Source organism: Amia ocellicauda, chromosome 9 (assembly GCF_036373705.1).
Source record: "Amia ocellicauda isolate fAmiCal2 chromosome 9, fAmiCal2.hap1, whole genome shotgun sequence".
Classification (NCBI taxonomy): domain Eukaryota; kingdom Metazoa; phylum Chordata; class Actinopteri; order Amiiformes; family Amiidae; genus Amia; species Amia ocellicauda.
Window position 1 is genome coordinate 2091058 of NC_089858.1, and position 144179 is coordinate 2235236.

Consider the following 144179-nt stretch of genomic DNA (forward strand, 5'->3'; position numbering starts at 1 on the left):
GTGTCTGTGTCGGACGATCCTCTCAGATCTTGGTTTCAGCCTGATTGCTTTGCTAAAGGTCTATATTTTGGCATCTGTAGTCCCAGGGGCATATTCCCATTAGAGCAAGTGATGAAGAATGAGAGGTGGTCTTTGAATTAGGAGAAAGTAAACTGATCCAGGAGGAATGGAATTTAGATTCTCACACCTGCCGAACCTTTTAACCATTGTGTGTGCGTGTGTGTGTGCGTGTGTGTGTTTGGGGTTATTTTAAATGAAAACAAGTTGAAGGATTTTGTAGGAACTTTCACCACTACTAATCCCAGAGTTCAAACTCTCCCCACGGCCCGTTACACATCTGCGATGGTTGCAGTCACCTGACTTCTTACCAAACTGGCCCAGTGTCCATCTGGTTGTTGAGGAACTACAGTACGTCACTGTAGAGATGGGCCCTGGCTGTGTAGTGTTTTAAGATTCTTTCAAACCTCGGGCAAACACAGTCCTCCAAGCCCATCTCATGAGATCTCCCACCAGATTGTAATGAAGCTGGTTGAGACAATGCAATCATGATCATATACGTCCCCCCCGGTAGCCTGTGGAAATGTAGAATGCGTTTAAAGGAAGTGAGGCCAGGACTGTATGTACAGACGTGCTCAAATTTGTTGGTACCCTTACAGCTCATTGAAATAATGCTTCATTCCTCGTGAAAAGTAATGAAATTAAAAGCTATTGCATCATGTATACTTGCATGCCTTTGGTATGTCATAGAATAAAGCAAAGAAGCTGTGAAAATAGATGAATTATTGCTCATTCTACAAAGATATTCTAAAATGGCCTGGACACATTTGTTGGTACCCCTTAGAAAAGATAAATAATTGGATTATAGTGATTTTCCAAACTAATTAGTTTATTTAATTAGTATCACACATAGTCTCCAATCTTGTAATCAGTCATTCAGCCTATTTAAATGGAGGAAAGTAGTCACTGTGCAATTTGGTATCACTGTGTGCACAACACTGAACATGGACCACAGAAAGCAAAGGACAGAGTTGTCTGAGGAGAAAGAAAATAATAGACAAGCATGGTGAAGGTAAAGACTACAAGACCATCTCCAAGCAGCTTGATGTTCCTGTGACAACAGCTGCAAATATTATTAACAAGTTCAGGGTCCATGGACCTGTGGCCAACCTCCCTGGGCGGCCGCAAGAAGAAAATCGACCCCAGGTTGAACAGAAGGATAGTGTGAATGGCAGAAAAAGAACCAAGGATAACTGCCATAGAGATACAAGCTGAACTCCAAGGTGAAGGAACGTCAGTTTCTGATCGCACCATCCGTCACTTTTTGAGTGAAAATGGCCCCCTTTGAAGAAGACCCAGGAGGACTCCACTTTTGATAGAAAAACATAAAAAAACAGACTGGATACTGACAAGCCACAATCCTTCTGGGAGAATGTCCTTTGGACAGATGAGTCAAAACTGAAGCTTTTTGGCAAGTCACATCAGCTCTATGTTCGTAGACGAAAAAATGAAACTTTCAAAGAAAAGAGCACCATACCTACAGTGAAACATGGAGGAGGCTCAGTTATGTTTTGGTGCTGCTTTGCTGCGCCTGGCACAGGGTGCCTTGAATCTGTGCAGGGCACAATGACATCTCAAGACTATCAAGGCATTCTGGAGCGAAACGTCCTGCCCAGAGTCAGAAAGCTCTGTCTCAGTCGCAGGTCATGGGTCCTCCAACAGGATAATGACCCAAAGCACACAGCTAAAAGCACCCAAGAATGGATGAGCACAAAACACTGGACTGTTCTGAAGTGGCCTGCTATGAGTCCTGATCTGAATCCTATCAAACATCTATGGAAAGACCTGAAACTTGCAGTCTGGAGAAGCACCCATCAAACCTGAGACAGCTGCAGCAGTTTGCTCAGGAAGAGTGGGCCAAACTACCTGTTAACAGGTGCAGAAGGCAGTGATTGCCTCTAAAGGTTGTGCAACAAAATATTAGGTTGAGGGTCCCATCATTTCTGTCCATGCCATTTTCATTTGATTTATTATTTAAAATATTCTGTTGAAAAACAAAATCAAAAGCAAAGTCTGATTTCTATTACATATGGAATAATGGTGGATGCCAATTACTTTTGTCAGTTTCAAGTCAGAGGAAATTGTGCATTCTTCGTTTTTTGTGGAGGGGTACCAACAAATTTGAGCATGTCTGTATTTAAGGGATTAGTATAGAATCGTTCCTCATCTATGGCCTGTTTTTCTGTAGCTCCACAACTGGTTTGGTCTGTGTACCTTATTACTCAAATTGTAGGCACTTTTTTATGTTCCTGTCTACGTTGCCCTAATTTTTTATCTGTCTCAGACTTATTCAGGTTTTGATGAATGTTTCATATCTTCTAAATCCACTTCAGTTCAGTCTTGTGTTCGACCTGTCAGCGCTACCTTCTTTTTTTACCCATATTTGCTTGTTGTTGTGTTGCATGTGATCTCTTTTTAACCTTGTTAGTGTAGAAACTGTTTCACCTCTGTAGCATTTCATCTTGTGCTCGGAAAGCTTGGTAAACCCGCGGTCAAGAGAAACTCTCTGGGCTCCCCACACATACACGCGCCTATTTTCACATCGATGAACAATGATTCAGAATACATTAACGTTAAGTTATTTTAAAAGAATGTTAATGGATTTCTACCCTTGCAAACCTGCAATATTTAACTATGCATATTTGTTTCCAAGCCTCTTTATCAAGATAACAGCAATTATCCACAACAAAGATCAGAACATTTTATAAAGTTGATCATAAATGCACAGATTTATCCAGATGTTTTACATTGTTGTGTCCATATACAGATCATTCATATCACATCTGTGTGTGTGTGTCTGTGTGGGAACATAGGTGTGGAATCCAAAGCACCGTATCCACAAACCTGCAGGTGTCCTCCTCACATCCTCCCGTCTCTGTTTGGGAACGCGCATGTCTTTTCCCCGACCAGGTGTCAATTAAAAGAACATGCACACCTGGTGTCCTGCTCTTTTATTCATGTGACTGTAATGAAGAACACACTTGAGTAACGATGTGTGCTTTGCGAGCACAGCTGCACCTCCTGACGCAGCTAGAACCAGCCCTAGTTATGTCGGAGTCGTAGTTTTGGCTGGGGACTCAGAGGTGTTGCTAAATTGGCAGAGATGCTCTGCACAGTTATGCCGGGGGTGGGTGGGGTGAGGAGGGGGGGGCAGGGGGTGAGTTGTCATCTCAGTGCACTGTGGGAGCATCCCGTCAGGTCATCTGGAATTAAATCAGAGCCCAGTTCCTCTGAAGCTGAAGGGCTTTGACAACACCTGCTGCCGGGGTTTGCCAGTGGAAAGGGTACCTGTGCAGCTCCTCTGTGACTGGCTTGCCTTTGGCTGTGCAGGGTTTTTTATTTAATCTGCACTGGCAGGAAGGTGGAAACTGGATTGTTAAATACACTGACTATCGCTGAGAATTTAGGAATTTGTCCAGAACTGAGATGGAGCTCTGAGTGAATAAAAGGTCCTTTTGGAGCAAATGTTGGGCCTTTTAGCTGAGAGACGGTCAGTTTGAGTGCCGGTTCCTCACGGGGAGAAGCGCAGTTTGGGGCCAGAGTGTCCCCTCGCCTGGCAGTGGCCCATAGAGAGTCCAGTGTCATCAGTGAGTCTTCAGTGGACACCCCCGCCCCATTGCTCAGCTGTGCGGTCAGTGTGTCACGACTAAAACAGCGCTTCACAACGCACACTTTGGAGGACACTGGATAGGATTTCAGACTGGATAGGATCCTTGGATCACTCAGTTATTAATGGACACCAAATGAGCATGATGGGGCGAATGGGCTCCTCTCGACTGGTCACTGTCTTATGTTCTTATGTTCTTATGTTTCCCATCTCTCTTCTGCTGTACCACGCTTATCACTGTGTTTTTTTAAAATTGCTCATTAAATATATAATTTTCCTCACACGTCAGTCTAGTATTTGAATGTGAATGACAAGTGTCCACAGTCTCTGGACTTCCTAAGTGGATCTCCGAAATATACTAAAATTGGCTCTGCAGGGAAGGTGTCTGTTTATCTGTGCATGTGTGTGTATTAATATAAATAATTTGTGTGGCATATCAGTTACAGCATACAGCACTGAATGAGATTAAGGAACTACAGTCCTGCAAACTCCCTCTCTCTATCAAGAATCGGTGCTTACTTGAACAAATAAGAGAATAATAAACACTGACCAGTTCGCACTCGACTCCCCGTCTCTATCGCACTCACTCGCCTGAGAGTTTTTTCTTCCCCCCTCTTCCTTGTGGATATCTCCCAGCTGCACACAGAATCATAGCTGTGCTTATTAAATATAGCCTTTTAATGTGAAGTTCATTACATCATAGATGAGAAGTGCATTTGATGGGATACACTGTAACGGATACAGGGAAAGACAATAAAGCAGACGTGGTTGTAATTGCAGTCCAATCCTCCTCGTGTTGTGCTGGTGTGTGTGTGTGTGTGTGTGTGTGTGTGTGTGTATGTGCGCGCGCACACATCTATATTCATGTGTGTGTGTATGCATGTGTGAGAGTGTTTTTAAGATGAGCTGATGGCAAGTGTTTGCCCCCCCCCTCATCAGTATAAATGTAATTGTATGTAAAAATCCACTGAGACAGCAGTGAGCTAGTGACCTCATTTCTATTACATAGCTTCCTCGTACGCTGCGGGGGATTTATGCAGAATTATTTCCAGGAATTCGGCTGCAATGCGTCCCCGAGCTGCACAGATTCACTGTCCCGTGTTCGTATGATATATCCATTCACTGGATAAGTAGAAGTTTGCACTGAGTGTTTTGCTTTGCTGTGTACCTCCTATGGGAACATATATGGGAAACAATAAATACAATAAAAAACACAGATCAACACTGTGGCCGTGAATGACACAGTATCTGTTCTCCGACAAAAATGCAACTCCTTAGCACTGAAGTTTGATTAAGGGTCTGCTTTACTTCAAACTGTTTCCACAAAGATTTAAATATTTGAAATGGATTCAGTAGACTATATCCCTCCGCCACTCGTCCCAGACTCTCAAACAGTCTCTCTCTCTCGCTCTCTCTTCGTTTTCCTGCTTTAATCAGATTGCAACGTTTCAGTCTATTAGTGTCTCACATTGGCTGAGATCCTGACAAACTCTTTCCATGTCCCGTTGTCATAATGATGCGTTAAAGGGATAGTTAGCAGGCACTTAATTATATCATAACAATCATCATCACCATCATCATCAACATTTGCTTTCTAGAAGTGTAACAGATTCACTTTTGGAAACCATTCCTTCAGACCGGAGTTTTATCGTCACTGCAACAACTACAGCACGAGCAAACGGTCCCTTCACAGAACACAGCGAGGGTGCCGTCCGCTCACACATACACACACGCACAACACTGTTTCAAAAGCCTGGGTAAATAGAGCTTTCTGTCTTGGACTCAATGATACCTAGATACATCATGGTACAGTTTTTAAAATCATATCGGGCGGTGAAGCAGGCATGGATGAATCAACAAGCAACCAGTTAGTATTTATAAAAAATAAATATAATCAAAAATAAATAAATGGTACAAGTGGAATATGAGCACATGAGAGAAGCATCAGGGTTTTGGCACATAGGAACATGTGTGTGTGTGTGTGTGTGTGTGTGTGTGTGTGTGTGCGCGTTTCTTGTTCCTTGTCTTGTTGGACGGAGATCGTGAGAGTAAGTGGACAAGGCCTGATTATTCTCAGCACGATGATCAAAGCCTCCAGCCTCCTCCCAGCCCTTCCACGCTGATCTCTCTATAAATATATACGTCTCAGTGTTGTGTGCAGTGAGGCTGGCCGATCAGATTCCTAATTTGTGTGCGGCGATAAGATTCCTCATCCTTGACACCTCAGCCACCCCGAAGTTCATGCGCAGAGGCGGCGCTTTGAAGCCGCATCGATTGTTCATCTCTACCGCGCGGGGTTTTATTCAGGCTTTAAGAACCTGCTGGAGATGTGGGTGGAATCCTTAATGTGTGCGTCCGGCCGCGGGTGGCTGAGAGAGCGAGTTCAGGAGAGACACACGCAAACACACACACACACACACATGCGCTGATCATTGTACGTGTCCAAGTTACATACGGCAACAAAGATGAAAGCTTAAACAAACAAACACATCCTGAATGGAGGTCTGAGTTTCTACAGCCGAACATGGTGTCTTTATTTTAAAGACGACATTTGAATAGTGCGTTTCTCCCGACACAGCATTGCCGTGTTTGTGTAAGGAGTTGTGTGTGTGACAAAGTAATCGTGTGCTATGATGGCTTTCTAATATCACTACACGTAGATAAAATAATGTTGTAGCAACATTTTGAAGTCTCATAATTTATTCATATTAAACCTTCCCTTTTAGATTTTTTAGTTGTTGTTTTTTTTCCCCCCATTTTATTTTCACAAAACATTTTGCTAAAATAAAAAGATATATCACCTGGTCTACTCTTATGTCATTTTATTAGTAAGTTTTTAAAAAGTTTGTATTTATTTTTACTCGGTTAAGAATGGCAGTATTTGATGTACCTTTTTTCTTTCAGAGTAAAATCAAGGCCTCTTGATCTCCAGATGTTTCATTTCTTTTTTTTCTTTTACGTTCGTCAAAAGGAAACAACAAACATGCTCGGACAAATATGATACAGTCTTGTTAAATGGTTTTAGTCATATTTTTTTCCGTTTCTTAAGTTTTTTTTTTAATTTTTTTTGTCGTTTTTTTTCTCTTTCCAACTCAGAGATCTCTTTCTTCTCCTCTCTCTTTCTCTCTTTTTATGTATAATAATTACATTTACAAATTCAATTTTACATCAAAAAGCAAAAAGAAAAGAAGAAGGAGATAGGAAAAATAAAAGCGGCTCCTCAGCAGAGCTTGGCAGTCAGGTGGTCGGACTGTTTTAGGATCTCTGTGTTGTACATGTCCAGCGCATGGTTCACTCGGATCATCTCACTGTTGTTGAGCTTCAGCCGGTGCTTCAGCATACACGAGAACAGGTCCAGCTGGGGCTTCCCAGGGGCTACTGGCGGGGCGAGCCGGTTGATCCGGTCCCTGATGTCCAACAAAAGCAGCATCACCGAGGAGGAAGAGTAGAACTGGGTCCCCTGAGTGTACGACTGGTTGACCTGCTGCACGGCGCTGCGCAGGAGGTCGGCGTTGAAGCGCAGGCTGTACCCGTACACCTGCACGTCCGAGATCTTGATATAGATCTGCCTCTTGGCCGGGTCCGACAGGTCCACGGGCCCCTGCGCCGTGTCGTTGCGCAGCGTGGTGGGCACCTTGACCCGGCTGCGCAGGTAAATGTGCACCGTCTCGAAGAACGTCTTCCAGCGGTTGCCCAGTAGCAGGGTCCAGTTGTAGCACTGCGTGTTCTGGAGCCGCACCTTCTCCCAGCGTGGGTATCCGTGCTCACCGAAGGGCATGTTCCAGCCCTCCGAGTGGCTCCCGCTGAAGGGGTTGACGTAGACGAAGAACATGGGGTCGATGCTGTTGTTGCGCATCTGGCAGATCTTCATGGACAGCCCGATGATCATGTGGAGGTAGTCCATGCGGTTCTTGTTGCTCTTCAGCGTGAGGGACATCCTCTTGCGCCACCGCGGGTCGAAGAAGGTGTCCAGGCGGATCTCGCTGCTGATGAAGGTGGTGTGGACGTACAGGCGTGAGTCCATCTTCTGCAGCAGGTACTTGAGCTCCAGGTCCTGGAAGTCCAGGTCGGTCTCGAAGCTGATGAACTGCTCACTGCGCTCCGAGTCCACGTTCTGCGGCTCGCAACGGCCCCGGTACAGCTTGTAGCCCTTGTTGCAGGAGCCGCACAGGGAGATGTTGGCCAGGCTGCACATGGCACAGCTGTTGTTCCCGCCGATGACGCAGGGGATGGGTCTTTGGCACAGACTGATGCCGGTGTGGCACACGCAGGTCCTCTGGCTCTCGAGGAAGGTCCCCCAGAAGCCGTTCTCGTTGCAGTACAGGAAGGACTGGACCCGGTTGAGCCACTGCAAGACGGATCTGCGCGAGACACAAGCATAGCGGAACAACAGGGGGTTAACATTTTCACATTCACGGTCAAACAATAGGGCTGCTCTATGTTATTTAAATGTTCAAAACATCTCTCTTCCGCAGCCTCACATGTTATTGTAATATCCCCATATTTTTGTCAGAAGAAAGTTTTTTTTTTGGGCTCACAACTAAACCAAACCGCTTGTGATAAACAAGTGAGTCCTGCACAAGGTACTACAATCAATGTGCTTGCAGAAGATGCTGCCGCAGCCGGGCACGGGCTGGCACTCGTGTGTCGCCGCTGCACAAGCGCTGCAAGAGCACAAGTTACCTTGGCAACCAATAAGCACTTCACAATTAGCACAAGTGGCTCCGAATCTCTGCAGAAGCGCAGAAGCCACCAGAAACCCTGCTTTCCGCCTGTCCCCCTGCTCCACTGTCTGTCTGCTGCCTAAGTTGACAGAAGTTACACAACGAGAGAGGCTGCACATTATCCACGCTCACTCGATCAATTAGAAGCGCGGCTCTTTCATGTGCGAAACAATCCCTGCGTCTTCGCCGGCTCGTTTGTCACTCTGTGGTAGTCATGTACCGGATAACTCATTCAAACACAATATTTGCATAAATGGCAGTTCCTAATACTAGTTCTGACGAGCTGAAAAAGACGTGCAATGGATAGCTTTCACCCTCCCTCCCAGATTGACACATACAAATATGGTTTAACTGGCAGATGGTGCAGCGTGAGTAGACTGTGCATCCCTATCTCTTCTTTCCTGTTATTCAATCCCATATCTCTTGCACATAACTATGTATGTATTTCACAGGAGAGTTGCCCAAAGTCCAAAGTGTTCAGACCCTACTCCTGAGTCTGACCACAGTTCTACCGATTGACAGTCTCTGTGCTGAATCAGGGTGCCAGGTTGTTACGTCCAGTGCCATGTGGTACCTATGAGTCAATGTGTTTATCTTTGTGCCCATTTCAATATTCCCGTGATGTTTTGAAAGACAGGCTATGGATGACGTTACCGCTGGCTGTAATCAGGAAGTGCACTGTTTCCTGAGGCATGTGGGAGAAAACAACCTGAAACATGTTAAGTTGTATATATTTAGTCGTAAATCGAGTGATTTACTGAGAGCTGGCGGGCATCTGCCAAGCGGTGCCTGGCGTTCACACAACATTGGAAAAGGCAGAGAAGGCTCTCAGATGGGTAAAGCAGGGGATATGTGCTGCACATCGGGTTTTAATATTATTGAAACGATTATTTTATCTGTCTTTGCACAAATCCTGTAAATAAGTATTTATTTCATAACCTATAGCTTTGTATATGCAAGAAAATACAAATAACTGTGATCTACAATAAGCCTTCATATAACTTGACACTATTTGTTTATGTTGTGTTTTTCAGTATTGACATCAAATTACAAAACGGTGTGCATTGTTTACATAGATTGTGTGCGTGTGCGTGTCTATGTGTATATGTTTAGGCATAGGTTAAGGGGAGGCCAAGTTCGCCTCAATGCTGAGAGCACGTTAAATTCCCCCCCCCCCAATTTTGATATGAAACCTATGCCCCTGTGTGTGTGTGTGTGTGTATTTGTGTGTGTGTATGAATAAAATATTCCACAGGGAATGAGTTGGAGATGAGTGTAAATGAATGCTGTTTGTTTTCCTAAGCACCAGAACAATCCCAAATGCTCTGAATGAGGACGGCAGACGGCTCTGGTTTGAAGTGAAGATGAGAGAAATTATTCAAGCTCAGTCCTTCTGGGAAGGGAACCTGCCAATTCAAATTACGCAGATCTTTAGATTTCCGTGTTTGCTCTGGAGTCCAGGATGCTGCTGGAATGAATACATTTAAGTTGGCGTTTACATCATTTTCACTTGTGATGATTGTATAGCTAACAATTAGCATGAACCTGGCAGTGTTTTGTAAATTAATTTTCACTTAAACAGAGATGTATTCTCTTGTTTCGGAAAGGTGGTTTTCAAAACCACAGTCTGACATCAAATGATTGAACATTATCCACGTCAGCAAAGCGAAACCAGGTATTAGAGAAACCAATAACCTGCCGTAATGGTGTCATTACTTCCGATGTAATTACTTCAGAGATAGGAAGGAGAGAAAAAAATTGCCACCGATCTGATATTGAATTAACGTTCATGGCAAATTCTACAAAGGCTGGCGCGGAGTCATTAATCAGCTCGAATCAGGAGTTGTCACCGACATGAAAGGCTTTTTGGGAGAAAAACAAGACTTTGCGAAGAGGTGTTTCATGTGAGAATGGCCATGTTAACTTAAATAACTAAAAGGTGCACCTCACATCGAGTTGACAGGTTGGTGTAGATCACACATTTCCCATTTGATCAGATAATTGGAAAATGACTGCCTTCAAAGACGGGAGCCGGAGAAGATGCAGCGAAACCTCGTTGGTGAATCTTTGAACTAGCAATGTGAGCTGAAAGCTTTCATTTCCAGAAGTAATTGTGCAGATGTGAGAATGCAACTCTTTCCCAGGGACACGGAGCCGAAGCAGAGTTTCTCGGCATGGTATTAAACACGTATGGAAGCGTTTAATTATTCGGGAGGACTACAGGCTATGTGTTGAGGTCACCGCAGTCGTTTCTTTCCCTCTACGCTTTCTGTGTGCACTTAGTTAGATGGAACAACATTCAATTATGCTGTTGCGTTATATTGTGGTCTTCAATGTTATTACCATAAATAGCTCACACTGCATGAAGGCGAATGTGTTTCTGTGCACCGTGGGACAATCTGTGTGAACATCATTTATGCACCGATTCCACATTTTCTACGAGAGAAGTTCAATCCACAGGGCATGTTAAACAACATCGATTCTTATGTGATGAAGCATTGGTAAGAAGTATGATTATAAATGACACAAGGATATTTCTCATTGTGCCTCCTTATATTCTTTGTAAATGCTAACCGTGTTTCTGTTTATCAGCTGTTTTTCTCAAGCGTTTAACACATTTGAAAACGAGGTGGAACACATTTCTATACATGACTCAATTGATGTTTTAGTGGTAGTACTAGTAATACTACAACTAACAAATATTAGTACTGGTGTAGTGATATACTAGTAGTAATAGTATCTCTAATCACTTTATATCATGTACTTTAATTGGTATTGTTCAGTTCAGCTACTATTGTCTGACATTAAAATCACGCACGCACACACACACACACACACATGCACAGCAGAAACAGTATTAAAGCACACAGTCAGTCAGCCATAAATGCTGAGTCTGTGTGGGAGCTGGCGATGCACAGTTTTAGCCGTCATCGGCTTTCTTTCTGCTCCCCAGAGGTCATCCGGGAAAAAGACTGCTGCTCTGAATAATTAGCAGGCCTTGTTTGTGGTGCCCTCAGTCATCTGCTGAGTTTCTGCGCTCCGACTCTCTTCCCTCTCACCTCACAGGCACAAACTCGGGCTCCTGAGTAAACACGAACGCCGGCTAATGGCGTTCAGTGGGAGGCAGAGCCAGTCCCACACCTAGCGGAGCCAGGGGCGATGCAAGTAATTTCCAGCCCGTTTGGCACGAGAGATTAACGCCCTCTGTAAACACGTCTCTGACAATCCCGCGCTCTTCGTGGTAATAGGTAGTGGGACTGAATTGTTCCCGGGAACTCGCAAGACAGTTTGTTTCCCCGTCTCGCTCTGCTTTAATCAGTCCCCCTCTTCAGAGACGCTGACACATTCTGCTATCACCGCCTTTTGATAACACTTAAAATCACAAACTACTGGAACACAGCGGAGCAAAACGCCACTTATTAAATCATAGTGCAATCCTGACAAGCAAGTTGAGTGACAGTTGGATAGTAACTGGATAAATCAAAAACATAAAGAAACCCAAAACATTTGTTTAATGTCTGTCTTTCTGTTGAGAACCAGCTGGGCTTCTTCACACAACATGTACATTGTGTTTGTAGGTTTTCTATGGCTGGTGTGATAGATCTTCTCAGAACTGGCACTGCTTCAGTAAATTGGATACGTTTTCTGAAACAATTACACTGGCTTGTCGTCGTTAGTTTTGCCGGTGAGATTTGCATCAGATCATTCCTGAAGACAAACCAGCTCAAACCAGCTGCAGAAATCACCATCGGGTCTTTCTTGGCTGGAGACTGGCGTGACCCTCGAGAGTGAAGCTGCCATAAATTTCCCAGGTGTTTTGATTGACCATACCACTGTACCACTGTTATATATGGCAAGCCAAATTATCATTTAGAGATATCTTCAATTGCATTTCAAGATATCTTTAAATATTTAAACTCCATTTACAGATATCTGAAATGAATTAAAACATATCTTGAATACATTGTAAAGATATCTTTATTTCATTTCAAGATATCTCCAATTAATTTCGAGATATCTGCAAATCATTTAGAGATATCTGCAAATGACTTCCTGTATGTTGGCTGAGATTATCACTTCCCATTTACTCAATGCGTTACATAGAAATGAATGAACAAGAAGTCATAATCTTGCGCTACATACAGGAAGTCATTTGAAGATATCTCTAAATGATAACTTGGCTTGCCATAGTTATATCTATGTGAAGTTGTTACTATTATTCCAAGCTAACCGACGTCCTCTGAACATATGAGCTCACAGAATAATGGCACAGAATTGCGTTGCTGTTACACTGACTTCATTGAACAATGCTTTATGAAGGACGTTCGGTCGTTGCGTGACCCTCTCTCACGACCCTCCCTTGCAATTAACGGGGTCAGGCCTTTTCGAGAATATTTCAACACTACGCCCGTTGGCACATTTATGAGCGCTGGCACGAGGGCAGACTCTCACAGCTCTGAGGCCACACAGTGAAGCTGCTCATAATTCACATGCAGGACTTTCGTGTATCGCCTGGCTTTCTCGGCTAGAAACGTGAGACACAAATGTGATGAAAAGGGAACTGATCCTACACTTTATTTGATTTCCAAATGTGGAACTACGTTGCCTTCCTAACTCCGCTGGACTCTGATTCTGGCTGGGCCACTCGAATCGTCTGACCAAGTACTGACCCTGAATTGCCACTCAGACGCCCGCTGTGTTGCAGTCGATGCTTGTGCGTTGTGTCCGTGTGCAACGGCCTGACTGTTGTGTTTACTTGGTATTGTGTTGGAATGAATGGGGAGATTACAAAGCTGTATGCACAATGTCATATAATGCAAGCCCAGCATCTCTCAATGGGCTGGGTTTGAGACGAACAGGAACAACTCCTTTATTCAACTCAATCACAATCAAAACCTTTCAACAATTTCTACGCCATCACCATCCAGGGTTGAGAAGGTCGGGAACGGGATTGCATTGATTGAGCTGATTGGACGGTAATTGGCAGTGCTGTGGTTAGAGGCTCTCATCTCCCTAATGAACGGGCGGACACAATCTTAAAAGCACTCAAAGAGCCGAGGAAGATGAGTTTGAAAACAAGCTTGGCGACCAACAATCTGCAATTTCCCAAATGTCCAGAAAGAGGAGGCTCGGCTGAAAGCACTCATTAGGATGTACAAATCAAGCATTAGCATGGGCAGAGGGCCTGGCTCTCGATACCGGATGGAGGGAGCAATTTGCTGTGTTTCCATAGTGAGGCGACGGATCCGGCCTGCGTGGAGAGAGAGAGGCGCTGTGTACATTTTGATAGTTAAACCATAGAAGTGCTGATGGTCCAGAAAAATACATAGTTAGCCTGTTTTGTCCTCCACATCGACCACCCGTGACCGGTTAATTTCCATAAAATGTTCATTAAAGCTACCCATTGTAATGAAATAGTGCTAATGCTAATATGTGATTGATTCACTCAGTGCTTAATTCTGTATAGAAATGATCTGACCAGACAGTGAGCCACATGGATAACTGTAGAAACAGAACCCCTATCTCTCCCACAGAGAAGACATCTTCTTGCAGGGGTATTTGTGTCATCCCATCGTTGCCTAAAGGCAATTTAGGCTTCACAGTCATCACTCTCTCTCTCTATCTTAAGTAATGTTCAGACTGTACAATGCACTAGTTAGAGCTCATCTGGATACTGTGGACAGTTCTGGGCTCCACACTTCAAGAAAGATATCGCTGCTCTAGAGGCGGTTCAGAGGAGAGCAACTAGACTTATTCCAGGTCTGAAGGGAATGTCCTACTGAGAGACTGAGGACCTGAACCTTTTCACCCTGGAACAGAGGAGACTACGTGGGGACTTGATTCAAGTCTTCAAAATCATGAAAGGCATCGACCACATCAAACCAGAGGAGCTTTTCCAGATCAGCAGGGACACACGCACCCGGGACACAAATGGAAACTGGGCTTCAAGGCATTCAAGACAGAAAACAGGAGACACTTCTTCACACAGAGAGGCGTCACAATATGAACAAACTCCTCAGCGATGTGGCTGAAGAGACAATTTGGGAACATTCAAAAACAGACTGGATAGGATCCTTGATCACTTAGTTATTAATGGACACCAAACGAGCACGATGGGGCGAATGATTGGTTGGACACTTTCTTATGTTCTTATCTCCTCCGCCTATTTCTGGTTTGCCAGCGACTTAATTTTCCCGGTGGAGAGCAGTGTGCCCAATCCCAACCTGTCTGCAGGTCGCCTAACCCCCTGTAGCTTTGTCTCATGCCGGTGGGGAACTTTAAATGGTTGACAATGTAGGTTTGCTCTGCCTGGGATGGAGGGCCTTCAAGGAAGAGAAGCCTCCATCCTCCCCATTATTGTGCAACGGCAGTGTCACGGCGCAGCAGTGTACCTCTCTCTAGGCATCTGGTGGTGAGGATTGTGGTGGCAGCGGATGCTGAGGCCGAACAGTTTGCGTGCCGTGCGTTGCATCTTCAGCCGCTGTGCTTCCAGGGAGCTCTGGAGGAGCCGGTATCGTGCCTGCAGGTCCCAGTCGTTCCCCCAGAGCAGGTGCACGCTGCTCACCGGCAAGAAGTGTGTCGAGGGCAGCCTCCTGAGGAACGACTTGAACTCGTCTAGGAGAAAGAGAGCGAGAGATACCGTGTCAACAGAGCATGATCTGACTTCACCCACTCCCTTCCCTCCTTCTCGGTCCTGCTGTTGATAGAAAATGTATGAAAAACACATTTTACATTTTATTTTTATTTTCTCCCCCGCTATGATTAAATTTCAAGATTTCAAGTCCTGCATGTTTTTTTCTTTAAGATATTTTTTGGTCCTTCAGATTTAGCTGATTATATACAAGCTTTGATTGCTGGATTAGAAAATGACAAGGTTCACAATGCTCTGGACCTGTGTGCAGTTTCTTCAACACTGAGCCCTGGGAATGGCTGTCGAGGTTATTTTAGTGGCCGGACTGAAATTAACTACTCGAGATGCGTACTTGTGTTCCGGCGCAGCGCGTCTCCGGAGAGAGGACACTCCTAATTAGTTAAGTGAGTCAGTTTGCTGTCAGGGGTATAATTTGTCTGGTAAAAAGTAAACTTTGCGATATAATGTGTAAATCTTAATATATTTAACAAACAGTTCAGTCCCAAGTGTGATTTTCATTTTTGTTTATATTTTACTGACACAAGTATTTCCCTCCCTGATTTAAATCCTTTACGTTTTGCTCAGAGTTGAGTCTTGGGGACAACAAATGAAAGACTGACTCTTTCAGATGCCCATTTGACTGTGTTTTCAAAGACCTAGCAGTTGAAATCACTGTCTGGCATTAGCATCGCCTTCCAAAAAAAGGAGACAGACCCTTTGATTCAAGAAAAAGACCCCAATTTCTTCCTGATGCTTAACCCTCTGTTTTTGGTGGCTTCTTCTTTCTCCCCTTCCTCCTCCTAGTGTTGAGGCAAAGGCATTTATCTGGGGGCACAGAGTGAGGGCTGTGGGTTTGTTGGAAAGGGAACTTCTCCTTTATAATTTCTGTGTTGGAGGAAATGCAATCATTCTCTGGTAGCACATAGAGCATTGCCAGGTGTTGACATGAACTGAAAAAGTCCCTTTAGTTTTGGCCGGGTTCAAAGGCACACTTCCTGTAGCTTAGAGCAACTTTAGCTTCCATTGAGTGGCTTCACACATCAACAACAGTAATGGTTTTCTCTCTCAGTCTTTCCTCTGTTCGTGTTTCTTCTCTTCCCCGCTACAGTAAGTGAGCAGTGCTTGCATTTCTAGCCCTCCTGACATGGACTTCAATTTGCAAAACCCTGCAGTATTGTTGATGTTGCCCCCTATTTTAAACCCAGGTTTGTTTCATGGACCCTTGCAAAACAAGCAAGTAAACAGTTTCCTCTGGGAGTGGAGAAAGAATTGGGGGGGTTTAGTTTAACTTTGTCATCAACTATAATAACACATGTGCTGATACCGTAGTCCTTTGTTTTATTCTCTTTGTTTTCCTGATCCTAGCTGTTTAAAGGGCTGAGCATGCACCAGGCACCGCTTAATTGCGAGTTCCCACCCCAGAGACGCGGCACCATATGCTCCGTTGCCATGTTGTCGGGTTTCAGATTTGCTAACCCTCTCTCGCTCCTCTCTCCTCACCTGAATTCTCAAAGTCCTTGTACGACGTCGCCCAGGTCTCGGCCATGGCCACCAACGTGTTCTCCATGATTTGGATGTCGGTGACGGGACAGTTGCATTGTGGGAACTCCTCGGCGCACTGGCAGATGCACTGGCTGTTCCGGCACACGTACTCGCCCTCGCCATTGCACATGATGTAGCTCAGCGCCGACTGCACAAACTTCTCCTGGAGGTATTCGGGGAAAATGACCTGCAGACCTGCAAGGAGAAGACGAGAAGAGTGATTTAGTTTTGGTTTTGCCCAAGTTTGTACTTAGAGACCACACACAAAAAAAGGTTAATTATATTTGTCTCCAGCTCTTTTTCAATTTGTTTTTGCTTCTGAATTAGTTTGGTGGAGAATGGTCAGGTTTAGTTGAGTTCACCAATGCTTTGGCTGATTGTTTCATATTGTCCTAATTTCAAAAGCTACCTTTCCTACAGATATATGTCAGATCAATTTACAAGAGTAACAGACATCATTGTAACATAATTCACGTGAATTCCTTGATGCCCCAGTGATGTTTCTCTTAGTGGATTGCTAACCACGTTTAAACAGGGTGATGTACAAAATAATGTATGTGTGTGCTAATAAGTGGTTAATCTCCTTGTCTGGTTGGGTTTTTGTTTATATAACATGCAACTCATTGGATACATTTTCCCGGGACGCTTTGCAGACACCCTGTGAGATTCTGTCAGAGCCAGGGGAAAATAGATGGGATGGGGAAGATGGCGATTAACTGGAATGTCTTTAGGAATGGAATAAGACTGTCCAAGGACAGTGAGATGCGCAGACACGCAACAAGAAAATAATAAATGAGTCCCATTGTCCTCTTAGGTGAGAACATATCAGGGAGGTGCTTAAAGACGTTTAGGTCTCTGAGACAGTGACAATAAAGAATCTGTGAAGTCCTAGGAAACATAAGTGACAGATTAGACCCGTGAAGCTGAGCGCACTCACTCAACATATTCACGGGGCGCTCTTTAAGGCAGGTGGGTGAGAACAAGACCCCGAACTTGGCTGCTGAGGTTTTACTGCAGAAATGATGATGATGATGATGATAAATACGGGTTCCTACCAAATTGCAGGACGAAACGAGCCATTTCTGCCTTCATTTTAAAGGGCTTTTTCTCTCCCACAAGCTGTCTGCAGAACTGAAGCCAATATTTATTTAGCTTGATGTATTCTTTACCATGAAACTTTAATGCCTCGTGTGGGGATCTCCAGATGGCCAGGCCAGGAAGGTACACAGCTCACTGCCAGTAACTGAGCCAATTACTAAGTTCGAAATGTCACAAACTGGAGACCATTTTCCTTTATTAGCACGTCTCCCCCCCTGGTTTGAAGTCTACAGTGATTTGAAGGTTGTTGCGCCTGGATGTGATCAAATGTGGAGAACATTCAATATCAGAGCTATAGTCACTCATAATGGGGGGGTGGCATTGCTTTATACCTTCAGCTACACCTCAAGGTATGTGCAGATACCAGCCACAACAAAATCCACCTTTCAGTTTGATATAGTGAGAGCGAAAGCATTTTTTTCCCCCTAATTGCTCAGCCCAGTATATACTGGCCGAAAATAAATAAATAATGGCTGACGCCCCAGTTTTGGCAGTGCTGCTTTGTCTTGCTCTAGTACGTGAATCATTGTCTGAACTTTTATGGTACGGCTGCAGTCAAAATGAAATAACACAAAATAAAATATTAGACTGGTGATAATGAAATGCCACACATTCCCAGTGAAGGCCTTTTGCAGATTTATGCCCTGGGAGGTAGATAGCCTTATAGACTGTAATCGAAGCACCCCTAAAAAAACATCATAATACCAGTTTTATTCATAACGACCAGCTGTCTAAGCATGAACACCCCCTGATAACGGTGTGGGCACAAACGTGGGCACACGTGTATAAAGTGTTAAATATACTGTGTTCTATGAGTTACACGCATTACACACATTAGAGAAGAAAAATAGAAAAACACCACACTTTACGGCAACACCGTCCTCAAGTTACACAGATCCATCTTTCAACCGTGTAACACAATATGCTTTACATTAATAATACATTAATTCAACCCACAACAATGACAACAAACACTGCAATCATTGCGTGCAGATCCACAACGAACTATTCACAAGTGACTAATTACTGAGCAGCGCCGAATGAGAGGAGATAAAAGCCTTTAAGATTTAAAAGGGCTTAATGACTTACAGATTGGGGCAAATCATCTAAACGCTGAGGGTGGAGATGCTTACATCATGGATTTTAATGGCGGTAACTCTAAGAAGGGATTTTTAAAACCTGATTAATCTCCTCTTGTAATTGATATCTTTAAAGAGGCAGATGGAGAATACATTTGAAAGGAATGTGTTTGAGTTGATTGTCACTCAAACAGAGATATAGAAACCACTTTGCTACCAACCTTTTATTTTTAAAACCCATTATATTTGGTGCTGGAGCAGGAAGTTTAAGGTACATGTGTTGAAAACAAAGGAAGAGGTCAGAGGCAACTTCTTTCTTAAGCATTTCTGTTAACATTAAACTCTCTCCAGATTACTCATACCAATATACATCTCTTACATGTTTGTTCATTTATGTATGTATTTATTTCATACATGCTGATGAGTATGCATGCTTCCTGAGCTGAGAGTTTAGGGGGTTTGGCAGGGCATAGCGTTATGAGCCATGTCTTGGAAACACAAGTTTTGATTTCCTCATGATTTAAATAAGCATTATTTAACTTACTGGCACAATAAAACATATTACTAGAATGGGATGTTAAATCAAGGTGAGGCTTTGGTTCCCCTCGCATGAATAGTTAGGAATTTCAAACTTCCCCTCAATAATAATAATATCAACAGTCATATTTGACAGTATGCACATTTGGTAATCCATTTAATTTCATAAATATAGTTCCTCTTTTAGACTTATTAGCCTAACGAAAACTATAGGTTTCATCAACTGGGGCCCGTTCAGTTTCCTGTACGCTAATTTGTGCATTGTGGTCGGGCAATCGGGTTCCCTCCATCCCTCTGGGGAGCTCAGAACACAGAACGACTTCACTGTGACAGGCGTGTGCACCACGGAGGCTGAGGGTGAGGGCAGAGCACGACCCATTCACCAGGGTTCGGTAGCTTGTGCCGCCAGTAGAAACGCTGCATGTAAAATGTAAAGCGGTAGAGCGATGCCCTGCACTTCAGCACGGAGGAAAGACGCTGCAGGAGCCTCAACATCATTTCAGGGACTCGGGCGGTTCAGGTTGTAACTGACAGCAGTGGCAGCCCTCTTCGGTGCCCTGGTGGTTGTATGATCAGAGCTGCCTCCAGCGTTTGGACACCATCTTCAGCCTCCTCTCTGCTTTTTCTGGCTTAATTGGAGAGCTAAGGTCCACAGGAGACTGATTATGGTGCAGCAGTGCCCCTGGAATCCACAGGCAACGCGTATTATGTTTACAGCTCTGACATAGATTACTGTTGGAGGTGGAAAGCACATAAAAAAGTGTTGCTGCAATCTGCAGGTCCCTTACAATGAACTGATTAATTAGAGGCTTCCTCGGCATAAAATGGACACACAAAAAAAGAAAAAAGGAACTGGCAGCAATTAATTTGCTGCGAAGCCTGAGGTGCAGCCGACGAATTTTCTTTCATTTCCTTTGTGAGTATTAGTGGGCACTATGGTAAATACCTCTGGATGCCAAGATAGACTTTTATTTTTTTAATATGGAGAATAAACTTTTTTTTTTTTTTTTACTTTTATGTCCTTGGAAGCAGTTTTGCTAATGAGATGTGACTCGATTGCTGTTAGATACTGGAAGCCGCAGCTCTTTTCATTTGCAGGTAGGGAGGCTGATAATGAAGGGGGAGTTTTAGCACCGCAGAGCAAGCTGGCAAGTCTACAGTCATCACACAACCCTGACACCTTGTGAAGGACCGTGTGAGAGAGCCATGGAAGAGACTCTTTTCTGCTGTTTTTCTCTTAATACTTCTAAAACCCGGAGCGATCTCGTCTTGCCTCCCTGCCAACAGCTCCTCTGATGCTTCATTTATAACATTTAGAGTCAATGAATAAGATCTGCGTACATGAAGCAGCAGGTGTGCAAAAACACACTCATGTGGATTGAACATAAGAGGCCTGGACACATACTACATACAACATAATGTTTTATCAATGTTAGTTGAAGTCACAATATATATAGAGTTAGGTCCATAAATATTTGGACAGTGACACAATCATTTTGGCTCTGTACGCCACCACAATGGATTTGAAAGGAAACGTGCTTAAAATGTAGACTTTCATCTTTAATTAATTAAAATGCCCCAAGAACAAGCAGGATCTAAAGACACTGCAGTGCAGGCCTGGCAGAGCATCACCAGGGAAGAAACCCAGCATCTGGTGATGTCTATGGGTTCAGACTTCAGGCAGTCATTGACTGCAAAGGATTCGCAACCAAGTATTGAAACTCACAATTTAATTAATGATTATGTTAGTTTGTCCAAATACTTTTGAGCCCCTAAAATTGGGGGGAGCACATATAAAAATGGGTGTAATTCCTACACCGTAGGAGCACATCATGATTGTTTCCTTTCAAACCCATTGTGGTGGCATACAGAGCCAAAATTATGACAATTGTGTCACTGTCCAAATATTTATGGACCTAACTGTATAACATTTTGCATAATAGCAAAGGGGTTTTCATAATCAATGAACCACAATAATTAACACATTTATTAATGTTTTAGTAGTGTAATTTCAAATTCCTTAAATGAAATATATCCAAAATGTATTCCTTTATTATTGGATCACAGCTAATGCAGTGCTATTGTAATAAAAGGTCAGTTTGGAATAACAATTTGATAGGGCTTCATAGTTATTTGAGGGAGTTTGAAGTGAATAATTGTTTGTGTTAATTTCTATGTGAAGGTTTCCACGTGGGTAATGAATACGCCAAACGAGAAATTAAACGCACATTGTGGCTGCTTGTGATTTTCCGGGGCTGCTGTCCGGCCCTTTGGTGCTGAAACGGTCACCTCCACAGTACAAGTAAAGGGGCTTTAAATCTCTCTCTCTATTCCCTGTTTTTTACTCATTACAAATATTCATTTATTCTGTAGCAAAGCCTTTCTAACTAATTGGTGTCGGTCACTGATGCATAGAGAGAGGTGCAGCTAAGAATCCACTGAGATTCGCCTCTTGCTACCATCAATGTCTGTAATGGAAACAACCCGACACAGGTTTGAGTCTGTTCCCTACTCCGCCACCTCCGTGTTTACATGTGGATTTTAATGGCTTGGATTCCTAACCAGCGTTGCCGTGATCAGTGAACTAGTGTTGTGCAGCAGTGCAGGAGACACTTCTGCCCCGGCATCACAGCAAAGGCAAGATCACACCGTTGCCAGAACTGTCTAACTGTCTGTTCTAGTGCCTGTGTTACTACGTTCAGACTACGTCTCTGCTGTTTGTCTGGTGAACGCCTGCTGAACTACCAACTGGTTCCGTTTGTTTGGCTCCATTTAAAGTTTACCTCAGCCGTGTCTGCTTAATCAAGGATATTCAAACCCATGCCAATATTAGGTGGACTCTGAGGAAGAGTGTGACAGAAGGATTTCGCTGATGTGTGACTTTTACTCAAAAAAGATTCCATGGTATTAAACCTGTCCTGAAAATCTATATGTGAATCGACCCAGACGCTGAGGTAATATATGTAAGGAATTTAAAATATGCAGCGAGTTGTCAAAAAACAACAACCAAAAAATACTTTCCTAAAGCTAAGGGGATCAGTTTCATGCTTCAAAAACTTGCAGCTCAAACAACAGTTTATAATTTTTAATATGGGCATCTTTGTGTATATATTTACAATTTTTCATCAAAGCAATCTGCATTTTTATAACTCTGGAGTGCCTTGATGCCTGAAACTACAACGGCAGCAAAAAATGCAGAAAATGTGACAGCAGATAAGGGGGGAAATATTGGTAAAAAGAAGCTGTCAGCAGCACGGTTTTTAAATTGGAAAACTAAAACCCTGATCAATAAAACAAAAGAATGTCTGGATCCATAGCTCAGCAAATACTTAAGTCCCGTGGCAGCTGTCAAGACCCAGCTCAGGCTAAAATGAAAAGTTGCTGATTTACACAGTTGAGTATTTCTAGAAAGAAATGTACACTTGATTGACCACTTCCAATTGAATGGAAACTTTCCTGCCTCTGGGAATTTTCAGGAAGTTTCCATAGTTAGATGAAGTGGCTAAAATATTTTATATTTAATAAATCTGAACCCATCGATCAACAGAAGGATCCTGGAAGCTCACAAATGCAAGGGAATTACACTGTTGGAAATAGTTAATGTATTTTAAAATATGTATAGGCCGACCTGCCTTATTTATTAGTTCTAGATTATGTTACTATATATTTTTTTAGGGTAATTTTGCTTGAAAGGTGTCCGTCATCTGTGAGGGATTTTTGTAGCAGGTTTATGCCTCAACCTCTGCAAGATGCATTATACTGTAAAATGTGTAAAAATCAAGATTAAAGTTTAGACAAATTCAAGGAAAGAACTGATGAGCAACTCATCCATCATGTTGGGAATGAATTTCTTCTGGCTTATTTTATTAATTTTCACTTCCCTACTTTGAAAACTGTTGGCTCAGGCTGTCCCAACATATTCATAAATCTTGTTAGATAGGCTAGTGGCTTCTGCAAAAAGCAAATTACTTTGCTTTTGTTTTCAAGCTAATTTATAGCTGCCATATCGTAGGCAATTGTGGCAGAGGAAACAGGAAGCCGCAGTAAATAAGGCCGAGCCTGTTCACTGGCTGATTCGCTTTCTGGGTAGAAGATTTATTACTTAAATTAAGCACATAAATTAAAATACCATCCTGTCAGAGACAACATTTATTTTTAATTTTCTAGTGTTTTTTTAATTCTCTATTAGTCTTCTAGGGCTGAATGTTTTGCATATGTTTTTCTGGGATTTAAACAATTCTGTGCAGAAACAGAGACAATCTTGTGTTTTTGTTGATGTTTCTACACTTACCTGCTATGGGATTTGTAAACTTCTGATTTAATCTAAAATAAGTGTAAAATGAAGTTCGGGAGGTGGACAGCTCATTCACAATGGCAGGGTCACTGTGCCCTTAGTCAAGCGAGTCAAGTAAACTCTACTGACCTTCTACTACATCCAGCTGTTGCTGTTGACCAAACTCTTGAAATTTAATTGGTGGACTAATATGCCATAACATATTGTTCATTTTGAGACTCACTTCTTAATTTATTTATTTTAAACTTGTCCATGTTTTTTCCATGTCTATATAATATTTCCTAGGTATTTATCTTTCCATTTTACCTCACACCATTTCATTGATATGTTGCACGATTTGCCACATCTGAATTGTGGTGGGGTGGTGGGGTGGTGGGGGGGTGGGGGGTCGGTCCGAAGCTAGCAGGTGTGTATGTTCAGTCAGACCTGGCACTCTGACCTCGGCTTGGAGATCCCAGTATAGATCTTAAAATCCATAACATGGTCACAGCGATCAATAGAAATTCATTAAGGCAGGGAATGTGGGCAGGCTCAGGTGTTTAGTTCTGAGCACAGCACTCCACTTCTGAATCAGATCTCAGTTTTGGGCATGCGGACCACGTACCCTGTGACCTGTACTTGTTATTGCACTCTTATTCGTGCAACAGTGTCAAATGAAGGAGACCTATATCTTTTTTCTCTCTCTTTACTCCTGCCAACGGTAATACAAATCTCTCTCAGTTTCAGATTTAGCCTCACACACATTGTACAGTGAATATATATATAGAGAAAATGTGAGGCTTTGAAATATAACTTCACTGTGACTGTCTGTGGCTCAGAAGAAGAAGCAGCACCCCAGAGCTGTAGACGCTGCTGAGCGCTGAAGCAATATTTCACTCTGTCCAGGTATCAGTTATACTGTTTTCCTTTGCTACGTTTTACATCCATCAGATTGATACTGTGAAGGGGTTTTAATACGAAAACGAGCCTTTCGTTCTGTGATTTCTCTTAAAAGTCCAGAACCTGTGTTCCTCTGGGATGGAAGGTAAATAGGCTGTTCATTGCAGTGATGAGTATGTGTTATAAACAGGGAACTCTTTTTCTACCCTGCTTTGTAAATGAACTTCTAGTATCTTGGCTGAGTAACAATGTGCCCATTTATTTTAAAATTGAAGTCAAATCTTAGAGGGATATATTGGGGAATTGTAGCAACACAATATATCAACACATTATAACTGCAAACTGTATTTCTCTTTAGAGGCTTTAGATCAGATTTATGCTGCATTGCTATTTGCATAGGAATGGCCAGATATGTACACCTGAATAAAGGCAAGTTCAGATTATATGCAGAGTTTTTATTTTTTATTTTATTTAAATACTGTGTTTTTATTTGTTTGGTTTTCTTGCACAGCAGGTATTAAAAAGCTGAATAGCATATCTACTTCCCCCTTTAGAATTAATTTTGAGCGAAAAGAACAAATTAAAAAAACACTTCAAATTTAATAAATGAAATAAAATAATGTAGCTTCTGTGACTGAGAGGTTTTTTTGTATAACTGAGAAAGAGGGCCTTAGGATTGTCAAACCAGAAGTGAAAAAAGCACATCCCTTGTTCATTATAAAGTTTAATTAAAATGAAAACAATGGCAGGAGTTTGCACATAAATGGGTTTCCTGTCACCATGCAGCTGAATGCTAATGATGCCCGACTGTCTGTTTCTACAAGAAGGATCGGGAACAACCGTGTAATTGTAATCACTTGGAATTATGAGAGACACATCTCTGAGTAGAGAACAACAAACTACTGCAATAAACCAAACACACTGATACCAGCGCCCCTTTTAACATAAGTCCAATAGACCAGTCTGCTATACATCTCAGTTTTAGCCACCGTGTTCAGGTGACTTTGACTGAACTAATGAAAAAGTGCTGACCTGTATGAGAAAACACAACGGGAACAACAAACCCTCCCCATCCATTTTCACCTGGAACAGAGGAGATTATGTGGGGACTTGACTCAAGTCTTCAAAATCATGAAAGACATCGACCACATCAAACCAGAGGAGCTTTTCCAGATCAGCAGGGACACACGCACCCGGGGACACAAATGGAAATTGGGCTTCAAGGCATTCAAGACAGAAAACAGGAGACACTTCTTCACACAGAGAGGCGTCACAATCTGAAAAAACTCCCCAGCGATGTGGCTGAAGAGACAATTTGGGAATATTCAAAAACAGACTGGATAGGATCCTTGATCACTTAGTTATTAATGGACACCAAACGAGCACGATGGGGTGGACGGCCTCCTCTCGATTGGACTCTTTATGTTCTTATGTTCATTCACCTTCTGGGGCAAAAGCCCAGGTAGCAGTTTAAAATCAGCCCCAGCCCTGGCTGAGCCTTTTTAGAGAAATGGCTTCTGTTGTCATCCCTTCCTCTCACCGAAATGCACAGATGACTGGACTAAGATGAAACCTCAGTAACCTAAGTAACTCCCCCCCCCTCCCCATGGCATGGACTTCAGATGCCTACCGTGTTGTCCCCCCATCACCACCCAAGAAAGAGAATAACATGGAGTGGTTTCTCTGGTCTAGTGACCTTGGGGAATCTCATTGACCTCCAGAGTGCAGGTCTGTGGCTCCATCCCGGTTCTGGAGCTGATGAGGGTTTTTAATGCTCCATCTGCATCGAGGCTGATTAATTCCCCCCCGGCTGCTCCGACCCACTACGTCTGCGGGATATTAAATCTGATATTTCCGCACTCTACCGGAATGATTGATTGGATTGCCCGGCACACGAGTGCGGAGTAAAGAGGCACGATAACTCTTAATTGAAGTTTTTGCTCAGCCTCCTCCCCCTCCTATCTCCGACATTTTCTACTTTGAATGAGGTACTTAATGAGATGCATCACATTGCAGACTGGGCAGTATAGATGCGTATGTGTTTATTTATTTATTTATTTGGGGGGATATTGAACTACGACAGTGCACAGCGCTGAGGAAAGATTATATTATATTCCTTTTTCAATCCAAGCTGTACTTAATGACTTAATTTTGGGAACACTTTAGCCGAGCTCCTGGGTAATGATTGTGCAGGAGGAGGAATGGCCGCGGTTGCTAAGCTCCCGAGTTAAACTGATGGCGACCCACGCAGAACTTGATTAGCTAATCTATAACTATCACATATGCCCAATTATAAAAAGGACTTCGACTGTATCTTGGGAGGTATTATAGACGTGAGAGGAAATTGACTATGTATTCCCATATTGTTCCGCTCCATATGTCCAAAATGGCCCCGTTCCAATTTAATACAGATGGAATTGCAGCATATTTTCTTTCTTCCAAAAGGTGGAGAACATAAGTGTAGTTGTGTATCGCTCTTTATGCATGATAAAACCCCTGACAACAAAAGGCATTCGTTAGTATTCATGTGTGTTTCTGAAGGTTTGATTTGTGTGTGACACTACATTAGGCTTCGCACAAAACCAAGAGCTAAAGACACCTGGATCTGAAAAGAGAGAGAGCCAGGAAATAGTTACTATACTGTTGCAAATGAGTTTGCTCTGTGTGTGTGTGTGTGTGTGTGTGTGCACGCGCTGACTATTAGAGGGAAGATTATAGCAATACACTACACTGCGATGTGGACTGAAATTTAGTTACAACCCATAATACACATAATGGTTATGACGTGAATGGCCGGTTCTGATTTATAATGTTGATTAAGCTTTTCTTGTGCTTAACAAAGATGCATGTTTTCAATTGGCCTTTTATACTTGTAGAGCTCTTATAATAAAAGCTTTCTTTAATAAATAAATATACACAGATTCATCCACCATTAGGATTTTGTCGAGGGGGGGTATAGAAACGAACACAGTGGGATTTATTTGGTATGTGAAGCACTTTCCTGATAAATGCCTGCGCTGAATCGGAAAGACCGCTGAACTGGAGGGGATGTCAGGGCGATTATAAAATACTGTAAAATGTGGAGGTGGGGGGAATGAGACTAATTGTACACAACCACTAAGTCATTAGGACTTGTTTTGCTGTTGCCTCTTTAACATTAACAAATTAGTTGGGCACAGTCGGGCGCCATGTTCCATCAATCCTCCTTTCACTTTGCACTTACACAGGAAAGAGAGAGAGAGAGGGAGAGCATTAGAGTGATATCAGCCTTCAGTGTGTCTTCATGTGCGACAGCAACACTAACACAAAGCTGGACAAAGCCTTTATAAACGGGCGTTTGTGTGATTACTCTGGACTTCGTGATGTTTGTCATTTTCCTTGTCGCTCAGGTGATTTGTTCTCTAATTCTATTATAGCATAGTTTTAACTTCTCAAAGGTTTTCTATAGGAAATTACAGATTTCACTGTGAAATATTCACAGAGCAAAATTCAGTTCTGAGAAGCCTGTGTGTTTGTTTCTCTTTTTCCCCACAATATTGACATAATTCCACTAAAAGGCTACGCAGGACGGGCAGAAATCTAAGTTTAGGAAATTCAATGAGAAAATTGGAAGGCAGGAATCTTTTACTTGATGTATTCTTCACTGGTAAATGGTTGGCCTCACCTGAATATTTGTAAATAATGCTTAATAAATATGATTTACCTAGAGAAATCAGTGAGTTAGGGTAAAGTACTGCCAACAATGAACACACTGAATGTGTATATATATATAAAATATGTATTTGCAGTGATCTGTAACCTGCTTTGATATCACGGTCATTTTCCTGCCAGGCCCTGTTCAGCTGTTCCCCATCGTCTCTGCAAAACAGCAGCTGAAATGGCCACCACTTGGCTTCATCTAATCACGATATCATTTGTTTCGACTTTAATCAATTTTATTGCCAATACCATTTATTAATGGTGCAAACGGTTCTTCCCAGTGACCTTTCCTAGATTGAGAATATATAAAAAGAAAGCGTGTGTCACCCCAGTGGCTGCCTCGGCACAGAGTCATCACCACCGCACTAATGACTCAAACAATTGCCTCACCTTCGTTAGCCTTGGAGAGCACACCATTTATTTTCTTTTATTTTTCAATCCCTTTATGGAGGACAAGCAGAGACTGTTCTTGGAAGGAGGCTTTCTTTAATAATCATAAATAATATCAAATCGTTTTCAGCTCTTTATTGATAGGTATAATCTTTTCCCAAGCCACCTGTGTCTCATGTCACGGATTGCATTCTAGTTGGGGATGGTTTTGAAGAAACCAGATTGTTTGTCGGTTGTCCACCTCGGTGTCCTGTTCAGGGTTGTCAAACAATCTGTACAACTTTCTGACAGTCAGTATCAAATGGAGACGTCTTAACGCAGTCTGCACACGCTTAAATACATACATACATAAATGGATCAAAATAAAGCATGGCATCTGTTTAGCATTACTCAGCCTTTCAGAATCAACTTGCGTATCTAAAACCAGTGGCCACACAGAACTGCAGCCATAGATTATATATATACATATATATATACATATATATATACATATATATATACATATATATATATATATATATATATATATAATATTTTATTTCCTCTCAAGCAAATCTTGTAAAAACCTTCAAAATCATCAGTCAACAGGCAGGACAGGGTTCTGCACCAGCTTTAAACCAACGAATGCAATCATGCATGTGCAAAAGTGTCTGCACAACCATGAGAATGTGAACTAAACAAGCATGAGTACAAACTATTCCTTTTTTATTTTTCATGATGTCAGCCAAAAAATGCGGTGTCAGGAAAGAAAAAGAAAAGGCAACTTTAGGTCTTTGTCAGTTGGAACAAAAATGCCAGCGGTGCAGCCGTTCTCCTCTCTCCAAACCAGCCAAACACTGATCAGCAATTGTAAGTGAAAGTGTCACAAAAGTGTTGTGTAAGAACACAGGCTGATGGGTGGTGAGGCTGTAAATCCTGATCCTTGATCGATTGTGTTTGTGTTTCTGCCTCTGAGGCACTGGTTGTCTCGTGCGTGTGTGTGTGTGTGTGTGTGTGTGTGTGTGCGTGCGTGTCTGTGTGTGTCTGTGTGTGTGTGTGTGTGTGCGTGCGTGTGTGTGTATCTGAGCACATGTGATTGTGTCTACAGAACAGAACACAGTTCAGTTTTACATATAATACTGCATTACGGAGGTTATTATGCAAATTATACATTTTCAGAAAAACAAATACATGACTTAACGCTTCTTACCTCAGTGTGGCACATATGACACAAGTTATGGTAAACTGGGATAATATATTTGTCAAACTTGTTAAATGTTTGTGATCAAAACGTCACACTGGGTTCTACAAGTAGGAGAAGTCATTTTCTTAATCTTTTTTTGTCCAGTTTGATGTATTCTACTCACACAACACATTTTACCTCTGTATTCATAGAAGACATGTTGCCCTGTGATCTAGCTCTAATAGAATTGCCAAGTGACACTTTAAATGAGGATTAATGTACTGGGCAGACTCTTCTAAATGTGTAAAGAAATTACGAACAAATGTGCATCTAGCCGATGGAACAGCCAGAGGTCTGTCTAGACAGTTAAGCGTTTTACTGCACAGACTGAATGAAGACAACTCTGCACTAAAAACTACTCTTGACCAAAAAAAAAAATGGAAGTGTTTCAGTAATACAAAATGTTTGAGTTCATCCACCAGTTAATTGAGGAATTGTGCTATTATTGTGTGACTATTATTCTTGTTTTGGTGGATAGTTCCTGTGGTGCGATTTTATTGGATTTATACAAGAGCATCTTTTAACAGAGAGAGGCTTTCAAGGCTGCAATATCTTCAGCAAGAACACGAGACTCAAGTGAGAACCAAGGTCATTAAAGGAATGAAACATGGCGATGAAGGGTTAAATCTGGCTCTCATTTCACTCTGTCTTCAAGCTGAAGATTTTACATCTGAAATCCTGAAAGACCTTGGGGTTAGAAGATCACTGCTCTTACAGCGCTCGAGCTTGCTCATGATTCTGGCTGGCTGGAGGCTAAATAGATATTTTTCTTTGCAGGATTTCAGTGGACCGAAGGAGTAATAGAGTGAATTTATCATGGCTGCTAAAGGAAAAGGCCACTCGCTCAACTTTCAGAAGCAAATGGCACTAGAAAATAAGGATTGTATTTGTCTTCCTTGGCCTATAATGCTTTGTGTAAATCCTCTCTCTCGCTCTCTCACTCTCACTCTCTCACACACACACTCTCTGTCAGTTCTCGTTCACTTTCATTTCTATGGGTTTCATGAACAAGCAAACTGTGGTTCTGCAAGAGGCTGAGCCTAGGAGTTCTTTCTCTTTTCTGATCTTCAAAAGTTCCTTCACACATTCCTTCCACCACCACCTCCACCCACTTCTCAACCTGTCAGCACTGATTTCATGAGCAGAAAAGCAGCATTGTTCATCTCCGCGCTGACACAGGTGCAGCTCTTTTGCCAGGGCCGAGTGTGGGTAAAACAGCAGCGATCAATGAGACTGCTTACCTTGTAGATGGAGCTTGCTTTCCGGGCTCTGCAGGAGGACAGAACTCACGGAGTCCAGATTATCGTAGCTGCTGCAGCCTAAGGGACCAGTTCTCGTCTCCGTTACCTGGAAGAGATCAATGCGAATCGATTAGAAGTCATACTTCCCCGTGGTGCCGCCCTCAGGAGCTCAGTACTGCTCCCTGCAGGTTCTAGAGAAGTCTGCATCCTCAGTCAGGAGTACCTTGAACACATGGTCATGGTCATGTTGACAAATTTAGCCAAATGATTGAGTAAATAAAGTAATGAACAGATTAATAAAAAATTAAAGCCACTGAGGCTCTCCCAGACCCGGGTTGACCTTCATTCTGCAATCAAAAGTCTGTTTGTTTTTCTTCAGAAATAAAACCCAATGAGACGGACCTCCTTCCTCTCTAGAAAGCAAAGCCCTGCAGCAACTGGGACTGTCTTTTTTAACAAACAGAGCTGACTGTATATTTAAGTAATGAACCTCTGGCATACAGATCAAGTGTCAGTGGATTTGAAATGAAGGTGGATATATTTTCTCCCAACAAAATGCAAGTCATAGAAATAAGGAGGATCAATATTTATTACCTTCCAAGTAATATGTATTCGTTCTAACACATCGATTGTCTTTAACTCCTACATGTCGTAGGGCACACGTTTACAAGTTAATAAAATGTCCATTTAACAAAGTATGTACAGTAGCACACTTAAATTGATGCGTTAGTTTATGGGGTCATAATGTATTTGTCAAGGGAACGGGGCAGGTCGAGACCAGTCGTTTCCAGTGTTGGCAAAATGTCGGCACATAACCAGTACTGACACAGAAGCTGTCCTCTCCCGTGGACAGACACGTGTGTTCTCCGTGTGAGCAGGTGTGTGCATCCTGGCTGTGCTGCAAAGAGGAACGCTAACCGATTCCCCGATTCGCAATTTAACGGCTGTTATTCTGACAAGCTGAGCGATGGGCTTGAGTTTGAACCTTATTCATTCATTCTTTCTAAAACAGTGGGTCTAGAAAGAAGTGTTTTATTATTTTGTAATAATGAAACACACTGTCTCCTATCAATAAATGGAAAACATGACGGTTAAGTTCAAACCTGATGCCGGTTGTACATTTAAGTGATTATATTTACCACCCTGGAAACACAGTGAGCTATATTTTATTTAGTTTAGTTATTTAGTTATTACGTAGAGAATCCGCATGAGTAACATCTACCATGTGACAGATTACTATGTGTCCCACTGATGATATTCTGATGTCTATCGGGGCTCAAACAGCCTCTGAAACTTTAACATGCCATTTTACCCCCTGTGTGAATGTAAACAGGATGTTAGGGTGTATTGTCAAAAGTGTAGAATTGAGAACAAGGGCAGTGATGTTCAGACTGTACAATGCACTAGTTAGAGCTCATCTGGATACTGTGGACAGTTCTGGGCTCCACACTTCAAGAAAGATATCGCTGCTCTAGAGGCAGTTCAGAGGAGAGCAACCAGACTTATTCCAGGTCTGAAGGGAATGTCCTACTGAGAGACTGAGGAAATGAACCTTTTCACCCTGGAACAGAGGAGACTACGTGGGGACTTGATCCAAGTCTTCAAAATCATGAAAGGCATCGACCACATCAAACCAGAGGAGCTTTTCCAGATCTGCAGGGACACAGGCACCCGGGAACACAAATGGAAATTGGGCTTCAAGGCATTCAAGACAGAAAATAGGAGACACTTCTTCACACAGAGAGGCGTCACAATCTGAACAAACTCCCCAGCGATGTGGCTGAAGAGACAATTTGGGAACATTCAAAAACAGACTGGATAGGATCCTTGATCACTTAGTTATTAATGGACACCAAATGAGCACGATGGGGCGAATGGCCTCACGATTGGACACTCTTATGTTCTTGTGTTTCTTATGTATGTGAGTAAACTCGGGTCCAGGTGTCTCACCTGCCAGCACTGCCGTGTGTCGTGCCCAGTTACTATGACAACATTATGCATCATTACCTTCATTTTCTGGAGAAGAAATGCAAATTCCTACACAGCGGGAAGCGCAGGGTAGTAAAATGAAAGCATATCTTGTAAGAAATAAATCTGGGGGGCCTCCATCCTCGTTTATTTTCTAACCAGAGAGATTTTATAGTGAAATCAACCTCCCTCGATCATCAGCACGAGGGAAAAGCCATGAATACTATAGCAACCTAAATGAGCACTGGAATGGACTTTGTTCTTTTTCAGTCTCAATCGGTTGTCTTTTGTTTGCTTGTGTCTTACACTAAGGGTGTGTGTTTGCATTATATATATATATATATATATATATATATATATATATATAATTTATATATCTATAATGTAGTAACATTACTAATGCTATTTAAATACAGTGGGGGAAAAAAATATTTGATCCCCTGCTGATTTTGTACGTTTTCCCGCTGACAAAGAAATGATCAGTCTATAATTTTAATGATAGGTGTATCTTAACAGTGAGAGACAGAATAACAACAACAAAATCCAGAAAAACGCATTTCAAAAAAGTTATAAATTGATTTGCATGTTAATGAGGGAAAAAAGTATTTGACCCCTTCGACTTAGTACTTGGTGGCAAAACCCTTGTTGGCAATCACAGAGGTCAGACGTTTCTTGTAGTTGGCCACCAGGTTTGCACACATCTCAGGAGGGATTTTGTCCCACTCCTCTTTGCAGATCCTCTCCAAGTCATTAAGGTTTCAAGGCTGACATTTGGCAACTCGAACCTTCAGCTCCCTCCACAGATTTTCTATGGGATTAAGGTCTGGAGACTGGCTAGGCCACTCCAGGACCTTAATGTGCTTCTTCTTGAGCCACTCCTTTGTTGCCTTGGCTGTGTGTTTTGGGTCATTGTCATGCTGGAATACCCATCCACGACCCATTTTCAATGTCCTGGCTGAGGGAAGGAGGTTCTCACCCAAGATTTGACGGTACATGGCCCTGTCCATCGTCCCTTTGATGTGGTGCAGTTGTCCTGTCCCCTTAGCAGAAAAATACCCCCAAAGCATAATGTTTCCACCTCCATGTTTGACGGTGGGGATGCTGTTCTTGGGGTCATTCCTCCTCCTCCAAACACGGTGAGTTGAGTTGATGCCAAAGAGCTAGATTTTGGTCTCATCTGACCACAACACTTTCACCCAATTCTCCTCTGAATCATTCAGATGTTGGCAAACTTCAGATGGGCCTGTACATGTTCTTTCTTGAGCAGGGGGGCCTTACGGGCGCTGCAGGATTTCAGTCCTTCACGGCATAGTGTGTTACCAATTGTTTTCTTGGTGACTATGGTCCCAGCTGCCTTGAGATCATTAACAAGATCCTCCCGTGTAGTTCTGGGCTGATTCCTCACCGTTCTCATGATCATTGAAACTCCACGAGGTGAGATCTTGCATGGAGCCCCAGACCGAGGGAGACTGACAGTTATTTTGTGTTACTTCCATTTGCGAATAATCGCACCAACTGTTGTCACCTTCTCACCAAGTTGCTTGGCGATGGTCTTGTAGCCCATTCCAGCCTTGTGTAGGTCTACAATCTTGTCCCTGACATCCTTGGACAGCTCTTTGGTCTTGGCCATGGTGGAGAGTTTGGAATCTGATTGATTGATTGCTTCTGTGGACAGGTGTCTTTTATACAGGTAACGAGCTGATATTAGGAGCACTCCCTTTAAGAGAGTCTCAGCTCGTTACCTGTATAAAAGACACCTGGGAGCCAGAAATCTTGCTGATTGATAGGGGATCAAATACTTATTTCCCTCATTAACATGCAAATCAATTTATAACTTTTTTGAAATGCGTTTTTCTCGATTTTTTTGTTGTTATTCTGTCTCTCACTGTTAAAATACACCTACCATTAAAATTATAGACTGATCATTTCTTTGTCAGTGGGCAAACGTACAAAATCAGCAGGGGATCAAATACTTTTTTCCCTCACTGTACGAGAAGCAGTCATCTTAGCCTGAGTGTTTATGTATGCCAGGGGCTCTGTGAACCTGGGCTGCAGGTAAATAATCTCCCCTCGATAAGCGTGGCCCGTTGGGTTTGTGTAGGATCAGTGAGACTGCAGAGAGATTGAACATTGCATGATTGTCAGATTGAATGAAGCCACACTCCTCTGGGTAATCTCCACTCAAATAATATCACCTGCGTAAGTATCGGTCACTAGGTATATGAAGATTAGTTATTATAGTGAGGAGTTGTAATGTTCATGAAAACGTGCCGTCCTGCTCTCCTTTCCTTCTTTGCGCATTTCCATACGTGAGTGGCATGTCTTGTGTCTACTGGCTGTCACAGCAATAATACACCAACAAACAAACCAACAGATGCGTCTCCAGTCCAGATCAAAACAACCCTGAGAGAAACCAAATGTGTTTCCTGAAGCACGGAAACGATCATCTCCAGAATTTGATTAAAATGGAAAGCGTTTTATTTACAGCAAAGTCGGGGGGTGTGAAATTAGTTAATACTTAAACCAGAGAGAACCTTTGGAAGATAAAGATTTTACGGGGGGGTGGCATAGGGAGAGATCCCTTAGTCTCCAGAGGGCAGCTCAGGTAGTCAGATCTGGAACGAGACGGATCATCTGCTCTGAACCACACACTTGATTAATTCTGGCCCCCGCCTCGCCTGCATACATATAGGCCAATTTCATTTTTCCTTAAGAAACCATGTGAGAGAGACAGCGGGGCTTCTGACCTGCGTGCGATAATTCACTCACAACAATGGAGTCGGGCTGATAGAAGTCGTTCACCGAGAAGGAAAAAATAAAGGAAATGTTTTTTTTCTTCTTGGTGGTTAATTAAGCTCACTGAGATCTCTGAGATTAAACTAGTTTGGGAGTTAATTACACTTTTGTTTCCTTCTCGGTTTTCAATTATTGTGTAGTCTGTAATGTGTAAACATGTAAGTAAGTCGATTATCTTGTTGGTATGGAATACATGTAATACATGCTAAGACAATTCAGTAAACTGAATTTACAAAATGATATTTTTGTTATTATTATTCAATTGAAGCCAAAGTGACAGCAAGCACAATATACACAGTGCAAAGTTTACGGCCTATAAAAATGTCAGAATGAACTGCGTTACAGAGCACAGCGACAGCGTTCAGGAACCGATCGGTGCCTCGATCCTACAGAGAGATAAAAAAGGACTCAAAGCTCTTCTGATAATTCAGAAATTGTATTCATACCATAAAATTAAACCGTCGGAGAAGCAGGATGTGCATTAAGTAACTGATCCGATTAGAAGATCTCCGACGAACAATTCACTTAATTCTGCTCTCAGATCGGCACCTGGAGACAAACTCGATGGTGTCCACCAATCATCTGAGCGGCTGCCTGGGGAACACATTATATCGATCAAGGGACTCGATAATTGCCATTCAGCTGTCACCAAAAATGCATCAGCAGTTTAAAAAACGGCTTGTTGAAGATGTTTTCCCACCTGGGCTGCTCACAAACTGTCTTCTGCAGGACGTCGTTTTTATATCCCTTCGACTTGCAGCTCAGAGTCGTGCGAGAACTTTCCACTGGAGAAAAATCTAATAACTGAATGACATTGAATTATTCCTGAAAAACTGCTCTGTTCCTGGGGTGGCAGTCCTTAAGCAGGAGTAGCCACTGTGTAGGTGTGTGTGTAGAGTTTGTGAAAGCACACATTTAGCTTTATTTCAGCTCTGGAAGCCAGCTGGGTTGATTTAGTGTGTTGGGGGGGGGGCTTCAGGAGATGCCTGGGATAAGCCTTCGTCTGTTGAACAAATTATAAGTGTGTTTGCAGTTTTGCATCTTAGACTTAACGGGGGGTGGCTTGCTTGACTTGGCATTTGATTTGCTTGAAGTGGCGACGCAATTGCAGCCCCCCCACCCTGACTTCCTGACTGAGGGAAATGAAATGTCCGCCATCTTAGTGGAGCTGAGAGAGCGGCAGACTGAGTGCACTTGAGCGATTTGGGAGAACCTGTCTGCGGGTCCAGCTGATGTCAGATCCCGGCCATCGACCCCGAGTCCCTCTCCTCCTGTCTCTCGAGTGTCTTTCCCTTGAATGATACAAACTAGCGCTTTTGTCAGAGAGGAACTGACTCACTGCACTGCTGCCCGTAGGATGACTTAGCCTTAAGACCCCGGAGTCAGGAGCCCGACAGGGTTTAGCTGCAGTCCGCACACGGCCTCGGCCCCCCGGCGATCCAAAGCTGTGGGTCCACGTGTCAATCAAACGATGGCTTGGTGTAATAAGTAATAATACTAATAAAAACAGCGAATAGCCAAGGACTGCTGTACTGCTTACAAGCTAAAAAAGCCTAATCTACCATGTGGCCTTCATAAACCAAGAGGCCCTGTGTCATGTAATGAATTATATCCGACAATCGCGCACAAAGCCTGGTCTTACGGCGAGGGATTACTGACGGCAAAATATTTAGTACATCAGATTATTAAAATCCACTTTGATGTGAAAGAAAAGCGCAGAGGGAGGTCAGATCTGTAGAACACACCGAGGCAAAACTGACGGATTTGGATTGTTTGCGCCGTATACAACTCCCCGATCCCCTCCGGCTCCTTCCGTCAGTCTTCCTGCGACCCCCCTGAAGAAGTCTAAAGGACTCCTGTCTCCCGTCTCTGAGGGCCCGGTGACGGAGGGACATCCCTGAGCGGAGGACCAATCACCTGCTCAACATCATCCCAGATCTGCTGGAGACTCCAAATCTCTCAGACAGATTTTCCCGTTTGATCTACAGCAGAAACCCTTCTCCTCCTCCAACCCCCTGGGGGAGAACATCACTGCTTCTTTATTTATTTATTTTGATGATAAACTTTAAGAGAGCCGTGCGCCTTTAACTATAAAAGAAGACTGTGGGGATTCAATGGATATTTATACATTTTAGATAATCTCTGAAGAAAGTATAAATAGAAATTGAAGACACAATGGCTCATGTGAAAACCACCACCGTGTTTTAATTAAGCTGGTCACTCTCCTTGTTTTTAATTAGTTCCTAGAAATGTGTTTAATATAGTCCAGGCAGGGTATAGGTTATATAAAATGCATGTATTCTACAGCATGTCTATCTTAATATATATATGAACAGTAATATATTTAATAAACACAGAATAGTTCTTTGCTTCCATTATATCCATATTTTCACGTGTGCCTCAGTGTTGCTTCCTAGAGACACAACACATCTATAAAATACACTTTAATCTATACATCCATGACAGATTTACAGCACTACTGTAATGTATGCCTTTCTCCCTACACTGTCCACACACACCTGTACCTTAAATCTGCTGGGCACGTCTTACAAAACATTAACATTTACCATCATACACCTCGATGTACCAACAGCACGGCCATCTTCGACAAAAACAGTATTACTTTGCGAGGATCTAATGAAAACTTATTAAGGTTAATGTGTGTGCTGAGCTTTGCGACTCACTCTGACAACCAAATGGGCATTAAATCTCCGCAGGCGCTCGGCTGTGTGCTGGTAGATACCCCTCTGATGGCTCAGATGAGGATTCAGGGCCATTATTCCAGGAGAACATAAATTCTCGCTGAAGAAAGGGCTCTTGAGATAAACAGCCGTCATTATAGGGCCAGAGCTGAACCATTTAGTTAATCTGCCTATCGCTTGTCACTCTTTTAATCCCGTTTATTTTAATAACGTATAGGATGAGAAGTGATGGAATTGCGTCCTGCACGTCTTTTATATTTGATGTCATCTAACCCCTGCGGCCAATGATTTACAATCAGGCCCTACGCTTACTTATTATATTTATCTGTATATTATGTTACATGTGTCTATTAGAAGGATTGTTCACTCACACTTGCATATCCAACGTGCCGGACCATAAAGCTTTATCCCCTGTGCCATAAATAAGGGAGCTGTAATTTATTATAAGCCGATGTTCGATAAAATGTAAATCCAAATAATTAACTATAAATGGGGAGGGGAGTGCTTCATAAATACACACACAATATTTAAATTGTTAAAATATGCTGTTTGACTCAAATTCCCCATTCAGCAGCACATTTTAATATGTAGATTAGATTTTTTAAACAGTAGGAGAAATTTTGTGTGTCAGATATTCTACAGAGCAAAGACTTTTTTAATTTCTCCAAATAACTCTTAATGACGTCAGCTTCAGAAACCCATTGCTTTGGGTGTATTCTTGTCCAGAAGTGTATCAGCGTGGTTCAGGAGATATCTCTAAATTATTTCAAGATATCTTGAATTGAATTTCAGATATCTTTAAATCATTTTGAGATATTTGCAAATGACTTCCTGTATGTTGTCTGAGATTATCACTTCCTGTTTCCTCTTTAAGTTAGGCTACATAGAGGAAGTCATTTGTAGATATCTCAACATGAATTAAAGGTAGCTTTATATGATTTAGAGATATCTTTTAATATTTGATGATATCTTTTTAATGAATTTAAGATAACTCTAAATGATAATTTGGCTTGCCATATTCCTATTGAACGTGTGAGTTGTGTGTAGTGTTGTCCTGTACTGTAAATCATGCTTAGTGTGGACGTATGGTGGCAGCAGGCTTCGTTATAATTATATAGAGTTCTCACACTCTGGGATTAACAAGGATAGAAGATCCAACAAATTAATGATCGAAACAGTAATTAAAAGCCGCAGAGACCAGCATCCTGTTACCACCGTGATACTGATGGATCGTGACTCCCAGGAAGACCTGGAGAGTCAGTGGTTTAGATCGGGGGCTGCATTTTGTTTTTATTATTGCCTTCTTAGCGTCCACTAATGCGTATTTTTCCTCCTGACCGAAACAGAGACACGGGTTCAATGAGGAAAGAGGGATGAGACACAGCTGGTGAACCCAAATGTCAACTGAGGAGACTGGCAGTGTGAAGCAGATCATTTCCCATTGGCAGCCTGCGGATGATAAGTACCAAACAATTTGTATTCATGTCTTTATTTTAAATCTCAGATTGGGGAACACAATTTGTGTTTATCAATTGCTTCGAACAAATAGGTGCTTATTTTCTCTCCACATCAAAGAGAGCTGTCATTAGACACACCTGCTATTTTGTTTGCTTTGGTGTTCAACACATTCCCTGACAGTAACTTGCTCTCCGGCGTCCTGACCGAGCGAAGGATGGCAAAGCGAACACAATCCGCCGGGCGGCACTAGAACTCCTGTGCAGAATTTGAAACTTTAATTGCCTCGTCTATGATTTAGGCCTCAAGTAATTACTGCCATTACTAACAACAGAAAGGCATAAACTTTGGCTTTCATTAAAGAGTGGCCAGTTTTTCTTATTGATTCCTGAAGAAATACCTTCTATGTGCTTGTGTATTTATTTATACTGTCTTAAACAGTGCTCTAGCACGGTTAAAGTGAGTTTGTGATTTAGAGCTGGGGATCTGCTCATGGATGGTGGATTTCCTCACATTATTTCTTCCTCCTCCTCCTCCGTTTTTTCTCTTTATAAAGTCTTTCCACTCATGCATCTTAAAAATGATTGGGTCAAATGGCATGTCTTTAATTTCCCGGCATAAAACAAATTTACTGCACCAGGCTTCACCAGAGTAAAAATGAGGAACGAGATTCAATCTGTCAGAGACGCTTTGAAATAGATGCCGCGTCGTCAGAAATTTGCATATCAACTGAAACTGATTTTCCTATGGAGTCGACCTTGGGGAGGGCAGACCTCACATTCCAGTGCATAATTATTATACTTTGTCACAAAAATAACATCACATCGTCAATATAGATTGCATCCATAATTATAGTTCATTCTTCCTTTTGTTTCTTCTTTGCCTTTTCTAATGTTAATGTTTGAACCGAATCTGAACATTTTATAGCAACATAATTGTGTGACCAATCGTGCTTATGTTTTCAAAGTATCATAAATATGTACATCTATTTTAAATAAGATTGAAGATACACCAATCCAGAATCTGAAAACATTTTATTTGAGAAACTGTTTCCAATCCAGCTAGGGTTTTTTGTTCTTCTTGTTTCTTTTTAATTTGTATTATTAGCAACATCTGAGAATTATGGACTCTGCTAGGGAGATACTACTTAAATAATGTTGCTATTTAATGCTTAAGTGCACTTGTTAAGTTGTATGCCCTCTGTGAGGAATGATGCCTGGGTTTGGGAGTTGAAAACTGTTGTTGCTATACAGGCACATCTCAGACCTTTTCTTCTTTTTTTTTCTACTCATAAAATGCACTACAAGTCTGTCAATCATGTGAGGTTCAGGAAAGGGCCGAGACATTTCCCGAAACCTGACTGGCTGGGAGTGCTTAATGCAGGAGTTGTCAGTCTAGTTTCCTTCAGAAATATGTTTGAGATCATTCTGAACCTGAGGCCCTGTCAGCCCATTGTGGTATATTTATACATTGTGTCTTTATGTTTTAACAGAGAGGAACAGAACAAATGCATGTATAAGTGGGGATTCCAATTGCGTGTTGCATACAGACATAAATAAATATTAATATGTTAGACATGTAAACATTGCGATCGCTGTCATACTGCTTCATACCTTAAAGACTTGACTTTGACAATAAAAATATAATTTTCATAGTTCAGTCTTGGGTAATTTTAGACCTATTTAAAATGTTCCTTTTTGAGCCAAGGTCCTTGATAGGGTAGTATTTAAAAAGTGTCCCTTAGATCGTATTCCTATCTTGGAATTGTTTAAATCAGGATATAGATCTACTCAGAGTACAGAGACTTATATATGTATCTTATATATTACGTATTCTTGTGCAGATTAAAATGCTATATCTGTCTTAGACTTGAGTGCTGCATTCAATACTGTAGACGTGAAATGTTGATTAATTGCCTTAAAGAATGCGTTGGCTTGTCTGTAAGTATTCTGGACTGTTTCAGATCATACCTCCTCAACAGACAGGATTTTATTTCCTTGGGAAAGTCTGTGTCACAAATTGCTAGCTTAAATGTGGTGTTCCTCAGGGCTCTGTCCTGGGTCCTTCGCTGTTCTCTTTATTTATGAGATAATTCATAGGCATGGGGTGAACTTTCATTTTTATGTGGATCTCTGCTTCCCTGTTAAACCAGGTGATATTAATACTAATCCAGTCCTACATGAGTGTCCTGCTGATATGAAAAAACAGGATGATTCAACATTTTCTGCAATTAAAACAAAATAACGTGGAAGTATTACTAATTGGTTCTCAGGCAGATTGAGTTGACTAAAATGTGGTGAGCAATCTCAAAGTAACATTTTACTCAACTTCAATTCCTATATTCCATATTTTCTGGTACCATAAATCATGCGCTGTCACACCTACAGGGATTCAACAAGAAGAAAGACACAACCCACATTACTCCTGCGCTGGCTGCCCTGAGCTGGCTTCCAGTACGCTTTAGGGTCGATTTTGAGATTGAGATTTTGTTAACATATTAAGCAATTACTGTAAAGGTCCCTGATAATTTAACTGATTTACTAAATCCATATCAGCCTGTGTGCCCACTCAGGTCATGTGACAGGGGTCTACTGTGTGTCCCCAGAGTGAGGCAGCCTTTAGTTAAATGATCCAAGACTGCAGAATTCATTGCCATGATTTATTAGAGACTCAATCAAGACTTAAGTCACATTTTTACACCATTTTAACACTGCTGATGTTTCTATGCTTTTATTGCTCTCTGTATTATATTCTCTGTATGTGTTTTACTCTCTATCTTAATTGTATTTTAAACATTCAATTCATTTATGTTTCTGGTACAGTGCCACTGTTTAATATGAAAGGGACTATATAAACATAATATCAAATCTTAAAGTATAAAGTTTTATTATTGTGATTAACAGATTCACTTCACTTAATATATTTTCCATTTTATAGTTGCGCTGACAATTATTACGGATTTATTGATCCCGTCTGGTTCAGTGAGCTTGTTGTGCTTTTCTCCGAACAGCTGTCCCACAATGCCAAGTGTCCTGGGATTCATCGAGTTGCTTTCTTGACTCTATAATCCACTCTTGTAATTTGAAAACCACATATTACTTCCACAAAGTCCGGCTAGACTAACAGCTACCATTATGTCGCTTAGATTACAGTCTGTACGGGATAATGTGAGTGTTTTTAATTATATCTGCGGGCCTATTAAATCAAATCAAATAACTGGAGGCAGGTGTAATGGAAGACAAATGCCTATAAGCCACAAATACTGTGACGGAGGAGGGGGTATCTATTTACAGGAGGATGGCAACAGCATATGTGCCGGTTTGTGGCAGTCAGGCCCGGCGTTCGCTATAATGGATGTAGACTGCAGGTCTAAAAATGATCTAGAACATAAATGTGTCTAACCCAGGACCCGAGGAAATTTAGTTTCAAGACTCCGTTCTGCCACGGGCACCACAAGGAGCGCAGAAAGATCTCAGTTTTCATTAACTGTACGGTGCTGCTGGAGCCCTTATGCAGGGTTACTCTGAGGGACATTCGCAAGAGCGACAGCGTTTTGATAAATATACAAGATAGGTCTTAGCTTCCGGGCTTTCTTTCTTTCTTTCTTTTCCTTTCCTTTCCTTTCCTCTACACTCTTACTGTTAATTTCCTTAAATCTATTACAGACTTACTGAAATGCATTGAAGTGTCTTGGGTAAAAGTCCTTGCAGCAAAACAAACACAAAGTAGCGATATAAGCAACCCATAGTAAGTGGTGGTTTGGGGCAGTGCTATCCATCTTGTTTATGTGCCGTTGACATGGGTCATTTTAAATGTGTTCAGTGACACAATCTCCATCTCCAACGACGAGTGCATGCGTGTGCCAGATCAAGGAAATAGCAAGAGACAGCACTGATGGATGCTTTGCAGGAGAATAAAATAGGTGCAATTTCAACTTATAAACAAATAAACAAATAAAATAAGCATAGAATCCATGTTTCTGCATCATTTAGATCACGTAGTCTGGTAGTATAAAAGCAGTGGAGCTGCCCGAAAGCTGAATTGGAAATCAAATCAATACCTCCAGCAATAGGCCTCTTAACTCTCAGGGTATAGATTGAAGGACTGAAGAAGGCTCAGCTTCCCTGCAGATCAAAGATTGTGTCTGGCAAGAATGTGACAACGTGGATATAAAACACAGGATTGGAGTGGCTTCCTATTTTTAGATGTCTGCTGTCTTTGTTTCGCGATAGACCGTTTGGGTAAAGGCTATAAATAAACTTGAAATGTCACCAAGACCAAAACTGAGTTCAGGCACTTTTTCTCATGCTATTTTTTTTCTCATGTCCGCAAATACATTCTCTTTTATGGTTTTCCTTTATGGTTTAGTTTCTTTCAGTTATGAGTCTAGGAGCACTTTAATTGTGTGTTTAATCAGAAATGATCAATAATTGATAACACTGCACTCATAAAGTATTTACAAAACAAAATGGCAACAAAAGCATAAGTACTGTGTCTGAAGAAGGGAACGTGCTGCTGGCCATCTCTCCAGACACCCAAAGAAAAGGTGTTTAACGCTCTGCAATTTCTCACTTTGATAAACATCAAAGCACAACAAAAAGAGTATATTTAATGTGATGAGAATCACTTGAGCAAGCGATTAATGAGATTCTGTCGATTTAGAAACTAAAATATATATTAAAAAGAGAGAAGTCATTCAAGGACACGCTGACGGAAAAGGAGCACCATGCTGCGCCTCGAGACGGGCTAACGTTCGGCAGACAATCCCTGAATAATACAATACAGATCGGAAACAATCAGGTCAGTTCCAGCAAAGGAAAATATGCTGCATGCGCTGCTTTGCTGGGCTGCTGACTCAGCAGTCGTTGTCAACTCTGCTTAATATCGTCGCGCTTGACTCTGTGCGAAGCGGAGCCCAGTCTGACCACGGCGGCATATCGATCTACCTGGTCTTATCTGTGTGCATGTGAAGACAGAGTGCAGGAGAGAGAAATCGAACCTTGATTGCGTTGGTGGAAATTTGGATCTCGTGCAGCTTTCTCATCGTCCCGTCGCGGTCGATGAAGTAGGACGAGGCCAGCTGGTGCAGGGCCTCCACACTCTGGGTGGCGTTGACCATCTTCCTGTCCAGTTTGCTCTTGTCCATGTACATGGTAAGAGCTTCCTCCCCTGCAAAACACACACACATATGCATTCATTCACGTCAGCTGAAGAGAATCAAACTCAAACAGAAACCAAAGACATACAAAAGGATCACAGTTATTTTATTGTATTATCGCTCTTTGTTTTTCTCACCTACATCATATCAGTGCTTAAAACGGTCAATATTTAAACACAGCGTACATCTTATTCAATGCTCGGTTTGCTAAAAGGATGTGTTTAAATAATTTAATGTTATTTCCCTGCCCAGTCGATAGTCCATTATTAACATTATTCTATATAACATTATTTTTAAAGTAATCAGCCCTATGTTTGTTAAATATACAAATGCTGGGACATTGGTTCAACAGATAGGATAGTTACTTTTTTCCATTATGTGGTTCATATAGAAATTGCTATTCTGTCACATACTACAGATTGGTACCTCGGGGCTCAGAAAGCACTTTGCAGTAGCGAGAGAACAAATGCTGAAAGTGTGTTTGCTTTGGTTGCCGACCAGCTCTTCCACCTGATAAAGCGCCTTGAGGAAACACAATTTCCTCGCAGTGGCTGCTGTTTTGTTCCCTTAGTAAGCAGTAGTTTTCGTTTGTTAACCTCACAACAAGTTCATTTTTTGTTGCACATCCCCCACCCCAGGACTGTTATTCAGCTTCTCCCCTCCTGTGGTGTCGTTCATTGTGCAAAACTTTTAAGAACCCTATTTCATAGAGCGAAATCAGAAATTGAAAGACAGAACACAGTAGAACCGCAATGTGTTTATTGTCCCCATGCTTATGCTTTAATGTAAAATCTTTTAATGTATTTCTCTGTGCCATACAATGACTGCGGGTGCGATACAATGGCTCTCAAAGGAGAAGGGCGAGCTAGGAAACTGTAGTGTGTCTGGGTGTGTGGAATTGATGAATCCAGCGAAGGAGAGGCGAGGATCTCCTCACGTGTTTCAAACACAGGTTCTGTGGCGAGAAAAAACTGCCTTCTCTTGATTGGTTCAGTCTGGAGCAACGTCTATAACAAATGCACAACCTTGGAGCAGAATGATGGCCTAGTTAGGACGTGCCATTGAGCAGCACATCTAGCGCACAAAAAAGTGGGTCTTTCTCTGAATTAAGAGTATTGCAGTTACACTCGATGTCATCTGGGTAATCAGAACTAGTGTTTCCAGCCCGGGGACTTGGAGCACCGAAAACCCGGGCAAGCCGGACGATTTCTCAACCCCGCAAGCCCGGGTTTGGCATAGGTATAAAATCGGGGTTGACAAAAAATAAAATAAAAATAAAAATCATACTTGTGTGCACGGCGCAACAGGGGACCCTTGTATACTTTTGTGTATTTTTTCATGCGGTGAGAAGACTGAAGCGGGAATGTTCATTCAGTAACCTGTCGGCAAAACCTACAATATAATTGAGCAGTATTGCAAAATACGAGTTCAAGAACAATGTTCTAATCCAAGCTCGGTTCAGTTCTGCTTCCTACAAGAAGTACACGGCCAATCAGCCAAATGCAAAAAGTATGCAAACGAGGTATTGCAAACAGCTGGGGGCTCTACAAGGTCGCTCAGTTTATACAAATGATCAATACAGTATAACTATGTGAATTAATAAATAATAATAATAATGCAGTATAACTGAGTTTGTATTTAATTTCAGCTCCACGTAAAGTACAGACACAAAAACGGCGTTTATTATTTCACTTATTTAGTATGATCTTGTTGATATGGCCAGGGGTTCTAGTTTAATGAATAAAATAAGGGGAAAAACTAAGATTTCAGGAGTTCACTCAACTAATATGTCTGATGTGTCCAACAGTGTGTGGCAGGGCGAGGCGAGGTGCCGTGGCGCGCTGTGCTGAAAGCGTTGTGTAATCGCATCTGAGAGAGAGAGAGAAGCGCCTTCGGAAAAGCTTAGAGTGAGCTTAGTGTTTTTAGTTACTTATTTTTGTTTCCATATTGCTTATTTTTCCTATTTATATGAATATGAAATAATTTGTCATCCGGAATTTTCTCCCGGTTATTGAAACGCTAATCAGAACAGAGAGGATAATGCTCTCCTGATAAGCACTGGCCAACACGAAACTCGCCCCCTAACTCACACCTCGTCCGGGTGACTCTTTCTTTGTCATCCTGCCCACCATGCCATGCAGAAGGCCTCCACAGTGTCCAGAAGTATGTGAGTCTGTGTCACATTCAGTTAGGTGGCTCGCCAGAACCCACCCCCCCCATTGAGTATTGTGTGTGGACTTCAGTGCCCGAGGCCCTCATGCTCTCTGCGCCGTGTGCCTCACTGAGCAGCCAACTGTGGGGAGAGTTGGCAATTGTCTGTGCTCTCCTCCGGGAGGACCAAGGTCGCTCCGATCCCCCTCTCTCCCTCTCCCATCCTCGGGTCACACAAGCGGCACCAGCTCCTACGTTTCGGCCTTTATTTATTTCTGCTGGAGCTCAGCGCTGACTCGGGGGGACGAGGTAGACATCTCTGTAAGATCTCCACCTCAAGACCTCCCCCAGCTACGGTGTCCCCCTTCTGCGATTTCTCTCCATCCTTTCCTCCCTTATAGGTGGATTTCTCACCTGTGGAACCCACACTGTGTTCTTTTCGTGTGCTTGGCGTCCAGCGTTTCTGAGCCAAAAGAACCTCAGGATAATTCCAAACAACGTCTAAAAATTGCACTTTTATTAAGCTATTGTTCAAGCCGGTCAGCAACAATATACCGTTTGTCTCTCTGGATTGTCAGTTTATTGCATTTAATTTCTTTTGTCGAGCTGTGGGAGGTTGTGGATGTTTTGTGCTCCAGAGGAAACATTATTCCCATTTGCGGAACAGAGTTGTAAAAGATTAGAGATTAAAAACCTGGGTAAGACCAAAAAATATATTTTTTTGTCACTTAAACAGTTTTGGGAAACATATTTTTAAATTAAATGGAATAAGAAAAGGCTGAGGAAATTATGCTCGAGAACAAAACGTACAATTGCTCTGTTAGTCCTGAAGCACGAATCCGTTAATAGGAGGGTAAAAACATTAAACCTGTTATTTAATGAACCGGCGTCTCCACCTCTACTACCTCAGGTGCGATATTACTATTACTATAATTTAAATACATCTTCAAAGGAATCACTGACATTAAAATCCATATAATGAATATGTTAACATATTCATAGAGCGGTAAGGAAGGTATTTTTAATAAACAGGGAAGATGATCTACTCTCCACTGCAGACTTGTAACCTAATACTCAATACAAGCGACAGAGGAGATATTGACTTTGCATTAAGGCATTGGTTCATAAATTTAATACTAAGTACTGGGAGAGAATGAAAGCCTTTTTATTAAATCATGACCCACCAACAGCCTTGTAAGGCCAGTCCAGATGCAAGAATCCCCTTTCAAAGCAGCACTGCAAATGCATCAGTCCTCATAATATAACACTTGATTTTAAACCGTTTTAAAATATGAACTGGTTCTTGGTTATTAGAGCAGATGCAGAGGATTAGTGACCGAGCATCGCAGTCTGAGCATTGATACTGTCCTGCTGATGTCTGTATGAAGTAAACTGCAATGGCTAGGAAACGTCTCTGTGTGTCTGTCTGTGTGTTTCTGTCTCTGTCTCTGTGTGTGTATGTATTATATAGATGTAGACATGTGTATGTATGTCCCAGTGGCGGTTCTAGCTTGTATGGCTTGTAAGCACTTTTTATTCAGACATTGGACAGAAAACGGAATATTGTCGCCCTATGTGAAATAGCATAGCAAGCAACATAGGCTAACAAACATAAGTGTTATACTAGCCTATTTCATTACATGCATAATATTATAGTCATAAAGAGATGACTTGTTATCTTTTGCGCATTTCTCCTCTTCTTCTTTCCTCTTTTTCCTAAACTGGGCTCCTGATGGCTTAGACCTTATCTTATCCATTTGTGTTGATTTGGCACTCGAGCATCAATACATTACCCATCCCCCAGCACTGTCAACCAAGAGTCGAGACTAAACCAGTTCACCTTGCTGGTGTGCAGACTGGTTTTATAATATTTTTAACGATTTCACACAAACCAGAAAACAATGCAACAATGTGTCTGTGAAACTATATATTCACAGTATTATGAATGAATTGTGGTTTATTTGGTAGTTTATTGAGAGTGGTTTTACTAATTGCATTAGTACTGTACAGAGTTAGAGGTGCGCTGTTTGATATATTCCCCCGCTCCCCCTTCCTTGGGCTCCAGTGGGAGACCTGAGGTCAACCTACCCCCGCCCCCCACCGCCTCCCCATCTCGTACCTCTGAGAGGGAGACCTTCCCAGGCAGTACCCTGTCTAGCTCACAAACTACAATCAGGGCGACCGCTCCGACAAGGTTAACTGACCCACAGTCCCACACGGTGGCATGATATCAATGACGTGACATGCAAATGAGCGATAGAAACCCGACCGCGCAAATGTCACCATTCACAATTTTTTTGTGCGGGTTCCCAGTGCTGCCCCCGGCAGATGCTGCCCTGGGCGGCTGCCTATATCACCTATACCTAAATCCACCGCTGGTATGTCCAATAATTGGGTTACACAAGAGTACCAGGGATATGATTGCCCAGTTAATTTGCTGTCCCGAGTTCAAAAGCACGTCTCTATGAATTAGCTCAGTGCATCTGTGCTGCGCAGGCATTTGTATAGAAGCATGAGGGGAAGGATGGAGAGAGAGATTTTTCTCGATTTCTCTGTTTTTCCCCTCAAACTCCATGGTTGTGAGCCCTGAGGCCAACTTGCAATGTGGTCCCAAATTCCTACTTCATTTGTCAATGTAATGGCAAGCTTTAATCAGTAAAAAGGATGATGTATCTTACAGCACAGAAATCAGTCTTTAAACAAGAAGAAGAGAATATCTGCTGGACCGCTCTGCGAGTGTCCTCGGTTTCACAGCATTTTGCATATTTTTATTCTCTCGAGAGATTCAGGGTGGATTCTTCTGAATTTGACCCGTATACAATATGATTTGTGTTGCTATTCCTTGTGAAAGCAATGATATCATGAGCTGGGTGTTGAGAATTGTGTTTGATGGTTTTGTGTGGATTGTATTCATAACTCTGCTTGGGTAGAGTGTTATTGTTTGCTGCCTGGGGTTTATTGTGTGATAGTCTGGACTCAAACTAGTTTTGCTCAGAGTACAAAATCACTAAAAATCTTCATTTTATTCAGTCGAATAAGCAGATATATTTTATAGTAATGGCATCCTAGTAAAGTTGTGTATAGATGATTGTAAGTAGTGTTTAATAATTGTGGTGTTGAGCTTGTCTTACTCTAAGCAGTTGCTACTCAAGTCGAGTGGCCTCCATTTTCAACACACAGCATCGTAAGACCCTGTTCTCTGCAAATGACAGCTTTAATATTTTCACTTTTCTTCTCCATGACGGCAACAGACCACATCATGGATTATCGCTATAATGGACATTGTTTTGCGCCTTTTTTTTCCCATATCCCACCTCACATCCCCCTCTTTTTGTAAACCCTAATGATATGACGCAGTTTCTGAATTAGCCAATATATCTAAAGGACCCATTTGCACTCATGATATAAGGACACACTTAACAGAGTTACACAGACTGGCTTCCAGCAGCTACACATCTGCCTCGACTCCCTAAAACCTAGAAGTTCATGTTTTATAGATCAGATTGTGTGTTTTTAATATACACTACATTACCCAGGCCCTCGCAAAGGCCTTAATTACGGTATCGAGTTGAAACAGCTTGCAGGCTCACGTATTATATTGCAAATTAATGCTTTTGAAATAATTCACTCCTCCGAAAGCCAGATGTCACTGGTTTGTCATACGGCAGATGATCGCTTGACAGCATTATCTGAGCTGTGCTCCTGCAGGGTGTGAGATCTACAGGGTGTGAGGGGGGCATAGTTAGACCTCTTTTGTCACGGACGTTTGGTTTAATACTCCGCAATGCCTGAAAACGCAATCTTAAACTCCATAACTGAAATGAATTGTAATACAGAAAGAACCACTCAAATGAAATGTGTAAAAAAGTAATGCTGTCAATTGTATTTTGTACTGATTGTTTGACTGCACTGTCATAATGCTTTAAAATGATTCTGTAAGTATAAGGATAAGGATGTGTGCTAAGAAATAAATACATTAATGAATAATAAGTCATAATAATAATAAGCAATGTAGCACAGAGATTCTTTTCAATTATAGACATTTTAAGAATGATTATTTTCATTATTATCATTTTAATATGATTTTTTTCCTTGCCAATATAAAACGGAGCTTTTATCCGTGTTTAATTATACACGTTATATTAAAACATTTCATCAAATGCAATTGCTTGTGAATGTATTTCCACTCCATCCGTACAAACTGTTCCAACAGACAAATCCCGCTAATATCGTGCATTGGGCTCCTATTGCCGCCGAGTTTGTGCGCTCGGCTCATTATACATGCATAATGTAGGCGCCAGTTAAGCATAATTTACATTAATACATTTTACAATTAGATTGCATTCCGGCATTTTACAGCTACTTCAATTTAAAGATGTAAAGCTAAGCTTCTCTAAAAGAAATTGTTATTTCCGACTCCGTTACAACTCATTTCGGCATTAAAAATAATTGCCCCATAAGCAGCATCGTTAGGTCCGTTAAGAAACAATAGTGTAATAAAAAGCCTAATTGTCAAATGCAATTTTAATATATAAATAAACACAGTAAAACACACATTTGCTATGTGTGTGAGAGTGTGTGTGTGTGTTAAAGTCAAGCTGGTATGACTATTTTGTGTTTAGTGTAACTAATTTAGCCCCAAGCATCTATTCCAGCTCATTCCCGCTCTATTCAGCTCAATACTGCTTTCGTAATTGCTCTAATGTAATGTCACGCGAGTCGAGTCTCCGCAGGATTGAAATCGTGCGCGAGGTTTACCTCCCAGTGTGGCAGAGATCAGGATGTGGGTCCCGTACTTCTTGATGATCGTGTCGATGAATTGCTGGGTCGAGGGCCTCCTCCCCAGCAGGCGCACGCTCCTCTGGAACTCCGGCATCAACGGGACAGGATTGCGGATCAGGTCCCTCCTCTCGATGGCCGTGTTCCTCACCTTCCAGCGGGCGAACTCCCTGCGAACACGAGAGAAAGCCAGCGCACATCAACACACGGTACCAACCGCACGAGTCCCCCGGCTGGTAAAGGCACCATCAACACCAGAACACAACGCCATGACTGTCTACTGCCAGGGTTGGTGCAGCTTTACAGTGGGATCAATTGCAGGGCAAGTATTCCAGATGAGGTTTAACTAGTGCATTATTTTAACAGACTGGATAGGATCCTTGATCACTGAGTTATTAATGGACACCAGACGAGCATGATGGGGCGAATGGGCTCCTCTGGAAACTTTCTTATGTTCTTAAGTGTCTTTCTCATTTTCCCCTGAACTGTTTCTTGTATGTGTGCTACAGAGTGCCTGAACATATTTTAATCTTCCCACTCCTGCCAGGAAAGCTTAATAAGTTATTCAGTACCAGTACTTAATGTGTTGTCTGCAGCTGTATGTCTGCCATCATGATGTGAGAGGTACAGCGTACATCCTTCATCAACTGAGCTAAAATCAGTAACACATTTACAACAATACAAGTTGGAGCCAAAGCTGGCGTTCCTACTGAGCTCTCAATGACTTCATGGAACCAGTATTTGGGTTCAATAGTCTATATGAAAGGTGATTGTTGGCTTGTTTGTAAAAGGGCCTCAGAAACACAAGGGACTGGGCTCTAGGGCCACAATGGCGACCACCTCACTGAGCATCACACTGGTATTCAAAAGCAATTTGCAATAATAACACCCCCTGCTTCTACAGGGAATTAGGTTGGTGGAAAGACTCGGTTTTAATGTGCTGCAGTGTAGCTGTGCTGGTTTTCCACATAGAAATTGTCACACACAGAAAAACCCCCACTTAGGATCCATCTAACATTTCCTGTCATTGCCTAGTCATGGCTTCTGCTAATGGACTGTACTTAAGGCCTGAATAATGGTACATGCAGTACTTGGAAATGTAAGATATATATAGCATTGGACAGGCTATAGAATTGCTGAATGGATGCCTTTTCTAAATTATATTATGGGTGCATTTCTGTAGTTATGTAAAGAAATCATTCATGCCTATAATCCACTTTACTTGAGATGCTGATGTTATTTTTCCTGTTTGTTTGTTTATTTATTCATTTATTTGTCTGTGTCAGCCATGAATCCTCAATGGGAACTAAGCTGCTGGAGAAAAATACCCAGAGCAAGGGAAGGCTAAAAGCTTAAAATTGTCTGTTTATATTTCTGAGGAGTCGCTGTTTAACGTAATTATCCGAGTAAAGGCAAATAACATGTCTGGTACGGATATCGAACAGCTGATATTCACAGAATGTGATACCCAAGTTGTTACCGGGTGTAAATAATACTTCAGAGATATTTTCTTTAAAGGTTGACTTTTGAGAGACACACATCTCGAATTACACAATGCTCACGAAAGTGCTTGGCATTCTCACAAAGACAGAAGGAAATGAACAAAGAACGGGAGACAAAACTGAAAACATCGCTTGGCAGCATAACACACAGGGTGACAAAACGCTGTGAGACGCTTCCACACGGCTTACACACTGCTGTGGGTGCCAAGGCAATTCAGATTTCGACACCTTTTACAGGAGCGTGTTATAATTCCCATTCAATGGTCTAGTCAGTGGGAGATGGAGGATATCCCAAATATTGTGCAAAAGGCCCCGTTGTTGGCAGCTATTGACGAACTCCTTGTTTTTGTTTATTTTTTTCCCTCTGTTTACTTTTGCAGATGGAAGAGCCCCCGTATTTATTAATTTATTAATCTGGTTCGTTTTGACAGGTGAATCCATCTCTCCCCACCTTTGAAAGTGATCTAAGTGCATCTTAATTACTGTACTTCACGGGACTGGGAACAAATGCATGCAAATTACATTTTGTTCTAGTTTGTATCAACAGATCTCAAGGTAAAATGTGGTACATAATGAGGTGTATTAAGGCTTGCTGTGAAACACATTAACAGAGACCCCAGTAAGTGAGAGACATTATACTCTCATCTAACCGCCGCTTAATGGAGTTTAAAAGCACATCCTCAGATCCGTCATTCTGTTCATGGCTTTTCTATGATGGTCCGTGTCGGCATTGGATCCGGATCTTGTTACACGTCTGTAATTTATAATGAGTCCACTGGACCACAGAGAGTCTGTGTCTGAACCCGTGCTAACCCTGGTTTGAGAAACTTTACATGCATACAAACAACAAAAAAGGCAGAGTTTTTGCAGCAGAAGGCTATTCATTTTGAAAATCAAAGTCTGTTTCTGTCGGACCTTTTTAAATTGTATTGATTCTTTTGAGAATACAAGCATTGGATGCCATAGATAAAAATCAATCACCCATTGCGACATGCGACAAGTTGTAATCTTCAGTGAGTCAGTGAGCCATCAGGGACACTTTGCCTAATGTTTCACTCATCCTCAATGCGTCCGGCGCAGAGAAATATGGAGTTCGGACGGTTCAAAACATTTCCACAGAAGTGAAATTCATAAAAAGTGTTATAAATCAACTTGTCAAGGCCGGCCTCATTGAGTTTTATTGTTTGTTTATTTTTACACTACTTCTACCGACCATAAAGGTTCAATTAAAAGGCAAATACAATGCTAGGGTATATTGTCAAAAGTGTAGAATTGAGAACAAGGGCAGTGATGTTCAGACTGTACAATGCACTAGTTAGAGCTCATCTGGATACTGTGGACAGTTCTGGGCTCCACACTTCAAGAAAGATATCGCTGCTCTAGAGGCAGTTCAGAGGAGAGCAACCAGAGCTTTTCCAGATCAGCAGGGACACACGCACCCGGGGACACAAATGGAAATTGGGCTTCAAGGCATTCAAGACAGAAAACAGGAGACACTTCTTCACACAGAGAGGCATCACAATCTGAACAAACTCCCCAGCGATGTGGCTGAAGAGACAATTTGGGAACATTCAAAAACAGACTGGATAGGATCCTTGATCACTGAGTTATTAATGGACACCAAATGCGCACGATGGGGCGAATGGGCTCCTCTCGATTGGACACTGTCTTATGTTCTTATGTTCTAAATTGACCAAAAATTACTTTTGTAGTCTTCACATCTAGGACATCTGTGGAGTCAGACAAACTGTAATGGTTTCCTTCTGCTATGGCCCTAAACCCCCAATCATGAAGTTAAATCAGAAGTCCCAATGCCTTCATCATTATATGCCATTTGAACCTGAGCCACTTGAACCTGTATGTTTACACTCAATTTGTTTTGTCATCTGTCTTTTCATGGATTTACAGCCGTTCCTCTCAGCGTCGAGTGGGACAGAACTGACATAAACACCGAGAGAAGTGTTGTGACATTTGCAATTCAACAAACACCGTTTTCACTGCGTCTTGTGTTATTCTCCTGTGGGAGTAATTACTCATCTTGGTTTGTTTGTTTTCAGATTTTTTATCAGCATTTTTGAGATAATTCCATTTACCCCAAACCAAACACATTCCTCTGTTTTTATTAGTATGCATTTCTAATTAATCACATTCAGTTTCAACTTTAACTTGGCAACCACCCTCCCTACACTTCCGCCTCTTCTTCCTGAGAAAACAGAACTGACGGTACATCTTCTTGGCAAGTGTGCCGCCTGGTCTGGGTTCTGCCCACACAGCCAGTAATAATGTATACATTAACTGGAGGTGTCTTTTCATCAATTACTAAATTGTGTCACTCGTCTGTAATAATAAAGAAAGAAAGAAATGGTGTGATTCACTTAATCCCTGCGGACACTTAGGAAAAAAACTAGATTTCTCCTGACTTCATTGCAATTCACCAGCCAATTATTTTCCGTAACCGGCAACAGAAGGTACCTGTGTACAAGTGCCAGTGCTTTATTGTGAAGATTGTACTCACTAACTCGTTGTTTAGCTACTGAGAGAGTAACCTGGGAGAGAGCTTCTCACTCCGAGGAGCGTTCAGTTTGCAAATCAACGTCTTGGTTCATCTGCTTCCACTTACCGAGGAAAACTAACGAAACATAAGTAATCATGCCACAGGGAAACAGAAGGAAAAAGTGATTCGAAGACAAACTAAGCATTTCATAAATATTCTGAATTTTCTATACTGAAAAATACACCAGTGGGGGAAGAAAAAGCTTTTAAAGATCTTTTTTCCGCAGAACATTAACTTCCTGCAGTATTTTGCATAGACCTCTGAATGCAAAAGCATCCGTGCCCTTCATCTGAAATGTTCTGTAAGTTCACTCAACCGTACTTATTTCACAATAATACAATTTCAGTTTGTTGAAGGTGGTACAGAACCCAGTGGCTGTAAAGAGTTGGGAGAGATGCAGGATGTTAGTTGGTTTGAATTGGTGGAGCTGAAAGTAATTTCGAACAGGGGATCGAGATGTAAGCGCTCTGTTAAAGACTGTTCCTCTAGGCAGTACATTTTACAGACGCTCAGCTCTGCCTGTGCCTGACCAATGGGGCTCAACTCCACGGATGCTAAACCCCTTGTTTCGGCAAGTCTACTGTGGCACACTGTAGTCAAGATCCATTCAAGGTGACTGATCAGTAAAATAAGCTGCATAAAAAAACAGCGTTCCCTTGAAAAACTGACAAGAAATGGGATTTAACGTCTGCTTCTGTTTCTTTTTCTCTCAGAGTGATTCACAGAATGACACATGGCACAAGACTCTCATAAATCCACACAACATGACATGAACACATATGAAACACCAGCCCCCGTCCCCCCCGATAAATACATAAAAATGTGCACTTTCTCTCTGTCGATACGCTCTCACAGCTAAAGCAGCGATTTAACTGCAGCACCATATGTATACACCATATGTATCCATGTCCATATGCCCAAATCACAGGCCCGGCAGATGGAAACCGGGATGTGATTCAGTGTTTTATTCTTCAATTCAAAGCCCGGCTTAATGACCTTTCTGAAGAGCTCTGGAGGAGACACATCGCTGCCTGGGTACGATCTGAGCAGGCCGGCGCTGTGGCGATGGCGTGGGGATGTAGGGAGGAGAGAGATGTGGGTGGCTGGACAGAAAGGTTGCTAAAGGAGGGGGCAGACCTGTGTGGACTTTGTTTCGGGTGGGATGGAGTTAACTGAAGGCTTCTGTAGTGCTTTGTGAAGGAGGTGGGTATGAATATCCGAGGAATTGGTTTTGTGATTTGTATTTACAGTGGGGGAAAAAAGTATTTGATCCCTGCTGATTTTGTAAGTTTGCCCACTGACAAAGAGATGATCAGTCTATAATTTTAATGGTACGTGTATTTTAACAGTGAGAGACAGAATAACAACAACAAAATACAGAAAAATGCATTTAAAAAAGTTATAAATTGATTTGCATGTTAATGAGGGAAATAAGTATTTGACCCCTTCGACTTAGTACTTGGTGGCAAAACCCCTGTTGGCAATCACAGAGGTCAGACGTTTCTTGTAGCTGGCCAACAGGTTTGCACACATCTCAGGAGGGATTTTGTCCCACTCCTCTTTGCAGATCCTCTCCAAGTCATTAAGGTTTCGAGGCTGACGTTTGGCAACTCGAACCTTCAGCTCCCTCCACAGATTTTCTATGGGATTAAGGTCTGGAGACTGGCTAGGCCACTCCAGGACCTTAATGTGCTTCTTCTCGAGCCACTCCTTTGTTGCCTTGGCTGTGTGTTTTGGGTCATTGTCATGCTGGAATACCATCCACAACCCATTTTCAATGCCCTGGCTGAGGGAAGGAGATTCTCACCCAAGATTTGACGGTACATGGCCCTGTCCATCGTCCCTTTGATGCGGTGTAGTTGTCCTGTCCCCTTAGCAGAAAACACCCCCCAAAGCATAATGTTTCCACCTCCATGTTTGATGGTGGGGATGCTGTTCTTGGGGTGATTCCTCCTCCTCCAAACACGGTGAGTTGAGTTGATGCCAAAGAGCTAGATTTTGGTCTCATCTGACCACAACACTTTCACCTAGTTCTCCTCTGAATCATTCAGATGTTGGCAAACTTCAGATGGGCCTGTACATGTTCTTTCTTGAGCAGGGGTGCCTTACAGGCGCTGCAGGATTTCAGTCCTTCACGGCATAGTGTGTTACCAATTGTTTTCTTGGTGACTATGGTCCCAGCTGCCTTGAGATCATTAACAAGATCCTCCCATGTAGTTCTGGGCTGATTCCTCACCGTTCTCATGATCATTGAAACTCCACGAGGTGAGATCTTGCATGGAGCCCCAAACCGAGGGAGACTGAGTTATTTTGTGTTTCTTCCATTTGCGAATAATCGCACCAACTGTTGTCACCTTCTCACCAAGCTGCTTGGCGATGGTCTTGTAGCCCATTCCAGCCTTGTGTAGGTCTACAATCTTGTCCCTGACATCCTTGGACAGCTCTTTGGTCTTGGCCATGGTGGAGAGTTTGGAATCTGATTGATTGATTGCTTCTGTGGACAGGTGTCTTTTATACAGGTAATGAGCTGAGATTAGGAGCACTCCCTGTAAGAGAGTGCTCCTAATCTCAGCTCGTTAACTGTATAAAAGACACCTGGGAGCCAGAAATCTTGCTGATTGATAGGGGATCAAATACTTATTTCCCTCATTAACATGCAAATCAATTTATAACTTTTTTGAAATGCGTTTTTCTCGATTTTTTTTGCTGTTATTCTGTCTCTCAGTGTTAAAATACACCTACCATTAAAATTATAGACTGATCATTTTTTTGTCAGTGGGCAAACGTACAAAATCAGCAGGGGATCAAATACTTTTTTCCCTCACTGTACATCAAAAGATGCATATATGCGTGTGTGTGTGTGTGTGTGTTTGTATGAATAACAAATAATGTATGTAGAATAATCTTATATATATGCCAAGCCAAATTATCTCTAAATGATTTGCAGATATCTCTAAATCATTTAAATTATCACTTCCTGTTTCCTCATTCAGTTACATAGACAGAATGAACAAGTGGACAGGAAGTGATGATCTTGGGCTACACACAGGAAGTGATTCGCAGATATCTTTAAATTATTTAGAGATATCTTGAACTATTTGATATCTTTAAATTCATTAAATATAAATTTAAATGATAATTTGGCTTGCCATATATATATATATATATATATATATATATAAAATAGCATGTATGCATTGAATATATCATAGCTGGTAAATGCACAGAAAGTTCAATGCAGAGTCACTCTTAATCGCAATTTCCTGTGGCCACCATTATACTAAAAGCAAAACAATAACATCACACAAGAGACGGCAGCAAACAAGTGCTGTTCTCCTGTCAGCCGGGGAAGCACTGCAACGCCACATGAAGAGGGAGAGCACTTCCCTGCGTATGTGTGACTCAGAGCTGTGCATTATCCGTGTCCTAGTCTCTCGTGTCCTCATATGGCAACCGTTTGAGACGCACCCCCCTTCCCGTTTATAGCACGCCTCATGCAATTACTCCAAATGTGCTGGCGCAAGATGTGACTAAGCTGGTGCGATTCACCGAAATGCATCTCTTCCCCCAAATTTGCCGTTTGACAGCGGAATAATTAAGAGCAATCAGCTTTTGAATTCTTTGGGTTTGAACAAGACCATTTCACTGGGGATTCCTGCGTTAATGAGATGGCGTTGGCGCCTCGTCTGTGTTCATTCTCATTCCAGGCATAAATGCCAAAAAGGAAGAGAGGAAAAAAGAAAAGAGAGAGAAAAGTTACATCCCGCCTGCGTACTCTGCAATTAACTAGCATCCTTGCTCACATAAATGTCAGTGGCAATATTCCTATAATTAGACCTCTAAGCATTAAATTAAAATGTAAAAAAAGCAACACACTAGATACACATTTCTGTGTGTATTTGAGTTCGTTAAGATTCCTTTGGCGTACCGGTCTGCCGAGTCACAGAAGTCTTAGCAACGATTCAGAGGAGGGTCTCAAGTAGATACTCGGTCTTTGGAAGAAAAGTAGGACCTTTTTCTGTCTCTCAATGTCAAGATTGATGTTAGGGACAGCAAAGGGTCCTTACTAATTGGACAGCATCTGATCTACCATCCAGATCCATACCGTGTCCGTGTGGATATAATTGAATCAAAAGATTGTGTTTGTAAATCTCTGCTATTTTTTTGGGTGGTGGGGGCAACTGTGGTAGGAACACACACACACAATCAATACTCAAATCTTAGTAAATGCTCAAAATTGTTGTGTTTTAAATCAGGATACCTTCTTCAGTGTTTTACTTGAAATCGCCCATGGTCACACAATTTACTGCATTCAAAAAGCTGTTTTGGTTCTGACCACACACTCTCTCCCTCTCCACGGTTTCCTAATGCTTTCCAGTACAACATGTTTGTGGAAAAGATAGAAAGGAGATAAAAGCACAAATGCAGAACTTATTTTCAAAGCGGCAAACAAAGACATCTGTCGGCTTGTGATGAGAGAGTGCCATTGTGCAGAAGCCCAGAGCTCCTTCCAAGACTGATCATCTATAAAGCAATCTGACTAATAGCTCTCCGGCACTAAGCCGAACCCAATTTCACAGAGCAGGGTGTGGGAGTCCATATAATCCCTGGGACTGAAGAGCTGAGGTACTGTTAGAGTTTGTCAACTGCACATTTTACTCAGGGGTTTCATCTGCACAAATGTGAGCTTCTACTCATGACAAAGCTGGGAGATTTAGCCACCATTGCCTGTAATCACGATATCATTGTGTAGAGTCTTTTTGTGCCGCTGAAGCTTGATAACAGCCCACGCCATCTAAAGCTGACACGGTATGAAACACGTTGCCATCACCTCTCACAAGGCAGGAGTGGGGGGGCTAATGCCAGGGCAGAGCGGTCCAGCACACCACTTGGCCGGAATGAAATTGCGGGCAAACGCAGTGCTTCACAACGGTTTTCATCACTCAGCTGTCCGTCTCGAAGAAAATCAGTTAACCGTATAACCCGTAAAGTAGAGGTGTTTTTTTATGTCTTATGTCTTCCCGTCAGTCTGACAATCTGTACAACGACCCGTCTGTGAGAGTCCAGAACTTTACACGTCTAGTCTGAAATGACTCTGGATGGTGTAAAGGCATGACTTGCGTGGTGGGGGGAATTCAGATGAAAGGTTTTCTATCATCAAAGCATCGCAGCTAAATTGGTCTGCAGTATTTCTCTCCTAGACTTGAATCCCCTACTCTGCAGTGTAACAGGGCCAATACAGGGTCATCTGCAGAGCGCTGTCAAGACAAAGCCAAAGAGGGGATGGAGCTGAACTTTCCTCTCAATCCCTCAGAGCTCGATCTTTCTGAAAGACGAGTCCCAGCCAGCGTTTGATGGCAATGGTACTATAAACCCATCCACTGTGGAGCGCTTTGTGTTCATATGTCAGACGGGTGTGTGATTTGTAGGTCAGATAAGGGTCATTCTTCATTATTTTAATGGTGATTTTATGGGTCTGTCACTATCAATGCCAATATTATACAGGGTATGAATTATTATATTTGTAGTATATTGACAAATAAACCCTGGGGATTTTTAAAGGGATGTTTATAGTGTATATATAGATTTGTGTGGGGGGGGGTTGAAAGACGATCAGATGAAACCTCATAATTCAGTGTACGCATGTGACAGCTAGCAGCAATGAAGGTGGGTGATACTGAACACTGCCATTATGTTCAGACTACACCTGAATGGTGCTATTATGGCACAAAGCTATTACGCACTCAGCTTGGCACGGAAATGCTCCTCTTGATGATCTGGACCGTTCAATGTCATTGGGGGGCACAGAGGCTCAGAGAGAGAAAGTGTGCGATCTGCTCTCCATATTATCTAGATCAGGCCTGTGCAGAAACACAATTGAATTCCAGGACCTTTTCGAAACCCTTTAAACATATTATAAAATTAATCTTAAATCGATACCTGTGGTGACACTCCACCGAGCAATCAATGCGCTTCGTTCTCTGAGCGGCTCTCTGACTTGGCGGGGGTATCGGATCGAGACTAATCCCCCCATCGCAGCACAGACGTGAGGCCACTCTCTCGGCACAGCGTCAGTCTGCAGCTATTTCTGTTCTGTTTTGTGTGATTCATCTCTGCTACAGGCCATTAGAGAACCAGATCCAAAATGCCATTTATAACGCAGGGCATTTATTTAGAGTCTGTAGCAGTCTGTGTGTGAATTCATGCTTGTATGTATATATATATATATATATATATATATATATATATATCACACAGTAAATGTCATGCATATCTATATTATTACTTCCCTTGCAGCTATATATATATATATATATATATATATATACACTCACCTAAAGGATTATTAGGAACACCTGTTCAATTTCTCATTAATGCAATTATCTAATCAACCAATCACATGGCAGTTGCTTCAATGCATTTAGGGGTGTGGTCCTGGTCAAGACAATCTCCTGAACTCCAAACTGAATGTCTGAATGGGAAAGAAAGGTGATTTAAGCAATTTTGAGCGTGGCATGGTTGTTGGTGCCAGACGGGCCGGTCTGAGTATTTCACAATCTGCTCAGTTACTGGGATTTTCACGCACAACCATTTCTAGGGTTTACAAAGAATGGTGTGAAAAGGGAACAACATCCAGTATGCGGCAGTCCTGTGGGCGAAAATGCGTTGTTGATGCTAGAGGTCAGAGGAGAATGGGCCGACTGATTCAAGCTGATAGAAGAGCAACTTTGACTGAAATAACCACTCGTTACAACCGAGGTATGCAGCAAAGCATTTGTGAAGCCACAACACGTACAACCTTGAGGCGGATGGGCTACAACAGCAGAAGACCCCACCGGGTACCACTCATCTCCACTTCAAATCGGAAAAAGAGGCTACAATTTGCACAAGCTCACCAAAATTGGACAGTTGAAGACTGGAAAAATGTTGCCTGGTCTGATGAGTCTCGATTTCTGTTGAGACATTCAGATGGTAGAGTCAGAATTTGGCGTAAACAGAATGAGAACATGGATCCATCATGCCTTGTTACCACTGTGCAGGCTGGTGGTGGTGGTGTAATGGTGTGGGGGATGTTTTCTTGGCACACTTTAGGCCCCTTAGTGTCAATTGGGCATCGTTTAAATGCCACGGCCTACCTGAGCATTGTTTCTGACCATGTCCATCCCTTTATGACCACCATGTACCCATCCTCTGATGGCTACTTCCAGCAGGATAATGCACCATGTCACAAAGGTCAAATCATTTCAAATTGGTTTCTTGAACATGACAATGAGTTCACTGTACTAAACTGGCCCCCACAGTCACCAGATCTCAACCCAATAGAGCATCTTTGGGATGTGGTGGAATGGGAGCTTCGTGCCCCGGATGTGCATCCCACAAATCTCCATCAACTGCAAGATACTATCCTATCAATATGGGCCAACATTTTTAAAGAATGCTTTCAGCACCTTGTTGAATCAATGCCACGTAGAATTAAGGCAGTTCTGAAGGCGAAAGGGGGTCAAACACAGTATTAGTATGGTGTTCCTAATAATCCTTTAGGTGAGTGTATATATCAGTACGTACTCTTTACACAGTCTTTATCACCATGAATTGTCTTCACAAAATGTCCTCAGACACTATAATATAACTGAACCTAATCAACTCTTTGCCCTGATAAAATGCTAATATATATATATATATATATATATATATATATATATATATATATATATATATATATGTATATATATATATATATGTGTGTGTTTTAGGCTGATTTATCTGTGTCTTTTTTTTTTTTTTTTTTTTTAACTTCCTTCAGAACAAACAAGATTTGCAACAGCAAGCAGAAACTTTTCTAAATTAAGCCGTGATACACATCCTACCACATCACGATCCACAGAGATTGTGCTTGTGAAGTCATTAGCCTGCCAGACTAAACCATCCCTTCTCTTACTGATAAAAGGTTTTGCATATCTTAAGATAAAAGACAAAACAGACTCTTTATTTCTTTCTCAAAATCTGGAACACACATTCAAATCTCCAAACAGACGGTTTCCACATCGTTTGAAAGTCTGTTCGTCCCACCCTGTCACGCGAATACAAATATAGACGTTTGAACACCCGTACTACAAGGATATGGTGTGTCACTGTGTTATTTCAGCTGATGATATTCAACCTGAAACCATTCTGATGCTGTAAATAAAGCAGGTCATGCCAACCTATGAGATTGAAGCTGCTTATAGAGACCTTTTGAGTTAATCCCTTTTTTGTGTTGTATTACGCAAAATGTTAGTCCGTACATTTGCTCGATAACCCAGACTATTCACAGTGAGTTCTCATATCGTGCCACAGGGATGTGTCTGACTTGAGAGCCCTTAAGGAGCCGTGCAGGGAATGGTTTTGCTCTGTGTGCTAAACATCCCTTTCTGGATGACTGCAAAACATCTGCATAATAGGAAAACTGCAGACTAATGCACGCGTGGAGAAACGGAGTCATGGCAGATTCACCGAAATGGCTTGGAGGGCCATTATAACGTGTAAAAATGTCAGTGCGATGGGAGGTTTCAGTTTCATCGAAAAGGCAGCGAGGTTCTCTGGGGACAGAGAGATGCTTTCGCCCAAGCAAATCCCAGTGTAATCCCAGTGTGGAAGACATCCGTGCTGCCGCAGACCCGGCACGCACAAACCACGTGATCCTCCAACATGATGCGGCAGCAACACTTTCCGAGCAGCGGCCTGGCAAACTCTGAACACGGAGAATCGGAGAAATGAAGTCTTGAACTGTGTAATGGAGGGCTTTGTGTAAGAGGCTTTTTGCTGAAGGTCTGTGTGCTTTTACTGCAGAAAATTCCATCTGTAAGCTTTGTGGACGCAAACCCCAGAAAGCTTTCAAAGGATCTTTAAGTAAATCCCACAATATTAAAAATAAATAGATCTGGAAATAACTGAGATACAGGTTTATGGCAATGCTTTAGCAAGGATGACACAATTTCTATTTAGTAATACCGAGATCAGTACATTCTGCTGTCTCTTGGCTTCTCCCTTTTATTTTTATGACTGCTTACTCGGCTGCTCTGGGTATTCAGATAAGAAACGCAGTTGCTTTAGTTGGATTGGACTTGGATAGCAAGCTACTGGTGCTTTATCCTGTCAATTTTCTGCCTTTTTGGGTAGATGATCTTCACTAAATCACACAGCCCCAGCAGTGAATTTAAAATGTGCACTCTTGCTGATTGGAGTCTTATTTCTAATAGTCGAGCTCCGCGTCTGCTCTAATCCTGTTGGCGTGAAACCGATCGAGCAGAAATCCGAACACATTTCTGTTGCGGTTTGTTTAAGTTAGGTTTGGCTGAAATTATACTATATGACATTCTATCGACCCATTTCCTATATTCCCAGATACGCTGCATTTTAAATGTCTCCGCTTTACAATATGCAGTAAATTAAATGGGACTTCAGCCTTTTCTTCCTGTTTTACCTTCATTGATTTCCAATTTTCCTAGTTTGACCTATTAATTCCTGTTTGATTTAGCCTATATATCTCTTTAGCATATCATTTCATAGTAGTGAAGACTGATTTGTTGTACAAAATACTATATTAAACAAGCACCTTCAAATAATAATAATTCAGATCATTAAAATATATAATTGGCAGCAGTCTGACGTATCCCATATGCCTAACATTAGTCTATTGGGATTATGGATAAGCTGTGACATTTAGTGCCTCCCACTTTTTGACTTTAAAAGGATGTGATAAAGGCCTGCACTTGAGTCCTGCCCCACCTCCCCACCCCCAGTTTAATCATCGTATCTGGTCCATTGGAAGCCCAGCTTGTGTCAAAAAGCAAGTGAGGATGATTTGTGTGGGTGTCTGTTTTGAAAGGGTGCTGGTATTATACATGACATTTGTGTTTCTGTTTTAAGGATAAAATGCCATGTAAACAGGTGTTCATGTACCTCTTTGTGTAAACTGTGTATTGCATGTCTCTTAGGACATTTATTATTATTAAATCACATATACATATACCTGAAATCCTAAATGACCAGATTTAGTGAAACACTTTGTAATTGAGCATTGGATATAGTAGAAAGTGAACGGTACCTATTTACCAATCTGTCTCAGTTCATACCAACTGGAGGGTTGATTTTTCTGCTTAATATTTATGCACATATATAGTGGCTGAGTGTAGATTGACAGTGTTTACTGAACTATTATTATTTTTATTTTTATTTGTATTTCTTGGCAGACGCCCATATCCAGGGCGAAATGATACATTCATTTCTAAATGATCTAAATGATACATTCATTGTATTCAGCTGTAATTGGCGCCTGATATTGTCAGTCCTCAGTAAGCTAGTGTCCAATCACATTATCAGAGGTATATCCGTAGTAAACAGACACCATTCGAATGTTTAACGTTTTCACAATGTCAGGATCAAAACTGTGCACCTTGGCAGCAAGACAGCTCTCAGTGAAATTATACATTCATGGTAAGTCAGCAATTCAAAGGGTTAGCCATGTCTGCTTCACAGCGGATGTCTGCGCAATCAGCTCCTTACCCTTCTTGCCTTTAGTCCCAATCTCTCAAACGCTGGTCTAGTTTCAGTCAAACCTAAACCAGTGACCTGCAACACGTTGGTATAATGTGAATACACTTCTCTTGGGATGGTGACTTTGAATCCTTCATAGAGTCTAAAATTAGTCCATGCTTAACCCCCAAACTGTTTAGAGCTTAATTTCTTAACTAATTAGCCACCTTTCCAAGCAGTAATGGACTAATTCCTGAGAGGTAGCTGATTATCAGGAGTCTTGTGGTAGATGTTACACATAACAGTACTGATGCTCAACGTTTCATTCAAGCTTCAGCGTCAGACGGACGTCAGGGGACCACAAGCGAGTGGATGTACATTTCTGAGAGCAGGAAGGGATAAACTCACAGTGCAAAACTGCTTCTTAAAGTGTATGAACCTTCTCGAAAAAGCCTAGTTCTGGGTATCTGTGGCTCATCACATGCCGTGCTACTCCTCGGCTGTAGGGGAATGAGTGCACGCACTCTCTCACAACAGCAGCACTGACTCAAGGCAACTCTTTGTAACCTTCAGTTCGTCCTCTTAGTCCTGTTTGTGGCATTGCGGCTGCCAGCTTGCGTTGCTGAAAGCGCATGACCGTGATAAATAAACAGGCTGTTTGTCTTTTCCGAGGCACAGTGTTCGTCTGCGGTTGGAGAAGTACCTGTTGAGATTCTCACATTTGCATTTAGATAAATAAAACATTCAGAGCTCCGAACACAAGGCACAAGGGATGAAGGAAGACAAAAACAACAAAGAGATCGGATACGAGTGGAAATATTACTTAAAGGTGGCAACGAGACCTTTGAGAGAACAGGTGTTAATTGGAGAATGTTTTTATTCAGTCTATTGTAATGTATTTCTATTCTATTAAAGAGTAAAAGGGCAAATGATATGTCCTTTGCGTCCATATCTCATTTCTCAGTTAATATATGTACAATGGAAGCACCTCAACCAGAGTACAAAATTATCCCCCTGAAAAAGCTTACGGAAACGCGTCTGCTTTCTAATTGCTAAGATGACCTTCTAAATGCGGTTCATGTCATTTTCATAAATTGATTAGCGGCGGCATGACAAAGCAACACAGAATTAATAAATAAGTCTGTAATTCGTCGCACACAATGAACACGGAGTCCGGGAATCGTGATTAAACATTTCAAACATTTCAACGCTTGCCAGGACAAATATATATATATATATATATATATATATATATATATTATTATGAAACCAGGCGTTGTTCCAAATCGGGAAAAATAAAAAGGCTTAATATGCACCTGGCAAGTATTTTACTTCCCCCTCCACCACCACACCAAGAGGAGGTTGGCTTGGCTTCAAGGTAAACAAACTGTGCCACACTCTGCACTGACTTCTAGCATAATGGATATCAATACAGAAAACGACAACAACAACAACAACACGATTTCCTTTGATCCTGGGAGATGCAAGGGAGGTAGAAAATGTTTTGCATATTGTAGTGGATCACTGCGGCCGACACTGCAAGCCAACCGCCATTGGATCCGTGCTGCTGCAGCCACAGAGAGGAGAACCATAACTTGTGCAGGTGAGCCTCCTCAGCCGCCACCCCCCGCCCACCCACCCACACACGCACATACACATCTGCACGTTCTTTCTGTCCCGTCTGAAATATTCATGAGAGTCTGTTGTTATGATTTGCATGGTGCCCAAGATTGATGGTTTTGTTGTTTTGCCTCGCCACCATCCGAGTCTGAATGAAGTATCCAGACCAACAATTATGCTGCTCCCGAATGTGCTGAGCTCGAAATGCATAAACAGTCCAATTCATTATTTGTGAGGCCTCTCGGTGTGGAGACACCCACAACTTTCAAATATGATGACAGGGGACGCTGGCAGGGGAGTTTGATGTCCTTTTCTAATAACCGAAATGGCTCACGTTCTCCAAACTGCTCCCACTTGTGATGTCTGCTTCCTTTTAAGAAGTCTGTGGTCTCTGTAATGCACTGGTGGGCAGTTTTTATTTGATGTAATTTTGCTTCGTGTCGCTGCTACACAAGGTCTCGCTTTGTGCCTGGTGGTAGTGATGATTTGAAAGCTTTATTTGTTGCACCTCAACCTTTATATATAAATACATATTTCTGTTAACTTTGTAAATCCTTCACAGCCACCAGAATATACGAGGACGTCAAATGAGATGAGTTGTGGAACAAAACAGAGTAAAAACTCTTTCTCGGGGGATCGATGGAGGATGTAGCTGACTGCTTTTAAATGCATACTGTGATGACTTGGAACAAATCTGTAGAAGCTGTTCTACAGGAGTTTAACAAGAAAGTTAAGTGATGTGAAATAGAGGGGTTTGAAATTAGGGGGGAAATCGAAGAGGAGCATTTGAACAGAGCTCTCGTTATGGGTGAATATTTGCTCATGCTGTTTTAAAGTGGAAAATATAGCAAGCAAACAACAAAAACAACAACAACTGATTCAAAGGTATTGAAGAGCATCCAAGCACTGTGCCCAAGGACACCAGCTCTCATTCTCACGGCGTTGAGGCTGAGTAACGACCCAGCGGAGTTCGAATGTGCTTTTAAAAGCTCGGTGCACACAGCCTTTATGGATTTTTATTCCTCAAGACGGTCTGCAGATAATAATTGATTTGAGCAGCTCTCCGTTTATTGCTCCTCACAGGCCCTGCAAGACAACACTGGGTACTGATTGCGTAAATATTTTCAGTCCATTTTGCGAAGATAACTTCTCTGGTCTCCCTGGTGATTTTAGTACGGCGCTCGTTTAAAGCCTTTTGGGTTATAAAGAAGCCCTAAATGAATACATCAATGCATTTGCATTTATATTGCACTTCTCATCCACCGAGAGTAGGACGAGTGCCTCACAACAATGACCAGAAGAAAATCACATCATCTGCTCTAAGACAATCACCCTGGGGAGGGAGGGTAGCAGATTTGTGAGAGAGGAGTCCCATACCCCAGTCCAATTTGGTCTACAGGAAGGAGATGGGTGGAGCTAGAGGTTGCGTTGTGACAGATACACTATGGGAGGAATAGAACTGGAAGAAATAACACATAAGAAAGACCTAGGAGTCTATGTGGACAGTTCAGAGGAGAGCAACCAGACTTATTCCAGGTCTGAAGGGAATGTCCTGCTGAGAGACTGAGGAACTGAACCTTTTCACCCTGGAACAGAGGAGACTACGTGGGGACTTGATTCAAGTCTTCAACATCATGAAAGGCATCGACCACATCAAACCAGAGGAGCTTTTCCAGATCAGCAGGGACACACGCACCCGGGGACACAAATGGAAATTGGGCTTCAAGGCATTCAAGACAGAAAACAGGAGACACTTCTTGACACAGAGAGGCGTCACAATCTGAACAAACTCCCCAGCGATGTGGCTGAAGAGACAATTTGGGAACATTCAGAAACCGACTGGATAGGTTTCTTGATCACTTAGTTATTAATGGACACCAAACGAGCACGATGGGGGGACTGGCCTCCTCTCGATTGGACACTTTCTAATGTTCTTATGATACTGATGCGGTCTCATGTCATGCAAAATCCGTGTTCGTTCCTTTCCTCCATGTGGAGTAGGCTGCCCAATGCCAAGATATTTGATCATCGAACAGAGAGCCGCTGTTATCTCGCAGGCTAACCTTCTCTGAAAGGACAAGGTGTGCTGGCTCTGCAAAGCAATCAGTCTGGAGTTGTAGGCATTTTAATTACTTTCAGGCAACTGGCCTGGTTTCCCGTAGCTCTGACACGCGGAGAGAGCTTGGCTTTTAAAATCGATGTGACCTTTAAATGAACGCTCAGACTGGCTTACCCCACCAGGCCGAGGCATAAAATCACACACCTTGGACTGACAACGAGTCTCTACTTCCATCGCCGTTAATGACCTCAGAATGGGCTGGTGCTCAAACCATGGATTTGCGCTGCTTTATGTTCCACGTAATCTCTTCGAATAATAGTGATAGATTACCTCTCACCTCACAAATCTGGCTCAATCAGCTGGTCTCTAAATCACAGCCAGGAGCCTTGAGGGACGTTTGTGAAGCTGTTTACTCTCAAACAGCATTACTCACTTTTATCCCTTTATTAAAAAATAGAAAGAGAAGACATCATCCAAAGCTTGTCAATTTATGGAATAAACCAGCAGTGTGACATTTGGGGTCATAATCTAGTTTAATGGATTGGGAGAGGTTTGTTTACAGGAAGAGATGGGAAGACAGAATCCTAAAACAATAAAAAGATGTGTCAATGGAAACACATTCACTAAATATGGTGGTAACAGTTCAGTTTATATTAATTTATAATGCATACCTAAACAAATATTATAAAACCATTGCATTTTTGCAGGGGTGCTATGATGGACTAAATAATCATATACCTGTAATTTGGACACAGTCTGCTTTTTAAGCACCAATTAACGTATTACGCTATTACTTTTTAAAACAATGAAGTGGTCAGAATTTATTTGAAGTTTTATAGGCTTTTATTTAGTTCTTATTTTATGTTCCACAAAGCCACTAAATAACCACTTAGTTTAAAAAATACTAATATGGGAAAGTCTGTATATAGTGGAGAATTAATTCCTAATTACAATGAATGTGGGATTTGGAGGTGGGCAGAGAGAGGCCTCTCTTAACGATTTAACAAAGACATGTCAATATTAGCGGGGGTTGGAATGGATTATTTGTCAGCAGGTAAGCAATCGGTTTGCAGGATCACTTCTGCTGCACTGATGCAAAAGCTGCAGCCCTGAAATTAATTCCTTGTGAAAACACCGAGGGCAGAATCAGTCACTCCACAAGCCAACTCTTGGGCTTTCGAAGCGATTTATGAAACGTGAAGTGCAGGGCTATGAGCTAAGGATGTTGTTTTTTTGTTTGTTTGAATCAATTTGAATGTGTGTGAGGGATTTTTAAAGTGAAGGGTCTTATGCATATGTTTAAAAACAAACTAACCAAAAACATTTGTTTCCTGCTGTGCACTTTCATCACTTTGTTTAATTGCAATCCTACCACCACGATCCTTCACAAGCAGCCAGTCAAATTAAATAATTATGCAGATCTGTTAATAAAACATGGCTTTCGTAAGACCGAAATAAAAGAACCGGGTTTTGAGTCGGACGAGTTAACTTGAACAGTAAGCTGGACTGACACCGGCAGCTTGTACTGAAAGCCAAATGCTGGAACTCAAGTAGTTGGAACTGGCAGCTCAAAATGGTGTCCCCAGAGAGAGTAATTATTCTATTCCCTAAATGCGTTCAGGGAAAAAGTAAAGCTGTCAAATATATCTTATTAGCAATAACCATATATACATATACATATATATATATATATATATATATATATATATATATATATATATATATATCCTTTTTTTCTTTTTAGATGCAGGGAATGCCATGATGTGTAGGTAGCGGAAAAATATTGTTACATTTTTCAGGATTTTGACACAAAATGTATTGAGGGAAATGGGTCAAAAGCCAGAATCTGACCACATTCATACAATACTAAAGATCTATTTCTGAGATATAATATGATTTCATTTTGGCTATGATCTGATGCTTCAGAAGCATTCTAGTGAATTCTATATATACACTCACCTAAAGGATTATTAGGAACACCATACTAATACTGTGTTTGACCCCCATCGCCTTCAGAACTGCCTTAATTCTACGTGGCATTGATTCAACAAGGTGCTGAAAGCATTCTTTAAAAATGTTGGCCCATATTGATAGGATAGCATCTTGCAGTTGATGGAGATTTGTGGGATGCACATCCAGGGCACGAAGCTCCCGTTCCACCACATCCCAAAGATGCTCTATTGGGTTGAGATCTGGTGACTGTGGGGGCCAGTTTAGTACAGTGAACTCATTGTCATGTTCAAGAAACCAATTTGAAATGATTCGACATTTGTGACATGGTGCATTATCCTGCTGGAAGTAGCCATCAGAGGATGGGTACATGGTGGTCATAAAGGGATGGACATGGTCAGAAACAATGCTCAGGTAGGCCGTGGCATTTAAACGATGCCCAATTGGCACTAAGGGGCCTAAAGTGTGCCAAGAAAACATCCCCCACACCATTACACCACCACCACCAGCCTGCACAGTGGTAACAAGGCATGATGGATCCATGTTCTCATTCTGTTTACGCCAAATTCTGACTCTACCATCTGAATGTCTCAACAGAAATCGAGACTCATCAGACCAGGCAACATTTTTCCAGTCTTCAAATGTCCAATTTTGGTGAGCTTGTGCAAATTGTAGCCTCTTTTTCCTATTTGTAGTGGAGATGAGTGGTACCCGGTGGGGTCTTCTGCTGTTGTAGCCCATCCGCCTCAAGGTTGTACGTGTTGTGGCTTCACAAATGCTTTGCTGCATACTTCGGTTGTAACGAGTGGTTATTTCAGTCAAAGTTGCTCTTCTATCAGCTTGAATCAGTCGGCCCATTCTCCTCTGACCTCTAGCATCAACAAGGCATTTTCGCCCACAGGACTGCCGCATACTGGATGTTTTTCCCATTTCACACCATTCTTTGTAAACCCTAGAAATGGTTGTGCGTGAAAATCCCAGTAACTGAGCAGATTGTGAAATACTCAGACCGGCCCGTCTGGCACCAACAACCATGCCACGCTCAAAATTGCTTAAATCACCTTTCTTTCCCATTCAGACATTCAGTTTGGAGTTCAGGAGATTGTCTTGACCAGGACCACACCCCTAAATGCATTGAAGCAACTGCCATGTGATTGGTTGATTAGAAAATTGCATTAATGAGAAATTGAACAGGTGTTCCTAATAATCCTTTAGGTGAGTGTATATATATATATATATATATATATATATATATATATAGGCAAATGCCCTTTGAATTATGTTTACAAATTATATATATATATATATATATATATATATATATATATATATATATATGTTGTTGTGAAATATATTTTGATGGGCTTTTGCTTCCCATGTTTTGATCAATTATTATCTGGACACTCGCTGCTGGAGATGAGTGACAGCTTGACCATGCCCACTATTTTGGGAAGCCAGGCCCATATGAGGAAGTGATGGGGAGCATGTGGAACATGGCAGTCCTTGCAGTAGTGGAAGCTACAGTTTTTCAGCCTCTTGTCTCCTACTCTAAAACTCTATCCTCCTCCTTCTCCCACTCCTCTGATCTTTATTTATATATTTATTTACGTTTTCTATGATTACATCGCAATGACTTACAGATTGTACAACTTAATTACAAGTGATGTTTACTAAAGGAAAGACAGTGTTTCAAATAATGGAAAACTGAGACACGAAAGGAAGAACAACAGGACCAGTGCCTTGAACATCTACCAACTACTGCTGGGGCCGTAGTGTTTAAATTGTCTTGGAAGCCACTACAATGTATTAATAATATATGTACGCAGCAGTGTGTGGTCAGGGCTCTGGACTCTGGTCATGGGTGTGGGTTCAATCCCAGGTAGGGGACACTGTACCCAGAACACACCAGTATAAACCCAGCTGTATAGATGAATAAAGAATATAATATATATATATATATATGATAATAATAAATGCATGCATAGTGAAATGTATATCCAAATGATACCAAATACATTCCTCACCTGCACTTCAGAAGCAGTCAAGTCTTGCAAATGTATTGTTTATACAAAGAGAAGACTGGAAACCCAATGGGGCTGATGGGAAAAGTGTGGCTGCTGGGGAGAGAGTGAGAGAGGGATGCCGCTCTCCTCCGAAAGCGAGGAATCAATCACACACATCTGAGAAGGCAGGCAGTTTGCTAGTTGGTCGACAAACTCTCTGCAGCAGCCAAACTATTTCAAAGCCATCTTTCCTGAGTGGGATGCGGTGCAGAGATTCAGCCCTTATTTGCACAATTTTGTCAGACATCTGGTTGAGGTTAAAAATAAAATAATTCATTAACTGAGGCGGGGGAGGGGTTATATTTTTAATTCTTCGCCTGCAGCCACTGCTTGGGCTCCGTATCTCCAGACATTTATTAAGGAAACATTCCCTCTAGATCTGTGTCGTGCAGCACTTTCCGTGTGTCGTTTAATATGTTTGCATATAGGATTCCTGATAAACGTTGTTTTGATATGACCAGCACTAGAGAGAGGTCTAGCTCAGAGGCTACGCCACTTCCAAACCAATTCTAGTCTGCGTACTGTCCAGGTCTACGCACTAAGGGCAAGATTAGGGTCACCTCAGCGCTGAAGGCGACAGTCTCACTAAAAACCTGCTTTTGTCTGTGTTTATCGCAGAACGGTTGCACAGTACTGTAAATAGTTTAATGAAATGAAAGGATGCGGATCTGATAAGATACCGGCAGAATGTTGCAATGAGCAAATTGTTTTAATTTATCAATACAGTTATTGTTTTATTAGTAAGTACTTTCGATTGGCCTAGGACTTTAAACTGGAGTTTTTATCTGGTATGAAACATCAGAATAAATAATTATTGCTGAATAAAGTCCTGTTATCTAGTGACCCCCACACATACAACCCACAGCGGTCAAATCCTCTGAAAACAAGACCGGGTTGATACACAAGTTACCACCATACTAATACGAATTCAGATTAGCGCTGAGGTTGAACTGCATGATTAACCTTGAGGCTGTTTAGTTTTATACAGATATAGGTTTATTAAAAATGTAAATAGACAACATGTATTTGTAGAGATAGGACAGAGACAAGCAGGGTGGATAATATTAAAAGTGAGAGTGAGAGGAGATCTATCCAATACTCGAGTTTTGACTCGAGGCACAAAACAAACATGTAAAATAACAAACCAGTCTTATGATTACGCTGCCCATTCCTACAATTCAGATCCCACACACAACTAGGTTTTATGTAATTGTGATTTACCTAATTCTTGACTAGTACACGAAATATGCTACCTGTGTGTTTACTGAGATTCAGTTATGCAGACATTCGATACTGGGCAGGGTTGGCAGACTGAGTCCACTTGAGGACGGTTGGAAGGCTTTCAGGTTTTTAGTGGAGAAGTTCTGGTTCTGGTTCCGTTCAGTCTTCCTGGATTTCATCTCCTTGGTTTCTTCTCACAGGTTGTTCCACTCCCAATCGTGCCACTCCGAATTGCTAGTTTTAACTTTCTGTTTTTATCCATTTGTCCATAGACAAAGAGATTCTAATCTCTTTCCTTCCAAAATTCTGATTGGTCAGGTTTAGGGTAATAAAATTGAAATTTGAATCAAAGCAGTATTTGCCATTCCTCTCCCTTGATTCCTACAGAATGTGTATTGGAGGGGGGCTGGCTTTGAGGAATGTGGAAAAATGGTTCAAATGTTACCTACAGTTTCTAACTCTCTATATTGTCAAGTTTTAGTTCTATCGATTACATTTTCAAGTCCCTCAAAGCAGGACCTTACAGCTGATACCAAACCAGCCAGGTCTTCTCTCTCAATGATGTTACATTTGAGCCTTCTTATATTTGCCAAAATAAGGTTGTATGATTTACAGTACAGAGCAGCCCATTCGAAGGTAAAGTCTCCTGTTGGACAATTAGGGATGGACTGGTAAAATGCTTTGAGACGCAGAAAAAGGATTATCTGCACTGGACAAAGGTGTGGATGATGGCGCCTCAGTAAAATAATACAAGGTGATACACCAGACCTCTTACAAAGTCTTGCCATCGATGACAGTAGCTGGTATGAGATACGGCAGGATTCATTAGTCCGTTGTATACAAGAGAAACAAAGGACAGTTATGAGATGGGAGTCAACTGCTTTGGGAGTCACTGTTAAGGTGTCACACAGACTTAATTAGATAAGATCTTTTTATTTGATAAACCACAGAAAACTGACTTCAGTTACAGAAAAGTACAAGCCTGTCTGGCAAATCTGATTTTTCAGCTTCCTCGAATGGATTTAGAATGACAATGCGTGCGTTTCAGAAGTTTCTAAATCACCAAAAGTCAAGTACACAACAGCAACAATGGCAGCACAAACTAAAGACCACATCCAATATCCACACTTATCACATGGATTACATCCTACACAAATCAACTTGCCCCAACACTTTTCATCAATATCCTTGTCAGTAGAGCCCAACCCTGATACTGGGGTCCCAGAGTCCTGCTGAGTTTTGTTCCAAACAAGATAAAAATTCCTTTGTATCTGGTTATATTTTTAATTATATGCCTTCAGCTCCTACTAATTAAGCAAATCGGAAATTATTAATAATTTTAAACCATGAGAGATGCCAGGCTACATATAGAAGTATATGAGGAACCCGCATTCTCCACCCTTCCGTAAGTTAAACTATGTTCATAAACCATGAAGTCGAATGATGCAAATTAAAACTTCAGTTAAGGTTTCAATTAATCAATTGTGAGAGTGCAGTTGGATCAAAACCAAAATCAACACCAAAAGTACCCAAGATGACATTGCGGTAAAGTATTCTGAAAAGAAGAGAGGGTGTCTCTATATTAAACTGTCTCTATACTGAAGACAAAAATATGACCTGGAAGAAAGTAATCTTTTCTCCGTTGTGTGAAATTTACAATGTGCATTAAACATAATCGTTATATAGTATGTAGCAGGTTCCTTTATTATAATCACAGAATGGCTTTCCAATGCTCTGTGCATTTTTTTATATATTTTTTGCCAGTTAGTCGAGGTAGCCGAAAGGCACAAAGCTATTATCATGATGATATCCAGGTTACGTACCATAATGATTATAATTGCTTGTAATAAAATGTAAAACTAAAAAACTGCCTTCCCCTCCGTCAGAAGCAACGCTACAGCAGGTAAATCTGCCACCTGAAGGACACTAATCTCAACACAAACAAAATTATCTCTTCGGGTTCTGCAGGGGAGAAGCTCTGTATGTTCGGCATCAGGATGCATTAAAGATGTAACTAATCACCCACAACTACAGCACTGCTCTTAAATCCCTCTGGCTTATACACTGGCAAACAAAACACAATAGACATCGCAGGTTTGACTTTCACATTCCCCGCTTGTGTGTAACCTAACAGCACAGCACCAATATCAATCACACAAATACAAAATATAGCCTCTATAAACTTGACTTGAAGAGTATTTACCTATAGATTTTATATCTGGTTGTAAATCCTTGACGAAATCTTTCCACAAAGGATAGGTAACCCCGAGAGTGGTGGAAAGGGCCCCGGTCAGAGATGAGCCAATCGAATTGCTTGGAGACATGTTGCTCTGCAATAGATGGATCCTGGCGGGAAGACTGAACTGTTATATGGTCCCATATAAACAGGAAGTAGATAACCTCAATAAACCTCCAGTTCATGCTTTTCTTTCAGCCGCTCTCTGCTCATTCTTGCTCCATTTCTGTGGAGACCTGGAGAGAGAGAGAGAGAGAGAGAGAGAGAGAGAGAGAGAGAGAACGGTTAGTGCTCAGAGAAAACGAGTGGTCCCTAAATTAACATCATCTGAGGAGAAAGAGTCAGAGCTGATTGTTTCTTGTGATACGATATCTTTCAACAAAACCAGAGACCGCATTCGTGCACAAAGTCAAGCTTTACATTGTATTCAGGGTTGCTGCTTTTACAGGTGAGGATTAATTACCATTTTTAAGCTGTTAAATTAATAGGAAACATGGCAGGCTCTGACAGAGTTACGAAGCTGTGTTGTGTGATATTCCAGTTGTCACACTATATACCTGTGTATTTTACAGATGCGGTGAACACAAGTACTTTTTAATTTCTAACAAAGTAATTTCAACTGCTGTGGAATAATAGTACAGTTTCAACAAGAAAAACACATTTCATTTTAGTCATGGATGAACATGTAGATTAGACTCTATCCATCCCCCTCAGTAACAGGTGTATTGTGCAGTTGAGGCAGTGTGTTTTTATCTCCCTCTCACTAATAGATGTGCTGTGCTGTTCAGGCAGTTGTCTGATATACGTAGCAAGACAGCGGGGGCTTCAACTTCAGCGCCACTGATTTTAAACAATCGCTCTTAATTTTGCATCTTTCGCGACACGGATCTGATGAAAATGCAGTTTCTTCTCCCTGATTGACAGCCTCCTGCCTAACGAGATCATCCGCCGTAACTAAGACGCACACTGCGCTGTTTCTGACGTGTTTACCGTCGTACAAGATGTGTCCAAAGCCAGTGGAGCAGCTGTAAGATGTGTTTACTCATCGCACGCACACACACAACTTCTGTTGACCAGATTCAACCAAAGCGCAGAGGATCTCAGTCGGAGAGTATACATTTTTTTACTGTACAATGTCAGAGGCATTGTATAATTCACTGTAATGCTGTAATTGCATTTAAGACCTTTGGCCTCCAGCTTTAGCACCAATACTGTCGTTACACAAGTGTGATACAGATTTCTCTCGGGTCACGTGTTGTTCGACGTCGCTGAACGGGGACTAAGACGACTTCATAGACGGAAACAGTGAAGTTATTTGTACAACACAGCTGTTGTGTGATCGAGGCAGCTAATCACTTAGAAAATGTTCACTTTGGCTACAAAACAAACACACACAGGCATTAATGCTTCTAATGTTTCCATAGATCTCCATGGTTCTATGATTTGAAGCTCCAGTTTTATCAATAGGAGTCATAAATCCTTCAAACTCAACTGCAGTTTCAGTCGTGCCTGTACTTAATGGATGGCTTTGCGCTGCTTGATTTATGGGAGGTATAACTGTAATCCATTTAATTGCAGACTCAAATGGGACACTTTTGGTCTCCCTTTAATGCATCTAAGACAGACATAATGCCCACTTTATTAAAAAGGGTTTGCATTAATAGGATCAAATGAATTTGCGTTCTGTAAAAGATGACCTGTTTGTCCCCCTCGGCGTGTTCCCTAACGAGTGTGATCGGCCTTAATCTTTGGCTTCTTGCCTGCTTGTTGAGAGTGTAGTCAGGAGCGCGCCTTTAGATGTCACGATGAAAGTAATTGTCATAAAAAAATGTGTTTGTAGCACTGTCTGTTATTTAGTTATGTAAATTAAGAACGCACTAAAAGACAAACAAGCACTGTTCCTCTCTGGGCAAAATCTCTTCCCTCCAGCAGAGTGTGTTGTGCTTGCGAGGCAGTAAATAGGAGCCGAGCAGAAGAGAGATGCTTCGCCACTAACCTCGAATCCTGTGGCAAAGACAGATTTGTGTTACGCTGTGAATAATCAGCGCAGACTAATTTGAGAGTGGTTGTCGGAGAGCACTAATGTATCATCATAATGTACTGACTGCTTGCGGGGGCCAGTGTTAATGTAACCTGCTTTCGGGTTGATTTCGAAGTCATAGTCCACTTCAGGTCAATTCTCAATCTTAGTGTGTGGGATTTACAGTGAAAAAGTCAAGATGCTTTTCTCACAGTGTTGTGGCTGTACTTTACACAAAATGCGTTGCTATGCTGTTCTGATTTTAGGAAGAAGAACCTGCCCAGCGAATGTACTAAACTCATAGCAACGTGTAGGAGAAAAGGTTTTTGCATGCCTAGTGAATTAGGAATAAATTATTATAGATATTGGAGGAAGGGGTTTGTCATTTTTATTCCAGTTCACCCCTATTCTTAAATATAAAGAGTTTTCCATCTACAGTGTGTTGTGGGACTATGTCTTAATAGTTCTGCCATACTAAATGCAATATTGTAATTATAATTTTCTTTGCCAGGTATTTTGTGTTGCATCGATTTGTTGTCTGTGTTGTGATGATGGAGTATTTTGATCAGGTTAAGTTCACCATAAAAAGTGTATATAAAGTGGATTTCAGAGATACTGTGAGCAAACGATCACTGTCAGTGTATTGTGTTTGTGTGTGTCGATGTAATTGTGAATAAAGTTACGACCGCCTTTCTCAGTACTGGGTTGACCTTCTTTCTCAGTCGATTAAGGCCAGATAAGGATTCAACTCTATTTGTGTTACTTTTCTACTATTTAATAAATAATAGAACACATCAATCATTAATAAATGTCTACTTAAATACATATTCTGTAAACTTTTAATGGTGAATGTCGCCGTATGGAGTTTTCTAGAATAAGTTTGAAAAGATAAATAGGGCAGGTTATTATTTGCACTCCCAGTTCTGTAGTTAAAAAGGCAGTTTATTTTCTTCCCTCGTCTTTGCTGTGAGTTGAAAACACTCTCTAGCAGCAGTGTTATTACTTTTATAATCTATTTCTCGAACACTGAGGGCACAATGTGTTTTTTCTTTCCCCTCCCCAAGTGCTAAACTGTTCACACAAGCTTATTACTGTTCAATCTGCCTTCCCTTCGTTGTCCATATTATGAACCGTAGAGATTTGTACCACAGAGATCTGGGGAGAGAGATTCACCAGACGTTTCTGATGAGCGTCTTGGTTTTCTCTGGGCTCTCCTTTTTAATTTTACTGTCCGATGTCACATGCTTAACTTGTCCTCGAAGGCTTGCCATAATTGTGCAGATTCACAGTAAGGGAAGTCAGGAGGGAGAGGGAAAATGCATTTTTTTTAAAGTGTGCGTCGGCAGACAGGATTTGTAGTGGCAGCTTCCACTCGATGACAAGACTGCTCCCTTTTGATTAGGGCGGCCACCGCTTCCCCCCAGCTGTCGTGATATTTAGTTCTCCAGACTCCAACTGCTTACGTTGCTAAAAAATATATAAAAACAGTCAAACTATCTTGACTGACATTTTTTTTAACCTTCTCATTCTTATCAGATTGTCTTTCTCTCTGTAAGTGAGGGAACCAAGCTGTATCCCAGATCAAATTAGATTTATTGTACCATTTCTCTCGTAATTCTCAGGAGCTGCACTAAAGGTGCCAAACCGCTGCAGTTCATTCGTGTTGATGTCGCCTGTGATGGTAAATATAACGGATACAGTCCTTATTAGCTTAACTATACATACAAAACTACTTTTGGTGTTGTTGTTTCCCAGTGTTTGGCAGGTTTATTCCCGCGAGTGTCTTCAAGTCACAGATGTCTGTATCTTCCCAGGTGAAATATGAATGTGTGTTTATTAGTGTATCTCTGGACCCCAATGCTTATTGTAACAAGACCATGTCAGGCAGTTCCAGCGGGTCGAGCTGGGCTCTGCTTCTGCATTTCTTCTTCTAAGCATTTTTAAATCTTGATGGCCAGAGAGCTCTTGGTTTCCATGCCATTAGGGGCTCTTACTGAGCGAACCGCACAAAGGACTCATTTAACTGACAATTGAACCCACAATCCTCCACGCCAGAGTCCAGAAGCCTGAACACTACTCCACACTGCTGCCTAATAATAACCCCATGAAAGTGTGCTGTGTACTTTGAGCGTCAGTGTCAAACACTGTGAGATCAGACCTGTTCTCAAACCTGTTCAAGGACTGCAATTCACACACTCAGTCCGAATACTAAGTAGACTAAAAGGCTGTATTAGTGTCTGAAATCAGAGCAAGAGGAACAATGCACAACAATGTTATTGCTGACGGTCCATTAATGAAGTCTCCCATTGAACCAAAGACAGTAACCACACTTGAAATGTAACATTGAGAGCCAAGGGCATTTGTGTACTGAGCCAGGAATGTCACTGTGGCCCCCCTCCTGTCGCTGTGGCCCTCGCCTGTGTTTTGGTCATGATGCCCCTGAAGATTGTGAAAATTGAGAGGGAGTACAGTGGGCCAGGCTGTACAGCACCCCTTTGGAGAGCAGTTGTGTATCTGTGGGTCTCTATAAATCTTCTCCTGAAGCGTATCTGCCCTATAAACATTATGCCAACCAACACCATCTATCCTTTAAATATCGGCCCCATCTGTTTACTGCAGGACAGTTGCACAGGTTCTGAAGGCCTGCGTCTCGACACCCGTCCCCTCGCCTGCCGGAGACCATTAGTGAGCGTTGCAGAGTCAGCCAGGAAAGATTAATTATAACTCCATCTTAAAAATTCACCTTAGAAACCCACACATATATAGATTTTATTTCCTCATATGGCCACTGATGATCATCATAAGAGCTCCGCAGTATGCAGGGCGCCTACAGCTGTCTACTGGGCGGAGAGAGAGACCGCCAGGTGATCGGAGGCCAGCGCTGTGAATTATTCATGCCTCCAAACTGCTCACAGTCCACAGTTTGGTTCAATACACTCCCCTCTCTGCGCTGCTTTGCAAGCCTTCATCTCTCTTCATGGCCAAAGTGCATTAAGGTTGATGGCTTATGAAAAATTACCTCATATTCTTTAAATGATCCTGGAATCAGAGGTGTGTAGTGTTTACCACTGCTCTGTGCTATGACTATTATTATTAGTTGAAAAATGTTTAATAGCAATTTTAGTAATTTGCTTAGCTCACCCGCTATCGTCTGATCCAAAAGTGGCGTCTGTTCAAACGCAATAAATCACGGCTGTGCTTTCACTGTTGTTGTTTTTTTCAACATTCAGCACAACTGCCGCTTCTTAAAGGCAAATACAACCAGGAAACTAAATTATGTACTTATGGTTTTCTGCCTTTTTGGGGAAACCACACGGTATTTCCTGGGGTTTAATCAGAGAAAAAAGGTCTCCGATCCAGCCTTTTAGTTTTAGTGCAGTAGAACAAAACTGATGCTGGAGTTAATTAAGAAACATAAGAAGAACAAAAGACAGTGTCCAGTCGAGAGGAGGACATTCGCCCCACCGTGCTTGTTTGGTGTCCATTAATAACTAAGTGATCAAGGATCCTATCCAGTCTGTTTTTGAATGTTCCCAAATTGTCTCTTCAGCCACATCGCTGGGGAGTTTGTTCAGATTGTGACACCTCTCTGTGTCAAGAAGTGTCTCCTGTTTTCTGTCTTGAATGCCTTGAAGCGCAATTTCCATTTGTGTCCCCGGGTGTGTGTGTCCCTGCTGATCTGGAAAAGCACCTCTGGTTTGATGTGGTCGATGCCTTTCATGATTTTGAAGACTTGAATCAAGTCCCCACGTAGTCTCCTCTGTTCCAGGGTGAAAAGGTTCAGTTCCTCAGTCTCTCAGCAGGACATTCCCTTCAGACCTGGAATAAGTCTATGTTTATGCTATGAAATGTACCTAAAGTATGTGTGAAAATGTACATGAGAGTGATTACCTGTCAGGTAAAAGAAGACAGTAAAGAGGAATTACACTGTTTTAATAATAAAAGAGTGAAACCAACTACTTCAAATTCAGAATCCCATCCTCAATCCCGTCGCAGACCGAATCCACTAAAGGATTCACAGAAATGATGTAATTCTGCAGTTAAAGCTCATCAGACCTCAAACCACGGATGCCTATTGATCCGCTGTAACAGGATCTGTGTGTCTGATGTACATCGTATTTATACAGCTTTGGAGACCACTGTATTTTTTTCTTAAATCGCAGCCGTTCCATTCCATTAATATTTTTATTTGGATTTTGGGAGAAATGTTGTCAGTAGTTTATAGAATAAAACTAAAATGTTAATTTTACCCAAACACATATGTATAAATAGTAAAAGCAGAGAAACTGATCATTTTGCAGTGGTCTCTTAATTTTTTCCAGTATGTGTGTTTGTGTTTTGTCCTTCTTGCTGTAGGGAAGGCAATGTAGGCCAAATAAACACACCTGCTCCTCCCGCAGCCCGGATGCGTCGGAGGCGCGCAGGTTGCATGTGTGTAGAGAAGATTTTGCCTTGCTCTACTAAGCACACGCAGTCCAGCCCGATATGCCAGCTGTTACAGATGTGGCCCCTTTCGTAACATGCTTGCAGTTCAAGGTTCAGTCATTACCGACAATACAAAGAGTGAGTAACTGAGGTCGGGCTTTTCTTTGCAGTTTTACCGTCTCCTGACTTGTGTAAAGCTTGTTCTGGAATGTAGGTGGAAAGAAGAAAATTGGAAATTGAGTGCCAGTGTGCTTCCATGGCAAAGTAACATTTATGTAACATTTGGAATAAAGATAATAATGATAATAAGACTGCATTTAGGTGAAATGTACATTTTCTACCTTATTATTTTCTTGTGCTTTAAAAGGTCTATTATAAGCACAGTGAAAAGGTTTTGAAGATCGAAAGACAGCATTTCTCTAAGTGCTTTTCTGTCAGCATCTGGAGAATTATTTTGGGTTTCTGGATGATGCGGGGGATCGAACAGGACACAAGTGAAGCCAGTGAAATGCGTTATTGGCAGCTGGCATCTCTAGTTTAGGTTACGGAATAACACGGGAAACGCATGTTGAGCTCCTCCCAACAGCGAACACGCACACTGTAACACTGGAAATAACTTCCGAAGTACGCGCCTTGTGTAAGCGATATCCCCTCTAAAGTGAGGACAGGATGGGGAAAGAGCATCACCTTGTCATTGCAAGCGTTCAGGGAGTCAATACAGGCCGAGTTCTCTGTGTTAAGAAGCTCATAATGATGAAACAATGGTGGAGAAGCCATTCGAGGAGCACTGATGATTTCCCCTAGGCTGGGATTTGGCAAGGTCACGACCTCCGGACAAAACCACCGGAGTAAACAGCTAATAATAACAGCAAATAAATCGGTCAATCGGCTCCCAATCACAGCGCTGCCACGGATTATTGTTCTTTTTTTCAATTCAGAATCAAGGATCTTCTCCCTGTTCAGTTCAGAAGCTGTTGTTGTTATTATTTTCAGTGCAATACCGTGAGGAGGAATTACAGAGCAACTACAACTAAAAAGAGAGGGGGCCAGTTTCCATACTACTGCAGTACTTACGAAATAATTGCTCTGAAAGGATGCCATTCCCGGCGAGCATCCCTGCCAGTGTGCCGAGTGCAGGACTGTGGCAGTGACGCCCCGCTCTCGGACAGGGTGTTAATGGGCTGCCAGAGGAGCTGCCAGGGAACCACAGGAGGCCTAACCTTGTTTGTCCTGATTGGGATTGTGGCTCTGACCTTTTCAGAAACCTGTCGAGTCAGCGGAAGAAAAGGAGTCCATAATTAAATGCCTTTGACTGTGCAGCACCGATCAGGCGGCAGATCAATCGCAGATTTAAGATCCACAGTAATGCACTAATGGGCTGAATTATTTCCCCAGTTTACCTGCAAAGTCTACATCCCTGCCGGATGGAGATCAATCTGATCAATTCGGGGCCGATCGGGTTCTTACCGCAGAAGAGTTTAATTCGTTCTGAATACTGGCGATATAAAGTCTGATTGCCCAGCAGGTTAACATCAGAGAGAGAGAGAGAGGGAGAAGGAGAGCGAGATGAGGGAGGGAGGGAGACAGAGGGGAGAAGGTGAAAGGCAGGGAGGGAGATGGAGGGATGGAGAGAGAGAGCAAGTGAAGGAGGAAGGGAGGGAGGGAGAGGATGAGAGAGAGAGGGAGGGAGAGAGGGAGAGAAGGAGGGAAGGAGAGAGAGGGAGAGAGATCACACAACTTTCAGAATAGTTATATATTGGAACAATAGATTTAAAAGTCAAACACTTGCCACCCGTCCATTTTATTTTAGAACAACATGATTAACATCCGGCACGACTCCACGGCCGTGCATCTGAAACGGCATGATGTCCAGCGCGCCGCACCAGGGACACCGAACCAAACACATCTATTAATCTTCTGGCACTCTGCAACTAATTACAGAATAATGTGGGAAGCATATGGCAGATCTAACCAACTGATGCCTAATATCCCCTAATTTCTATTCCAGTGTCTTACTTGCAACTATGTTCCAAGATTTCCTGATTGTATATACCACTGAATCGAATCAACACATTGAAGCAGCTTATTGAAGGGGACCTCCTTGGCATCCACAGCAATTAGGGTCTGTTGAAGGAGCTGTGATTTTGGCAAACCGCACTGAGAAGTGAGAGCAGGTCAAATTACAGTTTTACCTAAGTCAGTCTTTAGAAACTCTCTCCATAATCCTTGTGTGATCCAGTTTTATTTCCTTTGTTTCTTATTGTTTAAAAAAAAGCATTGATCTTAAATGCCCAGCGGTGCATTTGAAACAATAGGAGTCAGTTAAAGGTATTTAATTAAGTACAAGCTGTTTCTAAACTCATTCAGTGGAAAACAGTAAAGCTGTTAGAGCTAAAAATATAGGTACTCTTTGCTTACACTAAATGCCAGGAACTAAATCCTTAAATAGAAAATGATTTATTTATTTATGGATATATGTTACTATGCATGTATTAAAGTATTCATGGCAATTATTATTATTCACATTATTATACATATAATTTAACACAGTAGCCCATTTCTAATCCATGCCAGATCATGTGTGGATGTTTGCCGTTGTTTTTTAATGTTCTTTTTAATTTGTTTCCCCTTGTGTCGTCAGGGCTGGAGCTTTCACCATCAGACTAAATAAAAACGCTGTCTCAGATTGCGGAAGAAATATAACTGCTTACTCGACAGTCCCGAGAGCAGCAGTAAAGCCACTGTGTGCGTAAAGCCAAGGTGATCTTTGGCAACCTGCTCCGATTGTGTCACAGCGTGTTTGGCTCTTGTGGGAAGCCCGAGACACAACACGCTGCGACAGAGGCGACACAATCAGTGTCTGACAGTGAGATACAGATGTGCGCTGAGAGGAGGAATCCCTTTCAACGTGTCCCATACTCTCACCAGGCTCTGTTCTCATTTTGATGTGCGACTGTAGATGTTTGTTTTCTTTTAATCTGTAAAAAAAAACACACTGGAAACTATGGAGGTTGGAGAGAGGAACGTGGAATGGAATCACAAATCAAAGCATTATTATTTTGTTGTTGTTGTGAAAGACCACACTCGCTAAACTGAAATCTGGCTGCATTCGGTAAGATGATTCACCTTGTGATCACTTAGGAACATAAGAACATAAGAAAGTGTCCAGTCAAGAGGAGCCCATTCACCCCATCGTGCTCGTTTGGTGTCCATTAATAAGTGATCAAGGATCCTATCCAGTGTGTTTTTGAATGTTCCCAAATTGTCTCTTCAGCCACATCGCTGGGGAGTTTTTTCAGATTGTGACGCCTCTCTGTGTGAAGTGTCTCCTGTTTTCTGTCTTGAATGCCTTTAAGGCCAATTTCCATTTGTGTCCCGGGTGCGTGTGTCCCTGCTGATCTGGAAAAGCTCCTCTGGTTTGATGTGGTCGATGCCTTTCATGATTTTGAAGATTTGGATCAAGTCCCCACGTAGTCTCCTCTGTTCCAGGGTGAAAAGGTTCAGTTCCTCAGTCTCTCAGTAGGACATTCCCTTCAGACCTGGAATAAGTCTGGTTGCTCTCCTCTGAACTGCCTCTAGAGCAGCGATATCTTTCTTGAAGTGTGGAGCCCAGAACTGTCCACAGTATCCAGATGAGCTCTAACTAGTGCATTGTACAGTCTGAACATCACTGCCCTTGTTTTAAATTCTACACTTTTGACAATATACCCTAACATCCTGTTTGCCTTTTTTATTGCTTCCCCACATTGTTTGGATGGAGAAAGTGAGGAGTCCACATAGACTCCTAGGTCTTTCTCATGCGTTACTTCATCTAGTTCTATTCATCCCATAGTACAATTATAGTGGACATTTTTGTACCTGCATGTAATACCTTGCACTTGTCCACATTGAATTTCATCTGCCAGGTGTCACCCACAACTGAATATTATCTAAGTCCCTTTGAATAGCCTGTGCTGCCGAGATTGTATCTGCTGAGCCACCTATTTTAGTATCTTGCGGTTCAGAGAACTCCACTGTGATGTGGCGTAGATGCTTTTACCTTTTCAGCAGCGATATCTTGTGCTGAAACTGTTAATCCACTGCAGCTGAACCATTTGCAAGTCTACTCTGCTTCGAATCTCCCCCTTTTTCAAAACATATGTTTGCGTTGCAGCCTGCCACAATATATTATACGCTGCTGTTCCTGAAGCCGTAAAACTCTGACAATGCTGTTTTTTTTCCACTTAGTTTAACTTTGATAACCCCCCCAAAACAAAAAAGAATGCTGAAGAGAGGCTGTTACACTATCAAAACTGCAGTTACGCGTGCGTTTGGATCCATAAGTAACCGAAACATAAATCATTCAGCGTCAAGACTATAGAGCTGCTGACTTGTGTTCCTTTCAGAGCGTGCCGTCTCCGCCCTTGGAAACGCACTTCCTCCTTTACTCTGCCCACCCCGTTTGACTGCATATGTTGTTCTGGAGCGGCCGATGCTAATACAAGTCAGGCAGGAGTTATTTTAAGGAGTCGGCCCCCGTCTCTCCCGTTATCGTGTTTATTGTACACCCTTCACAGGTACGTTTGTGTTCTGGAGCGTGGCCCGCGCTATCGATGAGCCAGACCATCAGAAAACAAATGTGACTCGTGCAATGCTCTGAAGGCTATCAATGAATCCCGGCAAGCCCCTATGCTGGCTCTCCTTGTAACCTTGCGCCCAAGAAAGCTGTTTTCGGTTTGTTTTTTGGGGGAGAACCTGTATTTGCTGCACTAGTGGGAGAACATGCATCAGAAAAATGTTCAATAGACTATTGCTTTATAGTGTTTATTGGTTATATCTGCAGAGTATTTCCTAAGGAGTGAGAAACTGCACAGATCTGAATCGGCCTCTCTTGGCTGGTTGTGTAAATGTGCTGTTATCCTAACTTATGTCACTGAGCGAAAACATCTGCTTTCTCTCCGCTGAGTGAGAGGGTTGTGTGTGTTTTGTGTTGGGGGTGTGGGGTGGGGTATTTGACATCGCATACGTAGGCGGAAACTCTTCAAATCACAACACATTAAAGAATGCCCTGGCTCTGGCTGGTAGATAATTTCTTTAATTACGAGTCTAATTATGTTGACGAATTTGCTATCTGCTACCTCCTGCCTGCTCATATGGAGTCACCATAATTGCGTCAATCTATATCAGAATTGATTTCTGCCCTAAGTCTGGGGAGATGCCCAATGACTGCTAAGCAGCAGCAACGCACTGTGGAGGTTTAAAACAAAAGGCACTCAGATATCGGGGAGAAAAAGTCAATAAGAGACCCTAACCAGAAAATAAAAATGAAAGAAAGTTTTGACCTTCAATCTATATTTAATTAAACTATCCTTAGCTTATTGTATTTCAGTATCACAGTACCAGTGCTGTGGGGATAATAAAGCTCTCATTCTTGTCTTCTGCATGAATTAAACAAGTTAAAATAAATAAGCAATTAATAAACTAATGAAAATTGATATGAATTCCATTCAAATAGTGCCTCTTCACCATGCAGGATATTGTGTGTCTAAGCTGGCCTCCCTGTATATAGTTGTGTAGGTTTTGTCTTTCTTTTTCTGTTCCCGAGGACGGCGGAGGTCGCAGGGTTGTTTGGAAAAGATTGTGTCTTGTGTCGGCCTTATGTAACTCCGGCGGGGATTTCAGAGCAAAGGAAAGTCACTTTCCCCGTCCGCAGCAAGGCCATGGAGAAGAAAGTCGCAGTCCTCTCACAGTTTCCATTAGTCTCACACGCAGAGTTCAGTTAATGCTGGATTTACGCTCGACTCCTGCACCACCTGACAGACGACATCTTTGAATGTCTTGTCCAGAGAGAATTCTTTCTTCTTCTTCTTTTTCATCTGTTAATTTTAAACACTGTCTGTGAGTAACAGTTGTGTGCTTGTGTTGTGGTAGAATCTTTTGGTGTATTTGTTTGTGTGTGGATGTGTTGTCAGTCGTACCTGTCAGATAAATTCCTCGCACACAATACAAACTGACAGCCTTCCCATATTCAGACTTACAATCCGCGTGATCTGTTTCTCTCAAGCTGAGACATTACAGAAGTGAACACCTTTGAGTTTCAGCCAATTCCACGTCCCGTATTAGATTAATTGAAATGATGATTGAAAAATAGACCAAGAATAGTTTCTCTTTTTTGGTGCCAAGAGTCTCGTTTGAGCTGCGCTGTCAGGTATATAAAGAATAGAGAGATTGCACGCCTGACAACTAACAATTATCTCTTTCATCCAGAGAGAGTTGCGTTCCCTCATGTGAGCTCTTGTAACAATCATGTACCATAAACCGGCCGCTCTCACTGTACCTGTAGGCTAAACCATGCACTGTCACTGCCCAAAATGGGATTATACTTTCTACCACAAACTGCACTACATCTTTAGGCACTTTGTGGGTGCACTGAATGTTGTTTGTTTGCCTGCCGTTAAAGTATTATTTACAGCATCCTCAGGACAAGAGTGGAGGCATTTATTTTAACATGTCATTATTCTTTTTATTTTTTATTTTGGTCCCAGTCAATTGTGTAATCAAGACATCAACATTACCTGGGCAGCACAATTCAGGAGCTGCTGTTTTGATTTCTCCCTCCTATTGAGTTTCACTGCAGAGCTGATTAGACATTATTTAAAGATACATAGTTTGAACATAATTGCATTTGTTTGGGACCACTGATTTGGAATTGCCAAAAAACTAAAACAAAAAAAACATACAAATTGTGTTCTTGTTATGGAAATAATAAAGCAGTCTTATAACTCTAGTTTGTGTTACTGTTACAAGAGATATTAAATAAGCAGTCAGCTGAAGGACAACGTTCAGCGTCTTCATGAAATAGGTTAATACATTATTTAAACTCACACTTGAGGTGTCAGTTAAAATGGCAGCGTCGCCCAAAACAGAACCGTTTGCGCTTGACTCGTCTCACAGCATGCATCGCAGATGAGAAAAAGGTTAGAAAAGACACGGACGCAGAGTTGATGAAAAATACGAAACGGCTTTGTGTAGAAGTAGCCTGGGTTGGCCACTGGGAGACTGGGGAGATGCCGAGGGAAGCTGACCATTAGTGAGCTGCCCAAAGAAAAGGGATTTACACCGTGCGATTACTGAGACCGGGGCCTGCGAGACTCATCCGGGACAAATAAAAGAGAAGGGCATTGTAAAAACTGAGATGGAAAAGAGCGAATATCTGAAAAGCTGCATAACTGAGTAATAATTCACTTCCCTCCCTTTTTTAATATGTCTGATAGGCCTTCCTGTGGCACATCTGCAGGCCTAATTAATCACAATGATGTATCTAAAATCATTGAGATCTTTACACTCCACAGAAGAAAGAGGTGATATATATTTTTATATGTATACAAGCCTCAAAACAGATTGCTCCAAAGGGTACTTTCATAAGGAAACTGCCAAAATCACAGAATGCAGGCGATACTTTCTCTCCGGGCTGCTTAATAATTGAGATGCTTGCGATCGCAGGGACGCAGAGGAGGAAAAGGAAGGATAATAAAAGTCAGAGTTGCATGCCGTATTTCCCCCGCCCTCAATTATCCCCACAAAGTAACATGAAGGCGGTTAATATGAGGGGAGATAATGTTTCCTTTCATCTTTGCTGAGGGAGGACTTCATTGTTTGGAAGCCCGAGGCCCCCCTCTGTGTAAAGAAATAAAATGGCCGTGACAACAGATATTTTAAAAACGCATAATTAAAAAACGCGATTAAGAGCTCGCCTTTGGAATGGAGACGTCTGGTGCAAATATTTGCCGCTGACGTTTTTATACGCATTCCAAAGCAGTCTAATTATGGATTACGCAAGAACTGAGTTACAGTATGTTAATTAAAAATGAACAAATACTGCATGCATTCCATCAAAATTGCACATTATATACGGCATAGAAAATATGATCGTTTCATATTTTAACAGGATTTTATGGTTGGTTGGGTTTTGAATCCTTGCATCCAAGAACATGGCAGTGGTTGACAGAAGTAAATTCTCTCGTCGCCTTTCCTTTGTTTGCGTTTCTGGCACCAAAGATTCTGCGAAACACACCGACACCTGCGAATTGCCGTTACATCCAGACGCATTCAAAATCATTGTCACTTCACAGAGAAACTATTCTTTGTTTCATTCTGTAAGGAACCACTGATTTTCTTTCTCTCTCGTTCGCACAAAGCAGAACAGAACTGCAGATGTTTAAAAAGAATAATCTCCGTCTCTTTCAGAGCACGGGAATAAACTTCATTGCAGCCGTCATCCCGTCTCGGCAGAAGTCAACTACCACTCATCAAAAGAAAGGGAGTCTTATCTGAAGTCAGCAGCTTTTGTGCCATCGGCGCACAAAATATCACTGTCTGTGATATTACAGGCACACAATGATGTGCAGGAATCACACGCCAACATTTCGAACACGGGACAATTATCAGATCAGCTGTTCATACCACATCTGGATTACTGTACTTCTCTGAGGAAACAAGTCGACTTGAAACACAGTGTGACTACAGTAAACATGCATCCTGTGACTGAAGTGGGACGAGCGTACGTCACAGATTTTCCAAAGCCTCCCCCCAACACACACACACGTTTGACTTCAGAGAAAACACACTTCTGTTGTATCGCAGTTCATTTCCCTAAAAATAATGCATAATGTATTTAGTTCTAGCAACCTTTAGCCTATCCTCTCCCGCATGTGTCTCTTGAAAGCTGTTCAGTACATCGGTGACACAGAGACAACACAATCCTCGGCACTTCTCGCAGGAGATCGCTCATGTGTTTTGAAATAATCACAGCCTAAATGCGAGCACGACACGCTTTTAAAACAGGACGCAGTCATGAACCCACAAGTGATGTACAAGCATGGGTCTCGGGTCACACCGCACAAGCAGAGCATTGTGTCAATACACCCCATTTTGTCTTTTCTCCACAAGCACTTGCTGTGTAAATAACAGTTGGTCTTCGAGCGGTCCTATGCATGTTGTAGTCCTCTATAGGTCGACTCCAAACGGCTAATGCAGTTGTGGGATAAATCCACTCAGCTTCACGGCAGCACCAAATGTTGTTGTGCACCAAACCATATACACAATTACAGCTGGAGTTTTAAATCAATTCAATCCACTGGAATCATGACCGTGTTTATGTTGGCTTGAGTAGTGTTCAGCTAAAACTGACCCATTGGATAACAACAGCTTCCTGAACAATTATTTAACCCAATTCATCACTGAATAACATGGTTTCAAATGAAGGGTTTGAATACTGGAGTCTGCAGCTGCATTTGGCACACATGGGGAACCAAAGCGAACCCTCAAAATGCCACATTTTCAGGCATTTGTTTGTTTGTGTACATTTCTTAAAAATCAAAACTCTCCTGAACAGGCTCAGACTCAAACCGTTTTTGTTGTTGTTTTTTTAAGTCATAGTTGGTGTTGGTAATGTAGTATTTCAGTGTAAGTGATCAAGAAGATTGTGATTCAGAAGACCAAGTAATAATAATAATAATTCAATGTATGTTTCTCCTATAACTTGTACAACAAAAACCTTCTCCTAGGGTTGGGGCATGGGGCAGGTTGCTGGGGAGAGGGGTTTAGTTTATGTTCGTTTCCTTTCTCTTGTGATGCATGTGAGAATTGGTTAATTTCAAATAGGAACTGTTCATCCAAAAGAAAGAGGAGATTTGAGGTGAAAAGAAGTTCCATACAACCCCGGTGGCCTGTGTGCTCGTGGCTCAGTGCAGGAGGTCCGCGTGTGTAGAGCATGAGGACTCGACATGCGGGGGGATCGTAGACCGCGGCAGGTTACTGTCGAGCCAAAGCTTTTACCCATTTATACCGACAGGAGATAGGTTCAGCCGAGGTGAAGGCACTCGCACAGCAGCCGTCTCTGCTCCTCTGTTTGTATTTTGCTCTTGAGTCTGAACCGATACTCTGAGCTGCCCGTCTCATTAAGAATAATGGCAGCTTAGTGGGAAGAGCAGCCTGGATATCCTGCACATCCACCTGGTTCATTCTTCTGTCGCTCCGGATTCGTGGATAATTGTTCTCCCAAGTCCTGACTGCAGTCCAGGGAGACGACCCACACACTGTCCCCCGAGGACAAAGGTCAGGCTGAGTGCGGATCTAAAACCTGCCAGCAGTACTAATCACCGAGGACGACAGGTTTGCATGTATCGGTTTAGCAAATAAGACCCGGCACCAACAAACACGGCTGATTTCTGGTACCGGAGGTGGATGTTATATATATAGTGTTTTTCTGAGCTTACTGTCCTCCTACATCACTGCAGAGAGGCTGTATCTGACACGGGTCACATTTTCCCTCCCTCAGCTCTAAACATGAGGAGAGACATTTCGACATGCCATAGATCCTTCCCGGAAACCTTTCATGAAAGTCTGATACTCGGAGAGCCGTCAGAGAACATGTTGTGCTATGGGAAGTCCGTCTGGAAGGCCTTTATAAAACGCATGCTTGAATGAACCCCAGAGCTGCGATCTCTGCGAGACGAGACGCGATGGACTGGCAGTGAAATTGTCACGTCTCAGCCGCATGGATTTTGCAAATTCCATAAATAGGTTCAAAGTCGGATAGGATAGGATTGTTGCCCAAAAAATCTGACTGTATGACATGAATGTGTGGAATGGCACGTTAGACCAGCTAAAAATGCTAAATAAGTGAAAACAATGTCCATACCCTGACAGAGGAATTCCAGTACTTTGACTTATTCACCGTTTCCGTCCCGTCGCAGGACACGCAGGAATGAGACCAGGGGTGTTCAGTTCATTTGTTAAATTCTTCAGGAATCCTGTTGCCTAGATATTGGACAGGAGAGGGGTGATGGTGTTTATTACTCACAGGGATCAAATAAACTACATTCGACAAGAAATAAAAAAGACAGCTAGATGCTTTTAGACGTGAGGTGAGAAGCATTGTGTACAGAAATAATACACCTTACTTAAGAGGCTGCCATGACTTTCAGGAATCGATGCTTTCCTAAAAAGGATAGATCATCTATATCAAAAGGGGGAACATAAATAAACCAATTGAGAGAGATATGTGATTGTTCTCTTTAATTAATTAAAAGCATAAATAAACGTTCACCTTTCACTGCCCCTGTAAGGAACATAATAAGTGTCCAGAAATGTCATTATTGTATCAGGCTGGTCTCTGTTACAGGACTGTAGAGACAGGATTAGAGAGTGGCGGCTCATTTTGGTGTTAAGGCTGAGGCAGGGAAAAGAAATGGAGGAACTCGACTGGTTAATTACTGTTAAGTCAACCAAGCAGCCGAAGCCTTGGCCGGGTTGTATCTCGCTGCGGCTCACAGCAGGCTGGAGGTGGATTGTAAAGTACGCCACGTGCAGCACTTTCCTACCGCAGAGCCTGGCTTTTTAAAATGCAGGTCTGATGGGGAACTGGGCTTTAGTGACAAAGTAGGGCTTTAAGCTTCTCGATGCAGACATTTGCTGCTTTGAAGTGCGATTTACACACAGCTGCGACAAGTGCCTGCACTTCAGAGGCAGCCGATCGCAATACCATGTCAGAAACCTGTTATGGGGGGAGTATGTATGAATCTGCATAAGCTTTAGAGTACCGTGACCCTTTTTGTTTAAAGTTTATGTTGGAGTTGAGCATAAAAGTGCGTGTCAGGGGACCGTGTCGTTGTGTGTGTTCAGACTGAGGGTTCGGCTTTCCTGAGAAGAACAAGAAAGGCTGATCTGTAGCAGAGAAGTAATACACTGACACACTTGGCTCTGGAACAATTACACAAACAAAGGGTATCACTTATTTTAGCAATATATACACATACATGAAGCATCGTTCAAAACCAGAAGAGATGGGTAAAGACACACATCAGAAGAGTGTCGTTTTGCAGACGGTTGTTTTTTTGCTAGGTCACTCTTTTCTTGTCTGTTGGGATCCATTCTGCTCTCTGTGACTTCAGCTCATTGCCATTTGTGTCTCTATTGTAAAGACGTCGCCTCGCCTTGGTTGTAGCGTAACACGTTGTATAACAACACACTTCTGTCTCTGAGCATCACTGTCTCTGCGCGCCTTTGAGCCATCTGCAGCTCTGCATCAGTCTTTGAAGCTTCCCAACATGACTGAGTCACCTCAGTTTCAATTGGGTAAAAATAGTAAAAACTCATCAGGGATTTATGATCAGTAGGCGGACATGAAACCCCGAGCGCTTCACATAACTTGGAGGAATGGTCTGTGAGGTTTTTACAGTGGTATTAACAGTTTAATACCCAGATCCCTAACAGGGTAAATATTTGGCCTGTTTTTTGGTCTAAGTTTTTATAACTCACACATGTGGATAAACACTCAAATATCTTGACAGTGAATATATATATATATATATATATATATATATATATATATATATATATATATATAAGAGAGAGATTTAACAATTTTACAATCCACCCCACTTTGTCTCGGTCTTAAGATACTTTGGTCGCAGATCGGCTCAAACTGACCCACAGTAGCTGATCTGTGTAATTAAACTATATTAAACAAATGGACATCTTGTGAAACTGTCCCCACGAGCACTTAAGTGTCCTGAAACATTGTTGGTGACTGACGAATTTTAAATTCTCTGCACAGGATGACATTTATACACAGGATAAGAGGGACAGGAATTTTTAGAAATGCAGCTCTGTGATTGGCTGGTTTCTCCTATAAGATTTATAAATAAGATCAAACAATGACACCTTGTCTGACAACTGCTTAAAAGTGAGTTAGGTGCTTCACATATATATATATATATATATATATATATAATCACCCTGGGCTTATCTGAGAAACCACCATCGTGTGTGGGAATTTGTTGGATATATATACTGTATATCTTAAGATAATCATTTAATATATATGAGTCCAACAAGTTTCCACACGTGCTGCTGGTGTCTCAGATCAGCCCAGGGTGATTTTCTGGTCAAGGTCGTGTTTGCACTTCAGGGTGACCTTTGCGGGTCACAGCTCAGAGGGGAAAAGTGCAGCATTCCTGGACTCGGCAGGACAGAAAACACCAGGTAATTATTTTAGCTAAATAATGGGCAGCAGCTTTACTTGGGTTGGTGTTGAATGACCCATATATGACCCACAGATACTGCTCTGCAAGGCAATACGTCTTACAACAGACACTTCTTTCATCCAAGTTGTTTCACGAACTGGATAAACTTTGCCGTGTGTCTCACAACAATTTTACAAATCGCCACAGCGTTGTCATGTTTTAGTTGCAGTTCTCTATTGATGAATTACTCAAACGATGGAAATGACTGGAGAGATTGAACAGCCCTCTCAGTGTTTAATGCACATTTTACTCAGAAACCCAGAGGTCATTTCTGTAGCCCTCAAAGCAAATGTGTTTACATATTTCCCGTTTAATTCCAGTGGTTACAGTTAGTAAAACACTGAGACTGAAGTGAAGACAAACAGTTCCTTTGCCCCGAAGGACAGGGAATCTTTTGGGGACAGCTACAGAAACATCCTTCATCCATCACCCATAAATACACTGTCTCTGACTATGTCTGTGTTCCCGTCACCTTCTGACCCTCAGGTTGTTATAGTGGTTCAAAGCAGAGCTGGTTTTGAAATAATTTCCTGGAAGGATTACATATACAATCCCAGCGGCACTTTCTTGGCGGCTGCAGTTGTCACAGATGGCGAAAGGAAAAGTAAAGGCGATATAGTCTTACAAGTTAACTTCCTTTATAAACTGGGGTTTAGCCTCCTTTTTGGCCACAACCCCTTGTCAGGAGAGAGAGGAAGACAGATGGAGGTGACTTCCCAAGCCCCTTGCAGACACTGCTTTTGTTATTATTTCTTATTGTGGGTTTCAAGACTTACAATTAGAACATTCTTTACAGCCCGGCTCATTAACTCCCTGATGCATTTCTGTTGTTGTTGTTGTTTTGTGAAACTGGTTCAGATCTCTCCGACCATTTTGCTGAACACATCTTCTCGCTGTTGGCTCAAGCTGATGTGCTCCACGGATCAAACTGTGGCTGATTTGATTTTGAGAAATAAAGTCAAAGGAATAGACTCGTACAGGCCCGGCTAACTACCTTCGGCCCGGGCCACCGCATCATAAAGTGTGACTCGATTCCAAATCAGTTTCTTGTGGTTCTGAGAGTCGGAAACGTCCCAAAAATGCAAGCTCAACACCAAGGTGAGACAGATGTTGCATATTTCTTCTGCTAAGCAGCACATGGATGCAATCTCAACATCACCTCTACCTGTGCGTGGGTTTTCGCGTGAGAGGCCGGGGTGTGTGGACGCCAAAGCAAGGCAGGGCTGGAGATAAATCACAGGTCAGAGGCCGGGCTGTCTGGAGACACCTGTGTGGATAATTACAGGCGCTCTCCCGGGGAGAATATCTGATCGATTAAGGTGCAGCCTGAACTCTTGAACTGGATGGTATGTAAGAGGAGTCGAGATGAAGCGCTCTGAAATGAGATTTCTGCGGAGGTGAGGAGGTGGGCGCTTTTTGTGGTGAACTCGGGGCGCCGCGTGTGGATTTATATTGCGTCTCGGCTTTTCAGTTGTGAAATGAAGCGCAAGCTGTTTCTGTTCGTGTTTACAGGTGGAGTCGAAGGGATTCTGTCGGACCATACGGCAAAGTCACACTGTTATACAAGAATCAGCATTTTTTGTTGCTGTTTTTTTTGTGGGGTCTTAGCATTTTGCTATTTCCGAGCAATGGATTTTTCATACCACACATGCTGACTTATGGGATGCTCGCTGAGATTTCATATCGAGTTTTTTTATTTTTAATACACACACACACAGACATTATATGCATGGATAGATATAGATATATAAAAATCTCCCGGATCTAACTTGTACTGTGAGAGAAGCTACCGGTCACGGATTTGGGCCAACTGGCAACTACTTTCTCTCTCTCCTACGTGGCGTCATTTTTGGTTGACGTTGATGTATAAATAATAACGGCAATTTCGAGTGGGACTGATTGAGGCAGCGGCCCAAAGCTGTGTCTGAACGGTGGAAATGGGAGAAACCGCAGTCACTCCACGGCATTATCGGAGCCATTATTCTGATGTGCTAGTTTGTTTGGTTGGTTTTGTTTAAACAGTAAATGTGTGTCAATTACAATTACAACAGCATAATGATACCAGAACGTTCTGCAAACTGCCGGAAGCAAAGGGATTGCCTACTGAAGGAAACAAATATTATTATTTTAAAATATAAAAACAAGAATTTTGATCTTTCTGGGTGTCTTGTCTCCGACTTTGTGATGGTCATCGTTCTCATCTGATTGTTTGTTTTCTCATAATAATTAGGAGACCATGGAGTAATTCAATTAAACTGCAGAGTCCCAGAGAGACAAAGTGGAATAATGTCTTTTTCACTTTGACTGTTTTTTCACATATAACACTCAAAAGGGTCAATCAGAAAAGTAACCTTCACCTAAAAACCGAATCAGTCCTGTATGTTTTAAAAATGCAAAAACCACCCTTGCCTATCTCCTGAGGACTCTGAGCGCTACAGGCCTTCATTATTTAGACTGAGACATCAAATATTTTTAAAGATAAGTAACTTTGGTGGCGAGGCTTACTTTATTCATCGTATAATTAGAAAGGGCCCGTAGCAGCCCTGAAGGAAAATGAAATGTTTCTCTCTCTCTTTCTTTTTTTTTACACTGAAGTCGTTATAGTTGCACCTCAATCGCTTCAGCTGTGTAATTTTACAACCTGAAATTCCATCTCTTTCAGGGTGAGCTTGTAAAAGTTTATTGCCCCTTTCAAATTACCAGCTCCTCTGCAAGTGGGGGCTGTTTGAGTAATAAATAAATGCAACGGGAGGGAAACAGAAAAAAACCTTCAGCCTTGTAAAACTGACAAGATGAGTTTCAAGTCAATATTGTTAGAGAACCAGGGCATTTAAAAAAAAATATATATATTTAATTGCCAAGAACACAAGTTAAGACAAGTTGTTTTTAAAGCGTAGTTGCATTGAAGGTCCCGAACAGCAATCGGCACAGAGCTGTGTGTGTTGGCCTCCCCTTGGCATCCTGCAGCTTTTTGAATAATCCAGCATTGATCCTCATGTCTTTTCATTTTGCAAGTATCGAAAACTCATTTATGAATCAATCGTCCAAATGGAGTCTCATTAGCAGCCCCCTGCTGCCAGCCACGTTTGAAATACAACTCTCTTTGTATATTGCTGCTACATGTTGCATGCAATCTGCTTTTCATCCACTTAAATAGTAAGTTAAACTGTAAAGGAAAGTTGTGTGTGCTGCAAAATGGCTCCCTTTAGTCACTGTGTGCAGGAAATGGCTCTCTGTCGTGTGTAGAAGTCAAATAACTCCTTCCATCATTGTGAACATGGAAGTTGTGACATATTTGTAGTAGGAACAATAATAATATAATCGTTATAATGTTTGGTTTTGTGACGAGCTCTTTTTGTGCGCACCATAAGAAAGAATCTCTCTGGTGATAAGAATGGACTTTGCATCGCTAATACCAATTTCCTCTCCTGGCCATGTGTCCCAGGAGCGACGCACACGCAGTTCTTTATCTGGACTGTGTTTGATAACTGAGAGGCAGCCTTCACACCAGTCGTCTGTTCCTGAACTTGCATTGGCTTGCAGAGGTCATTAAAAGCACAGACCGATGCTTAGACGTTGTAGCAAACGATGACATCGTGCAAAATGCAGCTACTGTACTTGTGTAAATTACAGGCTGCTGTACTCAGTGGTGGCAAGACTCCCACGGAAAGTACTGCGCACCATTAAATTATTCCCTTCGAAGGAATCCCAAAGAGCATCTGAGAAATCTTTGAACTCCATAAATCCACCCATGCATTCGAAAGTATGTGCTAGAAAAAAAGAAAAAAAACTTCCCAAGTTACAAAGCAGACACATCTCAAGAACACGGAACAGCAACTACTGTTCTCAATCATTGAGTAACAGCTGGCGCTCAGGCACCGCTCCGCTTGTTAGGATGAGACGCAGCGATTGCAGTGAGGCCTGAATTGATGGGGTGCTTGAACCAATGAACTATCCAGCCACTCGGCTCATTGTTACTCAGACTGTTTTATTTCATTATGCCGGGGAGAAGATGCTTCACAGCAAACTCTGGAAATCCTCCAAATCCTCACAGATATTATTCCCTGACCGTGTTTGAGGAGACGTGTTTGTGTATCCCTCTGAAAGCATCACACAGAGCCAGTATAGCCACAGATGTGATTTCAAAACGACGGATCCTCTATTTGCCTTTGTGATCCAAGACACTGTAAAGTCACTTATATTTTCTTATATTGTTCTGACAGAGTTCCTTAAACCCTAAATGTCTCGGTCAGGGGACTGCTCCGGCTCTCAACATTCTCAGTTGTATATATGTGTATAATTTTGCTTTGCGGTTTAAGTTTTTATGCATAACATATATACATATGTTGTTTTGCATTTTCCTAATTATTGACTTAATTGGTCACAATTAATACAACATACAGGCCCTAGCCCTTAAGGATAAGACTTTGGATACTGCAGACTGGTCCAGTGGTCACTGGCTTTGGCTATATGGTAACTATATATATACTGTATATTTGCATAGAGTTCAGTTATGTTTCTGAAGTTCTCTGTAGGAAACATGATGTTCATTAATCGTCATCAGCCACACCAACCTCATAATTCCACCACAGCAAGATCCATAGAGCGTCATTTTCTCGCAAATGCTGATTCTAGTCCATCATGTATCTGATTGACTTCACGTATGATCATGTGATACCCCACTCCCACCCTCCAGCAGAGCAGGGTCATATGGTATATCGTGACACGATATGTTCTGAGAATACCGGTACACCTCATCAATTACTATCAGTTGGAAAGGCCCTTGAAATAATTTTGACTCTTCGGTTTCTACAAAAACACAAAAATCTACAGTTATACATTCATATAATTGTGTCATTTCAATATTTAAATTGTTTCCAATATGTAAATGCCCCAAAAGGACTTAGCAATAGCATGGCTGGTCAGTCTTCTTACGAGCACATCGCTGTTTGAACAGAAACAAGCTGTTAAAATGCACTCAAGTGAAAATGGATTATTGTACATCAAAACGCCATCATGGCATGTCTATTAAATGGTTAAAAGCATGCAGATGTGCAGAACAGTGTTGACCAAGAGAGCCCACTATGAAGAACACGTTCAAACCGGCCGTGCGCAAAGTGGAAAGACTACAACACCTTCACGTATTCATGTGTAAAGAAAGTGTCATTTCATTAAGAATGAAAAAAAGCTTTTCTGGACAAAAGCGTGGTGCATTAATTTCCATTATATATATACAGGTAAATGCAATGCAAGATAATCGGCTTTTAGATTTAGTGTCAAGCAACTTAAATAGATTTTAACCTTGGAGAGATTTGTAAAGATAAGAAAATAGACAAATGCCCGCCTCTGTCCGGATTTCTGCTTGTGCCCTTTATCCATACAGATCAAACCTCAGTGTATAGCCTTTAAATGTATATATGTATATTGGGAAAGAGCCGAAAATAATTACTTCGTCATGGGATGCGCAAATTAATGTTGAATCAGAGGCAACACAGTCTTTCCCATATACTTTACCCAAAAAGCTGCTGCAAAGATTTTGTTAAATTACCAATGTTTTTTTTGTTCGTTTGTTTTTTTGGTATTTTTGGTATTTTCTCCCCTGCTTCGTAATTAACCTCAGAAATAGCAGCCATCAATAACATTACTATACACCCCACAATCAACTGGAGCATTGATCATTAAGCTTTCCTTCATCATGCATCCGAGCAAGGTTGATTCATGTTTAAATGCCCAATATCTGTAATGTTAAGGTAGCTTAACTCGCTGTTGGAGGGAGAGAGAGAGAGAGAGAGAGAGAGAGAGAGAGAGAGAGAGAGAGGTGAGTGTTGGGGGGTCAAGCATTCACCAACGAAATATTAAAATAAACTGGTATACTTCATATTCATAAATGCTAAAACGTCTTCCTAAAAATAATTGCACACTGCCTTCAGCTAATATTGTATTAGACTAGATAACGTTCGTTTTGTACTGTTAATATGAGTATTATTTCGATTTAAATATTTAGATAGGTATTAATTTATCAGAAAGACGCCTTTACAATCGAGCAATGTGCCGTGTTGACATGTGTACAGAATGACTGCGTTTTAATTCTAGTGACAACTATTCTTTTGACAAAATCAACATTAGATCGGTTGTACAGACAGCGTCGTCTTAATAACGGGATGCGGAACTGAAAACGCACCTCAATCATAATAAAACATAATAATGATGCACATTTATTCTAAAATATACATCTATTTTCCATGCAGTCTAAGTGCTTTAGCAAGTAGTTACGTTTTTGTTTTTTATAGATCTGTCAGTCAATTCTAATTCCTTGACAATCAATAACACTCTTAGCAAACTTGTCTGGAAATCTCAAGTCACCAAATATAAAAAGAGCAAGATCTCCCCCTACTGCCGGGTTTCGGAAACATCTGTTCAAACAGCTGGAGCAATAGCATGAACTGGACCTGTTTTTACATATAATATTGCCTTAGTAGCATTAGACAAATACAGTTGAAACTGGTGTGGTTTCACACACACATACACACACTGTATACTAGAATCTAAACTAGTGAAGTATTGAATTACTCTCAATGCATGTGTGTGTAAGTGCTCTACTCCTTCTCTACTCCGACCTGTACAGTAAACGCGCTAATGTCGCAGTTTGCACAGAGGTCGGACGCCGTGGGTCTAAAACAAGCGCATCTAGAGGACGTGGACGGGGTGTTTAATGATGATGATAATTCATCCAGTACATCCACTGGTGAGATGCGATCATATGTTTCCAAACCGACCCGGTAATGAGGTCTTGAGGGTTAATTTATGAAGTGTGTGCAGTGTCTCCTAGGCTAAGTCTGTCACAGGGAGGTTGATTTGTGAATGCTTCAGCTGTGGTGTACCTGGAGTACTGTGCAAGTAGAAATAATAGCAGTGTAGTGGGGGGTAGTGTTATTTGTCACTATGTTTTAGAAGACACACACACATAATATTGCAATGCATGTGTAGGGTAAGCGCATCTTCAGTGCTGTTATCTGTGTCTGTATCGCTTTCGGAGGCACAGTCCATGTCTGTGGATACACAATAAACTTCCTAACCTTTCTCTAAACCGGAGGCTGATTTAGCATCGCCTGTCTCCTTCATTCCTCACACTCCAGCGGACCAGCCGCGGGATTCACGCCGTCAGCAAACTGGAGTGCAGCCGCGTTTCAGTCGTTTTCTCTCCTGCATTGAGGTACCGTGTTTCCTCCGCCTATTTTGTGGCAAGTCATACATGTGCAGCACCCAGATAACCGCGAAAGTGCAAAAAAACGACGATGCCATTCAAACAATTTCGAGATCAGCAGCAACACAGCCATTACGCCTTCGTGTGCGATCACACACACACCGCTACGCTGTCCAGCAAAGTAGAATTCAGTGGGATTGTAATCATGTTTGGATGACGATTCTCTGCATAACCCAATTTCATGCCACGTTATTTAGAAACTGGGTACTGGTTTCTTTGGTGGCAAGGGGGCAATTTTCCAAGCGCCCAGGCATGAGTCCGTCCCTCCGTGGTCAATAAAAGGAAACCGTGCGTGGACGGAAAGCAGATCTGGTCTCCGAGGCTGGTTTGTGCGCGCAATGCTCATTCCCGGCGAGCGGATGCAAGCCCTGTCCCCTGTAATGTAGCCTATAATGCACAAAATAGTTGCACACTGTCTTTCAAGACATATGCAAACATATATTAACGCGAAACCGTCCTATCTGAGCACGCATTTGCGAGGCAGCTGAAAACACAGCAACTGCGCACTCGCTTTTTATCATCACCATCATCATACAAATAATAACAAGCCGCATCAGGACCAGCATCATAATTCAACGATAACAACACTTAAGTGTAATTCTCCGGCGCCCATGCCCCCGTTTGGAAAACGATCGTGCTGCATAACCCCAGAGCCCGAGCAATACACCACTTCTGTGCCTCCTCGGTTCTTTTAAATATAGGCGGCTTACCTCAAATTGATTCTCCCCTATTGCTGGGATCTGAAGTCCCCAATGTTTTATTCTGTTGCAGGAAAACTTCTGCTGCTGGAGCCCGTGTATCCAGTGTGCATGCTGGTAGCCCAATCTGTGATGCGGGATTGCGGATGGTTTGGCAGTCCTTCTCATGCTCGAGAGAGAAAAATCCTCCTGCCTGATGAGCTTGTAGTCATCAATGTAGAGAGTGAGAGATACCACAGGGGGAGAAAAAAATATCCGGTATTTGCTTTAAAACCGATCGGGAGCAGGAAGAGAGGATGCGGCTCTGAGCGGCGAGGTGGAGAGGTGCGGGTAGATCACAGGGAAGGTGCAACTGAGCCGCGGAGTGGATGTGGAGAACTAGGATAGAGACTAGGGGGAGGTACTGAGAATGCAGTTTTGTGTTAGAAGAGGATGGCTGTGCTAGACAGTGAGGGGGTGGGACCGGATCACAGGAGTGAATGGGAGAGAGAGAGAGAGAGAGAGAGAGAGAGAGAGAGGGAGAGAGGGTGGGGGGGTCGTGTAGGGGGGATCCTGTCTTGAGTTCTCTGTTGATAAATAAGGCGCTTATTTGGGTCCCCTGGGGGGTCGGCACCTAGCAGCGCGGAGCAGCAGATCCCAAAACAGGCGGAGAGGGACAGCAGCCTGGAGGGGCAGGACTCGTCCGCAGCCCTGAACCCTAACGGATGGCGATTCCCAATGAGAAGAAGCCAGTCCTGAGCCACTTCTCCCGGAAGAATCAAATCGAGTCAAATCACTGCGAATGAGATGAAAAGTTTGCTGCATGCCCCTCCAGTCACTGCGCCCCCCGCTGAATCACACAGCGGGCACCTGTCACATTGATCCGGAGCGCGTCCGCAGGGAGTCACATTGATCCGGAGCGCGTCCGCAGGGAGTCACATTGATCCGGAGCGCGTCCGCAGGGAGTCACATTGGGAGTCACATTGATCCGGAGCGCGTCCGCAGGAAGTCACATTGGGAGTCACATTGATCCGGAGCGCGTCCGCAGGGAGTCACATTGGGAGTCACATTGATCCGGAGCGCGTCCGCAGGGAGTCACATTGATCCGGAGCGCGTCCGCAGGGAGTCACATTGGGAGTCACATTGATCCGGAGCGTCTCTCCCTGCGCGCTGATCCAGCCCCCCCGCCACCCATCGATCGCCTGAGTTCACAAATGCGTCGCTGTCGCCGGGAAATTCCTAACAACGACAATTTGCCAATACAAAGGATCAATCGGCTAGGACATGTTAATCGACAGGTTGATCACGTTGAAGCAACATCACAATGTGCGCCCTAGACCCCTGGCACGATAAAACAAATAAACACATACATACATAAATCAGTTGAATTATAAATGTGACTATTCCCAGCACCTGTTGAGGGGATGCTCGCAGTGTAAGAGAGAGACGGCCTCGGTTTGTCCTCCATCATCCTCCTGCTCTTGGGCTGTCGATCTGCCCACAGACCTGCTATGTTCCCCCCCCCCCCCCCCCCATCCTTGCTGGTGAAAGAATAAGTCACACAAAGCACCAGAATGCACTAGAAACTTCATTTTAATCTCATTACAGAGTGAAGTGTGTGATGCAATTATGTAGGTGTGCTGGAGAAGTACATCTTGAGAATATCTATTTCATGTTTTGGTTTATTTAATTTATGGTCTTTTTTATGATTATTGTTTTATTGTGAATATTTGAGGGAGATAATGTTAGGCTGAGATATACAGGATGCAAGGTCAGTGTCTTTCAAAGGCCTCAACAGCAGCACGCTTATCAAAATATGTGATACATGTTTGTAAGTAGTTTGAACAATAAATACATTTACTACAGTTAAAATATTTGTAAATGGTATAATCCCCCATCTTTGAACCTTTGATCAATTCTGGTGACAATATACCATTAATATATCAACGTCTAACACACAGATTTATATACAAAGTCTTCTGTTTGATTTAATCAGTAAGGAATTATATCCTACATTATCACTGTTGCACTGTTGTTTACTATATATATACACACACCCACACCCCCACACACACTGACTGATACAACAAAACATTAGAAACACCTGCTCTTTCCATGGAATGAGCTAACGAGGTGAGTCCAGATGTTCAGATCATCTGTGGGCTGAGATGGACAAGTTATTCTGAGTAGAGCTTCACCACCAGCCAACCTGACACAACTGTGGGAAGCAGGGGAGTCAACATGGGCAGCATCCCTGTGGAGCGCTTTCCACACCTTGTGGAGTCCATGAGCCGACAGATTGAGGCTGTTCTGAGGGCAAAAGGGTAGAAACTCAATATTAGGAAGCTGTTTCTAATGTTTTGTATTCACTGTAAGTATATGTATATATATATATAAACCCATATAAATAGTTTATTTTTCTTTTCGTTCACACCAGACATAAGTCAAAAAGAGAAATGGTAATGTAGGCGTGCCTGTACATAAATCTAGAAGAGAAATGATAACATACCCTGCCTAAGGCTCAGAGTATAACACGCATGTAACTAGAGACCTCAAGAAAGCTGACAAGTGCATTATGCTATGAAAGGATCTACAGTATTATAATAGCTTTGGGATTAAGTTGGTGCTGGTGTGAGTCAATACGCACAGTTCAGTGTGTGTCCCCCACGGTGTGCAGGGTCTGAGAGAGACCTCCGCTACTGACCTTATCCAAAATCTAAATACTTAAATGTAAATTACAGATTTGATTATGAGCAGCTGCCAATAAAAGCCAAGTCAATAATTTTTCAATTAGAAAAACATGTTTTTATTTATTTATTTTTGAATCTTAACTTCAGTTCGATTGTCGAGCTTCGGCAGAAAAGACAGGACAAGTGGACAGACCGCTGTCCAGGGTCCTGACCACTGCCCCATGCAGCCACTGCTGTTGTGTTTGTGTTTGTCCTGTGATGTGTGTTTGTGTTTGAGTGTGTGGATGGTTATATATAGAATGATTGATAGACGGGGGAGGAGTTCACAGCGGCATCTGTTGTTCAGAAGCAGGAATCCTGGGCAAACATCTAATGAAGCTTCTCAATTAATCACGGTAGCAAAGAGCACGTCTCGGGTGGGAATCAAAGCCGCCACGTGCCACTCTGTCCCACTGAGACGTTTACCAATGGAGCTGTGACCATATTAATAGCAAAGTAAACAGAGGAGAGCTTTGCCTGTTCCAGTTAGCTCTTGTACAACTAGGGCAGCATTCAGAAGCGGTCATTCAGATTGAGTTTTCTGGGAAGAGTTACAGGGGTGTGGATGTATTGAAATCAATATGTACTCTGCTTGTATTTTGTTTTTAGTTTTTTGTCTATTTGTTGTGTTTATTTAGTTATTTCATGTGGAAACCTGGCAAAGTTTCAAAACATGTGGGAATCATTGCAAACGAAGAGCTCCTGTTCTCTGTGTGAAGTCGAACAAACAGCTCAAACACAAACTGTCAAAATCACGTTCTCCCAGAGACAATTCAATCCGTACAGCTGAATGTAAGTCATCAAATAATGCTCTTGCTGTTTTAATACGAACTCACACCACCCTAATGACAAAACCAGAAAGGTGGCAATGTAGTCTTCAGCTGGCAACAATTTAATATCTGCGGGGGGGACTGCAGTCTTTTTGACATTTTCTTTTCTTTTATTATTCCATGTCTCTTTAGTTGGTCTCGGTATTCTCCCTTGACAAGCTATGTAGTAAGAGAGAGGACAGATGTGGTCAAAGTGCCAACAGCTGTGGCAAATTACCAACATCCAGCAGACAATTTAGAAGATATGGAGTGTTATTATAGAAATATAGCTAATATCAGATAGTGAGTTTTATAAAGGGGAAAAAAAGTAAATGTCATTGTTTGGTAAGATAGGATCTATGTAGGATCTAAAACCCCATGTTGTTTAAAGGTTACATTGTTCGTATCAGCTCAGACAGCAAGATTCTCTGATACTACAATTCTGTGGGCCGTGTTTAGAAAGTAATTGCCATCACACTGAAGTTCAGTTTTGTGTTTTGACTTTCTAACTCAGAAAACAGCAGTATTGAGTGGGAAAAGAAACCAAGCCAAGCCAATCCAAGTCCAGGCAATTGAATTAAACGTGTGTCTTTTTCATTTGGTAAAAATTAAGTGTTTGTTCTGTCTGCATCCAAAGCAGACTCTCTGGGATCCTTCAAAACAACAAACAAAACAAACTCATCGAGTTCTTGGCATCGAGTGGCCACTAGCAATTAAATGGACAGAATTACCTTAATTGCTTATCCCCCTACTTTGTGATAACCCTACTGTGATGCACTGTGGCCCTGTCTCTTTCTCCTCTGAGATGGGAAGCCACTCGATGTTCTCTGTGGCGATGCATCTGACTGGGCACCAAACTGGAGATTTGGACCTGGGTTAATGGTAATATAGTGGCAAAGCTTGAGTATGGGTGGTCTGATCATGGCAGACTCTCCATTAGGCACCACACAATTACTCCAGTCAACAAGCAAATAGGTCCCATCATATCTTTAATTAAGAATATCTCAATCCCACTGGATTTGGAGTTACCAGGAGTTAAACTACTGTTCTGTTGTCTATACAGCACTGTTTTGATTGGCCACTGCAAACAATGCAAACCCGAATAAGATAGAAGTCTTTTTGTTTGATTGTACGTTTCTGTTTTTTCTTCATTGTTGTTGTTGTTGTTGTTGTTGGAATTGTTAATTGGCATTACAGATACCCCCAGGTGGCACAATGGGAGAGAATTCACATGCACGCCCACGGTGGGGGAGCTGGAGTGGCGCAAGGTGAACGAGATGAAGCATTTCTCTCTCATGCCAGATAGAACGGGCAGGTGCTCAAAAACAACACAAGCGACTCTCTGCTCGGATACGCTGTAGGGTGGTGGAGAACCCCAGTCTTTGATAAACCTCCTATCTGCTAGCAGATCTCCCCTCCTCTCTGACGTTAGACTCCATAATGCCAACAGCTGACTGAGGCCTTCGCAGACCGAGTCTTCATTTACAACCCTGCGCTGCAGCTCAAGAGAGACGGATACCTCTCGCCCACTGATGATGTCCTGGACCAAAAAAAACAACCACACAAAACAGATTGCAATGATTCTGTCAACGTTAGGGGGCAAAGTTTATGGGGAAACTGTATAAACAGAAAAATAAATAACGTGTCTTTTCGGTGGGCTAACGTGAACCAGATGGATCGCCCCGGAATGGTTTTAAGAGGGTGCAAGGCCTCTAATATTGTCAGTGAATGATATTAGAGTTGGTGATGGATGTGTGAGTGGAGGCAGCTTTACAGCGGGAGATAAATGTCTCAGGCAGGCCTTCAGCACTGCCGTGCTGCTGGAGTCAGCGCTGACATCGGCCACAATGAGACAACCAGGCAGGGCAGGGCGACTCCACATGACCTCATCCAACGCCCGGACTCTGGACCTCATCTGTAAGCTGCTATGGCTGTCCAGTGCTCCTTTATTTATGTATAAGTCATATTATGTCCTGTAAATGACTGAGGTAGGGATTTTGTTTTTATCAGTGGTAGCTGCATTAGTAAATGGGTTTGTTGTTGTTAGTGTAGTGAAGAACAGTTGTATTATTTGTGTAAGAACACAAGAACATGAGAAAGTGTCCGATCGAGAGGAGGGCATTCGCCCCATCGTGCTCGTTTGGTGTCCATTAATAACTAAGTGATCAAGGATCCTATCCAGTCTGTTTTTGAATGTTCCCAAATTGTCTCTTCAGCCACATCGCTGGGGAGTTTGTTCAGATTGTGACGACTCTGTGTAGTTGTTGTCCTTTTTAATCTATTCCACTGCAGTGATGGACATAGCCAATACTTCACTGTATTGATACAGCTTGAGTTTGCGCTCCAGGTTAATAAGATCAGTGGAATATAATTATAATTAGGTGCCATGATTGTTTTGTTTGTGTTGTTTGTTGCCTTGTGTGTGCGCATTATCATTGCACAGGCTACTGAATCAAGCAGCATATCAGTATATTGAGCTCATAGCGAATCATCTGCTGAGACACAACTTGTAATGTAAACAGAATCGTGTTCTTGTTCGTGATTGTGAGAGGCGCTTCCCCGTGTCTCCCCTGCTCTCCAGCAGCTCCCCATCTCTTCTGAGATACACAGTGTTTCTGTACTCGTGCTGTTTCTGTCAGATAGACAACATGATGTCTGGAAATTACAATAAACTTTTGGCAAACAGTCCTCTCACAGCATTTGGAGGCTTTGTTTGATCTCCTGCATTAAAATCTTTGGAAATCTCATGGCAGAGAGAGACGGAGCCAGACTCCACTGCAGGAGTGTTTTCAAACATGGTCTGCAATACGGATGTCTTCAGTCCCAGAGAAAGTCAAGGGCTCCTGTTATTGAGCTTGCAATCTCGTCTACAGACCTGACTACCCTCAAGGCTCTCTTCTGCAGTTACTCTGCTTACACAGCCATCGTTACATAATTATCCACCAAATAGGATTTGAGTAGATGATGTGTTTTGTGTTTACTGGCAGGTGATGTGTTGCCGGTGCCTAGTCCTCTGATATCTCTCTGTTCCTGCTGTTCTGATTACATTAGTTCAACTGCTGATCAACTATTCAACCAAAAATAACTATTGGAACCAGCTGTAGTACTGAAGTACAAACGTCAGTACTACACCATCTCTTGCATCTATAATACATCCCCATGCTTTGCACTTTATCAACTCTCACCACAACTACAGCACTTCACAGAGGATCGCTTTCAGAAGCACCTTTTATCTAATCCTGTGATACTTTATTCTGCTGCTTGCCAGGCCTGCCATCACAGCAAATCATTTTGTATCTTTCCATCCTCATTTGCCTTCGCTGTTATCTTGCACTCGGTTACACTATTTTAAAAAGCTATTTAGGCAAATAACAAATCACAACAACAATCATCATCATTTTTTAGCGCTGTCTGTTTGTGCTCCCAGATAAGCCCAATAGCAAGCGTTACAATGGATACCGAAGGTGTGTTTTGTTGTGGAAAGTAGTATGTCTTGTAAAAAGCAATCAAGCAGAATCAACATCACAGGGTAAAAGAGGAAGAAAACAGAAAGAAAGGAATTAACAGAATAGCGCAGAGTAAATAAACTGTACTTTTAAGTTGCTGTCACCAATTAAGTCTCATTCATGTCTCATTAAGTCAATTCAGTAATTAAAATGGCACCCAGGTTGCACGGCAAAGGTGTTGTAAACCAGTGGTTCTCAACCCTGGTCCTGGAGGAGCTCCTACCCTGCTGTTTTTTTTTCCAATTGAGCTCGCAATTACTTAATAGAACCCTTAATTGAAGTAACAATCTGCTTAGATTTGACTTTGACTTATTTGTTTAATAAAATAGTTGGTTCTTTAATAAGTTATTTATACAATTTTATACTGAACTTAAAACCCCTACTGTTTAAAATAATTAAAAGTCTGTGATTTAGGAAATTATTACTTCAATTATGGGTTCAATTAAGTAATTGAGAGTGGGTTGGAACAAAAACCAGCAGAGTAGGGGCTCCTCCAGGAGCAGGGTTGGGAACCACTATTGTAAACCATTTCTCGGAGGGGCCTTTCTTCTGTAGTTGAGACACGTGCATGGTTAGAATTCAGATGCTGGCAGATGTGTCTGAGCACAGGGATGCCGAGACGCTGTGACTCGGTCCCGATTTGCCAGATGTTTCCATGTGTGCTGGACTTTGTGAACATTTATTCTAGAACAGCCTGTTGAGTCTAAGTGGGGCTGAGGAAGATGGAGCTGTTCATGGTGCTGAAACCCCATCCTGCAGATCGACTCTGAGCATTTACAGCGTGGGATTATGTCTCGGCACGGAGTAGTACGCGGTTGTTGACATGAGCGTTTGCATTCAGTGGGAAAAAAATTAATAAAGGAATACATCAAAAGAAAATAGAGTTTAGTACTGGGTTGCGCTCTTCAAAGTGGAATAGAAAAAGGCGAATCAGAAATTGAATTTTGCAGTATGAAGTCTAGGCTAATTTGCGCAGGCAGGGCAGTAAAGGCAGTGCTGTGATGGTATCCCGCTCTCTTTTAACATCGCATGGGGAGGCACTGTGAATTGGAGGAGGCTGTCTAGATATTCACTGAAACGTTTATTTTAAACTACAGAATGTCAAAGCATTCTCTAAAGACATTTAAATGGAAATCGAATATCATTTTCCTGGCAGTCACATCTGATTATATCCCGGCAATTTGCACCCTGAGATTGGACTAAGTACAGTCGAGTTTCTCATTTTGGGATGGGATTTCATTTTTCGTCTTTCTCTTGTCAACATTGGAGACATACTTTCTGAAATACTAATGTCAACACCGTACTGAGAGCTGCTTTTTTAGTTCTCTCTGTTGTGTGTGTAAGTTAAAGCCGTTGGATTTACACACACTTCAAATTTCATACACCTCTAACGAAGATGGAAACTTCACCAGAAACTTTGGATTACTTTCAGTCCTATCACATTAAATGTTATTATTTTATTCACAGCTAACTGATAAGGCCTCTGACTTTTCTTACATGAATTATAATTAAGCAAATGTGTAATTCACTAAACACTGTATTGACCCTTTGTTCAGTCAATGGCTTCAGACAGTTGTTAAGTTTTTGTTGGCTTCACTAACTCATTGTTTTTACAATAACTTCTGAAAAGACTCTATCAAGCCATTCAGTAGGAAACACACACTGGGCAAAGCAAGCTAGCGACCCACCAGAACAAAAACCAGGCCAAGGAATGAGCTCTGAGGAACTGGGAATCATTCTCCTTTCATATTTACTCTGCTTTGAGAACTCTCTGTTTTCAGGATCTGTTTTCTGCTGGGAACGGCAGCAAATATTCAAACTAGAAAGAACAGCAGAGAACTGAACAAAGCACACACTCGCTTTGAGAGGAGTCAGAGATGAAATAAATTGAAATAACATTAATATTAAGACAAAACAAATGGTTCCTTTCGTGCCCTTGCCTTACAGTCACGTCTTTATGGAAATGGCATGAATAAAGCCAATCTTCGGAAGCCTTTGTGGTTTTCGGTGATCTGTATTTTCTTGACAAAACTATAAATAGCCGGGGATAAAAGAGACAGAATGCATATTCTTGTCGTGTAATTTTAATGTCTCACTTCTTTCCCCAGCCTCATTTCCAGGCTTTTCCACTCCTGTGTTCGCTACATTGTGTCATGCGTATGTGAGAAACACAGCTGCACTTTGTATGGTTTTGTGTTGTTTTTTTTAACCTCCCATTTTCTGATAAAAACAAAATTATGATAATGGATTTTGTCCCCAGTTTCATACCAATGTGCCGTAGTCTCCCATTCTGAAAGAGCTGAGAATATTACTCTGTACAAAAGCCAGAATGATAAGCAACGTTTATCTGACACTAAATCGGTGAAGACGGCATCATTTGAAGCCATGACTCGAGTGTGAGTCTGTCTGAACTCCGTTTCATTGGAAGCTTCATTAAAAATTACGATCTAGATTAGTTAAGCTTGGGAAATGCCTTATTACTTAAATCTGAGGAGATTAACTTTCCAACAAATTCCTTTTCCAGTCTGCGAATCCCATCCTCACCCCTTTAATTGGAAGCGATAAAATCTAAAGCACTTGACTAGAATCACAGCTTTTAATACCCCAAGCAAAAAACACTGTATCTATCAATTTTAAACTTATCAAAAATAAATAAACAGTAAAGTTGTGCCAGTGGGCTTTCACTATGAGCATGCAAGATAGTGTGGAAATCAGTCTTAAAAACACTCCAAAGTGTGTGTGTCCTCTAAAGTGTTCACCCCCTGGTGCAGAGAACTCCCGGCTATCAAGCTGTTTATATAGGGTCAGTGACTCATGTTGATTTGGACGGATTCAACTCTGTAATTACTTCTGTGGAATGAAAAGCACCTGTTGGTCTTGAAAACTTCTATGTGCAAAACAAATTGTATCGTATCTATTGTAGCAGGGAACGACTCGCATGGTGGAATAGTTTTCAAGTTTACAAATTTGTTGAGCAACACATGGGGACTTGATTCAAGTCTTCAACATCATGAAAGGCATCGACCACATCAAACCAGAGGAGCTTTTCCAGATCAGCAGGGACACACGCACCCCGGGACACAAATGGAAATTGGGCTTCAAGGCATTAAAGACAGAAAACAGGAGACACTTCTTCACACAGAGAGGCGTCACAATCTGAACAAACTCCCCAGCGATGTGGCTGAAGAGACAATTTGGGAACATTCAAAAACAGACTGGATAGGATCCTTGATCACTTAGAATGGGCTCCTCTCGACTGGACACTTTCTTATGTTCTTGTGTTCTAACACTGGATCCAAGAACAGTTGTGTTCATTCACAGCAGTTTGTTTAACTGTAGCTAAACATTATGGATATTAGGATAGCACCATACCAGTCCCTGACCTGACAGGTCCCTGATCTTCACCGCTGTGCGGTCATCACCTTGAAGATGCCAAGAGAACATGAGGAACACGTTGACTATGATAGCTCCATGTGCAATGCAACGGGGACTGGCAGGTGATCTCAGCTTGGTTAATTGTCCATATATCTCGTAATTAGCACATCATATTTCAGTTTGACTGCAGTGAGCGTGGTGTGATCAAGGTATGGTTTAGATGTTCACTCCAGGCAGTTGAATTTGCTTCAGGTGCTTCTAGTATCAAACTAGCAGTGCTGCGGGATTGTTCACTCACTCGTGTGGATCGGAGACGCTAATGAAATTAGGACATTCTTCAGACAGAAGGATGGAACACAAAGGCATAATTGAACTGCACTGGATCAATTATGAGAATTATTTGGTATAATTGCTATTGCAAATTGTGATTTTGTAGGTGTGCCTGGGTTCAGCTGCCAGGATGAGCACATTAACCTCAACGTTGCTTAAACTACACATTAAATACAATTATAACTGACCTGAGGACTATTGATGAGGCAAATATTACCCTTTGATCAATATATTTATCAATTATTGTTATAATAATATATATTGTGACAGTCACGGACAGTCGGAACCGCCCAGGCTCATCAATATGCGGAAGCCCCGCAGGGCCTGATGGTAAATGGACCCCCGAACTGTAACTACTCATTCTTTGACTGTTAAAATGTGAGTTCACCCCTTTTTGTATTCTGTCATAAGTGTATCTGTCCATTTCCCTTTGTGTTGTATTCACTTTAATGTTGATCACCTTCTCCCCCCTGAATTTGTCCGCTTGTGTCAGAAACCCCCCCCCTTTATTCTTTTCTATTGCGGGAGTTCTTTCCACTGCCAGTTCTGCCTTTGTGGCGGCCGGTCAGCCTCCTGTGCACCGACTACAAGATACTGGCCAAAGCACTGACGCTCCGGCTGCAGCGGCCACTCCCTCAAGTCGTGGGTCCCGACCAGGTCTGTGGTGCCCGGGGGAGATCGGCGGCCGACAACGCCATGCTGCTCAGGGATGTCGTGGCCTACTCGAACGAGAGAGGGCTTCCCCTGGTCCTAATCAGCTTGGACCAGGAGAAAGCCTTCGACAGAGTGGGCCACGAATACCTGCAGCTCATCATGGAGAGGATGGGTCTCGCTCTTTGCCTGAGGAAATGGGTTAAGATCATTTACAGCGGTCTAAGCAGCAGGGTCCTTGTGAACCGCCACCTGACCGAACCATTTCCGGTCAGGTCGGGGGTCCGGCAGGGTTGTCCCCTGTCGGCCCTGCTGTACGTCCTCTGTTTGGAGCCGTTCATGCAGGCGATCCGCCGGGACGTCCGGGTGACAGGTTTCCATCTCCCGGGTTCCGGCGGAGAGCAACTGAAGGCCCTGGCCTACATGGACGACGTGGCCGTGGTTTGCACGGACGCTCCGTCCGTGGCCAGGGTCGAGGAACTGCTGGACGGCTTCTGAAGGGTGACGGGGGCCGCTGTCAACAAGGCCAAGAGTGAGGTCTACCTCTCCAGGGCATGGCCTGTCGGCCGGGGCCCGCCGACCGTGTTCCCTGTGAAGCCGTTTATCAAGGTTCTGGGGATCACGATCGACGGGACCAACACGGGCACCCGGAGCTGGGAGGAGGCCATATCTAAGGTCCAAAAGTAGATCCACGGCTGGAGCACAAGGACCTTGACGATGGCTGGTAAGGTGCTGGTCGTAAAGGCCATCCTCTTCCCAATACTCCTCTATGTAGGAATGATTTTCCCCCCAGACAAGGTCATCGCAAAATTAGTGACCCGAATTATATTTCGGTTTGTCTGGGGGAGCAAAATGGAGAGGCTGAAAAGAGTGCAGATGGAGAAGGGTACCCTGGATGGAGGCAGGGGGGTCCCGGACGTTGTGCGGCTGATAAAGGCGCAGGGGCTGGCCTATGTGGTCAAGAACCGCTTTTATTTTGCCAGCAGCCTGAGACCATTCGGCCTCTGCGCCATGGATAAAACCAGGCCGTAAAGTCGTGCTGGCCTCCTGGGATTATAAGACCATCTGTAGCCAGATGAGATCTACCCAGGAGACCAGCCGGATAGAAGATTTCCCTCCCGAAACCTGCCGGTTTATCTGGGCTAACGCTACGCACGTTTGCCTCATGAATACGCAGAAAGATGTATCCTGGATGGCTGTGAGTCGGTGTCTCCCCACCCGAGTGTTCATGCACAGAAGGGGCATAGCTCCTTATGACACCTGCCCCTATAAGGGTTGCCTGGGGAAGGAGACGGAGGCTCATATCTTTAGTGAGTGCCCCTCCGCCTTCAGGTTCTGGCTCCTGTTTTCTCCGTTCCTCCACAGGTTTGCCGTTCCTGCGCGGGCGACCGCCCAGCAGATCTTGTACAGTCCTGCCAGGGGATTAACATCTTCCACCCTGAGGTGCTGGTGACGTGTCGTCTGCGCAGTGAAGCAGGCCCTGTGGGAGGGACGGAATATCTGTCTATTCAATAAGCAGGAGCTGGACCCGATTGTCATCGCGCGGAGGGGCATGGTGCTCGTGAGGGACTACGTCAATCTGGAGGTCCATCAGAGGGGCAAGGAGGAAGCCTATAAGAACTGGCATATACAAGATCTGGGGGAGCTCAGGATCCCATGATGGGACCCACCTCCGGGGACGGTCAGTTCCCCCTGCTGGAGCCCGAGTCCAAGATCTTTTAACCATTTTATGAATGATTGTTTTTAAAATGATTTTTAAGAATGAATTTTTAACTGTTTTTAAAGATTTAGTTGGTTTTAAAACACAAATTGTTTAGGGTTTTTGTGGTTTAGTTTTGTTCTAATTTTTTTGTCAAATACATTGTCCGTTTTGGATTTAATTTTAAATGCATTGGACCTTTTTTGTTTGTTTATTAATTTTACCTTTTTAATTGTTTCTTTATTTTGTCCAATGCATTTTCAGTTATTTTCAATGTATTTGACTTTTATGTTGGTTAGCAGTTTTGCTTTAATCACGTTTGTTTTGTTGTTTTGTGCACATGTTTATTTAAAGTTAAGTTTCTTTTTGGTTTTGTTAAATCACAAAGATTTTAAAAATTTTAAATGATTTTAAGAATTGATTTAAAAAAAAGTTTTTAATCATAAGTATTAAAAATTTGAATTGTTTTCATATGTAATGTAAAATACTACAAACAATAAAACAGTATTTTGTAAAGGCGAAACCTAAAATACTTATCCCAATAAAACAGTATTTACTAAGAGCAAGTGAGAAATAAAGAGCACGGTTTACCTTCACTCTGTGTCAGAGCCTTCCTTGCTTACTCACAAAGCTGTCCTGTTACATTGGTGTCGGAAATGGGAAGCATGGAAGGTTACACGCAGAATCTAGTGGACTCGGCTAAACGGGAGAAGACGGAGCTGAAGAATTTACAGGAAGCCAGGTTAGAGGAACTTGAGAGGGAAACTGCCAGGCTAAGCCTCCAGCTACGACGAGAACAACGCCCCCTTCTCCTGGGAGGGCCAGCGACAGGCGACTCCGGGGACCTGAGCAACCCCCCGAGGCCAGCTGGCGAGGAGAGGCGGACTCCAGACAGCATGACCTCTGGGGAGGCGGGCGGCCCAGGCAGCCCCAACGCCTCGTCACAGAAAGCTGGTCAGAAAGCGGAGATCCACGGCCAAGGGAACGTCTGGGAAGACAGTCAGCAGTACTGTAACCGGTCACGAGAGGGCGCACAAATCCGGCTACCGCGCTATGACTCCAGTCGGGGGGAATATGGGAGTAGCGTGGGGACGCAAGACCCCTCAAAAAGTGTTACAGTGGTGTCAGAAGTGTGTGCCGAACCTGCGACGGGCAGGGGCCACCGAGAGCGTGAGCGTACCCCAAAGCGTGAAGCAACCCAACTCCAGTCGGGGTGGAGATATGGGAGTAGCGTGTGGACGCGCTAACACTGAGGGGGGGTAGTGTAGCGATCTCGAGCCTTGCTAAGAGGCCTGGGCCTTTTAGGGATGCGGTAAGATCGTTGCATTGTGGCACAAGAGACTGGGGCTCGATCCCCCATCTCGCCAGGACCCGAGACCCCTCAAAAGTGTTACAATATATATTACTTTCAAACTTTTGTATTTAGATTGAGTCAATATCTATATTCTTATTATAAGCCAAAGCCCCTTTCTTCTTTATAGCAGTATGTAAAATACATCTCCGCACTGTGGAAATTGAGTGTGAGTGTAGCTTTGAGTGTAGTGTTGTTATTTATTTTGAACACCATGTTCGGTGTTGTCAGACGCTTCGTTTCCCAGGCGCGGGTGAGGTATGGAGGGGCTCCGGGCGAATGTCAACATGAGACGGCGATGTTGGGGAAGAATCAAAGGTTTTGTAAAGACCCTGCTGTGATCCAGAGGGTCAAGGCTTCTCTTAGAATCACATCTATGAACATTAAAGTGCCAAAAACGATTTAGTTTTTCCCTGTCACAGGTTGAAAGGACAAATACATGCAATTTTGTTCACATGTTTTACACAGCGCTAGCACTGCCTGAAAGGGTTGTACTATAGTGAACTGAAAAAACATCTCACATCGACTATCAACTGAATCTGTACTCTTAAAAAGCACTTGTATATGTACTTGTATCATTAACATCCAAGGCTAATTACATTAACCTTTTTATTCCCAATGGTAGTAACATATTTATATATATATTTCTGTCCTTAAAGGAATCAAGAACAAAAGTTCAAATTATCAAGTGCACAGTTTAATTCAGTAATTATCAGGTAGTTTCTTATGCTTTTGATGCTCAAATGAATCTTATTAAAAAGAAATCACGAAGCTCTAAAAATAGATCGCTTTTGTCTGATGCAAGCAGCCTGTTTATGGGAATCCATGGGTATTATTAGAAACACAACTGATACAATATCAATCCTGGTGCAAAATTTGTGGAAAATGTTTTAGTGCATCCCAACACGCGTGTGTGCCTCCAAACCCACGTGTTTCAGGTTTTTATTCCCTTCATGTTATTACAAGGATACATCTGTATGGGTTGGCTCTCCTGTACATTTCGTATCAATGTTGTACTCATGGTGTATTCATTTTGTATGAACCCAGGCCCGACACATTCGTCAAAAGCTGCTCTCTTAAGGCACTTACCCCTTCAGAATCTAACTAAATGTCCTGAAATATCTACTCCATGTATTTTCACATATGTGCCTTGGCCTGTAGGCGCTGTAGTCAGTGTGTGAAAAATCTTCATGAATCCATATTTGACTCAAATACAGACCTGGGGCCGGTTGCATTAACATAGACTAAGTCTTTGTCTTAGTAGAATCATTAGTCATACTAACGATAGACACACTGTTGCATAAAACAGTCTTTCCTTAGACTGGTCTTACTTAGTCAATCATGCAAGGCATTCTGGGAATTGTAAGACGCCTGCAGACATTTCTCTAAAACAGCGACGATCCCAGTTCACAGTCACCATAGTGTCACTGTAGACCTGAGCTGGATCTGCTGCGCTGTGCTGGTTCACATGAGGGAAGAGCGGCACATTAACTTGGCCCTCTGGATCCTAACCAATGTGCCCTGACGCCAATACATGGCACAGACCTAAACCCTTACATATTGTACATCACAGGGGGCCTGTTAAGGATCCGACCATGTGTGCAGATATGTGGGATAAGTCTGCTGCGCTCGGAGTAATTACATCACAAATTAAATCAGACAATTAAGGAATTCATTGCGTATTGCTTGCTGGTAAGATCCTGTTTTGTTATGTAAATGACGGAGAACGTTACCATAAAACCGAAACCCCACAAAAAAAACATAATCCTGCAGAAGTGCACACTGTGCTGCTGATTAACATATTAATGGTCTTCACAGCGTTATTGTTTGGATAACCCCTGGTTATGGCTGGAGCTGATGGGTATCTTCTCATGTAGAGGACTTAGTGGAGAGCTAAGCTGCTGAGTACATTCCCCGCACTTTGCAATGGATCCCGATGTTCGGTTAAGCAACTCCACAGCCGATGGGATTTTGCTTTTTAGCTGAAAAAGGAAAGAGGAATAAAAAAGCATTTCACAGATCCGTTGAGCAGGCAGTTTGCATGGCAGATATTTTCTCCCTAAAGCCAGCGATGACACTCAGGTTAAATAAACACCTGCTCCGGTTTGGCCCGAGGGAGACTCCAGACAGACACTTATGTTGCTAAAAAGGCACAAATACCCTCCTGCAGGCCAAACCACACTGTGTCTGCATCAGGTCTGTCAGCTCTGGAAACTGGGTCGAGCAAATGATTGTAAGTGCTGCTTTCGTGCCTCTTTAGAGTTATAACTATGCTAACAAACTTCTTTAGGGACATGTAATCAATGTGTCACCATTTTGGAGGCTTGCTGTTAATGTCCGGAGTTCACGAATACCTCCCAGCAGCCATTTAAAGTTCACCACCCCGAGATGCAGTGCGGTGGATTTGTGTTAGTATTTGTTAGTGTCATATTACTGTGCTGAAGACCAGGAGGAAGGAGTTGCGGGAGCAGAAATAAGAGGTGAATTATCTGTGAGAAGGAACTTTATTAACTGTCCTGAAGTGGTTCTCCGAGGAAGAGCAGGGTCATCGCAGTAGAACGCCAGACAGGGTCCAGCTGAGCACAAAACACGCTCTCTACCGATTTTAAAAGTTGTCGTTAAGCCAAAGGGAGTTTGAGCATCATGAAGTTATTTGACTTTTTCCGTGGTTTACTGACAGAGATGTTAGATTTCAATCTAGTTATAAGGCCATGTGACCAATTTATTAGTACAACTCATTATTCGAGGTAAAATCTGTGCTAATTAGAGTGATTTGTCAATTATCAATAGACAACACACATTTAGCTGCAAACACTTGTTTTGATCCCTATGTCAGGTACAACTGCATTACATATTTATGTCATTTGTGGTAATCAGTTAGCAACAAATACATGTTTTCACTGATTTCAGTTTAGGGACAACAAAGATAGACAATCCCAAGTCAACTTGTCCAGACCAAGTTGCAAACCCTGAGTAAGAGTTTGAATGTTATTTAGCTAACACGGTATAACGTATATATTTGATATGTATTGATTAGTTAAACATGTGTCTATGTGTGTGGAGGCTTGGGGGGGGATTTACAGATTTGTACTTTTTCTCTTCACTGCGGAAGTAGAACAGAGCAGGTGAGCAAGCAGGGATATCGAGCTGCACTGTACCTGCAGGAATCAAATTGAAATTATCTGTTCGCACTTAACTTTCTCTCGACGCTTCTCTCAAGTCAATCCAACCCAAGTGCCGTCGGTGTCACAAACATCAATATTCGCTTTGATTCATGTGTTGAAAAAATGCAATTCACTTTGAATAGCTTCCCTCCGATTTCACTCTCAAGTGAATAGTTACCGGTCATTGCAAATAAATAAATAACAGCATCAAACTCTTGAAAATATTCAACACATTCACATTTACATAATCTCTTATATTAACAGCTGTTTCTGCTCAAACTGTACTGGGTAAATATCGAGAGAGACCTATTTGTCACCTGTTACATAACACATTATATAATACTAAACAAAGCATTTTTTTTGTTTGTTTGTTTGTTTGGTTTTGTTTTGTTTGCTTTCTATCGGTGACCGAGGCTAGCGAGTGCAATTATAGCATTTTTTTGTGTTTTGGTAAATGGGCATACATTAAGCAATGCAGTATTAATCTAGGGTTGCAGTTCAGTCAATTAATGATGTGGTCTTGTATGTATATTGTATCTGAAAACCATCCACCTGAAAAGCCTTTGCACACGAAATGCAGTGCTTTCTGATTGAGTGTGCAGCCCAGCGAGGCACAATATAGAGATGTATTTGCAAAGATTTTTTATTTATTTTTATATACAAAAATGTAGTTTTACCATGGTGCACCTGATGCCTTACTTTAACCTGTAAACTACTGTCAGGTTTGCCTAGCTGTGTTTGCAAGGAGAGCTTTAAAGGAATGCATAAAACAGAAACTGTGTATACTATTGATTCGATATTCTCACAGCTATCTGAAGGAGAGTGAAAGAGTGGCCCAGGGGGAAGAGGCTCTGAATGTAAACTAGGCTAGTATAGTATAATGCAGACGTGTTCCTGCGGTTTCGCCAAACTTGCACTTCTAACGCGTTTCGGCTGTGAACGGGAGGCTGTCACAATCCTGCCGCTTGCCTTGACCCCAACAAAGGTTGACGGCATCAGCATTTCCTTTATCGTTTTACCTCTGACGGATGGCTTCCGCGCGGAGGAGGCGTTATGAATGCAGCTCACAGACTCGCGCCAGTCAAGCATGGCGGAAGACAACTAGCATACATGAAAACTGACGAATGTTTTAAATCACATATCGATTGAGCTCTGACAAACCCCGGTGCCGAAGCATCTGATAAGGAATACTGATAACTTTCAACAACCTTGTCTGACATCGCTGCTCAGCACCAATTAATCTGACCCCCGAGGCACGGCACACAATTAAAAGTTGCCAAGGTCCGCTGGCTTGGGCCATTACTTTGCTCGACTCTCACCCTGAGCGCTTTGCTGTGGCGGAGCAACACGTGAAGAGCAGGCATGTATGTGTGTGTGTCGGGGGGGTGATTTCTCAGAAATCGCCGGGGACAGAGGGGTCTCACTCATCGATAGGGAAATGTGTCACTCATCATTCATCTCCAGCACGGATCATAACGACTGGCCCTGGTGACAAAGCCATTGTCGCCATTAGGGAAACAATTAACCGGGAACAAGGCAGGAAGGGCCGTAAAATCGACCCGCGGCTCCGACAGAGGGGGCCGGAGGGACAAGGAAGCGGATGTGGAGTGGAGGCTAATTATGGTTCCCTCAGTGCTGTACGTCTGGGTGTGATGGTTAGATGCAGGTGAGAGAATTCGTGTGTGGAACTGTGCTGTGGATTTACCTTAGGATTTTACAACTGCACATGGTGTGGCTGTGGTTTTATTATAGCTTTGCAGGGGGTTCCTATGGGTTCAACACACTGTCACCTCGTTTTACTGCACTGAAATACCACACTGAGAATGTGTTTACCATGGGAGCACCTTGCTTGAGTCATGGCGCAGTGTAGTAAAGCCAACACCACAGGAAGCTACTGTAAACCTATTTAAAAGACACAGTTAAGCACAAAAATGTACTAACGTGAATTTGCTTACGGGTCAACGCAGCTCTCTGTCACCGATCACCTGAAAACAGGAAACCTCTTGTCCTGAACAGACTATAAAACGGGGACATTATAGCTCAGCCTGGCTGCTATACTGGTGTGTCAGTGCTGATGACCTGCACTCAATCTTTTTCCTTTCTTTCACACAGCGGCCAGGCGTGCGGTGCCCGAGTTTGATTTAGTCGAAGGCAATATCATCTGAGAAACAGCACAATAAAAGCAGGAAGTGAGCCGTGCTCATTGTGGATTTCACTGCAGACACCCATTGATTTCCTCTCTTTTCCCTTCTTTTCTGGTTTGGTTTGTTAATTTATCTCCCCTGTGCAATCAGTAGCAGCTGAAATCCTGTTTTAAAAAGCACACACGTCAGGAGGGGCAAAGGAGAGCATCTCCGAAGTCCTTTCTGATGAAGTTCTGAGATAAGAGAGCACATCCGATGACAGAAGTCCTCACCGCACACCTCTGAACCCTCTGCCTAACATTCGAAATCCAAGCACACCTTTCTGTTCACACTGGTGGGCGGCCTGCACTATTCCCAGGAATCCCAGCAAGCGAGAGTGTGCCAGCGGCTGAAGCCAAGCTGTCTTCCCCTCCTCCTTCGATGGCTGTGTAGGTACGGTGTGATGACTGTGAGCATGAGAGGGATAGGACAGAGAAGGGAAAATAAATAAACCAAACAGCAATGGCCATACTGACAAAAACAACAAAATGCACTGTGTCCAAGAGCTCATGTTCCCCCAGCTTAAGATAAACCACCACAGCACCGTTTGAATTAGATTTTCTCTCCGTGTTGCTTCATGGGGGCGCAATGATGAGGCCTGGCATTTGTGTTTGTCTTGTGTGTACAAGCCGGCCTCAGTGCTACAGATAACACCAGATGCAGGGCAGGTGAGCTCCTGAGGATCCCTTTGTGAGTGAGTGTGGTCCATTCAAACCACCCCTGCCAGAACCGCCCCAGCAGACAGCGAGACCACGCCAAGGGCAGGGGCTGCTGTTATGGGACCAGGAGACTGATATTACTATGAAGGCATTTATATAAGGAACAGCTCTGCTCACGCCACTAGAAAAGACGCGTCCCACAGCTGCACAACATTTCAATCCAGCCGAAACAACACTGAAGGTGTGGAAGACTCGTTTCATTTAGAAACACAGAGAGATGTCTTCTTACTTTGCTCCTCGTTAAGTAAAATGCTCGTTTGTTTTGTGTAGTTTGGAGACAGAATCGGGTTTATATATCAATCGAAGGCCTGTGAATGTGACATATGTGCAGATATTTCACTGCTGCTTCTCAATTAGATTTTTATTTTGGTCTCCCTTGTTCGTGTTGGGGCTGAGGGGTGTCATGTTGCTGCTCTCTAGGTATGAGGGGATAGTTTCTAAATTAAAACATATCAATTTCCTCTGTGCATTCCAGTAAATCCTTTGGCTTTCTGCACACATATGGATATGCTAATGAGGCACTTTGTGAATACTTGAGGATTCCTACTGACAATACAAAGATATTTAACTCCTGCCTACAGCTCTGTCGAAGCAGATCTACTTTTTGTAATTAGACTAATGAACAAATTTGGGTTTTGATTTGTAGAGACACCTAAACCAGGCTGATCTCGAAATCCGTTTTAATGAGACCGTTTCCGTTCGTTTGTTTTGTCTGTCGGTGTGTTGTGCTGTCATGTTAGATTTGTTTCATTTCATTTCTCAAAAGCACAGAGGACGGCTTTGGAGACTTAACACGTGTTTGATTCCTGTTTGTGCCTGACTGACTGTTAAGAAGATTTAACAGCAAAGATTGTGGCATGTGTGTGAGATGAATTTTAAGCTTCATTTAGGAATTTAATTATTGCTCTTACTGCTTTAAGTACCGTTATCCTTTGGGATGTTCCTGAAAACATGGTGCAATAACACACATGCTTCCACAGATAGCAGTGCGCACAACTGGAGAAGTACAGCGGGACACAGACAGATGTTTCTTCTGCTTGATATACCCCCTATATAAACAGTATTTTAGAGCCAAATGCAGTCCAGTCCTTGATACAACTCAAATCAGATGTTGTGACATCTACTTGGTGCAAAGAAAGGGAATATTTGGTCAAGAAGAAAGTCCCACCCTCAGTGAATCTTGGCGTGTTTTGCTTGGAGGTCGTCCTGCATCTTCTATTCTTGGTGCCGTTGTGAGAACTGAAGGACAGGCAGATTCCCAACACTCACTAGGATATTTTAGCAAACCTGGTGCCCTGGTAACCACATCACCACATGGTCATAGACTTTGATGTGAAGGGAGCAAAATCTCAGTGTTTTCGATTGACCATTTCAATCTCCAGATCGCAATCCAATGGAGCAAGGTGTGGCAGGAAATGAAAACAGCTGTATATATACATTTGCAAGCCTTGCTCTATTTTACAATGTCTCTAGATCGGCTCTGTTGTGATATAAAAGCACATTTTCTGTGTATATCATCTTTCCTGCTATCAGTTTTTGCACCACGTACAAATTGCCCTGTATGATCACAATAGAAGGATTCAAACCAAGAGACCGGAGACAGACTGATCGTGGTCAACGCGGCCGGCTCAGTGTAAATGAGCTGCTCCTTGATTCTTCATTAGGAGGCTGGCCTCTGACTTCTCCAAGATAATTTGATTGCTTCTGTGCCGCGGGCAATTACTGTCCGTCCGTGGCTCGGGCAGAGTGGAGTCACATGAGGGTCTTGAAGGGGAGAGCAGGTTGCTATGTGTCCGGTGTGGGCTGGTCTTTAGTGAGCTTTGGGGCTGGCAATGAATCGAAAAAGATGCACAGGAAATGTATTGCTGATTGAGGACACTATGATGATCAATTCATTGTATTTTCTCTGAAACCTGACATACAAGTAAACCCCCAAAACAGAGAAGACAAATCTTCAGCTCACAGTTCATCTCTACGTTACCTTCTTGTAGCCTAGTATGAACAGTTGCACAATCCTCGGTGTACACCTGACATATCTCGAGTTTTAATCAGGTATGTTGAATATGAGTCACATAAGCAGAACATAATCATTTGTATGCCTATTGTACAGGTTTCGTGCCGTGTATTACGCCTTATCTGCGCAGATACAATCCTCTTCCTGATTAGAAGTGACAAAAGTGATTTCCCTCTTCACACATAATTAATGATGTTGCAGCGCTGTGTTCGGGAGGATGTGGTTGGGGAAGAAGTGATGCCAGCTCTGTCATTCGTGTGTAATGGGAATTGTTTCAGGGTTTTGCTTTCATCATGTGAAGAAGCAGTTCCTAAAAATGATGGAGAGTTGAATCCTTGTCTCTAAGTAAGTTTGTCATTCTGTCCATATCTTTTAGTCACGTTTGAGGTGAGAGGACCAGCGTTACAATTTCTCTCCAAAGCACACAAACAATCCAAAAGAAGAGCGATGCACTTTGTTTGTCCTTTGCCCTCTGCTGTAATTTTCCACATTAACAATATAATTGCTTGTTCAATGATAATTACATCGCCTAACACATCTTAAAGAGACCGTCTTTTCTCGCAGCTCAAGCCTTAATTAAAAGCCCTGGCTTGGCCAAGTCATATCTTAATCAATTAAATGATCAATAACCGCTCTTTGATTCATTTATGTTGTGGCATGTTGTGTTGACTTCATTTCCTAATTTGCTTCATCTCCGGGTTTGAGCTGCAGAAGAAGAGAAAAGCTATTTATAATCCTATCAGAAGGAACTCACTGAGAGAAGTGAGCGAGACAATTTCCTTTTAATACAGTCCATAAATCACGAGTCAGGATTACATGTCAAAAGCATGTGATTGCCAATCGATTCATTCGTAAAAAATTGGTAAATAACTTGGTAAAGACGTACAACACATATATATGGGTTTACCTTATCTGCCAGTTTGCTGTTGTTTGTTTGTTTGTGAGTCAGTATCTCGCTGAGACATCTTATTAAACATTGTCATGGCAGGGTTGGTTATTTGTTTTGACTGGGATTGGGGTCATCATTCAAAGACGAAATGAATGAGATTATTTTCGCTGGAAGTCGACTTTGCGGAAAACATCACACTGTGGCTGAACCCAGATTCGGCCAATGAAGAATTATTTCCACAAACCCCAGTTCAGGAATATTCACAAAAGCAAAACACGGACATCCTGTTTTTGTTATTGATGTATGAGTGTGTTTGTGAACACTAGTGTGTGAGGTGTGGGGTTGCAATATGTGGCCTTTGGGAAGTCATACAATCGAACTTGCAGTGTAGGGATGTTATTTCTTAATCCATTCTACACTTTGGATCATAGAGAGACAGCTTCTCCGTCTCTGAATCTGGATTTCAGAAGCTGTGACGAGGCCAGTCCTCAAAGGAGACCTTTCTTATGATCTATCACAAAGAGCCACCCTGCCCTGAGCTTGGTAATGTAAATGTGAGCGAACACTTCCTTCAGTACTAGGGAGGAGGGGGTTTGAAATGCCCTAGTTTGCCTGGGCAAATCTCTCAATTTATTCCTCTCTCCGTGCGTGGAGCGTTTCAAACAGGAGAGTCTCGACTGGGTGGCTCAGAGTGACAGAAACGAGTTGTCCGGCGTCGTTAGTGCTCCTGGATTGAAAAAAGAGGGGGAGCTTGTTAATATCCATGCAGATAGGTGTGTGTTTCAGTGACTGCTTCTGATGTGGAGGGCTAGTGGTTGGGAAGTTTGAGTTGTGCAAAAGCAGAAGGCTTAAAAAGCACAAGGTGTCGCTTCCTCACCTGATTGGTGTTTTTTATACAGGGTGCTTTGTTTGTCAGTACTTTGTACTGACCCCCTCCACAGGTCCTTTTCTGTACAACCAGGCTGCCATTCTGCTCCTGAGATACAACAAACAAGACACAGACCAACAGAGCCAGCAAATGGTCAGAATCGAGTCCAAATCCATCCATCTGCCATTCTGTGCTCCTTCTGGCACCATGTCATAGCACATACAGATGGGAACTGGGGAACACTTTCTCATGGACAATGACGGGGACGCACCATGCCACCGATATGTACACTGATACGGTGACCTCGCTCAGTCACACCTCCTGTATCAGGGTATGCAGTCTGTTAGTGTGCCGCGTTTGTCACTTGTTTGGAGCTATTGGAGGAATGGGGGGTGTTCCTGAGACAGCCTTTGAATCGGCACAAGATCTGACTGCACAAGCTACACATCCACAACTACAGACATGCATGGAAGGATGTTATTTCCTTAATATTCCCACCCTGTAAATTCAGGGCAGGGGTCATGGTTGGCTCTGTGGGGGCAGGAAGATCATCCAGTCTTCCATGGCAGTGGCTCTCCACACTCAGCTGCAGATCCAACTAACTGAAGTAGAAAGTGCTTAATTGGACCTATTCCAGGCCTTATTGTCAAATGTGGAGCAGTTGAGTGTTGAGTTCAGTTGAGTTCAGGCTTCAAGACCACAGCTAGGTGTCTCCTCTAACCAGAGGCAATGGGCTGCTGTCTGAGATCGCTGCAGCAAAGCGTTTAGCACCTTCTGTAATATAATATACTGGTGTTAACCCAGTCATCCCAATTCAGCATTTCAAAACATCCAAAAAGCTAGTCATAATACAAACAAATACAGCTCCAGATCTTCACTTGAAATGTATTTGGTCTTTTCCATATGTTAACAGGCCCAGGACCTCCCTAACACCAGAGACCTGAGACATTTACAGACAGAGTTCAGCAGCTACCCTAAGTGGAGAGGGATTCGTATTGAAATACTGTAGTGATATAAAAGCATTTTATCTTGCATTTCCATTATAATGTGCTTTGTTATGATGATCGTGATGGTTGTTATTATTATTATTAATATTATTATTCCCCTTACATTATCTGTTTCCGAAAAATGTCAGCCATCTATTTATAAAAGGTATAAAATCCAATCAGACGTGTTTTTTGTTCTTCCTACACCTCGTGGGGGAGTGTGTTCTGTATCATTTCCATTTGATGAGATACAGTCAGATGAATGTTGTGGTCTGCTGCAATATTAATAATCATTTTAAGAGATTTCTATAAATTAGATCCCGGGGTCTGATTGTTTTTTATTAGATTAACAGCATTGTGTGAAGTGCAATTTAACTCCGCGCCGCATTTGCACTTGTTACAGATAAGCCCGTTAAATAATATGTGTGATGCTGCTTATAATAAAGGAAGTACGTGAAATCAAATTAATTAAACCCAGCGCTCTTTGCTGGGAGAAAAAAACAATCAATGCCATTCAGGCTTGAGTGAATTGGCTTCAGTCAATGCAATCCAGCGGCTGTGTCTGGGGTCGGGTACGGCCTGTTCCAAGGTTGATCAATGCCGGCGCGGTGCTCTTAAGGAAATAAAACCTCCATAAGTCACGATTCGGTTTCTAAAGAACGGAAGTTGATTGATATTAAAAGACTGTAGTCAAGTGGACAGTTAAAATGCAAAGCAGAGGTTTCTGTTTGTGTTCAGCGCTCCAGTCATTAGTTGTTTGTTGGCTCGTTATTACCAATAATACAGAAAGAAAAACCCTGCCAAGAAGAAACACTAAAACACCAATAAACAAACAATAAACATTACGCTAGGTTCCCAACTCTTCCATCGCTGATCGATCACACTTTCGCTTCCTATTCTTTCCTGAAAATGCGAGTTTAATCCTATAATGAGGAAAAAACTCATTGGAGATCACCTGTGGAAGATCCAGCCAAAAGCTTTCGGCTCCAGCTCAGTTTGAGCTTTCACTTCAGACCCCAGCACAGTTGATTTACATTAATAAGATAAGACTTTTAATCAGACTTTAACCTGTCTGTTTGTTTGGTTTTAACAGAGACCGACCCAGAGCAAATTCAGCTTCATCAGGATCGCCAGGGCATTTCGGTTTAAATAAATGCCATGGCTGTGAAATAATAGGTTTCTTTCAAAATCGTGCCTGACTTTTTCCTCTACTAGATGTTAAAGAGAGCCTTTGTCCCATAGTACCTCTGTGTCTGCTCTCTGCTACTCAATTCAAACTTCAATTCAACTAATAATCTGACTAATTAGACTTTTCTTTCTCGGCACCTAAAACTGGAATTTCCAGTTACATATGCACTCTTCTGAATACCTTGACATCAATGATTAAAAACAATTAAAGGGTAATTATTACTCTAATTGAAGCTAATTGATAGCACAGCTGCAACACAAAACTAAAAGGAATGACAATTAATTAGCTGAATTTGAGTGGAAATCCTGTGAAGCAAAGAGATGTAAAACACTTGAGACGTTAAAAAGGGGTATAATTGATGTACAGTTTCTGTTCATTTCTGTCCAAACAGGTGGATCGAGAGACCGATTAGACAGATGGGACAGATAGAGAGATGGTTAGATAGGGGAAAAGACAGATATAGATTTAGTTTGTGACAATGTCTTCGACTCAGGGGGTAATATCTGATATCCGCACAGCAGGGGCGGCGTGGCGGCTCAGCCCGTTAGATCCCTGTCATTATGAACCGGTCAATACAGGCGAAGAGGTCACTGGCCTGCTCGTATTGACAGGCATCTAACGGACTCCCTTGCCACCCCGGTCTCTAATACTCTGTAAGTGAAGATTTCCACCTGAGTCAGAGACATTTTCACTGTTTATTTTCCTGTCCTGCTTTCTCGTGAAGCTCCTTGCTGTGATGATCGTGTTTGTGCACAAGAGCTCTTTGATCTCAGATATACATTTAGTCTCGGCGCTCCCACCTCAGAGTTGAGCGCCCTAATTAGTTTGTAAACGCGGGGGGTAACCGCTGCCTGCCTCCTGCCTTCTCTTATTACCATTTTGCAAATAAACACAGGCTTTGATACAGAGTCTGGCATGTTTCACCGTTAGTGGGTCAGCGCAGGCTGCCGCAGTATCCAGCAGATTGTAACTTTCAAACCTCAAGGCTCCTCGGACTAATGTGCCTCTGTGTGGAACAGGAGTTTGCTGAGAATTGAACAGGGTGTACTTTATTACCGAACCAGCTTTCCCAGTTACATCATTTACACTCTGCACAGCTGCATTTTCAGACCCCCAGGGGTTATCAGCCCTTTTTGCTGAGTGCTTTGCTCCAATTCCATGGTTCTCCTCTCTCTTCCATTTTGGTTTCCAGTAGGATTTTGGTTTCCATTTGGGTTGTGCAGGATATGACATCTCTCCTGTTAAGGCACTCTGACATATAAGAACATCAGAAAGTGTCCAGTGGAGAGGAGCCCATTCACTCCATCGTGCTCGTTTGGTGTCCATTAATAACTAAGTGATCAAGGATCCTATCCAGTCTGTTTTTGAATGTTCCCAAATTGTCTCTTCAGCCACATCGCTGGGGAGTTTGTTCAGATTGTGACGCCTCTCTGTGTGAAGAAGTGTCTCCTGTTTTGAATGCTTTAAAGCCCAATTTCCATTTGTGTCCCCGGGTGCGTGTGTCCCTGCTGATCTGGAAAAGCTCCTCTGGTTTGATGTGGTCGATGCCTTTCATGATTTTGAAGACTTGAAACCTGTGCTGTATTGAGACAGCTGCCCACACTGACCCCCTCAAGCTGCCAGGACTGTACCAGTAACTTTGTCTGAGCTTTATATCGCTTGATATCTCCCACGTTGAGTAGAACATAAAAGCTCTTTCTGTCCAAGACACGCTTTGTCACTCCACCCCCAGAGGACACCACGTCTCTATTTTTTGTCTTGTTTTGTTTGACACACTACAACACTATGCCATCTGCCATCACTGTTGCCTGATTTGTTTGTGTGCTCTTCCTGTTTGTCATTTTAAACATTGTCGTCCTTTGGTGACTTTCTTCCAGCTCTAGACTGACAGCGTGCGATTCGAGAGCTTTAGCACCAACAGGGCCCGAGACAGGCGCTAATTGAATTGGTGGTCTGAGCAGACAAGTATATTGCGAACAGGCAAGAAGCTTTACAAAGGCAGCCAGTGTGCAGATACGGATGGCTAATGTTGAACGTTTGTTACAGGATTATGCAAAACACCAAGCACAAAATGGAGCACAGTTAAATACATGCATACTTGCTATTTTGTCATTGTTAAGCATGCAGGAAATTAATTTGAACTACTGTTTAAGGTGTCTGTATGATGTCACTGACTAGAGGCAGCTCACACAACACTCTCACACACACATCTCTCTCTCTCTCTCTCTCTCTCTCTCTCTCTCTGTGCACAACATGCAGTCGGGGTTAAATCGAGGTGCAGCACCTGCAGAGAGTGGCAGTACACGAGCTCCTCCAATAAATTACTGGGAGCCGCTGAACGAGACCACCGCCGACACCAGATACTTTATAATTCCTAATCACTGCGAGTTGAGCTGGAGAACGTGGCGCGGCAATCAAACTTCCCATAATCTTAATACTTCAGATTAATGAAACACATGCTTGACAAACCTCTCCTGCGCTGGGACGGGGCAATGCGGAGACGTATGGAATCCGCTCTGACAAAGGAGAGGTTTTTTCTAATTTCCTTTGAGCTAATCATGTCATGATTCACGCCTGGAAACAGGGCACCGACTGAAAAACTAATAAAAAAAAGATTTTTAAATAATGAATAAAACAAACTTCATGCCAGTAAGACGCAGGCGGTTGGCCAGCAGGAACCATCAAATTAAAGCAACATTACTGGGAGCCTGCTGGGGAGTTGGCTGATGGAGCGACGCCAGCTGACTTATTCCTTCTTAAATCGCCCAGTCTTGAACGCTGAACAATTCAATAACAAGCAGTTGGATGTGGAAACTTTTTTTGAACAGAATCTAAACCTCTTTTCTTTGCCTATTTCTTTCTTTTGTAATTACAGCCATTTGCTTTGCTGATGCACTTAACTTCTTGGCTCCCTGGAGTTTGTGAGTCAGAGCAGATCCGCTCCACAGTGCCCCCCGTGGACGCCTGCTGCACCACGTTCGCCTGGAATAATGTGATCTCAGCTCTTCTGATCAATAGTAAGGGACGAAAGAAAGACCTAGGACTCTATGTGGACTCCTCACTTTCTCCATCTAAACAATGTGGGGAAGCAATTAAAAAGGCAAACAGAATGTTAGGGTATATTGTCAAAAGTGTAGAATTGAGAACAAGGGCAGTGATGCTCAGACTGTACAATGCACTAGTTAGAGCTCATCTGGATACTGTGGACAGTTCTGGGCTCCACACTTCAAGAAAGATATCGCTGCTCTAGAGGCAGTTCAGAGGAGAGCAACCAGACTTATTCCAGGTCTGAAGGGAATGTCCTACTGAGAGACTGAGGAACTGAACCTTTTCACCTGGAACAGAGGAGACTACCTGGGGACTTGATCCAAGTCTTCAAAATCACAAAAGGCATCGACCACATCAAACCAGAGGAGCTTTTCCAGATCAGCAGGGACACACGCACCCGGGACACAAATGGAAATTGGGCTTCAAGGCATTCAAGACAGAAAACAGGAGACACTTCTTCACACAGAGAGGCGTCACAATCTGAACAAACTCCCCAGCGATGTGGCTGAAGAGACAATTTGGGAACATTCAAAAACAGACTGGATAGGATCCTTGATCACTTAGTTATTAATGGACACCAAACGAGCACGATGGGGCGAATGGGCTCCTCTCGATTGGACACTTTCTTATGTTCTTGTGTTCTTAAACATCAAAATTGACACACACAGGCGAGGATACATCTTTGTCCTCAAAGTGGACCTGAGAATATCTGCTTGTCTCCGAATCGGTACTGAAGATACATGCCTGCTTGCCACGTCATGTGACGGAGCTTTGTGAAGGAAACAAAAGCAATGTGCGATTCAGGGAGTGATCTCATTATGCCCTTTGAAGACGGGCTCGTCATTCCTGACAGGCCGTTACTCACTGTTTGTCAAAATCATGCAGCACATTATCCCTCCGTCTCCAAACCCTCGGAATGTCATCTGCTTTAAATGGTGGAATATTTATAAAGTTGCGTCGTGAGGCGCCGGGGTAATTAGACTGCTTTGGGTCACACTGAGGCATTTGGGCTCCAGTGTGTCAATCTGGTCTCACAGTCTGTGTGTGACATCAGTATTGATAATTCAGAAAATGAAAATCTGCCACATTAAAATAGCCTGTTAATAAGAGCCCCGGGCAGGATTATTTTCCTTCCATTTGTGTTTCAGGCATATAAATTGGAGGTGGAACTGCAGGTGTTGCCCCAGAATATTTTTTGTTCAAATAAATTGTTTAACTCTCTCTCTCTCCCTCATACTGTATATCTTATTCATATTGTATTTAAACAACATACTTGATGTTTGAAAACCTATTGTGGTGTTTAAGTTGGAATAAACCGTTGCCTAAACATCTCATTCACACGTACGGAAACAGATTTGTTATTCACAGAGAGAGAGGGCTGAGAATTGACTTCACACCTTTCAAGTTCACTGCTGCCTCTGTTTCTCATATCTCCTTCTCCGCGCCGCATTGAATGTTTTTGTACCGCTTTTATATTTTTTGTTGTTTTAATATTTGCATTTGAGGTATTTTACTTCCACTCCTCAGGGACAGACTAATTTAAGCATGCCTTTTTACCCGGGAGGGGGGTATCTTTTAGTCCACAATGCTAACGTCTGCACTGCTGTTGAAATAAGCAGGTCTGTGGTTCCTAAGGTGGCGGTAAAGACCCACCGATAGCTTCGTTCATTTTGAGTTTGGTAAAAGTTAGATATCAGTTACTGTTACCTGTGAGATACTTCAAAGCTATGACTTGCAAACAAACAAACCAAACTGTCTATCAATTCAAATTAGAACAACAGACTTATATTACTGGTCCATGCTTACGATGGGTCATATTTTGCAGATGAAGATTTGACCATGGACCGTGCTGATTAGTTGGTAACACTTTATATCACTGTATCATTAATACATTATTGGAACATAGTCTATAAAACAGTTAGGAACCATTAATTATAATCTATAAATGATCAATAACCCCTTCATAAGATATGATTCATCACTGATAATAACGACTTGAGGCAGCTCCCAAAACACTATTTTGTTTCAGTTGTTTGTGAAAAATGATTAATCATATATTATTAAGGTTTATTGATAATTTATAAATTACATTATTAATGATTTCTAACCATTTTATAAACTATTTACCAATAATTTATTAATGTAAAATAAAGTGTTGCCATTGAAATTTTTAAACTGGACTTTCTTGCTTGAGTTTATGAAGTTTGTATTGTGGGAGCTGCTGCATGTGTGAACCCCCCCTCTAAGACACATGTACACTATGGGCATCACATGACCGTGCCGGCGATGCCTGTATCCCAGTGGCTGGTGTTATTGACCGTCATTGAGGATCAGAACAATATGTAGCAGATTCTTGAAAATAGTCTCCGCTTCCTCACGCTGAGCTGTATTCGACACGCTTGTCTGTCCCTGTGTGGCTTCCTGTTCATCTGCACAGTGAACAGTCTGAACAGTTCACAGGTAACCTCACCACGGCCTTGAAAGACTGTACATTTCTCTCCTGTCCTTTCCGACCGTCTTGGTGACGAGCGCAGGGCAGAAATTTGCCAGCTTGTTCAAAGGGTATCAGTCCTTGCTGATTACAGTTTAATATACAGTGAGGGAAAAAAGTATTTGATCCCCTGCTGATTTTGTATGTTTGCCCACTGACAAAGAAATGATCAGTCTATAATTTTAATGGTAGGTGTATTTTAACAGTGAGAGACAGAATAACAACAAAAAAATCCAGAAAAACGCATTTCAAAAAAGTTGATTTGCATGTTAATGAGGGAAATAAGTATTTGATCCCCTATCAATCAGCAAGATTTCTGGCTCCCAGGTGTCTTTTATACAGGTAACGAGCTGAGATTAGGAGCACTCTCTTAAAGGGAGTGCTCCTAATCTCAGCTCATTACCTGTATAAAAGACACCTGTCCACAGAAGCAATCAATCAATCAGATTCAAACTCTCCACCATGGCCAAGAACAAAGAGCTGTCCAAGGATGTCAGGGACAAGACTGTAGACCTACACAAGGCTGGAATGGGCTACAAGACCATTGCCAAGCAGCTTGGTGAGAAGGTGACAACAGTTGGTGCGATTATTCGCAAATGGAAGAAACACAAAATAACTGTCAGTCTCCCTCGATCTGGGGCTCCATGCAAGATCTCACCTTGTGGAGTTTCAATGATCATGAGAACGGTGAGGAATCAGCCCAGAACTACACGGGAGGATCTTGTTAATGATCTCAAGGCAGCTGGGACCATAGTCACCAAGAAAACAATTGGTAACACACTATGCCATGAAGGACTGAAATCCTGCAGCGCCCGCAAGGTACCCCTGCTCAACAAAGCACATGTACAGCCCCGTCTGAAGTTTGCCAATGAACATCTGAATGATTCAGAGGAGAACTGGGTGAAAGTGTTGTGGTCAGATGAGACCAAAATCTAGCTCTTTGGCATCAACTCAACTCGCTGTGATTGGAGGAGGAGGAATAACCCCAAGAACACCATCCCCACCGTCAAACATGGAGGTGGAAACATTATGCTTTGGGGGTGTTTTTCTGCTAAGGGGACAGGACAACTGCACCGCATCAAAGGGACGATGGACGGGGCCATGTACCGTCAAATCTTGGGTGAGAACCTCCTTCCCTCAGCCAGGGCATTGAAAATGGGTCGTGGATGGTATTCCAGCATGACAATGACCCAAAACACACAGCCAAGGCAACAAAGGAGTGGCTCAAGAAGAAGCACATTAAGGTCCTGGAGTGGCCTAGCCAGTCTCCAGACCTTAATCCCATAGAAAATCTGTGGAGGGAGCTGAAGGTTCGAGTTGCCAAACGTCGGCCTCGAAACCTTAATGACTGGGAGAGGATCTGCAAAGAGGAGTGGGACAAAATCCCTCCTGAGATGTGTGCAAACCTGGTGGCCAACTACAAGAAACGTCTGACCTCTGTGATTGCCAACAAGGGTTTTGCCACCTAGTACTAAGTCGAAGGGGTCAAATACTTATTTCCCTCATTAACATGCAAATCAATTTAAAACTTTTTTGAAATGCGTTTTTCTGGATTTTTTTGTTGTTATTCTGTCTCTGTTTAAATACACCTACCATTAAAATTATAGACTGATCATTTCATTGTCAGTGGGCAAACGTACAAAATCAGCAGGGGATCAAATACTTTTTTCCCTCACTGTATTATACTTAAAACCAGTGTGACTGTTGCTTTCTGGGTAAATGGAGGAACGGCAGCCTCAGATCTTTTATGGAACACACTGTATGGCTATAGTCTTTAACATAGTACACTTGTTGAGCATAGAAGTGAATGATATTAAGAGAATTACTCTCAGAATATATGCCGGTATCCCAAGCAGTATCGTGTTGTCTTCATCTGCTCTCAAATGGGTTTCTCTCAGCTCTCAGTACGTTAAAGTCTCCAGAAAATCATGAGAACAAATTGTACTACTGTTGACATCATTCGGGACGCCACTCAGAGATAAACACACTTCTTCCTTTCAATTCAAATGGGAAGCTTGAAGAATAAAACTTGCTGGATACGATTACAAAATATATATTAAACTATATATACATATACAATTATTTGGGTGATTTTCAGTATGTCAGCTCCACTGAGATGATGTTTATTCCTGAAACATTAAATTCTGTTTTTCTGTGTTCAGAAAAAAGAGGTGAAGTTAATTTCCCCTGATGTTCACATCATTTTCCCCCCAATCATTAAAACAAGAAAAAATGTACAGAGAGACTCCTAAGTGCTCATGAAATAAACCTGCAAAGTTCGCCTGAAGCCAGTGCTCTCTGAAACAAAGCAACGGGAAGAATGCAAAATAAATTAGTCGTGTATAGGTACGAAAGCAGAGGAATGTGAAAAACAAACGAGGCAAACACTGCGTTCCCAGGTTTGACTGTAATAATTTGTGTTGTTCTTGGTCTTGTTAATACGAGAAAATCCAATTAAAGTGTTGCAGATTGCGTTTCCGTTGACCCAGCTGCAGGAAGACGGCAAGCTGGAGAGAAATCATGAAAAGCTGCGCTCTTCTGAGTCAGAACGGCTGATGGAAATGAAAGGAGCCGAGCAATCACCACATAAACAACCGCATTGTAATTGAACGGCACAACAACAGGCGTCCAGGGTCACCGCAGAAATTTCATGAGACCGCAACTCATAATCATAATTGCACTTTTGATTTCTTGTGAAGACGTCAATTAAGCATAAATATTCTCTTGCCTTCGTCGAGCAGCTTCGGTTTATTTGTTTCCTCTTGCACAGTTTGTTACCATGAAGAAACATCATCAGACGCACAAGGACGCTACAAAGGGCATTATAGAAATGCAGTATTGTTTAAAAGTTTTAAATTAGTCGCTACAGCTTTCTTTTGCTTTATTATCTTCACAGCAGTGAATCACCTTTGTGCCGAAACAGTGACACAGTTTTGCACAATTGTTAGTTGTCTTGGAAACCTGGCGCTTCAGAAAACATTCAAGGAAATCCTAGTCCAGACAACAGGATGGTAGATGAGTTCAGGCTTTTCGCCGCACGCCGAGATACACCCCGAGGGAATAGATCGAGGCCCTGTCCTTGCTCTGTCCCACTTCATTTGCACTATAAATACTGTTTTATTGTTTATAGTATTTTACATTACATATAAAAACAATTCAAATTTTTAATACTTATGATTAAAAACTTTTAAAATACAATTCTTAAGATCACTTAAAATTTTTAAAATCTCTGTGATTTAACAAAATCAAAAACAAAAAACTTAACTTTAAATAAACAATTGCACAAAACAACAAAACAAACGTGATTAAAGCAAAACTGCTCACCAACATAAAAGTCAAATACATTGAAAATAACTGAAAATGCATTGGACAAAATAAAAAAACAATTAAAAAGGTAAAAATAAAAAACAAACAAAAAAGGTCCAATGCATTTAAAATTAAATCCAAAACGGACAATGTATTTGACAAAAAAATATAACAAAACTAAACCAAGAAACCCCTAAACAATTTGTGTTTTAAAACCAACTAAATCTTTAAAAACAATTAAAATTCATTTTTAAAAGTCATTTTAAAAACAATCATTCATTAATTAAATGGTTAAAAGATCTTGGACTCGGGCTCCAGCAGGGGGAACTGACCGTCCCCGGAGGTGGGTCCCATCATGGGATCCTGAGCTCCCCCAGATCTTGTATGTGCCAGTTCTTATAGGCTTCCTCCTTGCCCCTCTGATGGACCTCCAGATTGACGTAGTCCCTCACGAGCACCATGCCCCTCCGCGCGATGACAATCGGGTCCAGCTCCTGCTTATTGAATAGACAGATATTCCGTCCCTCCCACAGGGCCTGCTTCACTGCGCAGACGACACGCCACCAGCACCTCAGGGTGGAAGATGTTAATCCCCTGGCAGGACCGTACAAGATCTGCTGGGCGGTCGCCCGCGCAGGAACGGCAAACCTGTGGAGGAACGGAGAAAACAGGAGCCAGACCCTGTAGGCGGAGGGGCACTCTCTAAAGATGTGAGCCTCCGTCTCCTTCCCCAGGCAACCCTTATAGGGGCAGGTGTCATAAGGAGCTATGCCCCTTCTGTGCATGAACACTCGGGTGGGGAGACACCGACTCACAGCCATCCAGGAGACATCTTTCTGCATATTCGTGAGGCAAACGTGCGTAGCGTTAGCCCAGATAAACCGGCAGGTTTCGGGAGGGAAATCTTCTATCCGGCTGGTTGCACTATAAAGCTGATGCTATCAGTGTCTTCGCACTCTGAAGCCTTCGAGCGACACCAGCAGATCAATGGGGGGGAAGGAGGGGAGGAGACCGGGTAGGGCTGCTTAGAGCCAAACCACAGAAATGTTCTACTGCTACTGGTCCTGGCAAATATGCTAATGAACACTTGACAAATATACAGCACTTTGAAAGAGCACGTGTGTGTGTAGAGAGAGGTATATATCATATATATCGCATCCCCCAAAACCCAGTGCAGTTGACTTCTTCCTTTTTCAGTGTTAACCCTGTGTTAATCCCCGATCATTACACAATAAAAAGCAGGTGAAATGAATCATGCCTGCCCAAGATATCCAGTCACATCTTATTTCTTTACAACACAACTCCATTTCAGAAGATACGGTTACAATATACGCCTGAATAATGTCTTTCTGTTTTGGTTTTGAGACGTGGACAAAGTTGTTTCTGCCAAAACCTGAGCTGCATTATAGTTTCTCATTGATCCTTCGTGTTTCATGCTATATTATTTTTGCAGTCTATTCTTTTGTCTTCTGTTTAATTGACTTGAAAAAAAAAGTCTTGTCTTTTTGTGTGTTCCCCCCCTCCGTTTTGGTTATTGTTTCATAGTAGGCCATCCCCATAAAACAAAGGAGATACTAATTTACAACTTTAATCTATTTGTCAATTTGAAGTCTTAAATTATCATCCACAGTTAATTAAGCTATTTTTCATCCCTAGAAGATACTACCCAGTTTCACAAAAGGGTAAATAATGCATGCATTTCGAGAACAAATGGCCTTATGTACTTAATGCATCCATTCGAGTCCGGATGATTTGCATTCAGATGGGGAGATATTTAATTGTATTTGACAAAGCCCTTTTCCAACAACAAACCTTGTCAAAAGTAAATTGTTTGGGGGAGAATTAATGTATTTGAAAAGAGATGTTAAATGGAACAATGCCTTTTTGTATTAAATCTGGCTTCAGAATTTCATTTGCTTCTCACAGACCTCGACAGCTACTCGGGAGATATATATTCATTGCACGCTTTTTATAATACTGTGCGCCAAGACACACACCAGTAATTATGTTCTACTTAACTTCCTGTTATGGTCATTATAATTATGATTAGAATGTATTACTAGTTATTATGATAAGAGCCTGATTTTATATGTTGATATATATATATATATATTTGTGTGGGTGTGTGTGTATACATATACATTATGTATTATTTATTTGTTACAATAAATTAATATAAATGACTCTTTACCAGTTACCAAGCTCTCACCTGACTGGGAAGACCCTTTTAAATGTGTTTTGGTGTAACAGGTGTGCTGCTCGTTTGGGGGGTCTTCAGGTGTGTCTAAGACATTCCAGTTCAATCCAGATCTGACTGCAGATGCTGCCGTGATGCGGATCAATGAGATTAATTCCACTCTGTCGCTGGCAGAGTTTAAAGGGGTGAAATATGATTGAGCAAATTGTGTCCCTGAGTCTCCCTAGACATGCAAGTACATTGCAAGGCTCCTATGCCTGTACTTTGATATTCAGTAAAGGATACAAATGTTGCTTTATTTGTTTGTTTGTTTGTTTGTTTATTGTACGTCCACACGCCACACAACGAAAATCTGACCTCATGCCTCTGTGAGACATATGATTATTTTTATAATCATAAACTCCTGAAATTAAATATTGACTTTTGTCTCAGATAAACTACATATGTGGGATTTGAACAAGAAACCAATTTCTTTTTTTTTTCTTCCCGTGTATGTGTAAGTTTAGTTCTGAGTGATTTACAGAGATTTTCTTTGGAGGTAAACGGTGCAGTCTGTGGCATTTCCTCATGTGGCATGGCTCTCTTGCATGCCATTATCACTTGGAAAACTGCTCTCGATTCTCAGCTTCAACATTAACATTCCTCGCGATTCCTTAGCAGAAATAGAATATCTTTTCTGCTCCTGCCAGAATTGTTCATCTTGCATTTGTCAATCAGAAAAGCAGTCTGCAGATTCCAAACTTTAGTGGGGAAATCTCCGGATATGAACAGGGGCAAGAAGCGTCCATAACAGAAAATAAACCGAGCATCGCCTTTCTGTCACCCACTTGATTAACCATCAGCATCCGGCACTTAGTTATTTTTCAGCCAAATGTAGCAGAATTCCACTGCCTTTGACTCAGAAGAGCCCATATTCCGACCAGAATTATTAGCATAATTATTTATAGTTGTAGTAGTATGATTATCAAATTTAATTCATTTAAAGATACCTTCAAATATTTTGAGATATCTCTAAATCATTAGAGATATCTGGAAATCAATAACAGATATCTCATTTAAAAATACATTTAGAGATCTTGAAATCATTTCGAGATATATTCAAATCACTTTCTGTGTGTATCCCAGGATCATCACTTCCTGTCCACTTGTTCATTAATTTCTATGTAAGTGAATGAGGAAACAGGAAGTGATGATCTCAGCCAACATACAGGAAGTCATTTGAAGATATCTCTAAATCATTTAAAGATATATTCAAATAATTTTGAGATATCTTCAAATCATTTAGAAATATCTGCAAATCATTTAGAGATATGTTTAAGCACCTTATTTAGATATCTCTAAATGATTTAAAGGTATCTCAAAATAGTTTTTCTGGATTTTTTTGTTGTTATTCTGTCTCTCACTGTTAAAATACACCTACCATTAAAATTATAGACTGATAATTTCTTTGTCAGTGGGAAAACGTACAAAATCAGCAGGGGATCAAATACTTT

The 144179-nt window shown here is 42.2% G+C and overlaps 1 protein-coding gene across 1 annotated transcript; it reads right to left on the reverse strand.

Annotated features, from left to right (window-relative positions):
- Positions 1–4950: 4950 nt before the first annotated feature.
- brinp1 (bone morphogenetic protein/retinoic acid inducible neural-specific 1) lies at positions 4951–105611 on the reverse strand. The gene is made up of 8 exons (XM_066712613.1): positions 105216–105611; positions 77697–77965; positions 51989–52179; positions 44921–45090; positions 31001–31106; positions 16520–16756; positions 14781–15003; positions 4951–8025 (listed from the first exon to the last, which is right to left on the reverse strand). Exons 2-8 carry the CDS (start codon positions 77912–77914, stop codon positions 6885–6887), a joined length of 2286 nt encoding a protein of 761 aa, XP_066568710.1. The 5' UTR covers positions 77915–77965; positions 105216–105611; the 3' UTR covers positions 4951–6884.
- Between the last annotated feature and the right edge of the window lie 38568 nt (positions 105612–144179).

Excerpts from the sequence above, each read along its gene's own strand:
- brinp1 (XM_066712613.1), bottom strand. The coding sequence starts at position 77,914 with ATGAACTGGAGGTTTATTGAGGTTATCTACTTCCTGTTTATATGGGAC. Across the intron at positions 31,107-44,920 it reads TTTCCACCAACGCAATCAAG|GTAACGGAGACGAGAACTGG; the intron begins GTTCGATTTCTC and ends GATCTCTTCCAG. Across the intron at positions 8,026-14,780 it reads CACCAGATGCCTAGAGAGAG|ATCCGTCTTGCAGTGGCTCA; the intron begins GTACACTGCTGC and ends TGTCTCGCGCAG.